This window comes from Panthera uncia, chromosome B4, assembly GCF_023721935.1.
Source record: "Panthera uncia isolate 11264 chromosome B4, Puncia_PCG_1.0, whole genome shotgun sequence".
NCBI classification, from domain to species: Eukaryota; Metazoa; Chordata; class Mammalia; order Carnivora; family Felidae; genus Panthera; species Panthera uncia.
This window is the reverse complement of record NC_064809.1, coordinates 78,060,429-78,200,892: the sequence shown is the minus strand read 5'-3', so window position 1 is coordinate 78,200,892 and position 140,464 is coordinate 78,060,429. Positions and strand designations below refer to the sequence as shown.

The window sequence follows — 140,464 nt, the reverse complement described above, 5'->3', positions numbered from 1 at the left end:
AACCCCCACAGAAAGATCTCCCCATAACGCGGGCTTAATTCCATAGCAACTTGAGGGTCCAACCTCAAATGACCAAAAGGGAGACACCAGTGGGAATGAAGGAAAGGACCAGAGGAAAAGAAGCCCACAGGGAAGGAAATTTGGAAGAGAGCATTTTTCCTACTTTCCCCTGGAAATCTTTGGCTCTGTTCTTCTCTCCACATTCACAGAAACCTTGGAGAGCTTCCTAATGGTTTAAACTGGGCATTAGTCTGGCATAGATAACTGGTTCCTGCAGCCATAGAGTCTGGCATCCCTAGAAAGAATGGGATGGATCCCAAAGAAAAGAAAAACCCTTATAGCCACCAGCCAACTAGGAGAGAGACAATGCCCTTTGTGGCCACTGGGGTATGAGTGCCTGAAACTGCTGGCAAAGACCTTTCTCGCTGGCTTCCTAGAAGATGTTATCAAGGAAACCCCCCAAATAGGAACTGGATGTTACTGGGAAGGATAAAAGGCAGGCAAAGGAAGGCAGGGAGAAGACCAGATCTGACTCTGAGAGAGGTAAGAGGGCACTGGAGGAAAGGCTGGTCATTTCAAACGAGGGAATAACCATACTCAATAAAGCCAAGAATTGAGGCATGAGCGGATGCTGCTTCAACTCTGCTACAGCTGGAGCCAGCAGCATCTCCTTTACGTCTGTCTCCTGCCACCTCCTGACTACAGCCGGTGCCACTTCAGCCTGGGGCCTTTATCTCTCGGGAGCGGGGGAGGCCAAGAGTTCCTCTCATACCATAAAACTAGCCAGTTTAAAGGCCCCAGAAACCATGACTGGTAATGTAATTTCATTTTGAGTTTTTGCAAAGGGCAAGTTTATAAATAACTCCCAGCTATTGAGAAATGGGCCTCCTGGACAATGGACTAGGTTTGACCTTGTAACACATTAAATGCTGATTACTGAAAAAGACCCTACAAGCTTAGGCCATGTTCAAAGGATTTAAAAGGTCTATTCTTCCCTCCCACTCCCAAATGTGTAGCTGCTAGAAAGCTTTCGAGACAAAGTTCTGTGATGCACTGACTTTCAGAGAGCCACAGCCTGAGTGTATAACAGAACTTCACCTCAAATGCTAATAGTGCCTGGAAATGACATGTAGGCAGATTGTTTGCGGGAGGTTGGGTGGCTCAGAGAGATTTTCATGTACATTTTTATTGTCAAGGAAATTAGACGGGACTCCTCAGGAGCGCTGAAACAACACCAAACAAGCAACCAGCCTGCTGCAAAGGAGTCTCCGATCTCAATCAGAGGATTTCTGTGGTCTGGTGAAAAACACCTCCCAGTACCCCGGCGACTAGCACACGGGGGACTACAGGGGAAGTCATTCCTAGTGCTGCCCCCTGTGGGCCTTCAAATGACCTGCAGCTTCCTCAGCAGTGTAATCAGCAAAAATATTAAAAAGGCAGCTCTGAATAGAAGTTCTCTGTGTGTCTTGTGAGTCAAACTAGGAGAGATAGGCTCTGAAAAAGCACTGAATTAAGTCAGTTCACAGCGTACAGAGTCAGAAGGCACTCTGCGGTAAGATCATGAAATGTCACCAGAAGAGGAAAGGGGGGGGGGGGTGGAGAGAGGGGAATCTTTGCAGCAGGCACACAGGATATCTGGGGGCTAAGACCAATTATTTTTATTTAATTCACGGGGACGGGGGGGGGGGGGGGGGGGCCCAAAAAGGCTTTGTGGGCGTTGAGGGTGGCAACCACACAGCTGAAGGGGCGCAAGTAAGAACCTGGTTGAAATTCCTAGAAAGTTCTTCATTTCCCACTTAGAAAGAAATCTTTATGGCCATGCCAAAAAGTAGTACCCTGGCTTGGCAACAGGTCTTGATCAACAAGAAACAAGACGCTCTTCCCTCGACCCTTTTTTTTTTTTTTTTTTTTAACGTAGGCTCCATGCCCATCGTAGAGCCCAATGCAGGGCTTGAACTCACGACCCTGAGATCAGGACCTGAGATCAAGAGTCAGATGCTCAACCAACTGAGCCACCCTGGTGCCCCAACTCTATTTATAGAGCAAAACCAAGACGGTAAAAACTGGAAGGAAAAATCCCTAGATACTACTCCCAGCTGCTCTACGTAGCTAAGCAGGTATTTTGCTCCCTGACTCTGTGCCAACTCCTTTAACATGAAAAGCTCCTCTGGGGTTGAGGGCTCCAATTTGCCAGCCACAAGCCTAGGGACTTCAAACAAAAAGAAGAATTAGCTCCAGGCTTGGGAAGCATAGTTTTCACACACTACCCAAGGGTTTGCTTAGATTCAAGCACAACTCAGGAAAGACCAGGAGCCACAGGTACCACAGAACATTACCCAGTTGCCATGAGACCAAATACTGGTTATAAAGAAGAAAGTGAACACAACCCTTAGGAAGGAAGAAGTGATGTCAGGAAGAGACACCTAGAAAGAATCTTCCTGTCTGACAGAGACAGGAAATGTGAAAGCACGGTCACTAAGAACTCAACCACTATAGGAGAAAATGTCTCCGAACTCCTAAAATCCTTTATTGTAATCTGGGTCGGCCATTAACTCAAGTTCTACCTTTCTGGGGGACTCTGCTTCTTCATCAGAGAAATGAGAGGCCTGACCTAGATCAGTTAAGGTTAATACCTTAAGTTACAGCAGACCTTTTTGATAAGCTGATGAAATTTATGGACCCCGTTACCAGAAAACTACACATTCACAAATTCTTATGATTTCAAGGAGCCCAGTTAGAATTAAATATGATACTTTGTGAGGATAATAAGATGGTGTGGAGAGAGGAGGGGGAAAGGGGGAAATGAATGATACTTTTGAAAATCACCCCCTCTCCTCTGCCTCGAACCAAATAATGACTTCAATAAATATGTGTGTGGCCTTCATAAATTAATAAATGTGACTGAGAAAACTAACACAGCCAGCAGGGGGAGCAAAGGTCGGCACCATACCCCTCCAGCTTTCAGTGACTGAACTTGGTGGCTGTGAGACAGGCAAGGACAAAGATAACTGAGCCTAAGCTCTTCAGAAATGCAAAATCTCAGGTCCTCTCTTAAAACTGAGAAAGCCAGGGCACCTGGCTGGCTCAGTCGGTAGAGTATGCAACTCTTGGGCTCAGGGTTGTGAGTCTGAGCCTAGAACTTATTATTATTTTTTCATTTCAGAAAACCTCATCTGGAGAAGTTTTCCCCAGAGGGTGCACAGTCCATTCTCTAACTATTATGAAAAATTACAGAAACGCAGGACAAAGCAAAGCAGCACTGGAAAGAGAGACAAGTCGAACAAGCAGAAATCAGAGCACTTGGCACCTGAGGCCTGAGAGCGACATTAGAACTTCCCGCCTTCCCAGTTGGGTAATCCAAGAGCTCTCATTTAAATATCATCAGTAAAGGGAAAAATCCGATGGAACTAGATCTATTTCTGCAGAGTTCTTGTTTATAACATTTCGGGCTATCTACCCTGCCCCTAATCTGCTAGTCTAAAAGAATGGGTCGACAGCCTCTGTGTTTGTCTTTCAGTCTACCAACCCAAAATTCAAAATCATGTCCTAAGGCCTAATTGCTATCCTCTGCCCCAGTTTCAGTCTCCCTCTAAAAAGTATACAAATAATAGAAAAGGAGTTGAAGAAAATTGGTAGGGCTATCCAAACCATCTGGCTGTAGGTGGATACACCTGCCTTGACAGTGGGAAAACTAAACGCCCAGATAAGGAGACACGCATTTCACTTGCAACATGTGACTTAGGTTACACAGCAGGAAAGTCTTCTGAAGAGATGGGTGTGGTCAAACGCCAGAAGAGGAAAGCTAGGAAATCGAAGGATAAAGAGAACTCCTCTAATAATCTGATCTGGGAGAAAACCTATTCTGCACAGCATCAGGGAAGACGGAACGTGAGAGGGCCCTTGCCAGTACAGGCATCTTATGACGCGCATGGACTCAACCCCCCAATCCATCTTCGTCAGCTGCTGGAGGGCACTCTGCCTTCCATCTTTCTAATTACTCTAGTGTAAGTGGATAGGTGGACACGGATTCAGTATTCCTGTTCGATCCTTTATTTGCTTCTTGATTTCCCCTTTCCATGACTAGTGGTCAATATCCTAACTCTAACCAAGTCGTGTCAGCGGAGTAAAGAACAGTAGCAGATATCTAGATTAAAAAAAAAAAAACACCCTAAATCTGCCACTAGGCTCCCTCAAATATCTGGATAATTGCATTCATCCTCTGCTTCATAGGGAAGACCTGGCTTCTCAAAGGTCTTTCTTCACATGGAGACCCCCTCCTCCTCTTTTGACCATGTGACAGCTCCCCTAGACCTTTGATATAATTTATACCTTGCCGGGGACCAACTCTTTCCCACCACTGTGAAGGAGAGGGAAAAAATATATATAAATACGTCGGAAATCTATAACGAGGTCTTCTTGGAGGGCAAGACACGGAGAGAGTTAGAAGCAGCGTCAATTGCTCTTTGGGGGTTTTAGTTCAAGCCGAGGTCTGCTTCCAGCAATCAACCATTAAAACAAGCCGGCCAGAGTAACAGCACAGTTTATTCTGATCATTTAATTTGAAGTGTCAATAAATTAAACTTCAATCAATTAAACTAGGTGTGCAATAACCCAGATGGACACCCCGACACCAACATAATCACAATAAAAATTTTTATGGCTGCCAGGGACCTCACCGGGGGCAGTGCTGGCACAGCTCGCGCCCTAGCTGAGAAATATATCTCCACGGCGCAGGATCGAGGAGATTGCTTCTCCTAACGAAATGGAGGGGCCAGGCACCGGCAAGGACGCAGCTGGGAGAGGGGCACAAGGGACTGCCAGGAACGAGATGGGAGTGCTTTGGGGGCTTAATGTAATTGATACCTTTGCCCAGAGCAGGGGGAGGGGGCATTCAGGCCAAGTACCTCTACTGTTAGTGCCAAAGGAATTTAACAAAAGCCCCATTAAGATGATTCAGGAAGCGAAGGCCACAGAGCAGTATCAACCTTTAAGTCATTGATGTATTCTGCATAGTTTCCTCCTCCACAAAGATGCACGCTCTTGTGCACTCTGGATGCCCTGATGTTTGAAGGAGTCTTAGAATTTGGGATGTGGTCATTGTTTTAGGATAAAAAATGGTATAAAGGGAGAGAAAGAATGGAATTAAGTCTAGTCTGAAAAGCACTGGAAAAACACTCAGAAAGTGAATCCAGAGAGGTTTAGGAAAAATGAAACCTATGAGGAAAGATTGAAGGATCTAGACTGCTAGAGTAATTCAGCTTTGAGAGGAAAAAGAAAAGAAAAAAAATAAGGTAAAGGGGGAAGGGAGTAAGTCATTATCTTTAAGATTTCATAGGTTATTAATGGAGAATGGTGACCTGTAGAGATCCCTCTCCATTCACAGCTAAGAAAGGGAGCATCAGCAGAAAACAGCAGGAGAGAGGAAGTTAAGTACAAAGATGCAGGCTGGGAGCACTATTAAGCACTGGGAAGGAAGTTGATGAAAGGGTCTCTTTCCTTAGGAGACGACAACAGCACCTGAGAAAGATTAGACAAATCTGCTTAAAACCTAGAGCTAGATTACTTAATTCGAAAAAGAAACATGACCCACAGTAAAGTACCTAAATGAAGGGAACCTACTGGTATTTAGAAGTTCCCATAATCAGATTAAGTTTCGGCAGATGTTTCTTCTTGACCCCCTCTAGATTACCCTTCCCTTCTTCTCAATACCCTATGGCTGTGTGCCTTGTAGAGGTGAGGACAGAGGAATGTACATTCATCAGTTTTCCCTAGAGGTCCAGTCAAAACAAAAATGTGAACAAAGGAAGCCTACAAGAACTTTAGAAGGTGTCTGCCTCTTTAAGGAGTGGTCTGTTAAATATTATCTGGGTACAGTAAACTCTAGTTCAGTAGACAGCTAAGGTAAGATCCAGGGATTCCTCATACTTTTCACAACGATGGTGATTTAAGTACTCAGGAGGTGCTGCTGAGTAAACAGAGGAAGGCATGAGGTTAAAAAGGACCAGTGCAGAAGGGTGATTCTGAATCCGATGGAGCTAAATTCCATGATCCAGTTTGTGAGGGTAGAGAGAAATAAACATTTAGGAAGTATCACCTGATTCTCAACTAGGGTTCCTCATCTGAAGCACTGAATACTGAAAACTATTTAAATGACTACTTTTTTTTTTTAACTTCTCCCAAGGATGGTACAAACTAGTGCCATTGTGGATACAGAGAAGTTGATTCATTACATTAATGAATGCCTTAGGCTTACTTCTCTCCTAGAACTCTGGCTGAGAAAGGCTGGAATGATGAGAAAGATACATAAATTCTTAATTGGGGGCCCAAAATATAATGAAATTGTAAAGAGCTGACACAGAGGAAGGAAAATATTAGTTTAATATCATAAGAACTTTGGAGACCAGCACACGAATTGATACCTGTTAGTACTTTGTCCCCAATAAATGCTTTATATAATTGATGCTTAAAAGTACAGTTCTGCATACTGGAGAGGTATCCTCCAGTACGTGCTTCCCTGAGCAAGCCCTCTTCTCTATAATTTGGTTTCCCCTAAACCCATCACATAGATTTCTCATGACAAAGAATCAATATGGTTTTATATTTATTATTTTTTTATTTACTTTTGAGAGAGAGAGAGAGAGAGCGCGCGCATGAGCAGGGCAGGGGCAGAGAGAGAGGGAGACACAGAATCTGAAGCAGTCTCCAGGCTGGCTCCAAGCGGTCAGCACAGAGCCCGACGCAGGGCTCAAACTCACAAACCGTGAGATCATGACCTGAGCCAAAGTCGGACGCTTAACCGACTGCACCACCCAGGCACCCCAGAATCAATATGGTTTTAAAAGCAAAGTTCAGGGGTACCTCACCAAGGTGGCAGGAATCTGGCATCTTGGGTACAGATCAAAATGGATACAAGGAAAAAGCAGACTGAAATAGACTTCAACAAGGAAGCAGACTGAAAACTGAGGTAAGAGAAAATGTGTGAGATTTTCATATATACCTCCCGCAACTCACCACTACACACATATCCCTTATTAAGACGGCTCCCCAAGCATCATGTCCCTCACTCCTATACCTCTAAGCAGGCTCCCTTGTAAACAGATGTAGGGAGCATTTAAAAAATTCCTAAAAATTTCCAAAGAAACCAATTCCCTGGAATTTATCCTAGTCTGTTAACTGGTTAAGAATACTGGCTAACTGCCTGGTACAGAAAATAACTTATTAAAAACTACTCGGGAGGTGCGTGGCTGGCTCAGGTAGTGGAGCCTGCGGCTCTTGATCTCCAGGTCATGAGTTAGAACCCAACACTGGGCGCAGAGATTAATTAAAAAATAAAATTTTTTTTAAAAAATTTTATTTATTTTCGACACAGAGAGAGACAGAGCATGAGCGGGAGAGGGGCAGAGAGAGAGGGAGACACAGAATCTGAAGCAGGCTCCGAGCTGTCAGCACAGAGCCCGACGCGGGGCTTGAACTCACAGAGTGCGAGATCATAACCTGAGCCGAAGTCAGATGCTCAACCAAGTGAGCCACCCAGGCGCCTCAAAAAATAAAAAAATTTTAAACCTCAGCTTTTAAGCTCACTACCTAGACTTGATCAATTCACATGATGAGAAGGAATTATCCCTATCTTTGCCATTTTGAAAGAAATCAAACCTGTTACTGTCTTCTACCTGATGAAAATCTGGATATGTACATGTATTAGAGCAGAAAAAGATGCAAGAAAACGTCTTTGGAAAGAGCCTGGAGTTAATCAAGGAAGGAGGTTGGCCGCTGAGTTCCTATGCACACATACATATTAATATCCCCAGACTGTAAAACAGAGCACTTTAGAGAGAAATCCGCCAGTCTGGTTCCAAAGAAAGGGTACCAGTATTTTGTTTTAACAGGCAAAAGGGATTATACGGGTAAAGAAGCTAAAAGACTCTTTTAGCCACCAAAATTCTCATATAACCAGAGGGACAGTTAGCATCCCAGATCTTACAATAAGAATTCTTAACGCCTTAGAAGGGGAGAAAAAAGGAGAAGAGAATAAGGAGTCTGGAAAAAATATTCTTTAATCCATGCTAACTTATCAGGTACTCCAGAACTTTGATGGAATACATTTACCATGACAAAACTACATAACAGGGATTAACAGAAGACCTAAGTAAAAAGAAAACCGTTTTTTGAAGATATGTAACAGAACTGTCAACGGAAAATGAAACTATGACAACCACCAGGAGGACCCCGTGATGACAAACAACTGCAGTCTAGTCCTACAATTTGGGGCCAGTTTGGAGGTCTGGAGAAAGTCAAATCAGAGTTATCATCCATAATGCTCAGAATCAGGAGAAACCTAAAGGACCCCAATTCAGTATGCTGATGATCCTATGCGTTCTAAGGACTCCATGTGCTCCCTTCAACTTTCCACGGATTCTGCCCTCTCCCCGGAAGAGCTTTCTACTCTAAACCGAGGCTTTACCTCCTACAGTTCCTACACCAGGCCACACGCTTATTCCAGGGGCTGGCAGAACATTCGGTCCCCGAGGATTACCCGGGATTCCCCTTTCTACCCCCTCCCAGTCAGGATGAACCCCAACTCCCAGCCCCTCTGGACACCGCAGCACCTCGGCGGCCCCTCCGGCTCCTACCAAAATCAGCGCCTCCATCTTGCCCCGCAGCTGGTGCCGACGTGGAGCCGCAAAAGCAACACCTCCGCTGATTGGCCCTACATCCTCATTAGACCCCGCCCAGGATGAGGATTATTGGACTATATCGTAACAGCTATTGCTTTATTGGCCAATCAGTGTACTAGCTTGCTCAGCGGAAGCAAGGTGTCCAGCCAGAAGGCGCAGGCATTTGATTGTCAGATTAAACACTCAATACAACGCCAAAACCTCAAGGTTGAATGGGGCGGGAGGGTCAGGGGGCGGGGTTGTTTCCACGGGGAACAGAGGAAGCGATTATTAATTTTCAATTGGTGGAGAAGAGACCACGTGATATCCGTAGGCCTGATTTAGCAGCTTTAATCTGCACTCCCTTTAGGGGGCGCTGTGTCTCCTTAGCCCTTAACACTGGACAGCTCGTGACGGAATCGCATCGGAATCCCCAGTCCAAGAGCATATTAGGTAGGCCCTTGATATCCAAGGTTGCTTTAGCAAACACTGCTAGCTCTTCCCTCAGACTCGCTGAGTGCAGCACCCTCACCGGAAGTCTGCACAACCACAGAGTAAAAGCCAAGAGATGCTCAGTGTATTAAATAAAACGAGGCCGCTGGGAGTTAACTGCTACAGTAACAATTTCCCCAAGATGGAGTCCCAGGCTTTGCTGGGCCCAAGGAAGGACAAGAAGCCAATGAGTTTCTAAAAGTAGATTTTCTTTGACCGGACGTGAAACGGGATGTTAGAGCTTTGGACCCTAGAGAGGAGAGAGTAGGAGGGACAAAGGGGTAGAGGGTCCAGGATAAGGAAGGGTGTAGGGACAGGGTCTGCGGTTTTCCAGTAGGGACAAGCTGTTGCAAAATGAGAAAAGAGAAGTTTACTGAACGCAGGGATTTCACAATATGGAAAGGTTTTGATGAAGTCTAGCTTTCCCCTACCGCTAGGTTCCTTGGCCCTGACACCCCTTAGGTCAGGGACACCTATTGCCTTATCTCTACAGGGATCTTTCCCCCCCCATTTCTGACAATTATGTCTTCAGGAGCTCTCCAAGAAGAGCACCCAAAACTGTCAGGAGTTTTTCTAATAATTTGAGCATAGAGTCAGAGGGCCTAAGAGAAATGTATAGAACGATACAAACTATAGAGCTAACATACATGCTATGAAGGAAGGTATATGATTTTTTGGTAAAATCCCAGGGGACAAGCCTCACATCTAGAGAAAGTAAGGGCTTAGGCTTTATCTGTTCCAAATGTCCAAATGGGGAGTTATTCAGATATTTAGTTAGCATTGTGCCTGGCATCACAAGGTTGTCCTTAGCTTGGCAGCTTAATGATAAAACTAACATGTGGGGTGCCCAAGTGGCTCAATGGGTTAAGCATCTGACTCTTGATTTTGGCTCAGGTCATGGTCTCACAGTTGGTGAGTTTGAGTCCCTTGTGGGGCTCTGCAGTGTCAGTGCTTAGGATTCTCTCTGTCTCCTCTCTCTCTGCCCCTCCCATGTTCACACGTGTACACTCTCTCTCTCTCACAATACATTAATTAATTTTTTTTAAATGAACATTTAATGACCATCTACTATGCGCTAGTCACCTGCTAAATCTTTGAATATATTATTTAATATTTTTAGAAAAGCTTTATGAAGTAGATGGTTATTATTCCCATTTTATAGATGAGAAAAGTAGAGTTTGGAGCAATTCAATAATCGACTTAAGGCCATACAGTGATTAATTGACCACCATACATTCCAACATAGGAGGTCTGGTTCTAAAACCATGTTCTTAGCTACAATCCACTCTTCTGATTTGTGGTACGAGCCTCTGGTGTATTCCAGTCCTACCTGAGGTACCTTACACCAGTGCTAGATGTTCTATAAGGCCATGAGGAGAAAAGTGGGGGAGGGGGCTCCTTTTTCTTTAACAGAGTAACTGACAAATTTTAACAGTCAGACATTGTTCCAAAAGATGGCTCATTCTTTTCTTTCCAGGCTATTACGTGACTGTGCTGTAGAGGGAAAACAACTGGCTGGATAGGAGACGTTAATTCTTGTAGTGACTCAGACTTAATAAGTAGGAGATTTCTGGGGCACCTGGATGGCTCAGTCGATAGAGTGTGCGGCTCTTGGTCTCAGGGTTGTGAGTTTGAGCTCCACGTTAGGGACAGACATTACTTAAAAGTAAAATTTCTGGGAGCACCGGGTGGCTCAGTAGGTTAAGCGATCAACTCTTGATTTCGGCTCGGGTCATGATCTCATGGTTCATGAGTTCAAGCTCCATACTGGGCTCTGCACTGACAGTGTGGAGCCTACTTGGGGTTCCTGTCTCCCTCTCTCTTTGCCCCTCCGGTGCATGCACTCTCTCTCTCTCTCAAAAATAAATGAATAAAATTTTTAAAAAATAAAAAATAAAATAAATAAAATAAAATCTTTGGGGCACCTGGGTGGTTCAGTTGGTTAAGCATCCAACTCTTGATCTCACCTTAAGTCTTGATCTCACGGTCATGAGTTCAAACCACGTTGAGCTCCACGCTGGGCATGAAGCTTACTTAAATAAAAAGTTTTTTTAATCTTAAAAAAAATAATTGAGAGACTTCCGTGTAAGTCATTGTACCCTCTCTGGACTATAGATACTACTTCTGGAAAAATGGAGAGGCTCAGACCAGAGATTTTTTTTTTTTTTTTGAGGATGCCTGGCTAGATCAGTTGTAGAGTGTGTGAATCTTGATCTCAGGATCATGAGTTTGAGCCCCATGTTGGGAGTCTTAAAAAAATTAATTCTTTTATTTTTATTTCTTTTTAAAGATTTTTTTTTTTATTTGTAAGTCATCTCTACTCCCAACATGGGGCTCAAAGTCAGGACCTCAAGATCAAGAGTTGCACACTGTACTGATTGAGCCATCCAGATACAGCCCACCAGAGATTTCTAGGGCCCTATCTACAGTTAAAGTTCTATGATCATTCCTGGTCCTTTTGCTTCCACCTCCCCTTCACCTATAAAACCTCTAGAATCAATCAAATAGGAAATGCATACATCCCTCGCCTCCCCCCCCTCATAAATATACACACACATAATATAAAATCATGTATATACGATTATAAACAATTTATTAAAAATGTATGGGAGGGGTGACTGGCTGGCTTAGTCAGTGGAGCGTGTGACTCTTGATCTCGGGGTTGGTTGTGAGTTCAAGACCCACATTGGGTGTAGAGATTATTTAAAAATAAAATCTTTAAAAAAAAATTTAAGGGGCGCCTGGGTGGCGCAGTCGGTTAAGCGTCCGACTTCAGCCAGGTCACGATCTCGCGGTCCGTGAGTTCGAGCCCCGCGTCAGGCTCTGGGCTGATGGCTCGGAGCCTGTTTCCGATTCTGTGTCTCCCTCTCTCTCTGCCCCTCCCCCGTTCATGCTCTGTCTCTCTCTGTCCCAAAAATAAATAAAAAACATTGAAAAAAAAAATTTAAAAAAAAAATTTAAAAAATAAAAATAAATAAAAATAAAATCTTTAAAAGAAAAGGGGGATAGAGAAAAAGACTGGAAGAAAATATATCAAAATGTAACTGGTGGTGTTTTTGAACTGCTAGGACTTTTTTCAATGTTTCTGTATTTTCCGCTTGTTCTAAAATGTGTGAGTGCTGGGGCGCCTGGGTGGCTCAGTAAATTGAGCACTGGACTCTTCATTTCAGCTCAGATCATAATCCCAGGGTCTTGGAGCTGAGTGCTGTGCTGAGCTCTGAGCTGAGTGTGGAGCCTGCTTAAGATTCTATCTCTCCCTCTGCCCCTCTCCCCTGCTTGAATGAATTCTCTCTCTCTCTCTCTCTCTCTCTTTCTCTCTCTCCCTCCCTCCCTCCCTCCCTCGAATAGTAAATGAAGGGGCTCCTTGGTGGCTCAGTCAATTAAATGTCCAACTTCAGCTCAGTCATCATCTCATGGTTTGTGGGTTCGAGCCCCACATCTGGTTCTGTGCTACAACTGAGAGCCTGGAGCCTGCTTCAGATTCTCTGTCTCCCTCTCTCTCTGCCTCTCACCCACTTGCGCTCTGCCTTTCTCTCTCTCAAAAATAGACATTAATGGGGTGCCTGGGTGGCGCAGTCGGTTAAGCGTCCGACTTCAGCCAGGTCACGATCTCGCGGTCTGTGAGTTCGAGCCCCGCGTCAGGCTCTGGGCTGATGGCTCAGAGCCTGGAGCCTGTTTCCGATTCTGTGTCTCCCTCTCTCTCTCTGCCCCTCCCCCGTTCATGCTCTGTCTCTCTCTGTCCCAAAAATAAATAAAAAACGTTGAAAAAAAAATTTAAAAAAAAATAGACATTAAAATTTTTTTAATATTTTAAACGAATAAATAGATAAAATTGTAAAGTATATGAGTGCTATTTTAAAAGGAGAAAAATAAGTTATTAAAAAAAGCTTTTAATAAGCTATTTTTTAAAGGACAAAATCAGCTTCTTCCCATGAAGCCTTCTCTGAAGTCCCCAAGTGGAGTTAGATGCCTCCTCTTTGTTGACATTGTCGACTCTAGTCATAGCCATGCTATAACACATGGATCTAACCATGTTATAATACATCGATCTAACTTACTAGACTTACCATCTGTGTCCCATTAGTTTTATTTCATTAGCACCCTAACCTTCAAATGGTAACACTCAAACAGTGTTTCCTGAATGGGATGAACATTTGTGAAAATGCAAGATACAAAGATGAATGAACAGTGTCAAAGGGAAGTTTAGGATTAAAAGACAAGGACCACAGATATTAAGAAGGGAGTGATCCCTCAGGATTGGTTCGGGAAGGTGGTCAAGGTCTGAGAGAAGAGGAGGTGTTAAGTTAGGCCCGCCATGACTGAAATGCCAAGGTAGAGTTTGCTATGAATAAAGGTATAGAGGTTGGGACGTACAAGAAATCTGTTTTTTTTCTTTTTCTTTTTCTTTTCCAATTGTAAAACAAAGTAAGATGTTTTTATTTATTTGACACATAGCATAAATTTTACCATTTTAACCATTTTTAGGTGCACAGTCTGTGACATTAAGTACATTTCACATTGTTGTGCAACCATCACCACCATCCAGCTCCAGAACTTTTTCATCATCTGAAACTCAAACTGTACCCATTAAACAACTCCCCATTCACCCCTCCCCACCACCAGCCTTTGGTAACCGCTATTCTACTGTTCTGTCTCTATGAATTTGACTATTCCAGTACCTTCTATAAGTAGAATCATATAATATTTGTCCTTTTGTGTCTGGCCTCTTTCACTCAGCATAATGTCTTCATGGTTGTGTAAGAAATGTTTGAGGGATTGACTTGATGGCACAGGGGATTCAAAGGAAGGAATACAGAAGAGGACGGAGAGAAAACTGGAAAGGTACCTTGTGGCCAGATTGTGAAATGCCTTGAATGCAAACCTAGGTAGCTGCTATAGTGCGACCAGATGATTGTGGGAGTTGGAACCGTGACACTCTCTTGGAAACTATTATGGTGATATTCTGTAAAGTAAACACAAGTACATCCTCACCTAGAGAAATAAAAACATACCCCAATATGCAGTGATACATATACAAGAATGCTGATTGCATCATTGTTTACAATGGCGAGAAATAATATTATTGTGTATAAATAAGGGAATAGTTGAATAAGTTGTTGTACATCCAGACCGTGGAATAATATGCAACTAATAAAAAAGTATATTCTAGCTGTATGCGTTAACCTGGAGAAGTAGTAATGACATGCTGAATGAAAAATGTAAGTTGCAGAGGGATTTATGAGGTACGATTGCATTTTTTAATTAAAGAAAATAAGACTCTAATCATGAATAACTATGTTTGTAAATGATTCTATCCTATCCTATCCTATCCTATCCTATTCTATTCTATTCATTCAACAAATATTTATTGAATGCCAGCTGAGGGCCAGCCACTCACTCTAGGCACTGGGGATATAGCAGTGAACAAAACAAGTATCCCTACCCTCATGGAACTTGCATTCTAGTTGGGGAACAGGAACAGACAACAACCAAAGAAACAAGAAAACTGTCTAGGAGTTTAGGTGGTGATAAGTGTTAGGGAGAAATTGAAACTAAAGAGGAGGCTAGGGGGCAATTCTGCTCTGTGGCACAATTTGGAGCCCTACCGTTCACAATGGGGAGAAATGAGGACAGGAAGTTCAGTCAAGGAAGACCTCACTAAGAAGATACTTGATAAAAGATCTGAAAGGAGTAAGGGAATGAATGATGTTCATATCTGGGGGAAGAGCACTCTAATCAGAGAGAACATAGAGGTGGGGAAGCCTTGGCTGGCTTAGTTGGTGGAGTATACAACTCTTAATCTTTGGGGTTATGAGTTCAAGCCTCACGTTGGGCGTAGAGATTACTCAAAAATAAAATCTTAAAAAAAGAGAGAGAGCATAACATAGGGGGAAATGTGGAAGAAAAGCATTAACATAGGTCACCCTAGGGGCACCTGGCTGGCTAAGTTGGTAAAGTATGTAACTCTTGATCTCAGGGTTCATGAGTTCCAACCCCAACTCAGGTACAGAGATTACATACATACATACATACATACATACATACATACGTACATAAATAGCACATATTTTTTAAAAAGAAAAGAAAACTAAATCTAAATCTATATATATTACCCTAGGGCGTGAGATGGAAAGTGTGGATTATTAAATAGTTTTTCTTCATATATGTTGGTATTGTTTGACTTTGTTACAACAAGCATGTGTTTATAATTAAAAACGAATGAAGAAAAAAGTGTATATCAAAGTGGGGATAAAGTTGGAAGGATTAATGAGATATATGTGTAAAAAATATATGTAAACTGTTACATGCTCTGCCATTGTTATTTATTATCTTAAAAATAAGGGCGCCTGGGTGGCTTGGTCGGTTAAGCGCCCGACTTCGGCTCAAGTCATGATCTCACGGTCCGTGAGTTCGAGCCCCGCGTTGGGCTCTGTGCTGACAGCTCAGAGCCTGGAGCCTGTTTCAGATTCTGTGTCTCCCTCTCTCTCTGCCCCTCCCCTGTTCATGCTCTGTCTCTCTCTGTCTCAAAAATAAATAAACGTTAAAAAAAATTAAAAAAAAAATAGTTAAAACCCACTGAACACTTCTGAGCAGAGGCATGAGATTACAGAAGCAATTTTTTAAATTGAAGCAAAATCATAAGCACAACATTAACCACTTTAAAGTGTACAATTCAGTGGTATTAGGTACATTCACAATGTGCAACCACCACCTCTATCTAGGTCCAAAACATTTTCATTGCCCCCCCAAAAATACCTGGTACCCATAAAGAAGGCACTCCCAATTTTCCCCTCCCTCCAGACCCTGGCAACCACCAACTTGCTTTCTATCTCTGTAGATACTTCAGACAAATGGAATCATACCATATTTTACCTTTTGTATTTGGCTTCTTTCACTTAGCATAACATTTTCAAGATGCCTACATTTCTTAGCAAGTATCAGTATTCCATTTCTTGTCAGGGCCTTGTAATATTCCATTGTTCAACATACACTGTTCTGTTTATCAACTGATGGACATTTGGGTTCTTTCCACCTTCTGCCTATTATAGATAGAATAGTAGTGCTATGGACATTCATGTAACAAACATTTCAGTACCTATTTTCAGTTCTTTTGCTTAAGTGCCTCAGAATGGAATTGCTAGATCATATATTCTCTGCGTGACTTTTACATTTTTTTTTAACGTTTATTTCTTTTTGAGAGAGAGAGAGCAAGTAGGGGAGGGGCAGACAGAGAGGGAGACACAGAATCCGAAGCAGGCTCCAGGCTCTGAGCTGTCAGCACAGAGTCCGACACGGGGCTCAAACCCACAAACCGTGAGATCATGACCTGAGCTGAAGTCGACGCCTAACCTACTGAGCCACCGGGGCACCCCTCTGTGTGACTTTTTGAGGACCCACCGAGCAATTTTCCACAGCAGCTGTACCATCTTCCTTTCCAAGGTATAATGTCTCCACATTATAACTAACGTTTGCCGTTTTCCATTTTTGTTGTTGTTTTTAATGACCATCCTAGTTGCTATGGAATGGTATTTCATTGTGGTTTTGATTTCCTTAAAGACAAATGATCTGAGCATCTTTTCATGTACCCGCTGGCCATTTGTAAATCTTTTTTGGAGAAATGTTTATTCAAGTAACTTACCCATTATTTATTTATTTACTTTTTTAATGTTTATTTATTTTTTGAGAGAGAGAGACAGAGTGGGAGCAGGGGAGGGGCAGAGAGAGAGGGAGACACAGAATCTGAAGCAAGCTGTCAGCACAGAGCCGGTCGCAGGGCTCGAACTCACGGACTGAGAGATCTTGACTTGAGCTGAAGTCAGAAGCCCAAGCGACTGAGCCACCCAGGCGCCCCTTTTTACCCATTTTTTAAATTGGGCTGTTTGTCTTTCTGTTCTTGAGCTCTAAGAGTTCTTTATATACTCTGGATACTAGGCCATTCATTATCAGACATATGAATTGCAAGTATTTTTTCCTATTTTGTAGGCTGCGTGGAAGACATTTTAAGATATTTAATTTGATGGGCACCTGGGCGGCTCAGTCTGTTAAGTGTCTAACTCTTGATTTCAGCTCAGGCAGTGATGTCACGGCTCTCAAGACTTGAGTGGGGCTCTGTGCTTGCACCAAGGGGCCTGCTTGGAATTCTCTCTGTCCCCCACTCTCTGCCCCTCCCCCACTTGTGCTCACGCGTGCGCATGCGCGCTCTCTCTCTCTCTCTCTCCCCCCCCCCCTTTCTCTCTCTCCCCCTCCCTTTCTCTCTCTGTCTCTCAAAATAAATAAACATTAAAAACAACGATAATTAGGGGTGCCTGGGTGGCTCAGTCGGTTGAGCATCCAACTTCGGCTCAGGTCATGATCTCGCGGTTTGTGAGTTCGAGCCCCGTGGTGGACTCTGTGCTGACCGCTGGGAGCCTGGAGCCTGCTTCGGATTCTGTGTCTCCTTCTCTCACTGCCCACCCCCCGCTTGTGCCGTCTGTCTCTGTCTCTCAAAAATAAATAAATAAATGTAAAAAAAAAATTAAAAAAACAGAGAGCAACTCGGAAACCACTGTAGTTCTTCAGTTTGCAGTGAGCACAGAACAGTAACAGTGGGAAAATACCCCCTAAAGATTATGTACCACAAGTGAAATTAGGAAAAGCCAAAGTGTAATGGATGAGATCAGCCATATGTAGAAGTAGCAAATGAACTGGTGTCGTTTTCAGGAAAGCATAATTCTATCAATATATCTAAAGCTCTACAGCCTAATCACTTAAAGTAGAATGGCTGGAGCCCTAACACAATCAAACCCTAACCTAATCAATTATAATAAAATGGCTGAAGTGAACATAAACAGAATCAATTATATTAGCTTGGCTGGAGCTAAAACCCAATCAATTGTACCTTGTCTTCACAAAAGGGGAAGATAATCCTCCTAGGATTCCCCCTCCCCAACCAAAAAAAAAAAAAAAAAAAGTCAATATTTCTCCAGTAACAGGGAAGATTTCCTGTTCTGCCTCCATAAATGAATATTTTATATATTTATAAAGGAGATGGAGGTAGTTGTATTAGCCATTAAAATTATCCAAAAATTCACCTGTTCACTAAGAAGCCGTCTAGTTATAATGTTTGATTTCCAAACTTGTCAAGTATTTTGATTGGTCAAGAGGATTGTCTAGGCCACCGTAAGTCATATGCGGGACATTAAATCAACCATATGGCTTATACTTCATGCTCTTTTAAGTTTGGTCAGCATAAATGAGTTCTAAGATGAATTGATGGGCCAAAATCAACTTCTGGGCATTCAAGCTGAGGCCCAGATCCTCTTAAAGAAGAAAAATCAACAATGTTTCTATCTCTTGTCACTCTAACATCAACCCAAGTGTGGAAGGAGCCTTACTTTGTGTACTTGGAGAGGTAGTGAGAGGAGTTTCTCTTGTTTGGTTTTTCCATTTTAGAGTGGAACAAAGATTTGGAAAACACTTGGGGTCGCCTTGGGCCGCACAGAGTTCACCCAGATTAGGTGCTAAACACTTCATCCAACTCCCAGCCCAGGGCTTGCTCTGCCTCTTGCTAAAGCAATCACCGAGGGGCTCCTGGGTGGCTCAGTCGGTTAAGCGGCTGACTTTGGCTCAGGTCATGATCTCGCGGTTTGTGAGTTCGAGCCCCGCGTCGGGCTCTGTGCTGACAGCTCAGAGCCTGGAGCCTGCTTCACATTCTGTGTCTCCCTCGCTCTCTCTGCCCCTTCCCTGCTCATGCTGTGTCTGTCTCTGTCTCAAAAATAAATAAACATTTTTTAAAAAATTAAAAAAAATAAATAAAGCAATCACCAATTGTTTCTACAGAATGGAAAACAGCACAGACACTGGTAATCACAGACAGAAGAGTGCCAGCAGCCATTGCTGGTGACTTGCAGGTGTGAGCACATTCCCTCCACAAGATGACTGGTGAAGACACCTCAAGCCTTGGGTGCTCAGTGGAGGCACCTCCTGACAGTGAAACAGGTCTTGGGGAGACAAGAGAAGACAGTAGTCTCTTTCTGACCTAACGGGAGTCTGGCTTTTTCTCTGAAGTGTGGGAGGTGTCTTACCAACACACAACTATGATGAAACTTAAGACCACAAAGAGGAAGCTTCCCGGGGTGATATAGCTGCTGTTTTCTTCCAAGAGAAAGGGTTGGGAATTCTACCTGGATGAATTCTGCAGCTATATCACCCCGTTAAAGCTTTTTTATTTTTTTTAATGTTTTTTTAATGTTTATTTTTGAGAGAGAGAGACAGAGTGCGAGCAGGGGAGAGGCAGAGAGAGGGAGTCACAGAATCTGAAGCAGATTCCAGGCTCTCAGCCGTCAGCACAGAGCCCAAAGCAGGGCTTGAACTCACGAACGCCGAGATCATGACCTAAGCTGAAGTCAGACGCTTAACCGACTGAGCCACCCAGGCTCCCCTAAAGTTTTATTATTTATTTATTTTGAAAGAGTGCGAGCAGGGGAGGGGCAGAGAGAGAGAATCCCAAGCAGGCTCCACACCAGCAGCGGGGCTCAAACCCATGAACTGTGAGATTGTGCCCTGAACCAAAACCAAGAGTCAGACGCTTAACCGACAGAGTCACCCAGGCGCCCGCCCCTACCTGGATGAACTCTTAGGACTGCCGCCTTGCAATTCAGCACCCCCACCCCCCGAATTATTGTATGCCTCTTCCTCCAGACTGAAACCACATAGTCAGCTGTACAGAGAGCAACCTTGCTGTGTATGGTGCAGAATTTAATGTTAGCTATACATCAGAGGAATCGAATTTTCTCATCTTTTCACAGAGCTGAGAGAAGGTGGCTTTAGTTGGGAACAGGGATACTTCTTTCATCTTAATAAGGTAGAAGGCTCTCAGCATGTGGGAACGCGTGCAAGTAAGCTGGTGGATTTGGTATTAGAAAAATCAGACAATCCATCTAACTGCGTCTATTTTATCAATGAAATACAAGGCAAGGTCATCTGCTAAGAGGGAAGTGGAGGGGGTGTTGGAGATTTTAGAAGACAGAAGGTGTGAAACAGTTATTGAGCAGAGTAGAAATGAGAATTTACCAGGGAAATGTAGTATTGGGCAATGTTGAGTTTTGGGTGCATAAATTGAAAGTGATACAAGTCAGGGGTGCCTGGGTGACTCAGGCAGTTAAGCATCGGACTTAGACTCAGGTCATGATCTCGCCGTCCGTGGTTTCCAGCCCTGTATCGGCTCTGTGCTGACAGCTCAGAGCCTAGAGCCTGCTTCGGATTTTGTGTCTCCCTCTCTCACTGCCCTCTCCCTGCTTGTGCGCTGTCTCTCTCATTCTTTTTTTTTTTTTTTTTTTTTTAACGTTTATTTATTTTTGAGATAGAGAGAGACAGAGCATGAAGAACGGGGGAGGGTCAGAGAGAGAGGGAGACACAGAATCTGAAACAGGCTCCAGGCTCTGAGCTGTCAGCACAGAGCCAGACATGGGGCTCGAACTCAGGACCGCGAGATCATGACCTGAGCTGAAGTCGGACGCTTAACCGACTGAGCCACCCAGGCGCCCCTGTCTCTCTCATTCTAAAAAATAAACATAAAAAAAAATTTTTTTTAAATACAAAGAAAAATAAAGTGATACAATTCAGCAAGAATCTGAGATTTTCTCTATCAATATTTAGCTGCCTAGGTATAGATGTGGAGAGGCTAAATTGTTGGATTTAACCAGAATTAATTTTTTAAATTTATTTTTAAAAAATTTTTTTAACATTTATTTATTTTTGAGAGAGACAAAGACAGAATGAGAGCGGGTTAGGGGCAGAGAGAGAGAGAGGAAGAGACAGAACCCGAAGCAGCACAGAATCTGTGCTGACAGCTCAGAGCCTGATGCGGGACTCGAACCCACGAGCTGTGAGATCATGACCTGAGCTGAAGTCAGACACTCAACCGACTGAGCCATCCAGGCGCCCCAATTTTTTTTATTTCTTAAGTAATCTCTACACCCAGTATGGGACCCAAACTAACAACTCTGAGATCAAGAGTAGCATGCTCTACTGACTGAGCCAGTCAGGCTCCCCAGAATGGATTTTTTTTTTTTCTTCCCCAGGAAAGTTGAATGGAGGGGGGAAAGGGCAAAGAAGTTAACAGTGTTGCAAGTTTATAGTTCTGGATATGAAGAGCAGTTGATGGATTATTTAAAGAATAAAATAGAGACATAGTACCAATGGTTTAGAGGTCCTTGAGGAAAAAGGGGTAATTGGGTGGGAGGAGTGGTGTTAGGGTATGAAAAGAAAAAGCAGAAAATGGTGCACAGAAGGTAAGTTACTTGGACATTTCAGATTTTATCTGGATTAAATTGTTCCAGCTTTCTTTTCTTCTCCAACCCTTGGTCTTTCCTTATTTCTTCTTTCCACCTCTCCTCCCACCAGAGAGTAAGAAACAATGAAGTCTGCTTTTCATTTCTTGTCCGGGTAACTGAGCTTCTGGCTCTCCACCAATCCTCAGTCTGGATCTCTGTCTCTTTTCTTCTGTCCCTTCATTCTGGAAAAGGAAAGCTGATAGTTTGGGGAAGACAAGGCCAGGAGCCCTCCACCTTCCTCCTTGTGGGTGTCTCATTCTCTGGCAAGTGATCTCTTTGGGGAAAATATGACCAGGATATACAGGTTACGAGCATGGTTTCAGCTGCAAACAGGGAGAACACACTTAAGAATTGCCAACAGGGAAAATGTGAGTCCCTAGTGTGAAGAATGGCTTTTTGGAAGAAGCTTTAAATACAAGAAAATTTTGGAAGGGGCCCAGAGGCACGGGGCAAATTAGGCAACTTTCATCCAGTATCTCCCTGTGCTACATAAAGGTGAGCCCAGGCTCACCAAGGTGAAGAGAACCCCAGAATGTCCCCTCCTTGTCAGTTTTGGCCAAGATGGTCACTCCTAGAGACTGGAAGAACCTCAGTGAAGCCCTCTAAGTTTTCCCAGGGGAGGTCAACCCAAATTGGCCCAGGGTACTTGGAGGGAGGGGGCTATCTGAGAACTTTGATAAGCAACTAGCCTCCAGGCAGGGTGTGGGCCCTGAATCTCTTCACTAAGATCCATTCGGCTGTCCCAGAAAACGTCAGGAAACTTCCTCTCCACCCAAACCTCTTTTTACAACATTGGGGTTTCCATACAATGTAACTGGTCAAATCTAACAGGCTTTCCCCCCACAACTGTGCATTTGCATATATTGTTTCTTCTGCCCAGTATGTTGTCACTCATTTTTCTCCCTAGGAAATTCAGATTTTTCCATCTTTCAAGACTAGTTGAGAGGTTACCTCCTCTCCAAGGCCTTCCCTAAAATAGTTGCCCCTTTTCCTTCATTCCCCCCAAAATTAACTTACCTATTCTCACATCACTGGCCATATCCACTAATCTGTTTATACATGTGTCTGCACCATTAGACTGTGAGTGCCCAAAGGCAAAAATCACGACTTAGTTTTCTTGGTATCCTCCAAATTTAGCAACTTGGTAAGTACTCTAGAAATATTTGTTGATTGAGTGAGAATGTTTATGCTCAGAACTAGACACCTTGTATATATAAAAAAGACAAAACATGAAATGCAATCCTTCTCAATAAGATGTTTATCTACTAGTTAACAACAATTTAATGTAATAATTTAATTACTTAATAATAATATTAGATGTGCCACATACATATGTACCATTTAATGGTGCTCACTATATCCCAGGCACTGAATCACTGAATTAAACATATATACCTGGTTTTTAACTAATTTATTTTTCACAATAACATATAAGTATTGTTATTATCCCCCAAATTACTAGGTGGGTAAAATTAGGCTCAGAGAGATTAAATAATTTGCTTGAGATCTCAAAGTGATTGTCAGAGTGCAGGCGCTTCCAATTTCAAAATTCATGCTCTTAGAACAAAGGGGGTTGGCAGGGGGCACCGGGGTGGCTCAGTCAGTTAAGTGTCTGACTTCGGCTCAGGTCACCATGTCACAGTTCATGAGTTTGAGCGCAGAGCTGGCTTCAGATCCTCTGTCCCCCTCTCTCTCTGCCCCTCCCCCACTTGCCCGCATGTGTGCACTCGCTCGCGCTCTCTCTCTCTCTCTCTCTGTCTGAGAAATAAATAAACATTAAAAAAAATTTTTTTATGTTTATTTATTTCTCAGACAGAAAGAGACAGAGCATGAGTGGGGGAGGGGCAGAGAGAGAGGGAGACACAGAATCAGAAGCAGGCTCCAGGCTGTGAGCTGTCAGCACAGAGCCCAACGCGGGGCTTGAACTCACAAACCGTGAGATCATGACCTGAGCCGAAGTCAGTTGCTCAACCGACTGAGGCACCCCTTATAAATAAACATTTTTTAAAAATTTGGAGGGGGGGGGCGCCTGGATGACTCAGTCGGTTAAGTGTCCAGCTGTTGATTTTGGCTCAGGTCATGATCTCTCGATTCCTGAGATCAATCCCAGAATCAGGCTCTGCGCTGACAGTAAGGGAGGGACCTGCTTGGGATTCTCTCTCTCCCTCTCCCTCTGCCCCTCCCCTGTTCACACACTCTCTCTCAAAATAAATAAACTTTTAAGAAAAAATTGGGGGGGTGCCTGGTTGGCTTGGTCAGAAGAGCATATGACTCTTGATCTTGGGGTTGTGAGTTTGGGCCCCACACTGGGTATAGAGATTACTTAAACAAATAAAAACTTTAGAAAACAAAATTTTAAAGGTTTTTTTAAAAGTTTTTATTTGTTTAAGTAATCTCTACACCCAATATGGGGCTCAAATTCACGACCTCAAGATCAAGAGTTGCATGCTTTTCCGCCTAAGCCAGCCAGGTGGGTGCCCCTTAAGATTTTAATTTAAGTAATCTCTGCACCTAATGTGGGGATCAAACCCACAATCCCAAGATCAAGAGTCATGTGCTTCACTGACTGAGCCAGCCAGGTGCCCCTAAAATTCATGTTCTTAGTCTTAATGCTATAGTGCCTGAGTCAAGTTTTGTACAATACAGTTTACACCATCTCTATTACAGGGGAATATAATAAAGCACAAACTCATATACACAATAAAAGAAAATAAAATATTTAGGGGCACCTGGGTGGCTCAGTCAATTGGGCATCTGACTCTTGGTTTTGGCTCAGGTCATGATCTCACCGTTTGTGAGTTGGAGCCCCGACTCTGGCTCCGTGTGGACCCTGCTTGGGATTCTCTCTCTCTCTCCCTCTCTCTCTGCTCCTCTCCCACTCACACACACACACACACACACACACACACACACTCTCTCTCTCTCTCTCAAAATAAATAAATAAACTTGAAAAATAAAATATTTAGGGGCACATGGATAGCTCAGTGGGTTAAACATCTCAGTTGGTTAAACATTCCAGGTCAGGTCATGATTTCAGGGTCGTGAGATCAAGCCCCAAATCAGGCTCTGGGCTGGGCATGGGGCCTGCTTCAGATTCTCTCTCTCTCCCCTCCCTTCCATCCCCCAGTTCATGCACTCTCAAAAGAAAGAAAGAAAAGAAAGAAAGAGAAAGAAAGAAAAGAAAGGAAGGAAGGAAGGAAGGAAGGAAGGAAGGAAGGAAGAAAGAAAAGAAAGAAAGAAAGAAAGAAAGAAAGAAAGAAAGAAAGAAAGAAAGAGGAAGGGAAGGAAAGAAAAGAAAGATTTAGGGGCACCTGGGTGGCTCAGTCAGTTAAGCGTCTGACTTTGGCTCAGGTCATGATCTCGCAGCTTGTGGGTTTGAGCCCCGCTTAGGGCTCTGTGCTGTCAGTTCAGAGCCTGGAGCCTGCTTCGGATTCTGTGTCTCCCCCTCTCTCTCTCTGCCCCTCCCCTACTCACGCTCTGTCTCTCTCTCTCTCTCTCTCTCAAAAATAAACATTAAAATTAAAAAAAAAAAAAATAGGCATCAAGCCTTTCATCCTGTAAGGAGCAGAGGGTGGCACTTCCTAGGCAGCCCCGCCCCTGCAGAGGATTGCAACAGGGTGAGGTGGGGGTAAGGGTTTTGGGTTCCTGGAAGGTGGCTGAAGCCCATAAGGCTGGCCCTGTGCCCATCGTGTGGCTAAAACTGTCCCCGCCCAATAGTGCCGGTGGGAGAGCCATGGCCTGAGGGCTAGTTCCTGGAAGTCTAGCCACCACTCTCCCCAACCAACTGCTGCATCCTAGGCCTAGATGTCTCCCAGAGTCAGGCTGCCCACTGGCTGCCATTCTGTTCCAAGCTTCTCTCCACAGGAGTGTGGCCTCCAGATGGGTCGTCTTATCCCTCAAGCCCCTGAGGCCCTGCAGCCTCAGGCTTTGAAGCTTCCCTCTCCCCCACCATAACAGACTCCAATTTCCTATTGATTCCTTTTCATCTTCCCAACAACACCACCAAATAGGTATTATCATCATTATCTCCATTTTTCAGGTGGGGAGACAAAGCTCGGAAAGGGTGGGCTGCCCCAAGGCACATCGCCTGGAAATGCTGACTTAAGCCCAGGCCTCAGGATTCAGGATCTGGTCCTCCTGCATTCCGCTAAGTGTCATGCTCACATCTCTTTGGAGGTTTAGAAGTGAGCCCTGGGGGTTATTCCTTCAGGGCCACTCTGGACTTATCTATTAGCCTTTATCCATTTGGGGTTCACGGCTAGGTTCTGCTATCAGGACATAGCTCTTAGATGCCGGAGTCTGGGAACCTCAGTCTTACCCAACACCTTAGGCCCATAAGCTCCAAGGTTTCTTGGTCTGACAGTGGGACTCAGTCTCCCCTCAACTCCTGCCTGAGTCAATCCTCTAAGAATTCTTACCACTGCAGGGGCACCTGGGTGGCGCAGTCGGTTAAGCGTCCGACTTCGGCCAGGTCACGATCTCGCGGTCCGTGAGTTCGAGCCCCGCATCGGGCTCTGGGCAGATGGCTCAGAGCCTGGAGCCTGTTTCCGATTCTGTGTCTCTCTCTCTCTCTGCCCCTCCCCCGTTCATGCTCTGTCTCTCTCTGTCCCAAAAATAAATAAAAAACGTTGAAAAAAAATTAAAAAAAAAAAAAAAAAAGAATTCTTACCACTGCAAAGCAACCTCTTCAAAGACCGTTTTATATGATCCTCACCCAAACTAGAACACAAGGAAGAAAACAATGGATGGTTTAGGAGATCTGGTTCTACTACCTGGGCCTCAGTTTACTTTAGTAAGAGGGGCCTCAACTATTCCGGGGTCCCAGACCCCCCATCCCTACCTCCCCCAGCCATCCGGGGTAACCGCCAGGCTCTGGTGCCTAGGATAACGCCCAGCCCTCCCCTTGCCTCCTGTGGCTGCCTCCCCTTTCCGTCTGTTGAGAGAGGAAGCCAGGGGGTGGCGGGTGCAGCCCTGCAGGGCACTGATAAAGGTCCAGGCCTGCCCCCGCCCCCTGGGGCCACTGCGGTCAGACCAGCAGGCAAGCAGGCAAGGCAGCCATCTCCCTCTGGGACCCATGGCCCTCCCCTGGTTCCACCTCTACTTACCCCGCCCTACTCGGGAAGCTGGTTGCATAACCCAGTGGGGTGTTTGGCAACATTGCTTGTGGCTTGACCTGATGCTGGTGGTGGTGTGCACATGCGTTGGAGTGAGGGTGGGGGGTGGATTCATCAGGGGTGACAAGTCAGCCTTCTGGGGATAGGTGAGCAGCATGGATGGAGAGTGGTATAACAGTAAAGATCTGTTGCTATGTTTTTCTCCATGTTCTGTCTGCTACCTTTGCTGAAGGGGGAGAATCTTGAGATAGGAAACTCTCAGGTATCTTGCCTTGCCAAGCCACAGGCACGATCCAACCCATTCAGGTTCCTAATTCCCTGTTAATCGTAAATTAAGGCAAAGACTTAAGATAGAAGGTTGTTGACTTTGGGGATGCCCAGGCAGCTCAGTTGGTTAAGCGTCTGACTCTTGATTTCAGCTCACGGTTTGTGAGTTCAAGCTCGGCGTCAGGCTCTGTGCTGACGGTGTGGAGCCTGCTTGGGATTTTCTCTCTCTCCCCCCCTCTCTCTCTGCCTCTCTCCGGCTCCCTGCTCATGGTCTCTGTCTCTAAAAATAAATAAATAAACATTAAAAGAAGAAGAAGAAGAAGAAGGCTGTTGACTCTGGACATCAGGAATCTGAGAGGCGGAAGCTGAAGGAATCATTCCCACCCCCTGAAGGCTGTAAAGGATGCTCTGGAGGCAGGACACAGCCTGGGAACAGATGTAATGGCCTCTTCCTACAGGAGGAGAGTCGGGGAGAGGTGGGAGAGACACTTTTGTCTGGCCAGTCACCTCAGTGAACACTGTCTGTTCACTCGGTTTGCTGTACATGATCGTGTCTGTCCCCCTGAAATAAGTAGGAAACTGCCTCCCTAGCTTGACTTTCAAGACTTTACAATCTAGCTCCGAACTTCCCAGGCTTCTCTTCCACTGCTCCTACCCCACACCCCACCCTAGTAGACCCAAAGAACTATTTCACATTTTATGCCTCTGTTCCTTCATACCTTTGCTTGGAACACCCTTCTCCCCCTCTCTGTCTGGTGAACCCCTAGTCATTCTCCACAGCCCAACTCAATCGTCACCTCCTCTGTGAAGCCTTTCCTGAATTTCACAAAGCAGAAATTCGACTCCACGGCACTTTTTTTTTTTCATTTTTTTTTTTTTTTAACGTTTATTCATTTTTGAGAGACAGACAGAGTGTGAGCAGGGGAGAAAGCTGAGATAGAGAGGGAGACACAGAATCCAAAGTGGACTCCAGGCTCCAAGCTGTCAGGACAGAGCCTGACGCAGGGCTCGAACTCACAAATGGCGAGATCATGACCTGAGACAAGGTTGGACACTTAACCAACAGAGCCACCTAGGCGCCCCCAAAGCACTTTATATAGACCTTTATTAGTGTCATTCCCCAGCTAGACTGTGAGTGAGGACATAGACTATGTCTTATTCATCTTCGTGTTCCTGGAGTATAACACATAGCAGACACTCAATAAATATTTGTTGAATGAATTAACGAGCGATGAGGCTCGTGTTATCCACAGTTGTATCTGCAATGCCACAACCGTGGCCTGAACCGGTAGTTTTCATTCAATAACTGTCTGTTGACTAGCTGTAACCTGATATCATTATTTAATCAGCCACCAGTGTGACTATCGCCACCCTTCATCCCCTCTGAGGGGCCAGAATAAGTATGCCACTGAGAGAGCTGTGTCTGAATGCCCAGATTCCAGGTATGTGACCCAGATTCACGGCCAGGTCATCAAGAGATTCCGGACCCACATGTGCCGTGCAATGAAGCCGTGGGTCCCCTCCTGTCCTACACAGATCACGCATGTAGAATCATCATCTCCTGGGCAGGAGATGGAATCCAAAGGATGTAACCATGGGTTTGGGGTGGGTGTTGATCAGTCCCACACACACAGGCTGCAAGAAGGTTGCAAAGAAGCCGTATCAAACTGCCGCTTGAGTTGCTTGCTTGTGCTGCTGGCTGTGGAAGGTCCTAAGGGAGAAGTGGGGTTGATGTAAGGCTGTAGGGGTGGGGAACACTTGGAGGAGGACTCCCAGCAGCTATGCGTTACCAAAGGAAACAGAACATTCCCATTATTTGAACAGTGAACAGGAGCCTATCAGAGGATGTTGGCTGGGTGCCAGCTCTGCCTTGGGGTGACACCTGTCTGCCTCCCACTCTTTGTTTCCAGTATAACTTGAACATTATAAGAAGAAAAAAACAGAGAAAAAGCCTCAGCTGCAGCTGTAAGGACTGAAGCTAGACATAGGAGGGACTTTCCTGACAGCTAAGAGTCAGTAAAAGTAAGCTAGGAGGAAGGAAGCCTCTTCTAGTCTCCAGAGAGAGATCTGTTTGGCCTGGGTCTTGGGTTGTGTGTTGGAGGCCAAGGGATGATGGAGTGACTTCTGGGAGTACTTACTGGCCTGAGAAAGAGCTGCTGTGGGTGCTGGGGATGAACCTGATACCCTATACAGGTGTCCTGGCCTGTCCAGAGTATGCGGCTGCCATGTGTTCGGGTGCCCGGCCTGGCACCCAGGGCCCCCTTTAAGAGAGGTGAATAATGTCCCTTCTGGGCGCCCCCACACACATCCAACTCCCCTCACACACTGACAACAAACCTGGCCAAGAAAGAGGCCTTTGTCCTAGGACATCTGAGGCTGCTGGGGGAGGGGAGAGGGCTACAGGTGAAAGGACACATCAAAGCAGCAACTGCCCCTCCTCCCCAAAAGAGCTCCCCTGCCTCTTTCCCAGAACCCAGGCTTTCCTTAAATAAAAGCAGCGCCCTCCATGCCCACCTGCCTAAGCAGCTGGGACACTAGACATTAGGTCCTTATCTTTCGCTGCCATCCACCTCGCTGTGACTCAGTTTCCCTGTCTCAGAGAGAGTCAAGAGGGCATAAGGAAGGAGGTTGCGACCTGTATAAAGTTTAGAGGTCAGTTTGGAGCGGGATACCGGGTTGGAATTCATCCTGTGCATAGGAGAAACGCAGGCCTGGCGGGACTCCTGGGCTCAAAAGGAGGGCTGGGAGCCGCTGGGAACCGTGTGTGCCCCCGCTGGCCGGGGAACAAGGTGGGGGCGGGGTGTGGGCAGAAACCACACCGGGCTCAAGTTTCCTCTCTTGGCCAGAAGGGGCAGGAGGAGAGGAGGGCCACGGGGAAAGGGGAGGGTTGGAGGAAGGACGGAGAACTCAGGCCGAGGGCTTCACAGTGGAGGCTGGTGCGCCGCCGGGCGCTCTCCCTCCATACTCAGTGCTCAGTAATGGCCCGGGGGCGGGGCGCAGCCCTCCCCCGTTTTCAGAGGTAGCAGAGATCCTCACCCAGGAGGTGTCAGCCCAGGCCCAGCCTCCCCAGAGACAGCACCCCGGAGCCACATCTCTCTCCTCACTCTGCTTGGACCCTGCACAGGTGCCTGACGGGCGGGGTGGGAGGGGGATTTCAGTGGGATCCCCCGAGGGGCGAGCTGGGGAGGTGGAGGTGGCAGAGGGAGAAAAGAACCAACTTTCCTCACGTCCCTAGGAGATCTCAGGGCTTCCCAGGCTGCCCTGGGTTTAGGAATTTGACATCTTTGGGAATTCATCTGGGAGAAGACCTTGATGGCTTCTGGGGCACTCTGAGAGGCTTGGGGTGAGAGGCTGTAGATGGGGACCAGGCAGGGGTCCTCCAAGGCACCTCTGAGGAGCTGAGGCAGAACCCTTTGGCAGGGGGCTGCCCCTGGAGAGCCGATAGACTCTCAGGTATTTGGCACCGTCCTTCCCTACTCCCGTCCATCACTGCCCTGTCCGGCCAGCTGGGAAGATTTGGGGGAAGGTGAGGAATCGGAGACACCGGATGCCTGGATCGCTGCCAACCACGGCAGCAGGATGGAGTGGTGGGCGCAGGGCTGTTGAGGTCTTGCCTCCTTTGCCCCCCTCACTTCTCCCAGGCCCCCGGGGCAGTTAGAGATCAGCTGGAACCAGCAGGGAGAGGAAGGCATCTGGCCCCCAGTGCGGTTCCTTCAGACTGGAAATCTTAGCAGCTTGGGAAGTAGGAGGCAGGGTAGCCGTGGAACAGAAGAGGAGAGGTATCAGATCTGCTGAGGCTGGGATTCTCTCTAGTCATTGGCCCCCAAATGACCAGGGTTTGGTTTCTAGGGACTGAGTGAGGATAACAGAGACGTAGGCCTTTCTCCCCTGTTCCCATACACCTGTCTGAGTCATGTATGCCCCCAGGAGACTAATCCTCACTCTGAGCAAATCTCTCTCCCCTTTTCTTCCATTCTGTTTCTCTATTTTACCTCTATGTGCCTCTCCCTCTTTTGGGATTCTTCTTAACCTCTCTAAATAGCTTGCTCGCTTGCCTCTCCAACACCCCAGGTGTCGCTGATCCATGCCCATTCTTTCACTGCTTTTGTTGACACCTGGAGAGGCGGGGTGGTCTAACAAGCCTCAGAACAGGATCCCAGAAGCAAGCACCCTCTCTATCTCTGTCTTCCCGTCAAGGCATCCCTTCCCAAATGGTCCTCATCTCGAATCCTTAAGCAGAAAGCTCCATATCATTCTGTGATCACTTTCCTGTGATAAGATCTTTCTGGGTAGGACCATCAGGATCACAGTAAGGAGGATGGATTATAGTCCCTGAAGATGGCTTCAGTCCTACCTGATACATGTTGGTGGGGAGGAAGATGGCTGTGTGACCTCAAAGTGCAGGTGAAACTGGAAACTGGGAACTGTTTACTGTAAAGCAAAAGGGACACGGGGAGGCTCACTCTCCTTTCCCAGGATCTGTCCAGCTTCTGCGTCCTCTGTGATGTTCTGTTTGATCCAATTCTGACTACACCCTCCTCCCTGATCTGTATCACTAGCTGCCAGCCCGTCTTCCAGTCCCATCCTTAGAAAGGTAGGCTCCTAAGACCCAGAGGGGACTATGCCTGGTGTATAGACCACTACCAATCCCTGAGTATTTAGGGGAAAACATACCACTCCCCTTTGGCCTGGTACAAACTTGACGCGGCACCAGGGAGATGGTTGGAGCTGGTCCAGAGATTCTCATCAACTCCCTCTTCCCTGACCTTTTGCCTCCCTGAGGGACCCTTCTGGATTCTCATTTCCTTGTCTCAAAGGTGCAAGGCAGATTGAGCTCCTGGTCTTCATGAGAAGGGACTGATTTCTACTCTCAGAGACCAGGGCAGCCTAGAATCCAGCCTTGCCTGGGTCATGGGTTTGAAGCTAAGAGAAGTCTGGAGATCATTTGCCAGGTTCTTTTCTGGCTTTGTGTTCTTTCCTGTAAATACATATGGCTGGACTAGTTGAGCGTTTCTCAAGGTGGGGTGGGCTTCTGGCATCAGAAACACTAGGGCACTTGTTAAAATGCTGATTGCTGGGTACCTGCACCTATGAATTCAATTCAGTAGGTCTGGGATGGCTTGCAGGAAGGAGCCTGTGTTTTTACAAGTATGATGGATGAATGCAGTGCATCGTCCAGTTTGTGACTGCCTGAACTAGATGCCAGATACTGCCTCTCATAGCAAAGAGCTTCTAGGGTCCTGTTTCCATTTAATGGAAGAAACTGAATGGGGAAGTGATTTGGCCAAAGTCACACATTTGGAAGGCCATAGAACCTGGTCTCCTGCCTCCTAGGGCAGGATCTTTGAACTGCACCTAAGAGTCAGATCCAGGAAGATACAAGGAGGGAGAAGGGGGGTGGGGGGGCAGAGGGCAGAGGGGCAGAAGGACTATGAGGCAAGAAGCATTGTCCCTGCCCCCTAAACCCCTAAACCCCTTCTCCATTCACTTTGCCTTTGGGCAATTTCCTCCAGAACCTGGGTGGGGGAGGGTGGGGTTCCGGTGTTGAAATGGCATCCTGGACAGACATAAACACCCCACCCACTTTGCCCACTGGCCAAGGGCCTGTGCCTACACCAGCTCCCAGCTCTGGGGATAGCACTGTAACAAAGAGGTGGGGGCAAGGGCTAGGGTAGATCCAGCTTTAAAAGGATAATTTGTAATTCTTGCTAATTTGGGGTAAGTCAAAGAGTGAATTCCATATTAGATAGCTGTGATAGGCCATCTTTGTGGTGATCTAAGGTAATGTAATTTGAAGTCATCCAGTCCTATCCTCTGTCCCTTTAGAAGTTTCTCCCACCCCCTAGCCTGCCTGCCTTTACTTATATGGCAGGGGTAGGGTGCTGGGTCTGGCCCTAAGATATTGGGAGGCCCCTGCAAAATCTACTTGGAATCTCTTGCCAAAGGCAGAGAGAACAGATGCAGGGAGATGGGTGTTGGGAATAGGGAGGTAGGATGAGGAGAGGGGCAGATAAAGAGGAAGATGAAGGTAGGGGTGAGGGTTTGTTGAGAATGTTAAGCTGCCCAAGCAGAAAGGGACCTCTGAGTTCAATTTATCCAACTCCCTGGTTTTATAAATGAGGAAACAGAAGCTCAGAGAAGTGCGATGGCCTTGCCCAACCTCACACTGCTGCTTTGTGGCTGACCAGCAGCTAGAACCCACATCAAAGAAAGCGGGGGGTGAGGGTGTGAAGGGGAGTGTGTATGTAAGGCTCTAAAGGATATTCCCCAGAAGAGGAGAAAAGAGATTCCACAGAACTGACTGGCCAATATGGGACGGTAGACCACCAATAGAGGACGGGAGTATGGACACACAAGAGTGGGATGGGAAGGGGTGTGAGAGGCCAGTACAGGCTAGCAGAGTTAGCTAGTATGTTCCAGACCTGAGCCTGTTATTTCCCAGGTTGGGTGTCACTCTCTGAATGGACATTATAGGATCTTGGTGAAAATCAATCTCATAAACTAATAACGATGGTGAAAACATCAGCGCAGTTCTTGGTAGTTCTTAATAGGTCTCTGCTATGATTGTCCCTTTAGGAACCCTGGAAGCCTGGCTGTGTGGGTTGGGGTATGGCTGAGATGACCCTGCAGGGACATAGGACAGAGAGGTCCAGTGTCCCCAGAGACCATTCCTCCTCTGCTGCCTCCAGCTGATAAACCTCTTATCTGGCACAAGCAGGGGAGCCCAGAGCCAGGATAGGAGGAGAAGGCAGGGCTGCTATCAGCCACCAGGCCTGGGCCATATCTCAGAGAAGGGGAGGGGCTGTCTGCTTGGCTCTTCCCACAACACACTCCTTGGGGATCCCCAAGCACTTACTCTCATCTTGAGAACATGAGACAGAGGAGGAAAACTGAGGACAGAGGAGGAAAGCCAGAGTGATCCCTGATGTTGCCCCAGAACAAGGGAAAAAAACCAAACCAAAACAAACCAGAAGATGTGACTTCTGCCCTGCCCAGCAATACGGTTTTGGGGGAGTAAGAAGTAGGAGAAAGAGAAGGAGGTGTCTTGTCTGAAAAAGAAGGTGAAGCCCTACTGTGCTCCCAAAGGAACCGACTACAGCTACAGCAGGTGAGGCAGAGATCACACCGCAGACAAGCCTTTGCTTAAGGAGTTGGTTGATGAGGACAACATAATTGGGGGGATGAGGCCTGTCCTTCTCTCAGGCGAGGCTGCAGGGAATTCTCCATGGAGGCAGGACAAAATTTCTGGGCACTCGAGGGGCCTTCTCTTTTCTTTTTTTTTTTCTTTTTTCAAAGCCTGTTTCTCCTTTGCCACAGGTTGCAGGGGCCTTTTGGGCTTTGGGGACCCTGGACCAGGCCCTGGCCCAGTAGGATGCCCCCGTGTCCTCCCCAGCAGAGCAGGAACAGGGTGACACAGTTGCCCACTCTGGAGCTGGGCGAGATGGAACTGACCTGGCAAGAGATCATGTCCATCACTGAGCTGCAGGTGAGCGGGGCTGGGGGAACCTGGGGGAGGGAAGAGCAGAGAAGCAGGGAGGCTGGCTGGGACGAAGGCAGGGGACTGGAGCAAACAGGGAAGCTTCCAGGGACTGGAAAAGGAAGGGTCGGAGTAGGAGGGGGATCCGGATGAAAGACCAGAACATTAAGGGGAAAGGGGTGTAGAGGAGCAGGGGATAGGAGTGGTGGAAGAATCTGATTGGGGGGTGTAAGCGCTCCCAGCAGCCACTCTGCTCACATCATTCTACCCCACCTCCTGCCCCGCCTACCCTTTCTCACCTTGGGCTGGAGCACGGTGGCTCCTCCATGTGGGTTGGGGGCTCTGTTTCCAGCATGTTCTCTCCTCCTCTCTGCACCTGGGCAGGGACAGAGGGACTGAAGAGGAGAGGGTAGAGCTAGTGCCAGCTCCCCAAGGTGCCTCTTGGCCCCCAGGCCTGGCTCTGCCTGCCCCCCTACCCCCCCTTCTCTCCCCTGCCACTGTGCCTGGGTCCTCAGGATCTGCCCTAAGCCCTCCTCCCATGCAGCAGCTCCCTCTGCTGGGCACCCAGGGCATGACCAGGGTCTGAACTTGACCCTTTGACCCCAGATAACCATGGCAGGAAAGGCATCTGAGGGGGTCATTATAGATAACAACTTCTTGTGTTCCTGAAGGAAATAAAGGAAGAGCAGCCATTTCAACCCAGTAAGAACTTCTGAAGAGGAGATTCCATGTTGTTGCAACATTAGATAGTCTTTCCTGAAGTCCGACTTCAGTGACTTTCATTCAAGTTTAAGCTGCTTTCTGCTTAAAATAGCTGCGCTGCAACCTTACAAGAAGCTTTGGGTGATTTTTTAGCACCTTTCTGTTCCCTTGTTATTATCTCACTGTGTCTTTCAGCAGGACCCAGCTTGATCCTGAGAGAGAGCTGGTTTCTCTTCCTCAGCCTGTCTCCAAAACTTCTTTATGGCTTTTCTTGCAGGGACTAAATGCTCCAAGTGAGACGTCGTTTGAGCCCCCTGCCCAGGCCCCATACCCTGGACCCCCACCGCCCCCAAGTTACTGCCCCTGCTCAATCCACCCAGATGCTGGCTTCTCCCTTCCTCCACCACCCTATGAGCTCCCAGCACCCACATCTCATGTCCCAGACCCCTCATACTCCTATGGCAACATGGCCATACCAGTCTCCAAGCCACTGACTCTCTCCGGTCTGCTCAGTGAGCCCCTCTCAGATCCTTTGGCTCTCCTGGACATTGGGCTGCCAGGGGGGCCCCCCAAGCCTCAAGAAGACCCAGAATCTGACTCAGGATTATCCCTCAACTATAGCGATGCTGAATCTCTTGAGCTGGAGGGGACAGAGGCTGGCCGACGGCGCGGCGAGTATGTAGAGATGTACCCGGTGGAGTACCCCTACTCACTTATGCCCAATTCCTTAGCCCACCCCAACTATGCCTTGCCACCTGCAGAGACCCCCTTAGCCTTAGAACCCTCCTCAGGCCCTGTGCGGGCCAAGTCCACTGCACGGGGGGAGGCGGGGAGTCGGGATGAGCGACGGGCCCTGGCCATGAAGATTCCCTTCCCGACGGACAAGATTGTCAACTTGCCAGTAGATGACTTTAATGAGCTGTTGGCGCGGTACCCACTGACGGAGAGCCAGCTGGCATTGGTCCGGGACATCCGACGGCGGGGTAAGAACAAGGTGGCCGCCCAGAACTGTCGCAAGAGAAAGTTGGAGACCATCGTGCAGTTGGAGCGGGAACTGGAGAGGCTGGGCAGCGAGCGGGAGCGGCTCCTCCGGGCCAGAGGGGAGGCCGACCGGACCCTGGAGGTCATGCGCCAACAGCTGACAGAGCTGTACTGTGACATTTTCCAGCACCTGCGGGATGAAGCCGGCAACAGCTACTCCCCTGAAGAGTATGCTTTGCAACAGGCCGCTGATGGGGCCATCTTCCTGGTGCCCCGGGGGACCAAGATGGAGGCCACAGACTGAGCTGGCCGAAGGGGTGGGACTGTGATGGAGATTTCCTTTAGTCCCTTCCGATCAAGGTACTCCCCAACCCTGAGGCCCAGAAGGAACTGGGTTCTCTAGACCAGAAGGGGACAGTGGGAAACCTGACGTTTGGAGGGTCCACAGCGTGTTCAGGAAGGCTTGCCTTGAGACAAGCACGTGAGGGGAGGGTTGGAATCTCTTTGCCGTGATTCAGCTTCCCGGGGCTCCAACCTCCTCCTCTTGTTTGAGCTTTGATATATAAAGTGCTCTACACTAATAGCCTTCCACTGTGTCTTCCTTCTCGAGAGAGGGTGACGAGCTGAGCACTTCAAGTTCACCGCTTGGTGGTGATGGGGAGGGAACCCTGCCAGGCTCGTTTCTTTCCCCTACAACTCTGTATGAGAGAGGTACGCAAGAAATTTGGGCTTGAGCAGTGTGGAGACCTACCTGCTTAATCTCCTTTTGCAGAGCCAGGCGCCGTGGATGATCTGAGGAAGCCGACCCTCCCGGGTGGCCCAGGATTCAGAGAGCTGAGATTGTGGCCCAAACTGACTGCACCCTTGGTGCAAGGTCTCTGAAGTTTAGGCCTCTCCTTTCCCAATCTTTGGAGCAACAGAAAAGCCTAGAATGCCCACAGGCCTTTTTCTTGTTCTCTCCCTGCTGTCTACTTCCGCAGGACTTCCTCATCATGATTGTGCCAGAGCTCTATTCAGAAGACTGAGATGGTCTTGATTGGAATGAGATAGTTTGATTGGCCATCAGAGTTTCAAGGGATTTCATACCCAAGTCTGGGCAAAACCTGCTCCAGCATGGAGCAGGATATGAATTTTGGTAACATTTTCTATCTCCTTGGTTATGTTAGACACACTACCCTGCTCTTGTTTGGGGCCCTCCCTTTTCTAGATCCTTGAAGATCTAGGGCCTCTTATTTTTCTCTTGAAGCAGAACATGATTGAATGTCAGAATCTGGGGTACCTGGGTGGCTCAGTTGGTTAAGCATCTGACTCTGGATTTGGGCTCAGGTCATGGTCTCCCAGTTTGTGAGTTCGAGTCCCGCATTAGGCTCTGTGCAGAGCCTACTTGGGATTCTCTGGTCTCTCCCTCTCTCTCTCTCTCTGGCCCTCAGTCTCTCAAAAAGAAACATATAGAAACAAGTTTCAGAATCCATCACATCAAAATCCAAACTTTTGACATGACACCTTCATCTCCCAAGCTGGAGTCAGGTGGTTCCCCATCTTTCTAGTCATTGAATTACACCAATTACCTCTTTAGGGTATTTTACTTCTATTTACCTTTCTATTCAATTTGACTAGCTCCATTCCAACAAGGAAAACTTACTTTCAAGTTCTCATAGACAGTTGTGAGACATAAAAGGCAGTGATCAAAAGAGGTGTGGAATCCTTATGCCTATAGATTCCCAGGAACATGGTCTCTAGCCTAGGTTTAGGGAATGAAAGCAACTTAAAGCTGATTCCTAGTAGATCTTTTAAAAACAGTTTAGACAACCTGTCGACTTTGTTTTCTAAAAAAAAAAAAAAAAAAGAAAACGTGGGATCTAGTTGTGAAGGGCAGAGCCTGGGATTAGCTGTTCAGAAACTGGACTAGTTCGGGGTACCTGGGTGGCTCAGTCCGTTAAGCGTCCGACTTCAGCTCAGGTCATCATCCCACACTTCGTGGGTTCGAGCCTCATATCAGGCTCTGCTGACATCTCGGAGCCTGGAGCCTGCTTCAGATTTTGTGTCTCCCTCTCTCTCTGCCCCTCCCTGCTTGCACTCGGTCTCCCAAAAATAAATATTAGAAAAACAAAAACAAAAAAAACTGATTAGTTCACCTGAGGGAACATCGGGCAGTGGTTTACCCGGAGGCAAAATCAGACCTTCATTTATTCAACACTTACTGAGCACCTGAGTTCTAGAGATACACCGGGGATGCAAACAGCTAACAGGAGAAATGCCAAGCACTCAAGATATACCGTAGTGCGGAAGACCACCACGTATGCACACAACGTGGTACGTGGCTACCCAACGCACCGAACAGGTGGAACACCCGTGGACTGTGACCTGGGTTATGTTTCAGAGATTGTAGAACTTCAACAAGGTAATTTTCCTCATCTAGAGTATGGGATTTTTTAACAATCTTATATTTGTAAAACATGTAGCAAAATACACAGAACGGAAGAGGCATTAACCTCACTTTCAATAGGAACACTTTTTGCAGTCTAGTGGCCTGAGTTGCTAGTAACTTCATGTCACAAATTAGATTTTTTAAAGAGCCTGAAATGGGGAGAGGGGGAAGAGGGAGAAATCTTAAGCAGGCTCCAACACTCAGACTGACATTGACACAGGGCTTGATGCCACCATTCTCAAAGCATGACCTGAACAAAAACGGGGATGTTTTGACCGAGCCACCCAGGCACCCTCAAAATTCGATTCTTAAAACTGGTAAGTGAAGGCTACCTATACATTCACAGCTCAATACCCCTCTTTTGCTAGGTTTAAAATTGAGGCTGGATAACCTTCTCTTTAGCATAGGGGCCATTTAAGCATTTGCTAGGGGATTAAATTCTTGCGCCCAAGCTTTTGATTACCTTGGAAACACGGAGACTTCCTTCCCTTCCATACTCATCTAATCCTGGTTCCAGATATTTTAGGAGCCGGAGATAGCTGGCAATAAATACTTGCGGAGGCCACTGTAAACACCCTACTTCTAACTAGGCTAAGATTTACTCCTGCGCTCAGAGCCAGTTTTTGCTTTCACTAAACCAGGATCCTACGGTGTAAAACTTCTATAGTAACACCTGGTATTAGAACTACTTCCAGGGGTGCCTGGGTGGCTCAGCTGGTTAAGCATCCAACTTTGGCTCAGGTCATGATCTTGCGGTTCAAGCCCCGTCTGCTCTGGACTGCCCTCAGAGCCAGGAGCCTGATTCAGATTGTCTCCCTCTCTCTCAAACCAATTGTTCCTCCCTAATCTCAATTCAACCTGTGGTTTTGTTTTACCTTTCTTTTCCCACCTACATTAAGGTCTTGCTTGTTCCTTTATTTTTTTAGTTTATTTTTCAGAGACAGAGCATAAGCAGGGGAGGGGCAGACAGGGAGACACAGAATCTGAAGCAGGCTCCAAGGCTGTCAGTATAAAGCCCAGCGCCAACTCACGAACAGTGAGACCATGACCTGAGCTGAAGTCAACACCCAGACACCTGTTACTTTAAATTTAGAAGGATCCAAGGAAGAATTAGCAAGGAACAAAGGGGAAAGACTTCAACTCTGCTAAAAATTCTGATTTACTATATCATGAAAGTGAAAGAAACAAGACAGCACCAAGTTGAAATCAAAAGAAATTTTATTTAAAAAGTCCATTCATAAAACTGAATGATTAATTCAAGCTGCAGAACAGCTAACAACTACATGGTAGTGAAAATGAAGTGCAGTGGCTCAGATAAAGGTTGTCCTCATAAGGATATTCCTGCCAAAAAAAAAAAAAAAAAGTTATGAGGCATTTGCATAAGCACTTGGAAGATCCTACAATTACACTGTTCTGTTGACTGGGAACCCAGCTGCTTTAATCACTTTTTGCTAGCTATGGCCTTTTACTAGACCAGACTATGAAAGTTTTTGTTCTCAGGTACAGCTCGTCACGGTCTACTCTGGCAATACCGAGCACTCTTGGCGCCTGTTAAGTTTGTAAACAGCTTACCTTTTAGCCATAAATTTGGACAGATGAGTTTGTTTTGTTTTATATTTTTAAAGAGAGTTGATTAGCCTGGAGTAGCAGACTCCTCCCTAGAAAAGTAAACAACCTTTAGAACTAGCTTTTTGGGAGACCAAGTCCCAGCTCAGGGTAAACCCCCCACCTCCCCCTCCCCAAAAGGGTCCACCCTCCCTCCCCCCAGACTTTTGGGAAGATTCTAACACATTACTTTGAGCCATCGTTTTAAGGAAATGGGTCAAAGGAAGGTAGGAAATAAAATTAAAGGGCAAAAATATATTGTCACAGAATTAAAGTGTTTACTTCCTTCATTTGGGAGCCACCAAATCTAGGGTGTCAATATAAGAAAATTCATCTCCAGAAAAACCAAGTTCAGCTTAACTGGACTAGTTTTGGCTCAATATATGAAGGATTAATGTTAACAGAAAACTGGATTTTAGAGAACACTATATGGATGGAAGTAAAATCTGTTCTTACCTACCAGCATAGCAATAAAACCTTTTCTCCTGGTTCTGACTGCTAGTCCTAAGAGTCAGGTGTGCCTTACTCTTGTCTGCCTCCTTTCTCGCGATGGTCACTGAAACTTCACTCCCTCCTAGCTTTCATGGAGCGTGCCGTGGCCTGCCCCTGGCTTATCTGTACTCCACATACCACAAGTGTCTACTCTCAGCTGTAGAGTGTCTGAGCTCGGAGCCATTCGCGCTATGCTTGCTAGCAGTTCCTAGTAGCTGAACATCTCTCCTGGATCTTTAAAGGCATTGTCACGAATCCTGAGGTATCTGCAAACTCCCTCAATAGTTAAGGTTCCACCTGCCATTGCAAACTCAGCCAGTATCAAACTCACGGAACTATCACCCATGCTTTCCCACCCACCTCCCACCCGCTCCCCCCTCCGCCCTCCTCCCCAAACTTCCAAGTAACACACCCACGAAATTGGGAGGGAATACACAGTCCTAGTGATAAACAATTCTCTATGCTACCAGGTACAATGGCACTGAAATTGAGGGTACCAAAGGGAGGGCTCAAAAGAACCTATGTAACAAATAACAATGATTGGATATTAAGTGACCGTAAAAAGGCTTCAGAAATCATTTTCTATACAATTAACATTTTCGGATGGTTGTGTGATGTACCATATTTAAAGGAAAACTGCAGTTAGCGTGAATATAGTAAGTTGCCTCCCCATCTCTGCAATTTTAATGTCCAAATAGGTAATTAGTACAGTTAATCTATAGACCTCTATTAAGGACCCACCCAACCACAAAACTGCTGTTTTCCTTTAATGTAAGCCTGTTTTTGTATTAAAAAGAAGATATTCTTACTGGTGCTGGTCAGTTTAAAAAGGTCTCCCAAACACTTCTAATCTGTGGACTTATGGGGTGGCATTAGCCAGCAGCTGGTTTCTATTCTCTGGCAGAGTTTTGAACTTGAATCGTGATAGAAGCATTCAACATTATGAGGGGTAGTGGGTAGGGAAAGTCCAAAGCTCTGCCAGTCCCAAATCCATACAGTTGTCATTCCATTCAAGAGAATATTAAATCGTTTATTGATTACACATGATAATGGACGATACACAAGCTTTAATCCCATCTGTAATTTTATCTGATACCATAATTCAATTTAGATATATTGCATAGGATGTGCCAACAATCATATTAATAACCAAATAAACTCCACGACTTTGCTTGGGTGACCCTTTTAACGGTGAACTCCAGGTCACAACACATTAACTGTCAGTTCAACCACACCAATGTTTGTGGAGACAATGGCTTCTGTGCCCAAGCAGGTTGCAAATAAATTTCAAATGGAACCTGGCATCACCCTGATGGAATTCTAACTTCACACTGTTGGGGTAGTTTACCAAGATGGCTTCAGAGTAGACTAACTTTACACAGCACATTTAAAAAAAGACACATTTATTCAGCGTCATGATCAGACTATTACATTTAGCAATCAACAGCATGGGTGCAAAAAAAAAAATCTACATTAAAACCCTTTGTTGGAATGCTTTACACTTTCCACAGAACAGAAACTAAAATAACCTGTTATACAATTAGTCACAAATACAGTCCTCGAGTTTTTTGCCCATACACATGAGTATTGTCTAAAACATGTCTTCTTTGTAGCAGCTAGGCCCTGCCACCACTGTGCTTGGCTGAGTTCACAAATCTGTTGTAACCTGTAGCTTCCCTGTCACTTCTCTGGCTCTCCTCTCCTGCTAAGCTTTGTTTCCTGTTGAACAATATGGAATAAAGTTGTTAATCTAAACATATTAAGACTCAAGGCTACAATCCAATAGCAAGTTTTGTTTCCCACAAATTTTGCTGATCTGAATATTAACTTAATATCCACAATTTTACTGCAATTATAATGTTAACTATGTTGCACTGCTCAGCTATATTAGGGTTACTGGATTCATTATCATTTACAAAAGTTAACTTCAAACATAAAAAGATGTTTACTTACCTGGCAGTAATTAAAACCTTCTGCCACTGCCATAGCTACTGCTGCTGCTGGAACCGCCATAGCCACCTAAGAATAGAATTTGTCCCTTTAAGCTTTGGCAGCACATAGAAACACTTTTTGTATCAGGGGCAATAAAGCCTCAGATCTGAGGTTCGGGGGCACATGATTTTCCCAATCTGATTAAGTTCTTGAAAAGCTTTTAGAGTGTAGCTTTTCACGGTCTACACACACCTCACCCCAAAATTACTGGACCTGGTTATATATATACTAATAAACATATATATAATACCTTGGTTTCGTGGTTTGGCAAAGTATTGACCTCCACCACCATAGGGGCCAGAGCTTCTGCCTCCAAAATTTCCTCCTTTCATGGGTCCAAAATTTGAAGATTGATTGTTGTAATTGCCAAAATCATTATAGCTTCCACCACCTCCAAAGTTGCTTCCTAGAAATGGAAAGAGGACCTTTATTTGTTATTTGGAGAAGATGGTTAAGTTCTGAATTCTATTTAGTGCTCAGAGCAAAAAATGTTGTGTGATCTGCTTGCCTTCCTCCCAAACTCTGGTGGCTCCAATCATCCTTTTCTGGGCAAGGCACTCAGTTGAATAACTCAATGCTTTTAATAAAATTTACCCAACTTACCATGGCATAATAGCAATATATTCTCTAGGCTTGAAAGTCTGTGCCCATCCAGGGCACTGCAAACACATGCTGGATGTATCAACTAAGCGCCTAGGATCCCAAGGGAGTTAAGACAACTAAATCCTGCTGGAAGCTAATCTAATTCTGATTAAAGACAGGACTATCCACTTATCCATCTATCTTATTTGGGAGTGAGGCGGCCCCAGCTTAAAGCTAGGAGGTAGCATTAGCAAGCCCGTTAAAAGAGAACACCATGCATTGCACCACATAATGCTTTTTAAGAGCATCAAATCCCCTTATGATCATAAACTCTAAAGAGCTAATCTAACTATTGCACCAAGTACTTGGATCACTGGATACCTACCACTACCACCGCCAAAGCCGCCTCCGCCTCCTCCGTTGTTATAGCTGTCATAGCTGCCACTCCCGCCATAGCCACTGCCCTGGTTTCCATAACCCTGTCCACCACTTCCATAGCCTCTGCTTCCTCCAGAGTAACCAGGGCCGCCTCCTCCATAACCACCTACAAGAATACAATTCTTCTCAATAAGACAAAAGTATTCAACAATCAAAACCTGTGCAAGCGTAACACCTAAAAGCCTGCTCACAGCATGCGGTTACGGTCAGAGCTGAGCTGGTCATGCACTACTTTAGCTCTACTACCCTACTCTAGAGATTCCAAAACAAACTTTTCACCTACATACCCATGATAAACTTACCATCGTTACCAAATCCGTTATAGCCATCCCCACTGCCACCATATCCACCACCACCTCGACTGCCGCCAAAGCCACCTGGAAAAAAGTAGAGTTTCAACCACTTTCTGAGGTGTATTGGCTGCATACAAATTATACCCTTCCTAAATTCAAGTTTTCTGAAACCACCCCTGGGTCACAAAAATGATTTCTATACTGAAGACTTAACCCTCCAGTAAGAAGCCCCAACACCTGGATAAAAATTAACTTTGGAAAAGCTGGCCCATAGGTACATCCACCATAGGTTGCAAGTGGACAAGTTATCTGGGGATTGTCAAATGACAAGCTTACTATTAATTTTCAGCAAACTATATATAACCACACGTACCTCGCCCACTGAAGTTTCCTCCACGGCCAAAGTTGTCATTCCCACCAAAACCACCTCCACGACCACCACCGAAGTTCCCAGAACCACTTCGACCTTGAAAAAGAGAAGTTTGAAGTGTTAAACCTACAGATTCGAATGACTTCGTGGCCTGTAAGATCTAATTAAACAAACTCACCTCTTTGGCTGGAAGAAGCACTAGCCATCTCTTGCTTAGATAAAGCTTTCCTTACTTCACAGTTGTGGCCGTTCACAGTATGGTATTTTTGAACTAAAAAAAATTTCAAAGAGAACACAATCTCAAAGACTAGAATACAGCACGGATTTCAGAAACCTTAGCGAGTTGCATGCCCCGGAGACTTACTGACAATCTTGTCTACAGAGTCATGGTCGTCAAAGGTCACAAAAGCAAAGCCTCTCTTTTTGCCACTGCCTCGGTCAGTCATGATTTCAATCACTTCAATTTTCCCATACTGTTCAAAATAATCTCTTAGATGATGTTCTTCGGTGTCTTCTTTAATGCCACCGACAAAAATCTTTTTCACAGTTAAGTGGGCACCAGGTCTTTGAGAATCCTAATGAGAAAGCCCAATTAATTTACTTCCCAATAAAACTATCCTTAATCAAGATCATTAAAAAGTTTAACATCCCCAAACGCAAAGTCCGCTTAGTGGAACACTTTTAAATAACCAAGAAAAGAACTAGATCACTCACTTCTCTCGAGACAGCCCTCTTTGGTTCCACAACTCTTCCATCCACCTTGTGTGGCCTTGCATTCATGGCTGCATCCACCTCTTCCACAGTGGCATAGGTGACAAACCCAAAGCCTCTGGAGCGCTTGGTGTTTGGATCTCTCATTACCTGAAACGTTAATAAAATTTACTACATAATAAAACCCCAGAGACTACTGTCATTTCTACCATGAGTAAATACAAGGCCCTTCAGTTTCCCACTAAATTAACAACGGAGCCTCTAATCAGCTAAAGCCACACCTTCCCTTGCCAGATTATTTTCAACTATAATCCCGTTAACAATCTTCACAAGTACAGTAATCAAGACAAGATAATCCAAAGAAATCAACTCGTCCTACTGGCCTTTTGTCTCTTCTAAGTCTTACCACACAGTCCGTAAGCGTTCCCCATTGCTCAAAATGGCTCCTCAGACTCTCATCGGTTGTTTCAAAGCTCAAACCTCCAATGAAAAGCTTCCGCAGCTGTTCAGGCTCTTTGGGAGACTAGGAGTCGGGGGAAAAAATCATTACGTGGGGGGGGTTACAACACAAAAAAGCTTCCAGTTAGGAGAAGCAAAGCTACACGACAATGATACATAGCACTTATTGTTCCTTTGGGTCGCCGCAAGCCACGTGCTTCTCCCCATTAGGGGAGACGATATGTTGGGGGCTGGGAAGCCCCGAGCGCATGCGTCCCAACTCTCCCTCCGACGCACGCGCAACAAAAGGACGGAGCTGGAAGAATACAGAGCCAATAGAGAACTACATCTGCTCCTTAAGAAAATCGTCCCCTGATACAAGGTGAAAAAATAAAGCGAAACAAAACAATCGAATACGCATGAGGGTTTTGCCAGGAGGAACAAGCCCGGAGTGAAAACCAAGTGTTGCAAGACGGCGGCCTCATGGCGACGACGAGGACAAAATGGCGACCCGAACTTTGGGAGGGGTAGGCCCTTGGCAGCAACGGAAGAAATGCCGAGCCAGAGCTGGCGCAAGCAGCCAAACCAAACCACATCCTACCGAATTCAGTAACGGCGAGAAAGAAAATTAGGCCGAAGAGAGCGTGTTACTCACCTCTGACTTAGACATGACGGCGGTGGGAGGGGAGACTTTCACGATGCTTACTCGGCGGCGTCCACGGGCAGAAAGGAGTAATCTAACGAACGTATCTGCCAGCCTACCTTCGGCCTCGCTTTTTTATCCCGCCTCCTCGCTTTAGGCATTGGTAGACTCCGCCCCTGAGTATCTCTGATTGGATATTTGCAGTAGCTGCCCCCCTGCTATTGGTCTGTAGTGCCGCATTGCTGTGTAACGTCATCCGTTTGGGCGTTCTACGCAGTCTCCACCCCTTAGTGTTCATTGGTTCCTGAACAATATTACTTTTAGCCAGTGTGATTGGCTCGCCAACCAATCATTCATATTTGAATGTATCTAAGGTATTTAAATAATTTTTCAGTCCTTCGCGCCCCGAAATTACGCTCAACTCACTTGGCAAAACATGATTAATACTATGTATTAGGAAAGAAGTTATGAGGTGACTGTTTTCTTTCTTTTTTTGCAACGACCGCCCACTAAGCGCATGTGTAGTAAAATGGCGAGTTTACGCAAGCGCATTAAGAAGTTCCGCTGGGCGCTTGGAACACGTGAAATGGCGGGCGGGAGACAGCGGCGAATCTACAGCGCTTGCGTAGTGGCGGGAGTTGTGCCTCGTTTTGCGCAGGCGTAATGGGCGGAGAAAGGGTACGGTCCCAGGATTGGTCGCGCAGGCGCAGGGAAGGATCCGTTTTGGCGGGCGGTTGGCGTTGCGCAGAAGGCGGCGGCGGCACTGTCTTGTGGTCCTGCCTCACCACAGAGGAACAGGGAAGACGTTTGCGTGAGTGATCGGTGTCGATTCCGGGTAAGTGACGGATAGTCTTGCCTACCCATACGAGGTCTTGAACTGACTCCAATTGGGCCCGTTATTGTGTGAAATGAATGGACCGCGGGGTGGGGGCTCGTGAAGGGGGAGCGGTGGGTCCGGCCAACCAATGGAAGAACAGGGGCGGGATGTTTTATTCCTGTAAGTTCTGTGGTGCTGTGCAGCCGGAGGGCTTGACTGGCTTGTGTTTAGGCCAATTGGGTCCGCCCTTAGCTGCCGACTGATCGGTCCTTGGGCCATCGGAATGTGGGAGGCGGGTTTCCAGCTCCTGAGCAGCGGCTCCCTGAGCCAATGAGCACGGAGCGCGCGGTAGGTTGGGCTCATCCAAGAGGCAGCGGATTGACTCCAATGGGGAATGCGGGAGTCGGGCGGTTAAATGGATGGACCAAATTTGGAGCCAGTAGACGAATAGCCTACGGGAAGCGCTCGGGCAGGTCGTCCAATCAGCGGTCCAGAAGAGGGAGGTCTTAACGTTAGAGGTTGTGAAGAAGGAGATTCAATGCCTGTGATGGCGCGGCAGCGCATATTTTATCCACTGTGACTTCTCTAACGAATCCTTTAGGCCTCCGTCCCATACACCTTTCTTGTAGGGAAACTGTAAGTTCTGTCCCCACACTTTTGGTTTTGAGGGGAGCAAGGTAGGTCTTTGGGACCTCGCTTCTTTAGGAAGACTGACTTGAAATGTTAGAACCAGTAGGATAAATCTATACTGTCGTGGAAAGGCACCCGAGAAAAATCTGCATCGTGAAGCACCTTTCCACGGACAAATGGGTATTTGTAAATCCATAGAAAAAGTTTTGGAAGGCTACATACCGAAGTGTGTTACCTCTATAGACAGAGTGGGATCTAGGCAGGTTGGTGTCTGCTGTTTAAGCCTTTTTAGGGATCGTAATTTGTGATTAAATAAAGATTAGATTAAAAAAGTCAACTTTTGTGTTTCTAGTCATAATCACGGGCTTCTCACAGCCTCTTTTATCCTTACACCTCGATAGAGTTGTTTTTCCCCTAAGAACTAAGGTGATACTCAGTATAAAAATACAAATATTAAAAAGGTAACTTTTGTTTGACTACTTAGTACCTACTAGAGAGGCTAAGCTAAGCGCCTTACAAGCATTATTCATGTCTCAGTGCCTTTATCTTTGTCTCTGACGCCTCCCCCCCCCCCCATGTACATCTTTCTTTACACCACTAAAGAGTTTCTAAGCTCTCTTTCTTCTCTTCCTTTGAGGATGTCTGGATTTTGATAAGGAAGTTGCTTAACAAGGGGGATATTTAGGGTGTTAGAGACAGGACTCATCCATCACCTGGATTATTCCATTGCCTTTTGATTATATGTCCTTCAAAATATTTATTTTACAGGAGCTGTAATCACCTGTTGGTAATGCCCAGTCAGCTATTTGAAGATGTTTCAGTAAAATAGTGACATTTTCATTACATAATGGCCATATAAGAATCTAAATTGCTCTGTTGTTGTTCACTGATGTATTTAAGGTTAATAGAAGTACTGTTAATAAGTTCAACTACATATGAAGTACACTTCTGATTAGAGACCTTTGTGACATTGTACAAAAGAAAGTTTAGCTGCCCAGAGGAGAGAGTCTCTGACACTTGGCAAGAAGATAAATTTATTTCATATTTGGTTGTAAACTGTAGGTATGCTAATTATGCACTTTTTTCTGCTTAGTTTATAAAGAAAGATACAGATTAAGGTTATCTATCTCTATTTTATTTAGGTTTAAAAGGAATACCATCTTGATCTATTACAGGGTTTCTTGACCTCAGCATGTTGACATTTTGAGCCAACAAATGCATCTCACCTCATCCGTCACCTCCATTTGTGACTATCACAATGTCTCCACACATTGCCAGATGTCCTGGGGTTGTTGGTGGTGGTGATGCAAAATCTTCCTCAGTTGAAAACCTTTGATTTAGGGGTGCCTGGCTGATTTGGTTGGAGGAGCATATGCTCCTAATATTAGGGTCGTGACTTTGAGCCCCAAATTGGGTGTAGAGATTACTAAAAAATAAAGAAACTTAAAAAAAAAAAACACCCACGTTGATTTAAAATGATATGCTGGGAGCTGGGACTGGCTCAGTGGAGGAACATGTGACTATTGATCTCAGGATCATAGGTTCCAGCCCCAACTTGGGTGTAGAGATTACTTTAAAAAATAAAAATAAATAAAATGATAGATGCTGAAATTATCTTGTCAAAATCTTTCATTTTAATAATTGGAAATTAGACGAAGAAGACCGGTAAAGTGTTTAGAAAATAGTCTTTGGTGAATGGATCACTAAATCCTAATGGATATCTCTTCATATGTAGAGTGATCTTTGTTCCATTGGATAAAAGGACAATTTCATTAAATTTTTACCATTTCTTGAAGTTTAAACACGATTGCATCCATTGTTTGTTTGGCTTCCTAAAATATTAGCAAATATTTTTTGGAAGAAGGTGGACCTTGCATTAGATGCTTCTTAGATTTTTGCCTGCTTTAAGCCTCTTTCCTTTACTGAATTCTTTTGGATCAGAGAGTTTTACCCTGACCCTGTACACCTATTGAAATAGGCTTTACTATATAAATACACGTGCAAAGCACTTTGGTATTTTCTCATCTGCAGTACACGATTTCATTTTCTTAGAAATACAGGTCAGTTTCTGCTGATTTCATGGCCCTAAACTCACAGTTTGGGGAAAAAAAGCTGATCTGAAGAAAGAGAACCAAATCATGCTTCTTACATTACTCTGAATGGATTCCTTCTATCTCCAGCCTGAGCTGCTTGGATTTATAAACAAATTAACCTGTGGTCCGTTATTTGACGATTTTAGTGATATATTTTAATTTGAAAGATTTCAGGATTTGAATACAGGCTTCTTGGTTTACTGTAGTATGCAAGTACAAATTGCTTTTTTGTGAATTCTCTTACAATGTCAGTTAATAGGTCTGATGAACATTTCTCTCTCTGGTGGGTAATTTTTCATTGAAATTCGGAGACTATCAGATTGAAAATCTTAAGTTTAGGCTTATTTCTTGCCGTCAGAGAACCTGGTCTGGTTGTTCATTTGTACTGGTGTGTTAATAAAACAAGATGTTTAGCTGATGTTACAAAAATTAAGGTTCAAGTGGTTATGCTTAGAACTTAAGGGTATATACTATTGCCACCAAACCTGAAAGGGAAAATAACACATCTTCACTGGTCTGTCTGAAAACCAATACAAAGAAAGCGATCTGGATAGTAGGTGAGCCGGGTGATGGTTGGGGCAAAAAGGAAAGAAAGAACATGCCTCTGCAGTGACTGGATTTTAATATGTCTGGGAAAGTTTTGGTGGTTTTCAGACCCCTTGATAGTGGCTCTGGAAAAGAGAAAAGGCATATAGGATACAAAGATTTCTGAGGAAGATTAGATTAGCATTTTTTATTTAAGTTATATAATTTAACCACAAAGCATGATTTATATATCTTACTGGAATAGCCCATTTAATAATTCTCGGTAAAGCATCTCTTTCCTTTCCTTGTTCTTTTGCTCAGTCTATTTTTATTTCCATTTACCTTACATGAAATTGGGCTTAAAGCTGTGTGCTGTGGATATTGATTTTAAGAGTAGTGAATTACAATGTGAGATATCACTTGTAACTGGCTTAGTATGGCTGCTGTTTACACATTGTTATTCATGAACTTGGACTCTGGGCAATTATCTTTTTTCCCTGACATAACTTTGATTTTCCTTTCCTCCTTATAAAGGATGCCTTTAACTGATCATTGTACTAATGGGAAAGAGTCCAGGTCATCCTGAGAAGAGTTGGCTTGTGCAGAGTCCAAGATACAGCTTTGTTGGATTTCTGTAAGCTACTCGAAGCCACATATTCATTTCTGATGACAACTTTACACTTGTGTTGGCAGAACACCCACAGTGACAACTGGTGCCTATGTTTAGTCTGTCCAGGAGCTCTACCAGCTAACATGTTTGGGGAAAAACCTACACTGTTCTTGTTAGCAGCTATGTAAATACTAGACCTCGCTGAGTTTGTCTTCCTGGATCTGCCAGTATTTTGGGAGGAAAATTACATTCCCTGATTGCTTCAATTTACCCTTTGAAATGAGGGATTAAAGGTTTTAGGCATTCTTTGGGTTACTTAGAGCACAATTCTTTTTGGATGAGGAATTGGTTTTATATATATCCAGTTTATGATTTTTAAAAATTTTATTTCCCCTGTGTATTAGTTTCCTGTGGCTCCTGGAACAAATTACCACAAACTTAGTGGTTTTCAAACAATAGGAATTTATTCTTACAACTCTGTAGGCCAAAAGTCTGCAGTCAAGGTGTTGAACCCCCTCTGGAGGCCCGAGGGTAGAGTCCCTTCCTTGCTTCTTCCAGCTTCTGGTGGTTGTCAGTCTCATCTTGTGGCCTCAGCTCTTCCTGCTCTGTCTTCACATGGTCTTCTCTGTCTCAGAACTCCTGCCTCTCATCAGGATAAATGTGATTGCATTTAAGACCCAATCAGATATTCCAGGATAAATTTCTCCTTTCACATCTTTTTTTTTTTTTTTTTTAATTTTTTTTAACGTTTTATTTATTTTTGAGACAGAGAGAGACAGAGCATGAACGGGGGAGGGGCAGAGAGAGAGGGAGACACAGAATCGGAAGCAGGCTCCGGGCTCTGAGCCATCAGCCCAGAGCCCGACGTGGGGCTTGAACTCACAGACTGTGAGATCGTGACCTGAGCTGAAGTCGGACGCTCAACTGACTGAGCCACCCAGGCGCCCCTCACATCTTTTAGTCACACCTTTGCCCTATAAAATAATATTCATGGGTTCAAGGGATTAGGACTTGGGTATCTTTTGGGGGGCCATCACTCAGACCACTACACCTTAGTTCTCTAACCCCTATCCAAATAAATTTTGCATAATTCAAAAAAAAACTTTTTTTTTTTGTTTTTACTTTAGAGAAAGAGGGGCAGAGAGAGAGAGAATTTTTTTTTTTTTTTTTTTTTTTTTTTGAAAGAGAAAGAATGAGAATGAGACTCTAAGTAAGCTCCATGCTAATTGTGGAGCCCAATCTGGGGCTTGATCCCCTGACTCAGATCATGACCTGAGGCTGAAATTAGGATGCTCATCCGATTGAGCCACCCAGGCACCCTAAGAAAAAGTTATTTTAAAAATGAGAGGCAAATGGGGACAAAAAAAGGCTCAGGAAACTTAGATTCTATTCCCATATCTGTCATTAACTAGTGATAGAACCTTGGGTGAGCCATTTGCTCTCTTTGGTTCTTAGTTTCTCCATCTTACATGAAAGGAATTGGATAGGTGATTGCTGATAGCCTTCTAGACCAAAGTCTTTCATTAAATGACTCCTGAATTGTCTTGGAGTTTGTTTTTGAAGCCACTAGTTTTAAATGTACATGAAGAACTCTTTCTAATATTTTGGGCCAATGTAGTCCATTGGTGGTCTTCCCTAGGACTTAAAGGATAGAAGGCTAAGTTGTTGGCTGGTTGTCTGGTTGTCATATCCTTGGGGTACTGACACAGGATAACACATTTGTTAAGTGTGTGTGATTTTCTAAAAAGGGCATAATGGACTACTTGGGCCATTTTTCACTCTCATCCTAATGAGGCTATGGACTGTGTAGTCTGGATTTCCTTTCTGGTAAGTGTAGTTTGTCAAAATTAAACAGTGACAGATTTTTTTACCTGCAGGTAGGTCGTGGGGCTATAGTTTCAAAATTCTTCACATGCAGTCTTATTCTTCAGACTTAACTGAGTGCCTGTTCCATCATGCTTCATTGCTAGAAAGGACACTAGAAAGTATGGGCTTGAGATGGTGTTGTTGAAAGGACTGTTCAAAGATCAAGCTTTATAATACACTCTCATTTCTTACATGGAGAAGAGGAGAAGGAACCAAATTGAATTCAAGTATTCTGATTGTAATCTCCATTTCTTAGAATAAAGCAAGTTCATATCTGAGTCAGCAGGCATAATTATGTCGGAATAAAATGCCCTGTTAAAGAGGTCAACCAACAGGCTGGGATATCTATCTTAAGTTTGGTTTCTGAGGCAGATCCTCCACGTGCCTTCTTTCTCATCCCTAAATCAGTAAGACTTATTTACCTCACAGGGAGTTGTGGAGGGTAATAATACTGCTAATTTGTTCTGTATTTCCCAACAATAAATCATATCTAAGGATCTGATAAAACATAGGCAAACCTCATTTATATGAGTAGTTGGAGACAGGCATAGATATAACTTACAGATAGTTCAGAAAATTCATTAAAGTTATTTTAACTTCCTCTATCATCAGACATCTACCTTCTGTTGCTGTATACTTTCCAAACTGTTCTTTTGTTCTTTTTCCATAACAGACATGAGGTAGGTAGGGCAAATAGCTAACACCAGATTAGATGATAAAGGGATCAATTCATCAAGAGGACACAACAACCCTGAGTTTTACACAACTAATAATAAAGCCTCAAAGTACCTGAAAGAAAAAACAATGGAACTGAAATATATACATCTGTATTAATACACTTCTAAGCAACCCATGGATCAAAGAAGACATCACAAAGAATATTAGAGAATATCTTGAACTGAATAAAAATGATAACATGACCTTAAAATTTGTGGGATGTAACTAAGTTCGCTTAGAAATTTATAGTATTAAATGCTTCGGTTAAGAAAGCAGAAAGGTCTAGAGTCAGTGACCTACATTTCTGTCTTAAGAACCTAGGAAAAGAAGAGCAAATTAAACCCAAAGTAGGCAGAAAAAAGGAAATAGTAAAGATAAAAGCATGAAGTATAAAGTAAAAATAGTAGAGAAAATCAATGAAGGTGAAAGTTGATATTTTGAGAAAATCAGTAAAATTAATAAACCAAGCTGGTCTGATTCGGGAAACAAACAAACAAATGACTAAGAGAAGGGATGTCACTACTGATTGTAGAGACACTTTAAAAACAATAAGGGAATATTATGAACTATGTCCATACATTCAGTGTCTTAGATGAATTGAATCACCTCCTTGAAAGACAAACTACCAAAGTTCACTTCAGAAGAAATACAGAACCTCACTAGCCCTGTAGTTGTTAAAGAAATGAAATTTGGGGGGTGCCTGGGGTTCAATCTTCTGACTCTTGATTTTGGCTCAGGTCATGATCTCATAGTTTGTGGGTTTAAGCCCCGAGTTGGGCTCTGCGCTGATAGTGCAGAGCTTGCTTGGGATTCTCTCTCTGCCCCTTCCCCATTCACCCTTTTCATCTCTCTCTCTCTCTCAAAGTAAACATTAAAAGAAAAAAAAAAAAAGAAATGAAATTTGTAGTTGAAAACCTTCCCCCAGTGAAAACTCCAGGGCCAGATGGCCTCACTGGTAAGTTTTACCAAACCTTTAAGGAAGAGATAATACTAATTCTACACCAATACTTTCAGAAAATAAGAGAGGAGGGAACACTTACCTAGCATTCATTATTTTTAATTTCATTTATCAGGCACTTCTGTTTCATATACATAATATTTTTTTTGAGCGAGAGAGAGTGAGCGTGAGCCAGCGCACAAGCAGGACGGGGCAGAGAGAGGGGGACAGAGGATCCAGGGCAGGCTGTGAGAGGACAGCAGCAAGCCTGATGTGGGGCTCAAACTCTGGAACTGCAGGATTATGACCTGAACCTATGTCAGACACTCAACTGACTGAGCCACCCAGGTGCCCCATATTTCCTTTATATTTTTAAAAGTGTCTTCTAGCTCATTTGTCTTACCTTCACAGCAGATCTGTAAGATAAGTATGGCAAATAACTTAACACCCTAAGGTTAACTGAACTGTCTAGCTTGATCTTTTCAGTGATCTGACTGGAAGAGGACCACATCTTCTAATTCCTAGTCCTGATTTTGCCACTGTTAACAAGTTGCCCTTTTAGTAGCTTTTTTGTTAACAGCCTTTGGGGACAGGACTAACCAGTGCTGACTTAATCAAGGAGAAACTGTTAAAATCCTTAGCTCTTAAATTGAAGACTGGGTTAGAGACCGTGCCCATGCAATGCTTGACACTTACTAGGCCCTCAATAAATATCCCAGAGCAAGGATCAGAATTGCTATATTAATCATCCCTTTGGCATAGGATTTAAATTAGGATTGTAGTTGGAAACTGGACAAAAAGCGAGTCAGAAACATCTTACTTGGTTTAAGTAACACATCAGAGCATTCAGTGGAAGAGCTGGGTAGTCTGAGATTGGCTATCCCTTTTAGCCGTTAATCTGGTGGTGGCCTTTCTTTGCATTTAACTATCAATATATCTGAAGTGTAGAGCACACTTTTATGATATTGTGGCATAGTAACTCACACTTAAATGTCAATAGAGACACTTGCAAAGACCTACAAGGTTCAATAATTTCTGGTGTGGGTTTGTTTCTCCTGTCATCACCCATTATGTATTTTTTTACAGCTTTTAAATTGCCACAGAGAGAAATTGGTCAGGAACATAATGGATGGCCAAGGAGCTGCCAAGGATACTGTTGTATGGGATGGGAAAAAGTTCAATACTGCCTTGATTTTATTTATCTAAATTGTAGGCTATGACTTCAATATAATTCATGTTGCTAATACACCAAGGTAATAGTAAAGTACAAAATTATGCCATAAGTTGAAGGAGTGCTCTCTTTTACTCCATGAAGTTTAACAGTCTAACTCCAATTCTATAAAACTCTTTTTTTGTCAGCATTGTATTAATCAAATTTTAGCGTATTGACTTAAATTATAATAGCATTTCAATAGTTAAATTAGAGATTTTAGTTTATGGTTATGCAAATTAATTTTTATGTCACTTGAACGTCTTCTCTAAACTAAGGCTGTGAGATAGTGTAAATTGGCATAGAAGAGGCTTTTCCTTAAGATAGAGGATTTGTGGGAGAAACCGGAAGGGGTCTTTGTAGACCCTTAAGCTGCTAATACCTAAAATCTGTACAAGCTGGGGGCACCTGGGTGGCTCAGTTGGTTAAGCATTTGGACTCTTGATTTCGGCTCAGGTCATGATCTCACAATTCGTGAGATCTAGCCCCACATTGGGCTCTGTGCTGACAATGTGGAGCCTGCTTAGGATTCTCTCTCTCCCTCTCTCCCCCTCCCCCCACTCTCTCTCTCTCAAAATAAATAAATAAACTTAAGAAAAAAATAAAATCTGTACAAGCTGGATGATGTCGGATTAGCACTGCATCTTAATTTTATGGCTGTTTGAAAAATATGACCTCAATTTTACTTGTGGGTAGATCTTTTAGTTCTGTTTTAACCCTTTCATGTTTTGTGAACATGCTCTGCCAAAGTGGTATGTAAAAATCTAAGATTCATAGTAACTACTCAAACATTGCTGGAATCCATTTTTCTTAAGATTTACTTATGATGAAATTGCCAGGTTCTTCATGAAAGGTGACTGAATCTACTAGTTCATGCTTCATCACATTTAATTAAGGGAGGAGTGGGTGTGAGATTAACTGTGGGACCCAAGGAATTTAACAAAAATCCCCTACCCCTGGACAAGCAGAGCAAGACTAACTCCATCTTGTGCTACACCCGCTATCTCATGTATAACCCCCACATGACCTACTTATTGCTTAAGACACTCCCCCACCCTAGTCACGCCGCCGAGTACACCCTTACTGGAAACCGGCTCACTTAGGAATGCGGAACCCCTAACCGCCAGAGACTGTAAACCCCGCCTTCTGCTCGCCAAACTTGCGCGCCAATTCTGACCAGAGTGATAGGCTAGTTCAAACAGTTACCATAGGGTAAATTGTAATTCAATTGGCCACCTGCATGTGGACTGACATGAATGTGCAACTTTCTGTGTGTGTTACAATCTCATTGGCCACTGGCCCCCTTAAAACTGCTACCCCTCTTAACCTAGGGGTCCAAGTCCCTGCTCTGCTGTGTCGGGTATACTTGGGCCCAAGCTCGAGCTTGCAAATAAACCCTCGTGCGTTTGCATCGGTATCGGCTCCTTGGTGGTCTCTCGGATTCGAAATCGGGGGCATTACATTTGGGGGCTCGTCTGGGATTCGAGACACCCCCAGGACCCCACTTGGAGGGTCCCACGTCTGGTGACTGCACTCAACTTCTACCTTTCGTGCACATATTTTCTGAGAGCTCTATACTGTATCTCTACCTGTAGGAATTCCAAACTGTCTTTGGGTCGGCATTGGCTTAAGTGGACACGCTGGCGAGCCGTCCTGGCGCTCTTGGGAGACATCCCTTGCCCCCGCCAGGAGGACAAAGTCCTCATCTGTGAGGAGGGCCGGCTGCCATTACGGACAGCCAGCCCTTCGTTTTACTTTCTGTTTTGTCTCCGCGGCCGCACTGGAACGTTTGTCTGTGTTATTGTGTCCTTGTTAATCGTCATAACTGTTTGTGTCTTGGTGTGGATTGAAATGGGGCAGACCCAAACTACCCCCTGTCTCTTATGCTGTCCCACTTCTCGGACGTTAAGGAAAGGGCTCATAATTTGAGCACAGACATAAGAAAAGGGAAATTTCAGAGTTACTGCATGTCAGAATGGCCAACCTTTGACGTTGGATGGCCCTGAGAAGGAACTTTCCACCTACCTATTATTTTGCAGGTCAAGGCTGTAATCTTCAAGGACAAACCAGATGGCCACCCTGACCAGGTGCTCTACATCCTGGTCTGGCAGGACATGATCAAAAACCCCCCTTCTTGGCTAAAACCATTCTTACCCCCCAAAGCAGGACCTACCAAGATTCTAGCCCTGGGGAAAGCTGAGAAGGAGACTGACACAAAGGCCAAAACGTCCCTTTATCTGGTCTTGCAGGATTCCTCTCCAGAGGATCTGATTCATCCACTGCCCTACCAGGCTCTCCCTCCCCCTTCCGCCCCTCCATTGGAAGCACCAGGGGCTGCAGGAGGGGCACCATCCCTCCCTGACGAAGGAATTCCTGTGCGTGGGCCAGCACCAGGGACACCTGGATGGACCCACCGGGCAGCCCCACCCTCAAATATGGGGCCGGCCGACTCCACCGCCCTTCCCCTCCGTGCCATGGGGCCTCCTGACGAGTCTGGAAAACAACCAATGTTATATTGGCCGTTCTCCACCAGTGATTTATATAATTGGAGAACTCAAAATGCAAAGTTCTCCGATAACCGTAAAGATTTAATTGGGCTTTTAGATACTGTTCTCTTTACCCACCAGCCTACTTGGGATGACTGTCAGCAGCTCTTGCAGGTTCTCTTCACCACCGAAGAGAGAACGAATACAGGTGGAAGCTCGGAAGTCTGTCCTGGGAGAGGACAAACAACCGACTCAAAACCCAGACCTCATAAAGGCTGCCTTCCCCTTATCCCGCCCTACCTGGGACTACAATTAGGCTGAAGGTAAGGAGAGACTCCGGGTCTACCGCCAGACTCTAATGGCAGATCTCAAGGCTGCCACGCGCAAGCCTACTAATCTGGCTAAGGTATATGATGTAAGACAAGGTAAGGATGAGAGTCCAGCAGCCTTCTTAGAAAGAATCACAGAGGCTTTTAGGCAGTACACCCCTATGAACCCAGAAGCCCCAGAAACAAAAGCCGCAATTATCATGGCTTTTGTTAATCAGGCCACTCCAGACATCAAAAGAAAATTACAAAGAGTGGAGAGGCTAGGAGAAAAGAGCCTGCAGGACTTAATAATAGTAGCAGAGAGAGTTTACAATAATAGAGAAAGCCCGGAGGAGCAACAGACTAAACTATGCGACCGGCAGACCCGAAATCTGGCTAAGATCCTGCTGGCTACAACCATGGATGACCCACAGGAAAAACGGAGGCACCTCAAGAAGCTGACTTCAGGGACAGGTAAGGAAGATGGCCCTGGTCCCTGACGGGAGCACCCTAAACTAAACGAAAAACCAATGTGCTTATTGCATGGAAGAGGGCCACTGGGTGAAAGACTGCCCTAACAAAAGATCTAAGGCCCCTGCCAAGATATTAGAGATGGAGGACCTGGACGACTAGGGGAGTCGGGGTTCGGTACCCCTCCCCGAGCCCAGGGTAACTCTCAGAGTGGAGGGGCAACCAGTTGAATTTCTAGCAGACACTGGGGCACAACATTCGGTCTTATTACAACCCCAGGGAAAATTGGCGAGCAAGACCTCATGGGTGCAAGGGGCCACGGGGACCAAACAGTACTCATGGACTACCCGAAGAACTGTGGACCTCGGCATGGGTCGGGTATCCCACTCCTTCATGGTCATCCCTGAATGTCCCTACCCGTTATTAGGTTGGGACTTGCTCACCAAGATGGGGGCACAAATTTACTTCCACCCCAAAGGGGCAAAAATCCTAGACAAAGAAGGGAAACCGATTCAGGTGCTTGTCCTGAGTTTGGAAGATGAATATTGTCTCCACCAGACGCCCCCAGCCCCAATGACTGACATTGACCGTTGGCTACAGGAATTTCCTCAGGCATGGGCAGAAACGGGGATTCGGGCTGGCCCGACACCGACTGGCTATATAGATAGAACTAAAACCGGGGGCAGACCCTGTCAGGGTCCGCCAATACCCCATGCCTCTCGCAGTGCGAACGGGAATCACGCCCCACATACGACGACTACTAGACTCAGGCATATTAAGGCTCTGCCAATCGGCATGGAACACTCCCTTGCTGCCGGTGCGAAAACCACACTCTAACGATTACAGGCCAGTCCAGGACTTAAGGGAAGTCAACCGGCGAGTAATGGATGTGCACCCCACGGTCCCAAACCCATACACCCTCCTCTCCACCTTGCCTCCAGACAAAAATTGGTATACAGTATTAGATTTAAAAGATGGCTTTTTCAGCCTGCCTTTAGCACCCAAGAGCCAAGACCTTTTTGCCTTTGAATGGACGGACCCCGAGAAAGGCATCAATGGCCAACTCACCTGGACTCGCCTACCACAAGGATTCAAAAACTCAGCAACCATCTTCAATGAGGCCTTACACGAAGACTTGGGTGAGTTCCGTTCTGAGCACCCTCATTTGACCTTATTGCAATATGTACATGATATCCTGCTGGCGGCGGAGGACCAGGACACTTGCCTGCGAGGCACCAAGGACTTACTCCAGACTGTAGCGGCTCTAGGATACCAGGCCTCAGCCAAAAAGGCCCAAATCTGCAGAGCAGAGGTGAGCTACCTGGGGTACAAATTAAAGGATGGACAAAGATGGTTGACGGATGCGCAGAAGGAAACCGTCCTAAGGATCCCACAGCCGCAAACCGTCCGTCAGGTACGTGAATTCCTGGGGTCGGCAGGGTTCTGTCGATTATGGATTCCGGGTTTTGCCGAGATGGCCATACCCCTCTATGAGGCCACCAGGCACCAACAAAATTTTGAATGGACAGAGGCCATGAACAAGGCCTTTAATGACCTTAAACAGGCCTTGCTGTCTGCCTCGGCTCTCGGGTTGCCTGACCTAACCAAGCCCTTCTACCTGTATGTAGACGAGAAAGACGGGGTGGCAAAAGGGGTCCTTGTCCAGTACATAGGTCCCTGGAAAAGACCCATAGCTTATCTCTCTAAAAAGCTGGACACGATGGCCGCTGGATGGCCCCCATGCTTAAAAATTATTGCCACGGTGACCACTATGGTCAAGGATGCAGACAGGCTAGCCATGGGGCAAGAGCTATATGTTACCACCCCACATGCTATTGAAGGGGTACTCAAACAGCCCAGACCGCTGGATCAGCAATGCTGGTCTGACCCTACTGCTGAAGAGCCTACTGCTGAACCTATCAGAGCCTACTGCTGAACCCCACCAGAATTTTATTCAAGCCACCTACAACCCTGAATCCGGCAACGCTACTCCCCAACCCAGACTGGGACACTGCTCTGCATAACTGTCAAGAGATTTTGGCACAGGTGCACGGAATCAGGGCTGATCTCCGGGACCAGCCACTGCTGAACGCGGATGCCACCTGGTATATGGACAGCAGCAATTTTGTCCTAGAAGGAATCAGATACGCGGGGGCAGCCGTAACCACAGAAACGGAGATCATCTGGGCAGAGCCATTGGCAGCCGGAACATAGGCTCAACAGGCAGAACTGATCGCCCTGACCAAGGCACTAACCATGAGAGAAGGTAAACGAATAAACATTTACACCGACAGCAGGTATGCCTTTGCCACCGCTCATATCCACGGAGCCCTTTACAGAGAGAGAGGGCTTCTGACAGCAGAGGGAAAGACTATTAAGAACAAAACAGAGATTCTTGAATTCCTAAGGGCCCTCTGGCTGCCCAAGGCACTAGCTATCATCCATTGTCCAGGACACCAAAAAGCAGACACACCAGTAGCCAGGGGAAACCAGCTAGCCGACTCAAAAGCAAAGGAGGCGGCCCTTTCGGTGACCCAGGTTTTAACCACGCTACCCGATCTGGGAGCATCAACCCTGCTGGACACCCCCAGCTATACTGGCACTGACTTACAATGGATTAAACACTTGCCTATGACCCAATGCTTGCATGGCTGGTGGAGGGCCGCATACTCCAGCATCATCCTGCCAGAGGAACTAGGACAACGAGTCCTATCCAAAATGCGTCAGAGTACTCATATGGGAACAAGAAAGATGGAAGACCTCATACGACATGCTAAGATCATTATTAAGGACTCTCGAGCAAAGATCGAGCAGATTGTGGCAAGCTGTCATGCATGCCAGCTAACCAACGCCACCACCCATGGGTCTAAGGCCGGAACCCGACTCAGGGAAGACCGCCCAGGAGCATACTGGGAAATAGATTTCACCGAGGTAAGGCCTGGAAAATGTGGGTACAAGTACTTGCTAGTTTTCATAGATACTACGAAGATGTAGATACTACGTGGACAGAGGCATTCCCCACTAAGCACAAAACAGTGCAAATCATGACCAAAAAGCTGCTGGAGGACATTCTGCCAAGGTATGGATTTCCTGCCAGGATCAGATCCGACAATGGACCGGGGTTTATTTCTAAGGTAACGCAGGGAGTAGCACAAATACTGGGGGCAGATTGGAAATTGTGCTTACAGACCCCAGAGCTCAGGTCGGGTAGAGAGAATGAATAGGACATTAAAAGAGACCTTAACTAAATTAGCCTTGGAGACTGGCGGGGACTGGGTCACTCTCCTCTCCTTTGCCCTATATAGGATGAGAAACTCACCATATAAGATGGGACTAACTCCCTGCGAAATCATGTTTGGTACATCCCCACCTATCATTCCTGCCTTGAAACCCGAAGTGCTTGCTGAGTTCAATGACCAACAGCTTCTTTTCTCCCTCCAAATGTTACAAAGAGCCCATGAGCAGGTATGGCCTAAGCTGAAGGCCCTCTACGAGACCGGGTCGCCTCCTGACCCCCATCGGTATCAACCAGGCGATTGGGTATACGTGCGGAGGCACCAACAGCAGGCACTCCAACCTCGCTGGAAAGGACCCTACATTGTGATCATGACCACGCCCACTGCTCTCAAGGTCGACAGAATAACTCCCTGGGTCCACTACACCCACGTCAGGCCAGCTGATCCACACGCCGTCCTCAAAGACTTTGTTCCGGAATGGAAGAGTCAGCCTGACAAGGACAATCCTTTAAAGCTAAGGCTGCGTGCCTACCACTTGCCTCGCTAATATTACTTGTGCTGTATCCCCTCGCGACTAAATCCAACCCCCACCAACCACTTAATCTAACCTGGCAAATCATCACCCCAAGCACTAATCAGGTAGTAACCCAGCTGTCAGAACTACACCCCAGGGGAACCTGGTGGCCTAATCTGACAATCGACCTATGTGACCTGTTTGGGAAAAACCCCAACTTCCATAACGGATGACTAGGGATACCAGGGTGTGGCACCGAAGTAGGCAAAACAGCCCTCCAAAATACCTGTTTTTACGTATGTCCAGCCCCCTCCCAATCCAGTAATAGTATCTCATGAGGTGGCTGGGCGGACTACTTCTGCCAGGCATGGGGTTGCGAACACACTGGGACATGCAATTGGCTATCACAAAACCCGTCCGGCCTCATAAAATTCCAACTGAATACTACACACCCCTCATGCTCAGAACGCCCCTACTGTAATCCAGTCACCATTTCCTTCATGGAGACCGGGAAACAAGCAACAAATTGGGGAGCAGGACTTCTGTGGGGACTCCGGCTTTACCAAAGCGGGTATGATAATGGAGTCCTATTCATGATCAGACAACTAGAGAACCCAAAAGGTCAAACCCTTGGAATAGGTCCCGACACTGTGCTAGTGCCACCCGTGCTAACATCTCCTCAACCTCAGAGGCTTGCCCACAACACTTCTGATGGGGGCACCCCAGTCCCAACTCTCCTCTCCCCTCTCCTCCCCCTCGACCCTTCTCAACACCTTCTTTGGGCCCTGATGTCCAAAGCTTACAAATTCCTTAACGCAACTAAGCCCAATCTCACCCGATCCTGCTGGCTGTGCTATGATATCTGCCCCCCCTTCTATGAGGGTATCGCAATAATGGGGCAATATAACACGACCACGGACCCTAATGCTTGCAGGTGGCACTGAGAGCCTGGTAGTAAAGGCCTCACCTTGCAGTCCGTGTCAGGCCAAGGACTCTGTATAGGCACTCCTCCACGCACCCACCAGGCTCTGTGCAACGTTACACAGCCTATAAATAATACAGGGTATTATCTACCACCCCAGGACAGTTGGTGGGCTTGTTCCGAGGGTCTAACTCCCTGCGCTCATGGTCAAGTTATATACAGAACTGAGGGATTCTGTGTGCTGGTTCAACTACTCCCTAGAATCATCTACCATTTAGATGAACAGGTGCTTCAATGGAAAGATGCGGATACCCACCAACAAAATAAACGGGAACCCATCTCAGCCATCACCATTGCCTCCCTATTAGGAATTGGATTGGCAGGCGCAGGAACAGGAATTGCCTCACTAGCCACCCAGGCCTCCCATTACAGTAGCCTCAGGGCTGCCATTGATACAGACCTAGAGCGCATAGAGACCTCCATTTCTCACCTCCAAGAGTCCCTAACATCCTTGTCTGAAGTGGTTCTCCAAAACAGAAGGGGATTAGACCTAGTCTTTCTACAACAAGGGGGAGTCTGCGCTGCCCTGAACGAAGAGTGCTCTTTCTACACTGACTACTCAGGGATAGTACGAGAATCAATGGCTAAGGTAAGGGAAGGATTAGCCAAGCGAAAACGAAAACAAGAGCAGCAACAGGGATGGTTTGAATCACGGTTCAGTCATTCTCCCTGGCTGACTACCTTATTGTCCTCCCTAGCCAGTCCCCTAATCATCCTTCTCCTTCTGACCTTCGGGCCCTGCCTCATCAATAGACTAGTGGCTTTTGTCAGGGACTGAGTCAACACAGTTCAACTCCCGGTACTCAGGCAACAATACCAACCACTGACTCTCTCGACAGAAACCCAGAACCCATGATTGGGTCCTGCATAGGATCCTCTGGAAAAGGGGGGAATGTGGGACCCAAGGAATTTAACAAAAATCCCCTGCCCCTGGACAAGCAGAGCAAGACTAACTCCATCTTGTGCTATACCCGCTATCTCATGTATAACCCCCACATGACCTACTTATTGCTTAAGACACTCCCCCACCCTAGTCAAGCCGCTGAGCACACTCTTACTGGAAACCAGCTCACTTAGGAATGCGGAACCCCTAACCGCCAGAGAATGTAAACCCCACCTTTTGCTCGCCAAACTTGTGCGCCAATTCTGACCAGAGTGATAGGCTAGTTCAAACAGTTACCATAGGGTAAATTGTAATTCAGTTGGCCACCTGCATGTGGACTGACATGAATGTGCAACTTTCTGTGTGTGTTACAATCTCATTGGCCGCTGGCCCCCATAAAACTGCTACACCTCTTAACCTAGGGGTCCAAGTCCCTGCTCTGCTGTGTTGGGTATACTTGGGCCCAAGCTCGAGCTTGCAAATAAACCCTTGTGCGTTTGCATCGGTATCGGCTCCTTGGTGGTCTCTCGAATTCAAAATCAGGGGCATTACATTAACACCCACCTGAGACTGTGGTCCCTTAAGAGGAGTTCAGTACATTGCAAGGACAGAATTGTTGGAAAGCATTATCTGGAAGACATTTGCCCATAGGGGTGCCAAATTCTACTTTCTCATAAATCTTGGAACAATTGGATGTCTAACCTCTTGCCCAGTGATGGATTTGGGTGTGGCCTAACTAAATTTAAAGAGGACTGACACTTGAAAGAAGAAATTCAGTAGATTAAAATTTTTTTTAAGTGTTTATTTATTTTTGAGAGAGAGAGTGTGTGTGTGTGAACAGGGGAGGGTCAGAGAGAGAGGGAGACACAGAATCCGGAGCAGGTTCCAGGCTCTGAACTGTCAGCACAGAGCCTGACACGGGGCTCAAACTCAGAAACCGTGAGATCATGACCTGAGCCAAAGTCGGACGCTTAACCGACTGAGCCACCCAGTCACCCCAGAAATTCAGTAGATTTTAATAAAGGAAATAAAATCCCATATAAAATTATTTTGTGAGATTGTGATCTCGTAATGAGATCTCAAGAATTTGTGCTAAACATGTCAGTGAACCAGACTGATTAACTTCAAGCGGTTCTGAGAATCACTATGGTACACATTCATTTATATTTTTTAATGGTGTGGTTCATTGCTTGGAGGAGAGTACAGCCAAATAAAATTTATAAGGCACCCTTTATCTATTTATAATGTATATGTTTTAATCTAAAAGTACAAAAGGCCCTTTACTCCCTTGCTCACTGGAGCAAGAGTCTTGGATAATCAACAAACAGGATACTTTGCCCCAGAATAATTCTGTGACTGGTTGAGGCAGTGCCTAGGCCTGATTTTTAAAGGATCACAAACTGGAGCTGCACTAGCCAAAGGGAGAGCATTTCCTCTCTCCACGCTCCTCTCTATTAATAAAGTTTGTGTTGTCTATATGTGGCTTGTTAATGATAGGGGTGTTAACGACCACAGTTAATCTTCCTCCTCAACTCTTTCCTAATCCAGTCTCTTAAATAGACATTTAAAAAGCTTTTAACTCCTCTTGAATTGGGTGCTCATGGGCTTTTGGTGGAGGTGGAGTGATAGTTATCAGCCCATTTAACAAAACCTGAGACAGCCAGGACAGCTGTAATGTGCATCTCTATGTCGTGTTTTTGTTAAAATGCCACATGGCTAATACTTTGGAAATCATAAATCTAGTAGAAGAAAACATCTTTATAGAGGGTATTTTAGTTTTATGCTGTATGTGTTACAAACTCAAAATCATTGGTACTTCTAGATACATAAAGAACAAAGAACATAGTAGACCAGATTAAAACGGTTCTGTAAATTTGGTTTCTTTTCATCTGTTTTATTTATCACGATAAGGCGATACAGACGACTCCTGGAAGACAGTGCTGTAGCTGACAATTTAATCTTCACCTAAGCTACTAACTTTCCCCAAGTACTTTTGGGAGAGAAATGGGAATTTCTCAAGCCTGGGCTAACTGAATTCACCCATTGGCAGCATATTTAATTAATACATGTGATAGGGAGCTTTGCATATGCCCTCACCCTTTTCTCCTCTTTATGTAGGCTTTCTGGAGGATTTTTGCCTTGCTAGTAGGCTTATAGATTTTATTTTGAAACTCTAAAATGGAGGTGCCTGGCTGGCTCACTTGGTAAAGCATGCAAATCTTGATCTCCGGGTTGTAAGTTCAAGCCCCATGTTTGGTATAGAGATCATTTAAATATAAAATCTTTAAAAAAGAAGAAGAAGAAGAAGAAGAAGAAGAAGAAGAAGAAGAAGAAGAAGAAGAAGAAGAAGGAGAAAGAAAAAGAAACTCTAAAATGAAGAGAGAGCTCACCGATTATGTGTTTTGACATTTGGTCTGACTACCGCCTCCAAATAGTTCAGTGGGTGGTTCAGTGAGGCACTTTACCAGTTGGTTTTCGTTACTTTAAAAAAAATACAAAGCAAGCTCAGAGAAAGATTTAGAATTATGTTGTATATATACTTTTGCTCGTAAGTAGTGATGAAAATAAAATGTGCTACACCAAGATCTAAGAAAAGCCACCAAGACAGCTGGCATTGCAAAGTAGTGACTGGAGGGACTGGAGCAGAGCCTGAACTGGACAAACAGATCCCAGAGACCCTATGTGGGTGATTCTGTGGTTCTAGGATTGATAAATGCAAATAGCTGACCATTACCTCTGTTGTTCTGGATTGTCCCAGTTTTCTGTAATGGTCTCTCTGTACCTTCTGCAGACTAGCAGTTCTTAATACATTTTTTTAACCCTTGTAATGATATAATGAGTGGGATTTTTTTGTCCCTCTTCTCTTTCTGTTTTACCTCCTCACTCCCCCCCCCCCCCAAAGATTTATCTGTTAAAGAAGTCTCCTGTCATCGACTTGGAATGTGGGTTCTGACTGTGCCTGGCCACAAAGCTCTTTGATGTTTTTCCAAGACTGACTTCTTACCAGATCCCTGGTTTAGGTATTTTTTTTTGCCTAGCGCTCAGGCCTGTAAGGTGAGTTTGCCTTGTGTTGTTGATATGAAGGGTTGGTGGAGCCTACTCTTTTCTCACATCCTGATGGGCAGTTAAATTGCTGGAATCTATCTGTAGCTGTTGATGCCTTTAGCAGAGTTACTGTGTGTAAGAAAGGGCTGAGAACTGTTACGCTTGAAAGACTCTAGAAACTTAAGAAGCTGCTCACCCCTTCCTATGGAGATTTCTATAAGGATAAGGTTGCGCTCAGGCTCATCCTCTCTTCCTTCGTCATGGTATCGGGATTCTACCTTAATCACTCCATCATCCTGCCAGCCATGTCTCATTTCTCATACTTGAACGCTCCCTCCTCTCAAGCTCAGCGTGAACCACCAGTCTTGATGCTTTATCTGGTCCGGGCTCTAGCCCTTAAATTGTCCGTGTGGCTTTGTGTTTCATTTGACCCTAATATACTGGGTCGCACTGTCTAAAGGAGAATTATGTTCCCTCCAACGTCTGAGTGCATTTCTCATTTCTTACTGCTGCTCCTGAGCAGATCTGTAACTTCAAGGTTAAGATAAGACACATTCCATCAGAACTATGTCGTCATCCTTGCCAGCTTCTGATCTGTGACTGTCCAGGAGATTTACAAGACACTTGCATGCCATTCTTTACAGAATATTATGGTTGGACTCTGACTCCTGGCATCACGCCCAATTTGATTTGTCAGCTGTTACAAAACCCATTTCCCAAAGAGAAAAGGACCTTAGCCATGTGCCCTTTAGGCAGTTCTTAAAGAGGGGGAAGGAGGAAATTGATCTGACATTATTTCCCGGTGTTTCAGGGAGGGGATACACACCAGAATATTTTTGTCCTTTTCCTTGTTGATTTCACTTTTTTTTTTCCTAAAAGATTGCACTAAAATATTAATGTTGCTGTCATTCTTTCCTGTTCTTTATCTCTTCACAGAATTACTGTTAGTCTTTTCATACTACCACTCCAATGCTTTTCTGAGCTTTAAGAAGTAAAAATAAGTATTTTACCCTTAAGAGAGAATGTACCTGGGGGCGCCTGGGTGGCTCAGTGGTTAAGCGACCCTTGATTTGGCTCAGGTCATGCATGATCTCACAGTTCATGGGTTTGAGCCCAGAGTTGGGCACTGCACTGGCAGCTGCGGAGCCTGCTTGGGATTCTCTGTCTCCCTCTCTCTACACCTCCCTTGCTCACTGTCTCTCTCTCTCTCTCTCTCTCTCTCTCAGAATAAACTTAAAAAAAAAAAAGAAGAATGTACCTGTGTATTCTCTGAAGCTTTATTAGTTTACTGGTGCCTAGTTAACAAAGACACTCTTCTTGATGTCTACTAACATGTTGAGTTGCAGGAGTTACTACATGTGATAGGGTTTAACAGTTTAGGAATTTGGAAGGTCACATATTTCCTGCTGCTGTTGTATTTGGCCCTATATTTTTACAAAAGCTTCTCTTTGGGGGACTTACCATCTCTTTGGTTTCTATATAAACTCACTGTTTCCCTAGGAGGTAGGCAGTGGGGATTTATTTGGCCCATTTTAGTGACTGGGGTTAGATCTCAGTTATTTACTCTGTATCACACATGGCAAGTTAATCACAGAGTCAGAACCCTGATCTAATTCCTTTGGCATTGTTTTCATATCCCTTAACTACAAAAAGTTTTAAAAAGTTAGGAAGAGTCCAAAAAGGCAGTTTTTACTCAGATTTCCTGACGGGTCCATTCAAAGTTGAGGAAATCTGTAGTTAAAAACTGTCTACTTTACTCTCATACCCTGCAATCTCTTCTGTTTGATAACCAAAATAATCACAATTCTCTGCTTTTTCCTCACTTGGGTTCTTTGCTTTGGACTGTCCCTTTTTCTTACTCTCCTATGGCAGCAATCTCTGGCTCTAAAGACCTATACTGTAAAGCAGAGCAGGGCTTTGGAGCTCTCCTAAGTGTTCTTTAGGGCCAGGAGAAAGGACACTTTATGGGACTGCAAGTCACCAAGTATTTCTTTTCTTTATCTCAGCCTTCCTTTTCTCAAGTGTTAGGCATTATTGGTATATAGGGTTTTAAATTATTATATATTAATGCTTTGGGTGGGTCGTAATTATTCAGAAATTTGTTTCATAACGTTATAAGAACAACTAATGAAAATGGTTTTAACGATGGTGAGGATGGACTTTTAAACTATTCCCTTTTTAAAAACTACTGAAGGATTAAATCTTTTTCTACCTATAATGTCAGTTGATAGGTTTTTTGGTAATGCTTCAAGTGTCTGGATTCTGTTTCTGTATCTCGTATTCTCCCAAAGAAGGAAAGTTGTATAGTGTCTTGAAATACTTCCTTTTTCCCCCTTTCCTGCTATCCCCCGCCCGCCCCCCCTCCCCCCCCCCCCCCCCGCCGTGCATCCCCCAAGCAATTTTAATTAACTGTTCAGTGACAGATGGTAGAAAAGGCCTTGTTTAAAGTGCTTCTGGGCTCGGTTGGGGTGGGTGGTTTGAACTGATTCCCTGTTGTACAAGGACCTAGCCTTTCCCCTCCCCCTTCCATTTGAGCTATAATCCTGTTAGATGATCTTAAAATGCTATTGATTAATTCCCAGTGCTCTTAGAGGAATAAGTACAAGTTTTGGGTTTAAAACCCAAGAACCGATTCCCTTGAGCTCTGAATGCCTTAGCTTTGAGGCCAAGGGAGTACCTTCCAACTTCTCCACCCAGTCTTCACAGAAAAGGAAAGTTAAGCCTTTTAACTTTTCCGTTTGCTCCCCCCCCCTTAGTCTAGTACTGCTGCCAGTTGCCATGGCAACGGGCTGGGACAGCTGCGCAGTGGCTCCCAGGCAGCTGGGTGGGGGCGGGGGAGCTGCCAGCCCGCCAAGCCCCAGACCTGGGAGGGGAGGCCCCTCCTGTTAGCCCAGAGGGAAAGAAAGAACTGGGGCGATCCGGTAGGTAAAGGAGGGAACCCCCATTCATCTTCTACCTTTGGGGCTCCTCTTCTGCATGAAGGTATAAAGGGAGATTTTCCTCTTTCCTCCCTCAAACTGAAGAACACATATGTAAATCCTTGTTTTTCCTCGTGAGGCATGGGAGGCCATAGCCACAATGCTTAACTGCATGCATCTAACCCGGGGCTGGTTTTAACCCCAGCGCTCTGACCTAAACTGCTCAGCTCCCGGAAATTCCAAGGTGAGTGGGGGTGGGGGTGGGGTACTCTCCCTGGAATATGACATTTCCTGTCTCTGGTGAGGTCGGAGGCTGTTTTTATTTTAAATAAGATTTTTTTTTTTTTCTTAAAGCTTAGGACTCTCTTCTAAATTCATGGAAAAATTATTTTGAAACTCCTGTCTACATTTCTCCCCCTGCCACCCCCTCTTCCAAATAAAGGACTTTAATAAAAACTTAGTTTTATTACAGGGCAGTAATGGGTACAATTTTTTGGGTGGGCAGCCCTATTGCTAATAGGTTCTGGAGACATGGTTTCCAATTAGATGTTCTTGGAATAATTCCTTAAATGTTGCTAACTTGAGGCAAATTGATAAATGCAACTTTTTATGCTACTTGACTTGAACAAAATTCTGGGATTAGTAGTGGCCTTCCTTGTTCCTGGGAGTCCTCTTCTAGTCAGGATGGAAATATTTTTAGAAAGTGGTGAAGAAAAATCTTTTAAGATTGCAGGAAAAGAAAAATGGAGTTCAGCTAAGAAAACAATTCCTGCTACTCTATAATCCAGGCTGTAGGCATCATTTAACATGGTTAAAGAAGAATTCTTAAAAATGATTATGGAAACAACAACATGGGAACTTAAAAAACTAGATTCTGTGTTGAGTACCCCCTAGTTGTGCATTTTTCTGAGCTTAACTCAATTTCCATTTGTGTTGCCTTGCTTCAGCTTTCCTTGGGCCTATGAATGGTTCCTCTGTGTTTTGAGGCTTCGTGTTGATGTGAGTCTGGGGCCAGAGTTCTTTTTCCTCCTCTTCTTCCTTTGGCCCATAGTCAACTCCAGTTAAGAGAGGTACCTCCTTAACTATTTGGATTAGTTGAGCCTTGAGAATTACTGAACAATCCAATAACTAATTTCTATTTTATGGAATAAAATTTTCTTTTTCTCCCTACCTTTCTCCCATCCCCAAATGAAGAAGGAGGCTTGCTGTGTCTGAGATGCCAGCCTTGCTTTTGTAAGCTGATGGATACTATGTAGGGACAAGCTCAATTTGTTTAAGGGAGAGATGTACCAGGTCACCGAAGACAGTGGTGAAAGATGCCTGACCAAGCCTTTTTTGTGTGCTGCTAAGAGGCTAGTCAGGATCCTTAGAGCAGAGGAAGGCTTACAATTCGTGGCTTTTCTTTTTTCATTTTTATAAAGAAACTTACTCACCTTGTAGGGAAAGGTTTTAATTCTATCCCTCTTTTAAGCTGATGGTTTTCTGCATTTCTTTGAGATCCTGGGTTGTAAACAGTTACAGGAGTAACATACCATACCACTTGTCTTTTGGAATCTGAAAATAGAGGAGTTAGACAGTTGTGTCTAATAATGATTTTGGTCTTATAAGCTGAAGAGAAAGTTGTGGTTGGGAAAGTGGGGATTCACCCAGTTTTTACTTATATTCTTAGGAATCATCTGTAGAATGCTTCAAGACCCAAGAGAGGGGTACAGTACTCCCTGCATTCCATCAAGAAGAGACAAAGGTTTTTTTTGTTTTTGTTTTTTTAAATTTTTTAGTGTATTTATTTAGAGAGAAAGTGAGTGAGCGGGGGAGGGGCAGAGAGAGGGAGAGGGAGACAGAAACACAAACTGATGTGGGGCTCAGTTTCCCAAACTGTGAGATTATGACCTGAGCCAAATCAAGAGTCGGATGCTTAACTGACTGAGCCACCTAGGTGCCCCAAGCAGTGACAGAGTTATAACTCCTTGTATGGATTCTGACCATTTTGTCCTTCCTATTTGCAGGAACCCGGTGGCCTTAATCCTTCAGGTGGAACAGCTTGCGACATGGGCAAGAAAACCAAGCGGACAGCTGACAGTTCTTCTTCAGAGGATGAGGAGGAGTATGTCGTGGAGAAGGTGCTAGACAGGCGTGTAGTTAAGGGGCAAGTGGAATATCTACTGAAGTGGAAAGGCTTTTCTGAGTAAGTGCCTTCTTTTAGGCCTTCGGACTCTACCGGGTGGATACCTTTGGTTTCTTTCCCCATGAGCCACCACCATCTTTGTCTTTTCCTCTCTCCACCTGCACTCCTCCTAAGAGTCAGAAGACACAGCAGTAAACGAAACAGAAGTCTCTCCCTTGAAGCTGGGGTTCTAGTGATAATGCTTTTGAGAGACAGTATGGTGAATTAGGTGCGTAGATTTGGAGCCAGATCGCCTGGGTCCAGATTCTTGCTCCCCAACTTAAGAGCTGGGTGACCTTGGTTTTAGTTCCTTATTCTTTTTCCTCTTCAATAGAATAGGAAATAGTACTTGTCATAGAGATGTTGGGTAGATGTAGAGCCTGACAGGTAAGTTCAATGTAACTATAAACTGTTACTGGGGTGCCGGGCTGGATCATTTGGTACAGCATGTGACTCTTGATCTGAGGATTGTGAATTTGAGCCTCATGTTGGGTGTAGAGATTATTTAAAAATAAAATCTTTCTTTCTTTTTTCTTTTTAAAGTATAAACTGGGGTGCCTTGGTGGCTCAAGTCAGTTAAGCATCCGACTGTTGATTTTGGCTCAGGTCATGATCTCACAGTTTGTGGGTTCAAGACTGGAGTTGGACTCTGCATTGATAGTGTGGGGCCTGCTTGGGACACACTCACACTCACTTTCCCCCCCCCCCCCCCCCCCCCCCCGCACTCATGCCCTCTTTCAAAAATAAACGTTAAAAAATAAATAACTAAAAATTGTTACTTGTTACTATTCTTTTGAATATAACTAATCTAAAATATATATGTTTAAGCAGAAGTTGTCCACCCCATAGCCTAGTTTTTCAAAATGATCCTTGAATCTCAGAAGTGACCTAGGATGAAGGATTTATCTTAATGGGAAACTTAAGTCTGAGGCCACATTTCCCCCCACATGGGCCAATATTTATTTTTGTTTTAATTTCATTTAAAAAAAAATTTTTTTTAATGTTTATTTATTTTTGACAGAGAGAGACAGAGCATGAGCGGGGGAGGGGCAGAGAAGAGGGAGGCACAGAATCTGAAGCAGGCTCCAGGTTCCGAGCCGTCAGCACAGAGCCCGATGCAGGGCTCAAACTCACAGACCGCGAAATCATGACCTGAGCCGAAGTCGGACGCTCAACCAACTGAGCCACTCGGGCGCCCTTTTTTGTTTTAATTTAAAATGTACAGCTGAAGCAAAAGAAATGGAGTGAACACTCAGATACACATTGCCCTAGTTTCTGCAATTAATAATATACTTTATCAGTCTTGGTTTTTGGGGGTTTGTTTTGTTTTGTGTGTGTTTGTTTTTTCTTTTTGTTTTTTTTGTTTTGTTTTTAAGACCTAAACCTATCACCCCCCCATCCCCGCCCTTTTTTTTTTTAATGTTTATTTATTTTTGAGAGAGACAAAGACAGAATGCGAGTGGGTTAGGGGCAGAGAGAGGGAGACACAGAATCTGAAGCAGGCTCCAGGCTCTGGGCTGTCAGTACAGAGCCCGACGCGGGGCTGGAACTCACGAGCTGTGAGATCATGACCTGAGCCCATGACCTCAGCCGAAATCAGAAGCTCAACCGACTGATCCACCCAGGCTCCCCTTTAATCCATGAGCTTTAAGAATGATACCGAAGTGGGGCACCTGGGTGGCTCAGTTAAGCATCTGACTCTTGATTTTGGCTCAGGTCATGATCTCATGGTCATGAGATTGAGCTCTGTGTCAGGCTTCACTCTGAGTGTGGAGCCTGCTTGGAATTTTCTCTCTCCCTCTCTCTCTGCCCTTCCCTTGCTCACACTTACTCTCTCTCTCTCTCTCTCTCTCTCTCTCTCTCTCAAAATAAATAAACATTACAAACAAAACAAGTGATACTGAGGTATTGATTGGAATGTCTGTTAGGAAGTATCTGGCTTTATGCTGAAGTGCTAAAGGAGATTATTCTTCTTTGCAAGAAATAGAACTAGACATATATTGAAGCACAGAAGAGGTAGCTTGAAAGGTGAAGTACGTGAGGCTGTGTAATCGTTAGACATTTTGCCTCAATTTCTGATTAATTCCCTTCCCAGGATGCCTGATCACAAAGAATGGATTTCTCAGAACCCCAGTGAACTGATAGAAAGTGATGTAGGCTTCTTGGAGTGGCTGTCCAATAGAAATCTAATGCAAGCCACATGTGTAATTTTAAATTTTTTGGTGGCCACATTAAAGAAGAGTGAAATTCACTAAATTCTACTCCTAAAACCAAACTTGAATTTAAATAAAATCTTGGAAGAAAGAAAAAGTGAAATTAATTTTAATAATTTATCTAACACAGTGTATCAAAATGCTATTTCAACATTAATCAGTCTAAAGATTAAAATATCATACATTGTTTTTTATGCTAAGTCTTAAAAACCTGATGTATGTTTTATAGCACATCTCAGTTCAGACTAGTCACATTTCAAGCGTTCGGAAGCCGCTTGTGGCTAATTGTTATCATACCAAACATCTTAACATTAAAGTGTAGGGCTTCAAGATACTAAAAAGGTTCAAGTTTTGACAGTGTCTTTGGACAAAGGTCTGAATCAGGAGCCTATAGAACATACTTAAGGTTATTTCGTACGTAAGTCAACATTTCTCATTTGGAGCACTTTTGGCATTTTAGATGGGACAGCTCGTGCACTACAGGATGCCTAGCATCTCTAGCACACCGCACCACAGGTAGCACAGCAATCAGAATATGCCCTTCATATTTCTGAAGAGGAATGGTATCACAGCATCCTTTAGAGATGAGAAATACAAGTTGGACAGACCAAGGAATAGGAATTAAAATAATACTGAGGGGTGCCTGGCTGGCTCATTTAGTGGAGTGTGCGACTCTTATTCTTGGGGTCCTGAGTTTGAGCCACACATTGGATATAGAGATTACTTAAATAAGTGAATAAACTTTAAAGAAAATAACACTGAAAGATTTTAAGGGTGCTTATTGGGCCCAGTGAATCACCATTGGAAACTCTTGGTCGTTTTAAAGGTACTTGAAACTATATGTGTATTTGAGCTACTGGTAGCTTACATAGATTAAAGGGGGGAAGACAATTTGAGGTAGATGGATTAAAGCAATTGTCCTTACTTTCTCAGAAATGCCCAGGATTTCATTAAAGATGAACAAATTTTGCCCACTTCAGCATTGTCTATAATTAAGTACCTACCTACTGCTTGTTAGGCAATGGTCAGATTTTACTTCATGTGTTCTCTTTAATTCTTATAACAGCCTTTGGAAGTGTTTTCAGTTTACAGATGAGGAAGTTAGCGAAGTTATTTGCCGAAGATAGTGTAAGCATCTGGCACTGGTTAAGTGCTGGCACAAGGATCCAGTATCCGATTTCTTGGCCCTGATGGCCCAGGCTCTTTTTAAATTATATCATGCTGTCTTTTGGGGGAAAATTGGTTGATGTAGAAGCAGCAGTACTAATATGGTAGGAGAAGAGATAAACCTATTATAGCATTACAGGACCGGCTTGCCTTGCTGTCAGTAGAGACTCTCTCCTATCCCCCCATGTCTGCCTAGTTGTGTCACAGTGTTGGCATGCCTCTTGCTTTTGGTGTCTTAATTTCTTCTGGGATAGTAAGCTATATGGTTTGTGGATTTGGGGGAAAGTTACTGTATGAGGTGGTTTTTTGTTTTTTGCTGAAAGAAGAGCTATGAAGGAGAGTCTTTTCTAGTTTTAGCTCAGATGATTTTGAAATACATTTTGTCTTATTCTCAAGCTCTTTTTGCAGAAGGTTATTTAAATCTAGAGTAAATACCAGATTTTTCCATTATTCTGCTTAAGTCAAGTTATTCTGGCATGTGTTCAAACCATGCCCATCTAAAGACACCTTAAAAAACAATATTTAAAATGATAGTGCATACATTAAATTTTTTCCCAAGTCCGTGAAAGGATTGTAGAAATCATTTTCTACATTTAAATCATTTTCATTCACATATAATCATTAATCATCCTACAACTAAAATACATTTTTAGGTGTACTTTAATATAAACTAGTAATACTCTGTTAACTGAAAGAACTTCTGCCACTGGCTAGGAGTGAAAAGGATGCCTGGTCTGGTTTTTCCCATGTAGGTACATTTCATGCTTTGATTCCATAAGCTTCTGATGCAGTTGGTAGTTTGGTTTTCCAAAACCCATGCCAGGAATACATAGAACAACTTTGTGAATAATAACTGTTTGTTTTTCTCTTAATGGGACTCCCATGATCCAAGTTTAATTAAACTCATTTATTCAGTTTGGGTTTTTTTATTAATATAAAAATGTATTTTGACTAGTAACAGTAGTCTTGAATCCATAGCATTGAATAAAACATTCCAAATCCCACTTCTGAGTTGTCTTCCTACCATTTGCCTATATTCTAATGATTGAAGCCGTCACTACCTTTTTTCTTAATAATTATTTTCAGTCCTTCAATAATTGTTGATATTTCTTCAAAATAAGTAAAATTAGTGTTAGTAAAGTTAGTGTAAACTGGGGGTGCAGGTCTTACTATGTTATTCCTTAGGATTCTCATAGGTATGAAATCACATTTTGCCACTTAAAAGCAGAATTCATGTTTGAGTTTTTAAAAGCTTTATTGAGGTATAATTTACATACCATAAAATTCATTCATTGAAAATGTACAATTCAACAAATTTTAGTAAAGTCATAGAGTTGTGTAGCCACTATTAATTACCACACTCAACTTTTAGAATTTCCGTAATCTCCCCAGATGCCCTTGAACTCATTTGTAGTTAATCCCAAACCTCAGCCCCGAGGAACTACTGGTCTGCTTTTTGTCTCTAAGTGTGTCTTTAGTAGACATTTCATATAAATGGAATCCAGTAATATATAGCCTTTTGCATCTGGTTTCTTTCAGCTTATTATTTTTGAGGTTCTTTCATATTGTGGCATGTATTAATTAGTATTGCGTTTCTTTTGTTGCTGAATAGTATTATTATGTGTAGATATATCGCATTTATTCATCCGTTCACAAGTTGATGGACATTTGAATTGTTTTCTGTCTTTGGCTGTTAAAATGCTGCTATAAGTAATTGTGTGCAAGTTTCTTTGTGGATATATTTTTTCATTTCTCTTGGATAGATCCTGGGATCAAATTTATTATCTCTTTTAAGTATAGGTTTTTTTTTTCGTTTTGCCTACCTGTCTTTAAGAAAGCATTCGATTTTTTTTCCCCCTCATTCTTTCCGTTTTTTTTTTTTTTTTTTTTCTTTTTCTTTCCATTCTTTGTGCCCAGGGAGCACAATACTTGGGAACCTGAGAAAAATTTGGATTGCCCTGAGCTAATTTCTGAGTTTATGAAAAAGTATAAGAAGATGAAGGAGGGTGAAAATAACAAACCCAGGGAGAAGTCAGAAAGTAACAAGAGGAAATCCAATTTCTCGAACAATGCTGATGATATCAAATCCAAAAAAAAGAGAGAGGTAAGCTTCCTTTTCCCTTTTCCCCACAAACAATTGTTTTGCCACTCGCCCGCCCTCCCCCTGCTGCCCCGCACCCCCCCCCCACCCCCCCAGCCTTATTATGGTTGTTTCTTTTCTAAGGATGGTCTGCAAGGTAATTTGTTGAACAAAAGAGCTTCCAGGGAGATATGTTTATTGACTACAGCGCCCCCTCCTGGCTGAGTGAGAAATGTAATACTGTATGCGTTTCACTGAATTGTATTAAGGTGGCAAAATTAAATCCCTCTAAAACAGGCAGCCAGCCACTCCCTGTCTTTTCCATGAGTAAGGCAGCTAGGTTATCTTAGATGGGGAGGGACTTGACATTTTTAAGTCTACAAAAAGGGTTTTAAAATGTTTACTACTTTACTTTTTTCCTTTTGTTCCAAAGGTAGCACTTATTTTCAAACTTTTATATTCTCTCACTTTTTAAAATTGAGGTGTAATTCGCATAACATACAGTTAACTATTTTAAAGTGTACAGTTCAGTGGCATGGGTATTTTCTCTTTTGATCTTATTCTACATATTCCAAATAAATTAATTTTCATCTCTTGAATCTTTTTATTGTTCAGTTTGGAAAGTGTGTTTATGAAATATTGGTTTGATTCAGTTGCTTTAATCCTTCTGATCTTCAGCTCTCAAATAACTAGCATAAGCACTGTTCTTACCGCTCTTTTTTCATCTATCTGTGTACACACACATACATACACACACACCCCACCAGCTTCCACTCGTTTATTTCAAGGTTATGAAGCCTTTTGTGGTGAAGGATGTATCTATCATACCTTTAACGTTTAATAAAATAAAAGCATAAGTCCACTTCTGAATCTTCAGCATCACTGCCATAAGCGTCTCTATTTATCTTCATTCTACTTGGTACCCATTTTTCTAGAACATTAGTTCTCAGCCCTGGCTGCATATTAGAATCACCGGGGGGGGGGGGGGCTTAAAAAAAGAAAAGATCCAGTACCCAAGATGCACCCCAGACCAATTACATTTAGATTTCTGTGGGTCGGACCCTAGGCATCAAAGACCTATATATAAGTGATAGAGAAAATGGGAGATCAGCATTCCAAAAGAATTGAAAATAAGAGTGAAAGATTGGAAGCTACAAGTGAAAGTGGACTCTGGGTTTGTGTTTGTCTCCTTATTTGTTTCCCTGATTAATTTTATTTTTTACAACCTTATTTTTTAAAACTATTCTGGTGAGGGGTGTATATCATTATGGTATAGTGTACTGATGAGGATTTGAGAATGCCTTCCCTTCTCTAAGGAGCTAAGACTTGGTTCTTTTTTTTTTTTTTTCCTTTTTTATTAGTCCTTTGTATTCTGTTTTTTTGTCATTTGATTCATTTTCTAGGTAAGTAAAGAGACCAAATGGCACAGTGTAAGACTTGTGACTAGCCATTTGTGCCATATAGTTTGTTTTTCCTCAACGTAAGGTTTCTGTCCTTTTGAAAAGGAACAATCTGGCTTAGACCTACTGGCCAGCATAGAGAGTTGTCTTCCAAGGCCAGGTTCTGATGCCACTGACCTTGAAAACAACCCCCACATGTCCCTTACATTGTAATGTTCATCTGGGGCCCCTGACAGCATTCTCAGCAGTGCTCCCGGCTGTCAGGTAGGCAGCCAGAAAGATAGGTGATTGTATGTTTTAAAGATACAGGAGGGGATTACGTTTCTTTCTTTAGACCACTGCAGAAGAAATTTGTTAGTCGGCATTATGCCTGATTTAAGATTACTGCCTGTGTGATGATTTTAGCATTTTCCTCGCCTCGGCTCCTTTTCAGCAGCTTGAACATTTTTCTTCCCTTCCCTCCCTATGTGGCAAACTGTTTTCAGCCGCCAGCTATGATTTACGACTCAGTTCGTGCGCCAGCATTCCAGCTGTGAGCAGCTGTGTGCACATCTGGGAACCTCCTCCCCTTAAGCGCCCCCAAAAGAGGCTGTGTTTTGAGTCAGTATCTCCCCTGATCCGTGCATGGAATTTCCTTCCCAGTGTGGGTTCTGGTATCTTTGGGGACCACCTGGATCCTGAATACTTTGTGTCTCAGAAAAAAGCAGGGTGAATATCAGATCAAAGAGATTTTATTATGAAAATCAGACATCAGAGATTTAGTTCATTTGGGGAGTCTTTCTAAATCTTTTTTATGTTGCCACTAGATAAGCTTGCATTATTTTCTATAATAAGGTTTTTAAAATTACCTGGTTTGTCTAAAATTTCACCATTTTGCTCGCAACCAGTGCCATCACCCTTGAGTCGGGTGTACTCTTGTCTTGATTGCATGATTACATTTTGGCCAAGTTTGAGTAATCTAGAAAATGATCAGTTTGTTTTAAATCACTGTCCAGTTCTGTTCTCTAATGAACAGTTCTGTTCTCTCCTTCAGGAGGGGATGGGCATAGACCAGGCCCTCTTCTCCAAGCATGCGGGTATTGCAGTATGTGAGCTCTGAAAGAAATTTGCTGTTTTATGGTACTGCCTTGAATCATTCTTACTGCTGTTCTTTCATACATATAGAGGACTATGTTAAAAAAAAAAAAAAGTATTAGAAATATTGGTCACTGTTAAACTAAATGTCTAAAAAATTAAGACGTGGTATATTTGAAGTTTATAAAGCGAAAAAGGGTTTAGTTCAGGTAAGCATGGACTTGTTTATCATCTTGGAAGCAGCATTGTAGGGGTAGTGAATTCATAATATCAAGGAGGTTTGATTACAGGGTTAGATGAGTTCCTAGATGATGATTTCAGGATGTCTTACGGGATATGAAAGAGTTTTGGGGGCCATTTCCTAATCCTGTGAAGGAGTATTAGAAAGACAACTGCATCTTCTTACAAAAATATCTCTTAGCATCACTGTCACTGGCTGGCCCACTATTGTATTTCTTAAGTTCTAAGAATTCTTTGAATTGGTGACAAAATGAACTTAGGTTGTGCTTTGTTGAGCTGAGAAACAGGGTTTTTTTTTTTACTCTTCTCCAAGCTGTAAACTTTCTTTATCTTCTATTTATAGCAGAGCAATGATATCGCTCGGGGCTTTGAGAGAGGACTGGAACCAGAAAAGATCATTGGGGCGACAGATTCCTGTGGCGATTTAATGTTCCTAATGAAATGGTGAGAGAGATTGGGCCTCAGTGTACAATTGTGTTTCTTTGCCAGTGGCTTGAGTTTGTATGGAAGATAGGGAAGACCGAGTATTCCCCAACAAAGAATTTTGATTGTCAAAGATCTTTGGCTCATATCACCTATTAGTATTAACGGGAATTATGATCGAGAATGAATTTAAGATATTCCCAAGCTTTGGTATTAAGCCAAATTACATTAGCCCCAATACCTAAGGTAGCTTTAGGTAGGAACCCTGTAGACATGACCTAACCATTTATTTACACAGTTCTGAATCATTTACCATCAGACCATGAGCCTGTGGCCATGAGATGGGAGTTGAGTGAGGCTTTCTGCCATCACTGAGGATCAAAACAACTGAATGATGTCTAAAAGAGAAAAATAATCTCAACAAAAAGCTTTAAGACTAATACTAGCCAAAGCATAAGTTATTTCATCCGGTGGAGGGAATGTCTCTTAGAGGAAAGTGTAGTTACTTCCCCTCAATTTGGTTTCTTAAAGACAGGGTGATTTATGGTGTGGCCCTCACCACCTCTCTGTTTCCAAGTATTCTGGGCTTGTGATTTAAGCTTGGTCTCTAGATAGAGGCTTCATGCCGCATTGCTGCTGAGGAAGCTAATTTACCTTAAAAGTTGTAGAATCAAAAGGTTTAATATTTTATCTGATCGAAATTTTGCTGGTAAATTACCCAGAAGCCTAGATTTGAAGAATCATTATACTCTGTCAGAAGTAAGGAGCTGTATTGACTGCTTTTTCCACTCAGCCATATGCGTTACACGATTTACATTCACATATTAACTAGCTTTTTTTCCCCACCGCAGTCCAAATTTGAGTATCTGCTCTGAGCTGTGTGTTTTCCCCTCCTCTTTTCATCTGTAATACTTACCTCTATGAATTAAATATCTCCGTTTTCTAGAAAAGGAGGTAGTTGTCTTTGCTCATGTGTCGGTGGAATTTTAACTTAAAATATTTTTTTTCTCGATTTGGAATCCTGGTTAAGACTTGCTGTGTTTTTCTGTCCTACGTGGTAGTAGAGCCTTTCTAAACTTGGATAATTGAGATTTGCAGTTAATTCCTACATTTCATTTTAGTGACTAAATTTTACATTCTCCTTTATTCTCCCTTGTATAAGTACTGTTGCTGACTTAAATTTCTGTTTTCTTATTATTCCAATCCATAGTTCTCTCCAAAAGGACAATGAGTGTTTAAAAGGCCACAAGATGAGGAAGGTTAAGACCTTTTCACTCAGATGATCCAGAAACTGGGTTGATCAATCTGTGCATAATCAATAGGACTGAATGTAGGTTTGATCGTGTGTTCACTCACATGCTCATACACACAAATCAGAATTACAGGAGCGAAATTTATATAATTTCATTTTCAGCCTTTTGATTAAGCCTTCTGTTTTTCATCTAAGTTCTAGCTGAAGACTTCTGTTTCTGTCTGATGTGGTAGTTAAATGATACTCCCTGGTAATTTTTATTTACTTGAATTTCTCCTTGAAAATACTGAGCTGTTAGGGTCCTTCTCACCTTGAAATCAAGATGGAGAGGAAATCAAGTCTGTTAAATCCATATAACAACATAAACCTTGGTTTAGATAGATTATCTCTCATTCTTACTTCCTCTCCTTCTAAGTCTTGTATTCTCTCTCTCCAGGAAAGACACAGATGAAGCAGACCTGGTTCTTGCAAAAGAAGCTAATGTAAAATGTCCACAGATTGTGATAGCATTTTATGAAGAGAGACTGACGTGGCATGCCTATCCTGAGGACGCGGAAAACAAAGAGAAAGAAACAGCAAAGAGCTAAAGGAGGGGGTGGTCTCTGTCATTTCTCTTTGTATATAATACATTCACCTCCCTGCCTCCTCTCCCTTCTGCCCACCCTGTTCTATCCTAAACACATCCATAAAAAATGTGCTTATCACTGTGCTCCACAGGAGAAATGTTGGTATTGGTTCTCTTGTAACATAACTGATGGTCTGATTCATGATAAGTGTCTCTCTGTGAAGACCAGGCATTTACATACTGTGTGTAATTCCCACAATTTTTTCCTTTGCCCTGATCTCTTCCTTCTGCTCCCCTGTGACCTCAAGATGAGTTTTAACTTTTTAAACATCTTAGAGTCTTGATCTTTTCAGGGTTAGTCGCTTTTTAGATTGGGGGATTTTGTTATAATGATGATGAATTTTGGTTTCTTGCTTTGGTTCTTAGAACATGTTGATGACCAGCTAGCTTTTGTTTTGAGATGTTGGGATGGAAAAGATGTTCCCATCTTTTTAAAAAGCCAATAGCAACTGCCTACCTGTTGGGGCTTTCCCAACCTCATTCAGCTCTACCCAGTAGAATACAGGGTTCCTGGTGTGGTCTTCTGGGCCACCCTCTGTTGTTCATCCCCACTCATCCTCCCAGAATAGCTCCATCCTTTTGAGGACTTGAAATTTTACACTCAAATTTGTCAAGGCACTCTTAGCTCCAGGACTTTTGGCCTTGTTTCTTAGCAATCCTTGATTCTACTTCTGCAAGGTGGTGTAGTCGGTCATACAATGACAAGAATGTTAACTGTGGAGATTTTTAGCTATTAGTACATGAGGATGATGGGGTAGGATATAATTGTCTTTATTATCACATATGGTATATATGTATTATTTCCTTCCATCCCTCACATTTGGACTATATATTTATGTAGGTGTGAGTGACTGCCTGGTGCTTGCTTGTGCCAAGGTGCTAGGCACCCTCCAGCCCTGCCAACTTTTGTGGCCTCCCAAAGCATTCCTGTTACCAAAGAGGCTTCAGACCTGACTCTCACTTCTCCGTGGACCCAAGTGTCCCCTCCATGCCATTATTTTCAGTGGGGAATTCTTGGAGGGGAGCCATGGCCACAACATCAAATTTTAAATATTCATAGTGTTTATAGTCCTAAATTTCCTGCTTTGTTGACTCCTGGATTTGCCACCAAGAGTCCCCAAAGTATTATAATACTCTTCCCTTTTTCCACCCTCAAACTCTTTGTTGTATCTTATTTTTAAAAATGCATTTCTGTGGAAGACTATCACCTTAGAGTGACAGGCCCTGGCATTAGCATGCTGGCACAACCTTCTGTCCCTACTCAGCAAAAGATTTCACTTTTGGCTTCCTCCTGCTTTGCCATTATATTGAGAGATTATTACCATATCCTTCTGCCTTTGTGCCCCAAGAAATGCCCTACTTCTCTTTAACCATTTTCTTTCGGGGGGGGGGGGGGGGGGGGGGTGGCTAGAGAAACAAGTCTAAAAGTAAGGAAATAGCAGGGTTATGAGCATCTGTGTCCCAGTCCAAAGCTGAGGAATTAAGAATAAATGCTTGAAATAGCCTTAACTCTAGAGTTCACCAGCCATTGAGGTTGTTTTCGTTGTTGCTTTTGATTTTTAAAGCATGTAGCTGTCTGGCCAGGAGCATTCAGCCATTTCTAGATGATTCAGAGTAATCGGGGGAATGGATAGATTGCTCCAGTCCACAGATGAGCTGAATAATATGCAAATCATATACCCATTCATAGCATTTGTTACCATTGCTTTCCTGCTCAGCTGCTGATTGAATTCTGTGTGCTTGTATAAATTATGTCAAAAATTATACTGCACAGTTGAGAAGACAGCTGTTGCTGCAGTGACATGACAGACTGGAACAATGAAGCTTTTGGTTTAAGTCATCCAGGAAAATCCTTCTGAATGGTAATGTGATTGGGTGAGAACTCCTAACCCATAGCTCAAGTGGGTAGGAGTTTTTATCTCCATCTTTCTTTACTCTGAAAGAATTCAAGGTCTAGATCAAGTGCTAGATAATTGCTTAGTACTTAATCTGATGGGCATCTAAAAGAAAGGATGGTCAGGAAACAAATTTGTCCTACAAAGAGCCAAGAATATCAATTAGGGTAGACAAGAATAAGACAAAAGTAGGCCAGAGCCCCTCAGGAGGTGATCTGGGTCTGTTGATTTGCAGGTGGAGAAAATCACCCCTTATCCATGTAGCCAGTGTGCCTCCCAGGAGCAGTGGGCCTGTAAACTACAGTGACAGTATTTTTAAGACCAAGACCTAGCATTGGACAAAGAACACCATGGAATTATTTTGTGCTGAGATTGGTCCCGAGAAACCTGGGGCATGTGGTTGCCCTGGTTATAGGTAATATTTAAGATACTCATCAAAACCTGATTTTCTTTTAACAAAGGAAGTATCATCTACAACTCATCAGCCCTTTAAAACCTTACTCTTCACTCCATGTTTTCTGTTCACAGTTTATTGAATCATGGTCTTATACTGAGTGCTGCCAGCACGATTTTTGTTGTTTTCCCTGACTACCCACAGCTGCTTCGGTAGGAATGTAGGGAGCCAGGGGCCAGTATTGATTTCAGCCCTCAACAGAAAGGAAACCAGATGCCCGCCTGTGCCCCGGCATTTGTTAGTGCTGAGTAGCTGTGCTGGCCCTTGCAGAATTGCAGCCTCAAAGGGAAACCTGTTTTCATGGGGCTTTCTCCTCAGAAGAGTTAGTAGCCATGGGCTAAGCACTCCTAAACATCTAGGTCTCAGGTACTCGAAATATGTTTTTCCTGTGTTTAGTCTTCTTTCAAAACCTCTTTCTGATGCTGAATTTCTTCTTGTAATCAACATTCAAGGACCTTCCTTTCCACAGAAAGTAGCAGAGTCTTGCCCAGCAGAGTTTTCCAAGGTCAGGGTAGCTGCTTTTCTGAGCCCTGAGCTCTGGGCCAATGCCCTCATGTTAGGATTAGCTGTTAGGAACATCGGTCCTGATGGAAGCACCCATTTTTAACCTGGAGAGGGCCGTATCATTTTCCCTCTGCAGTCCAGTTTTCATCTGCTCAAGGGAGCATTTGAGCCGGTGGTGTTCCTTGATGCTCACAAGTCTAGGTGGTCCTTGGCTGTCTTACAGCCGTATCTGTGAACTGCTTTTGATTGGTGATGAAAGATTAGTCCTGTTTCCATAGCTTGGGCAGTTAGGTTATTCTTAACTCTCTTCATTTCTGTTCTGTAGCTGGCCTCCTGGAGGCCATTTTCCATCTGTTCAGGTCAGATCCTAGGGCTTTTGGGAAGGTGCTTGGGATTTTCATCTTGTGATTCTGTTGGGTTGGCATTTAGTCTAGCTCACCTAAGGTACGGTCAGGGGTCAGAGGGATCTATCTTGTGTCTGGGCTGGGGAGCAGTTTTTGCCCTTAGGGTTTGAATTTGAGGGCCTAAAATACTACTTCGCAATGCCATGAGAACCCCAGGAAGGGTTATGTCATCAGATTTGAAATGTGGAAGTTGTTTCTCACAAATGAGGTCAAAGGAAAAGCTCATTTTGCACCATGATTCCATCCTTTTGGTTTAGATTCTTAGAGTAAAAATCACACTGTTGCGATCTGTACCTTTGTAATTGAACCGCCAGGTAAGCATACCTGTGGCAGGGTGGAGAGAGGAATGGTCTGGATCCAGTGTATTCGAGTTTGATGCTGGCTTTACCGCTAATTGTAACAGTTACGTTTTCAAAAACAGAGATATTACCAGCGTTGCATCCAGGAGTATATGCTCAGAAATCAGTGTCCCCACCCAATTAATAATAGTGGATTTGTATTGAACTGTCCATATTCCAGCCACCTGAGTGTACGTCAACATTCTTTTTATTCAACAAGCATTTTTTTGGCCTTGGGGGTACAAAGTTCAAGAAGACGCAGTCTCTGGCCTTAACCTTGATGCTGATGTGGGATGAACTGATTGTGAATAGTTCAGTGTAATAAATACCATAAATGGGGACATGTTTCTGACTTGGGGGCAGTAGGAAGGTGACAGTTGATTCATATGTGGAAAAGACCTGTGACCTTGGATGAACTGAGCTAACTGGCCATAGATGGACTACAACAAGGACTTGCTTTATTCCAGAAGATAAGGATAACTGAAGGTTGGTTAGAAATGCTGTCGCTGAGAGAGAAAACAGGTGAGTGGGGATTGAGAACCCCTCATTTTGATCCCTGTTTTAGGCTCTTTGCCAAAGTATTTCTTAAGATCTAGTGAATCCTTGTTTGTGGAAAGCGTATTATCTGTGTTGCATATCCAGTTCGGTGTTGGTGACATTATTGTGGGTTCTGTAACACTTATTGCCATCAGAGTTGCTGACACCTTTTTCATTTTCTCATCCCTTTTGGAAGAATTAACGTGAGGTTGGCTTTAACTCTGAAACAAGGACATACTTTTCAGTGACGAGATTAGCCACAGAGAAGGCTTGGGGCACATCTAACATGTGAGCCATGTATTCTGTGCAGTGTAGTTTTATTTAACACTACAGGGTGGTGATTTCTGTCCTGGAAATGCACATACCCTGAAGTTTCGGATATAATTAATCTAGGGAAGTCGAGGGTGAGGCCTAGCCCTGTTAAGAACCAGTTTAACCATAAGAAAATTCTCCGTTCTGAACCGTATAACCACAAGAAAAAGATACTTTTCGCTGCCTGGGTAACTGAGAATTGACTGACTTTGGTAGAATTCCCAGGAATGAAGAGTAACTGTTCTGGAAAATTACAATGTGCAGGTTCTTTGGATAGCTTCATAAAGACAATTCTAATTTCTTTGTGCTTGTGCTGGATTTCTTGAATTGTAAACTACCTCATCTTGTCTTTTTAGAGTGACTTCAACTTGTCATTGCCACTCTATAACATCATGCTTGACTTTGGTGGTTTTCTAACATGGAGTTTTTTCTATGCCTCGACAGCACATTCTCTTGCCTTTTCATCCGGATCCTCATTTCGTCATCTCGTATTGTTCTTCTGTCAGAGAAATGTTTTAAAATAGCTTAAAATCTTGGTTTATGGGAAGTGATCCTCCACTGCTATTTGTCTCTGGGATCAGTAAGAAAGAGTTAAAACACGGCGGTGGGGGGAGGGGATAGAACCTGCACTGGAGGCAGCTGAGGAGGGAAGAGCCATTAATTAAGACAATTTCAAAGTCAACTGATTGTGATCATTAATGTCACAATAGATCAAAACCTAATTATCACAGCCTAGGTAAGAGCCATCAGTATTAATCGGAAAATCTAATAGGAAACTATTATCAAGAAATTAGGCTAAATTGAATGCAATGAACTTTTTATCTTGCCAGTCTGTTTGTGTGTGAGTGAGAGAGAGCGAGCATGCGCGCGCGCTAAAGCTGTCTGTGTCCCCTGGCATTGACAAGTATGACCTCACAGTTGATCTAGACGCCAGTGGCCAGTTCATCACACTTTTTGAGGAATTCCAAACAGACTGAACCTGAACTGTCATTGTCATTTTAATCAGTCTTGAATATTACCATCACCTGGGCTTGTCCAGTGTTGGTCAGGAGTAAAAAAAGGTGTATATTTAGATCTTGGGATGGTCGGTCCTTCCTGGCATTAGAGTAACCCTGGTGGACATTATACCATGTATGTTGGCAAATCATTCTTTGAGCTTCTGAGGTATGTTAAGAGTCCAGCTACTCTGGCTACTGTGAGTGGGGGCACAGAGGAAAAGAGGGGCTTCCTGCCTGGAGATTCTTTAAGGAGACCCGAGAAGATAGAGTTTAATTGTGTCACAGCACTTTTAAGGCTCAAGTCCGTGTTTTGCAGTTTCCAGTAGCTTTAGGATTTGATTCAAAGCTAGGACTGACTGTGTATTTAGTTTTTTTCCCCCTAGTTTTAGGACAAGGGTCTTAATCATTACTACCAGAGTCCAGCCGTAGTCCAAAGGAGGGGGGAAAGTGCTTTTCCTTTTAGCTTTCTTTTGTCAAAAAGTTAGGCCCCTGTCAGGATTTTAAAGAATATTACGAGAGTCTTACAAGTAGTTCTAGAGAACACTTTATCCCTTCTCCCTGAATGGAAAACTAGGGGTCACCATTCACATCCTTAATTTTGAGAGCCATTCATGAAGATACTGCAACTCCTGAGGTTGGGCTGGGACAGAAAGTTGGAAAGATGCCTTGTGGCCATTGAGGGGAAGGACAGTGGCAGCAGAAGGATCCCTGCCTCCTGCCTCGTCCCATAGGGACTGCTGCTGCCACCGGCACTGTTGTTGCTAATCTTGCCCCCCACCCTCTCCCCTCCCAACCTTGCAACTCCACGCACGATCAAGATCACTGCTGGGGACAAGGTTCTTGTTTAAATGAGGTTTTGTTCTTGAATTTCAGGATTTAGGAGTAGGGGGTTCTCACACAGAACTCTGGGAAATCAGCGTGACTTAGTCCTTCACGATAAAGTGAATATTTCTTTATGAAAGAATTCATGCCCTTAATGCTTGAAATGGAATTTTATTTGCAGAATATCCATTAACACGTGGCTTTCAGAAGCAGTTTGTGTCTCCAAGCTTCCTTGTGTTATGCCAGATAAAGAATAGGCTCTGTGTTAATACTTGTGGGTTGATGGAGATCATCTAGTTTGCAGTGTAAGGTGTACCTGCTGACTTCCTTTGCTTGCAAGTGCGCCCTAAGAAGTAAAATGCCCTGGGGAGTGGAACAAGAATTGAGTGGATGCTGACTACGTGTGCCAACCTCCTCAACTGATTCATAATGGCTGACCTTGGGCAAGTCACTCCTTCCAATGCCTCAGTTCCCCATCTGTCAAATGGGGTTAATGATACTGACCTACCTCACAGGGGTGTTGTGAGGCATTGTAAATCAAAGTTGGTAGAGTACCGTAGGGTCCTCGCTGGAGGATGCCTTGAGCCGAAGTCTAAAGTCTAGGCCTGACACGGGCTTTAGTCCTCACTGAGCTGTCCCAAGGTTGGAACTGCCAGTGACCTCGGCAAGTTCTCTGCCCCCCACCCCCACCCCTCATCAAAGCTGCTAGTTCAGATGTTGACAGTGTTTTTGTGAATGTTGGAGTCTTAATAGTCCAGACTTAGGATGTCATGGGGGAAGGCACTTAGTATTTTCTATGTCTTGCATCCACGAAGAGAGGCTGTTTCAGACCCAAGAGTATTGGATTAGGGAACCACGAGGCAGGGACGCTATTGCTTGTTTCTGCAGGTTGGGTGTTAAGGTCCTGTTCCCCATGGGATTGAAGCAGACTCCAGCTGTCTCAGGAGCAAAATGAACACAGTGGGCTGAATTTATAGCGTTGATTTTATTGCCCCCTGAATGGAATCACTGCACCCTCGCCTCTCCATAGGAACCAGCTGGTTCAATAAACATAACCACTTTGTCCATCCCCTACCAAAAAAGAGCCACTGTGGGAAAGTTTTTGTCTAGAGATACATTTAACACTCAGAATGAGGCAGTGATACTCCTTAAAGCTTCATCCAACTTACTGTACTCATTTGTCCTCTTTTTCTGTGTCCACAGTCTGAATCTGACCTTGACCTCTTTTTCCTCCGGTTTGGGAAAACTTTGGACACTATTTCTACTTGCCCAGATGTGGGCTCAGCCAGCTCCTCTTCCCCACAGGGCTCTTTCTCCTTTCCCCTCTCCTTGGCCCTAGATGTGTAACCCATGGAAAAGCACAAGGTCCTGGCCCCTTGCTGCAGTCACATTCCGGTTCTCCGCGCTCTGTGGACTTTGTTCACTCAGCGCTGGCGGCACCAGGTGGTTCTGTGGAGTCCTGGAGGGTGGAGAGCGCACAGTCTGACCTCCTGCCTCCTGCCAAGTAGCCAGGAGTTGACTCACCCGTGGCCCAGCAGCCCTTGCCCTTTCTCACAGGATGGGATCCGAGAGACTCAAGAGGCTGGGCTTCTTTCCGCACTCTGTCCCATCCTGAGTCACAAAACACATCACACTTGGTAGCCAGATTTCTAAGTGGAAAAATGGGAAGTTGAATTCTCTATGGATCTTTTTGGTTTGTGGGGGAGTTTTGGTTGTGTTTCTTGGTTTTAGTTCAGCCAAACATGTCTGCTTTTCATTTTTTTTTATTTTTTTAGGATAAGTGATATATATATATGTTCGCCTTTTAAATGTAAATGTTTAAAAGTAGGCAATTTATGTGTTTCCACAACTGACATTGATGCAGACCTCATTCTCTCCCCCTCTTCCACCCTCTTTTCCCTCTTTTCATACTCTTGTATTGGTTCTAATAAATGGTTGCTTTTCAAATATGGATCCTGAGTGGTGGTTTTGAAGATGTGGGTCTGACACCCTTCCTTAACTTGGGCCCTGGAATGTCAACTAGTCACAAATGCCTTTCCGAAAGAGCTGCGAGACTTCCAGAACAAGGGCTTTTTTCCTGAGGATTGTTGGTCTCTGACTTTCTGCAAATCGCCACAGGGTGGCGCAAGCCTGAGGGAATAAGAGACCATGTATCCTGTTCCCTATTCTATTCCCTAATAACCTGTTCAGACTGCCTTCCTGGTCTCTGGATGCACTCAGCGCTATACTAGTGGCCCAGAGAGTAAATATTAGCCTTCAGCCTCCCAGGGACCCCCAGAAGAGTCCGCTCCTGGTTATGAAAATTTGTGGAAAACCATACTGACCATCTAAATCAGGCTTGAAAATCCCAATGTGCGTGAGCTTGTAAATATAGCTATTTTATTATCTTTTCTGATTTGCTTCACAAGTGCCAAAGAAACTGTTTCTCTGAGGACCTGATTGTGGGTCAGGAACGTGGTGGGGTGGGGGTAGGTAGCAACTGGAAGTTGGATTAGGAGGAAAGTATGTTAAATAATAGTTTATAATTATTAATTAGTAAAAGCCTGATGCGCTTTTCAATCTAATGGAGACAGGCAGAAACTCTCACCAAAGTAGGGTGAGGAAGCCGGAGAGGTTCCAGAAGCCAGACCTCCTCCCACTGAACTGCAACCGCCCCCCCCCCCGCCCCCCGAAGGCTGAGGCCTCGTTTCCACATCTCTTATCTGCAATTCTTCCCTCTCGTTTTCCCTTCTTGCTGCTGAGTTATAGGGTCTCCCCAGCCTAATCTCGTAAAGTCTTATGAAGACATCTGTAGGTTGGCTGGTTTAATGGTCCATGACCCCATAAACATGGGACAGGAGAGCCATTTGGTCCACTTCAGAGCCAGCCCCTTCTGGACATTATTTATTTCCCACCTCCAAAGCCTGGGACTGCTTGCCCCCTTCCTTCCCTTTCCTAGCAGCTCCCGCACCCTCGCGCCACTTTGTCTCTGCCCAGGGCCCGCAGAAGGTGCGGCTCCGGGGTTTGGACGCCCGCACCCCCGCTCCTAAACAACTGCGTCTTGCTTTTTGTTTTCCTCCAGTGTGTCAGGGGGTACGCCCGCATGGCCCTCATTCAGATGAGCTCATCATTGCTCATAACTCTTCTCCCAGGAATGTTGCCTCTCCGTGTGCTGGGCAAGCCCGGAGCCGGGCTGTTTTGCCTCCCCCTTTGTCTCCCCTAAAGAGCTGCGGAGCTAGTGAGATCGATGCGGCACTGACAGCCGGGGGAACTTGCAGGACCGAGTGTGGGGGTCTGTGCTTAGGTGGGTTGCTGAGTGCACGTGGTCTGTTAGAGGAAGCGGGGCCCCCTGGCAGCCTCTACCTTTGGAGGGGAGCGGGAGCCCCGGTTGTCAAGGGCTGCTGCACATGAGCATGTGCAAGAGGGGAACCCATTACATCCTGAGGACATGCCAAGCTGCTACCCAAGTGACCCGTGGAGGAGGGTGGGGGCACAAGGCAAAAGCTGGGGCCAGCTGGTGTGGTGAGCGTGCCATACAGGCACTGGGGATTCTTACTCTGGCAGAGATGGGGGGCAGGTAAAGACCGAGTGAGAAACCTCTCGAACCCTCCTGCTTACAGTTGGGGACGGGCTGAAGGCGTGGGAGGGGAAAGGTCTGGTCCTTGTCTCCTCGGCCTTTGTTTCCTTTCCCTGCCTCTGCTCTCCTACTTCCCCCACCCCCTCTGCAGCTGTAACATCTTGCTTTCCAGGTGCTGGCTCCCTCCTCTCTCAGCTTCTGTCTTTATTTGTGTCTGTGTTTTTTATGGTTTCTCCCCTTTGTCTACTGTATCGTGTGTGTTTTTCTCTTTCTTTGTCTTTTTCCTTCTCATTTCTGGTCTCCCCACCCCATGTTCTCCCCACCCCGTTTAAATTTCATAAGCAGCCTCAATTTGGACATTTAATTTCAACCCCATCAAATTATTATCTTTCTTGCAACAATCTGGGACTCTTTATGAGCTCTTTCTACCCCATGCCACCTCTGGAAACAGGTGCATCTCTTTCTGTGTATAATGTGATGCTCCCTCCCAGATGGGGAGAGGCGATACCTCATGCCTTTTCTCAGAAAAGCCTTGTGTGATCATTTGGTTATGAGCCAGGGAGAGAGGAAGAGAGGCTGAGAATTGGGCTGGCTTATAAATTTGGGGGCTGCTGAGATGCAAAGGTTTGGTATTATCGCTGCACTCCTTCCTTTCTTCCCCTTTCCTGCTGCTGCTGTTTTCTGGGGAAGGAAGCCGGCCGGCCGTGAGCTGCTGGCTGCAGCGAGAAAATTCAGCTTCTAGGTCTGCAGCGAGGGTGGGGGCGGGGGCAGGTGAGATCTGCAGCTCTGGAGAGGAGGACAGGTGAACTGAAGCCCCTGCCTATGTTGTGTGCGCCCAGGATGGACCGTTCCTTCCTTCTGTTTCCAACAACCATGCAGCACCTCTCTGCCGCCTGTTCCCCCTGATCCCTCTGCCCAACATTGGAACCTTCTGCTGCCTTACGTTTCAACTCCCAGAGACCTGGGCCTGACAGCGCCTTTGTCCTCTGTCATGTGCCCCCCTTCCCCTAGTTCCCTTCTCACCTTTCTGGTCTTATCTGCACAGGGACCTGGAAGGTAGAGGGGACAGAGCCGCCACGATGCTCCCAGGAGAGAGCAAGTCTGGCCTACTTGCTTCTCAAAGGTGCTGCGGAGGGTGGGGAAAACCTCTCCTGCTTTGAGACCAGGATACAGAGGATGCCCCTTCTTTCCATCTTTTCTCTGCCCTTCTTCCTTCTTCCTTTTTCTCCCGCTCGTTGTCCTTTCTCAGTTACTGTTTTTCCCTTTTCTCCTCTCCCCATTTTTATTTCCCTGTCTCTAGGAATACACAGCTAATAAGAAAGCTCACAGGAAGAAATTGAGAGAGAAAGTAAAATACAGATTTTTTCCCCCTCCTCCACTTTGCAGGTGGGGGGAAGGGGAGTCCTTCTCTTCTTGGGGACTGAAGCATCTCTCCATCCTCAACCCTCCTGATTTCTCTCAGCAATGATGACTAAAACAGGACTCTTAACCTTGAAAAGCAGTTCCTATTTTTAATTGGGTTGTTCATGATTTTGTATGTGAGAGAGACCCTTGTCATCCCCACAAAAACGGAGTCTGTTCTCTGTGTGGTAATTTTCTGTTAAAAATGTTAAGATAATCACTTGGTAATTTCATAACCCTCCTCGAGGTGATTGGAGACCGGATTGCAGTCCGGCTAAACCAACTGGATCCTTCCTTGTTTCTGTCTGAATTTTTCCTGCCTTTCAACATAGGAATAAAAACTTCCTTCCATTGGAAGTTTCTTGTTGCCCCACTCATCAACCTAATGGATCATGGGGGCAGGTAGAAACCATTTCCCTGATTCTCTCCACCACTCCTAAAAGGCAGGCCGAGCCTGCTGATAGAGGGAAGTGAGGGAGAGTGAGTGATCGAGTGTATTTACACCCACCTTGCTTTTTTCACTCAAGGCAGAGAAGAGGCTTTCCAGTTTGGATTAAGGAGCTGGGTCAGGTGTGGCTAGGGACAACATTGCTTGGTTAGAGGACACGGAAGAGGGAGAGAAGGAGGTACAAGGTTGTCCCCGTGAGGGGAATGAAATGAGGAAGGGTGGGGGATGAGGGGCTTGGAGGAACAGACGCTGGGGTGGGGGGGCGCGGGGGGCGTGTGTGTGCCAGAACCCAGATGCGAGGGGTGTGCAAGCTTACCGAGGGGCCTGCAAGGCCGCATTCTCTGCTCCAGGCAAAATGTCTTCTTCACCCAGACACAGACGGCTGGCACTTCACTTCTGAAGAGCTCTGGGCAATGAATCAACTTAGCATTTACCCTCATGTGTTCTGAGTTAGAATAGTCTTTGCTCTGAACTGGACGAGTGCCCTGAAAACCTAAAATATATTTTGATCACTTCAGGAGGCCCTTTGGCAGCAATGCTGAAGGGCTTTCATTTCTACCGGGCTGTGGGGGGTGGAGGGCCTGGAATCTTGACATTTCCTTCCCTCAATCCCCAATCCCGCTTCAAGTGGTCTCAGGAAGTGTATGAGGGGGACTGTGTATGGGGGAGGGGAGACTGGGGGTTGGCAGTACAGGTGTCTCAGGGGGGAACCCTAACGTGCCTTAGAAACTCCTCAGAACTGAGTAGCTATTGCTGTCTCCGAAGAGGAGCTGGGGCACACAGCTCCCCCTTCCTCCCAAAGAAATGGTAGGTCTGTGTGTCTATGAGAATTCAAAAAATACACTGTGCTCATGTGAATCTATGAAACCCCACTGGGTCCAAGTTGCAGCTAATGGAGGGGAAGCAATGGCCTAGGTAATTCAAGGTAGCAGATAATCCTCAACTTGGTTGATGAATATGATGGAAAGGTGCTTTGGATTGCACACCCGGGACAGGCCTTGGAAGGTGCTGTGCGGGCTTCTCTGGGCCACTAGAGGAAGAAATCCTCTAGTGGAGGAGGCAAACGAAAGCTGCTCTTAGCTCTGCACCAGGACAGCCATACAGATCAGAAGCAGAAAATTGCAGGCACTGTGTCCATTCAGGTGGAAAGGCAGGGAGGCAGAGAGGGCCTCAGGGAGAGCGTGCTATTGGAAGGCCAAACACACGAAGAGTGGCCTGCTAAAGTGTGCGCTGAGAGAGGTCAGGAAGCAATAGAAGCTCACAACTGACCTCATTCCAGAATTAGCCGAAGCACCAGCCCAGAACAGCCCCACTACGAGGTAGGGGGGGATCATTAAGTGAAAGTTCAAGTCAGGCTTCGTCATTCATAGGCTGTGTGATATTGGGCAAATTAATTTCCCCTTCTGGGTATCAGTTTCCTGGCATGGGGTGGGGGGTGGGGGGTGGGTACTCACCTCAAATGTTGAATAATGATTTCATTTTTCACAAAATATTTTGTCTTTTATTATAATAAAAGATTGATATAAGGAAACATTGGGAAAAGTGTAATTCTGTCATGTTAATATAATGAATACATGTTGATGTTTGTGTGTGTGCTTGACCAGATTTTGTCCATATGAGACAAATTCTCTCTTTTCTAAAAAACATATTTATTGGGGGGCGGGGCACATATGCACGAGCCGGGGAGGGGCAGAGAGAGGGAGAGAATCCCCCGCAGGCTCGGTGCTCTAACTCAGAGCCCTACGTGGGGTCCTATCTCCCAACCACGAGATCATGACCTGAGCTGAAATCAAGAGTCAGACACTTACCGACTGAGCCACCCAGGTGCCCCTATATGAGACAAATTCTTGTTTTTATGTAGTGTGTGGACCATTCTGTTTTTTGTTTTTTCACTTAACATCATAAAATAGTTCCAGAGCACTATGTATTGGTAACAATTACTGTTTAAAATGATCGTGAAGGTACTAGGTATGGATTCTAGCAGGATCCAGGGTCTGCAAGGCCCCCCTCCTACCCCTCTGGCCGTTTTATCTCAGCCTCGTACCTCTGTAGTGGTGGTTCCAAGGGTTCCCCTCTTAGCTCTTGTTCTCATCGCACTGTTTTCTCCTCCTGAGATAGTTCATCCACTCTCACCATTTCAGCGACTGCTTATGATAAGCACGACTGCTCATGACCCCCAGATCTATACCTCTGCACCTCAGTTATTTCTGTCTCCCCTGTACCCACATGCCCTCTGTTGCCTCCTCCTGAGCATCCTGGAGAGCTCTCAAAGCCAAGAGTTTTATCGATGGGAGTTCCGTGTCATCCCTGCCTTCTGGAGCTCACGGTCTAAGACATAGTTGGTGCTTGGGGAGTAGTCATTACAGACTTTCTGAAGGATGAACAGTGAATAAGGATGTGAACATAATTTAAAGAATGACATGATGTGACATCAAGAGAGATTGGATTTGTCTTCGTCATCACCAACAGGGGTGAAACTCACTGAGAATACCCAACACTGTTTGGCAAGACCTTCACTGCCCAGACTGTCCAGCTCTGGTCCCAGCTCCACAGTCCTACTTTCTGCACAGGACTGCCCTGCTCTCAATACCCTTATCACCGAGGCTGTCTCCGTGGTGGAGTTTGCGCATTATGTTCCTTGAAGCATCAGAAGGCGGTTTCTGAGTTTGGGATCTCCAAAAAATGGCTCATAAATCATTAGGGCCCTGGTGGGGAAGCACAGAGGACAGAGCCAGGGAATTGGAGGAAGATGATGAAGAGCTCCCTGAGGGGAACAGGTGAAAGCATTTGAGATGGAGAAAGGAAGGATTTCTGGAGGGTGAGAAGGATGGGAAGAGACCAACCTCAGAAGGAAGAGGAGAGAGGAAATGGGAGGAGAAAGAGTGGGTGCATAAAGGGAGAGGGAAAGAAAAGAGGAAACAGAAAAGTAAGAAAGGTGAGGTATGTAGGGAGAGGGGGAAAAGGCACTGCATGAGGGAGGGGCACCTGGGTGGTGTCCAGGCACCTCCTGGGCACCACGACAACCAAAGGAAGGTGATGAGAGTCTTAGCAGGGTCAATTTCAGCATGTCCTCCTGTCTGGGGGAGTGGGAGGAGAGGGCAGGGCATTCCAGTGATGCCCAGGCTCATGGATGTCACAATCCTTGACACACATGCGGGCACACATACGGCCTCCTGTAAGGTAACGGAGTTGCTGGTTGTCTCGCCCAGAAAATGCCTGTTTGGGACTCTCTGGGTGGGAGTGGGTTGGAGCCCTATGTGAATTCCCTCCATGTTGGGCACACCCCTCTCTGGTGTGAAGCTGAATCCAGGCTGCATCTCCTGATGGGATAGGACCTGGTGTATGTATCCAATGGAAAGTCAGTGTTAAGAATGAAGGGTCTTGGGGCTCCTGGGCGGCTCAGTCCGTTGAGCGTCTGACTCTTGATTTCTGCTCAGGTCCTGATTGCAAGGTCATGGGATCGAGCCCCATGCCAGAGCACGGAGCCTGCTTAAGATTCTTTCTCCCTCTGCCTCTCTCCTCCGCTTGCACACACGTTTTCTCTCTCTCTGAAATAAAATAGATAATAAAATAAATAAAAAATGTTAAGAAGAAGAACAACAAAGAAGGGTCTTGTCATCAAGAAAGTTGAGACCAGATGGGAAATAGGGCTGGTATGAGGGAGGCCCCGGCCTGAGGTAGGGTGAACCCTGGGCAGAGTCAGAGGGACGAACATTTAATAAGACAAGCATCCAGCAGAAAGAGCTTTCCATGCACTGAATGCATTTACACTTCACAACTCAGAGTTACACCCTTTGCGATCTGTCCCAGGCGTCAGTCGATTAGTGGTAAGAGCTGGGTCCGGAACCCAACTCTACCTTCCCCAGAATTCCCCATTGTGTTCTGTTCCCAGAAGTTTTTTGCCTGTGTCCTTCCCAATGCTGGGATGCCTACTGAATGCAAGATTGTTCAAAATCAAGGGCAGGATGGGCAATTGGGTGTGGAGGAGCCTGCTATAGATGGGCCAAGGGAGCAGCAAAGCCACAGGAAAAAACAGGAGGCACGGGCGGAGGGGGGGGGGGATCGGGTGAGGGGAGGGGAAGCACACCAAGACAAGCCTGGGAAGGGACGATAACAACAGCAGAGGGGGCTGGGGATGCTGATTCAGGCAGTTTTCAGAAGATGGCCCAGAAGGGTCTCCTGCCTCTCTAAGGTGTCAGGCAGTCTGAGGTGATTTGGGGTTTTTTGCTGCCCCCTGGTAGCCATCGAGGGAACAGCAGTGAGGACCATCAAGCCCATAAGTAGGTAGGCCTTCCACCCTTCAGGGTAAATGTCTTGCTGTCCCACAGGTTCTGGCAGAATGCTTACTGGTGAAATCCGAGGCCCTGGAAACCTCAGTCCTTTACACTTTTTGAAGTGGGATCATTACTGGAGGTGCTCTCCTCCCCAAGGGAAGGGGCAAGATGGATCCTCGTATCATCTGCCTGCAATGACACGTAGCGAGCATTTCCTGAAATATTGCGTTCAATCATTATGAAGTCCCTATTAAGTGGTCAATATTATTTTCATGATTCCCAGTTGAGGAGATAGCTTCAGAGGAAGGAAGTTGCTTTTCCAAGGTCAAGCAGCAATAGAGTTTGACCCTAAATCTCTGGACTCTGAGTCCAGTGCTCTCTCACTGCACCAACTCTCCACTCATCCTCCTGGTTTCTCACCTCTCACAATCTTAGGGGTGTTTGGACCAAAAAGGAACTGGAGAGGGAGGAGGGACTCTCCTGTGGGCTCACAGATATCATGTAAGGGATGGCACTCAGCAGAGTCCTGAGTGTCTATGTGTGTCATATTCCACACATACAGAGTGCCTGGGAGAATCACAAGCTTCCTTCCTTCCTTCCTTCCTTCCTTCCTTCCTTCCTTCCTTCCTTCCTCATTCAGTATTTCTGAGCATCTCCTGGGTGTCAGGTTGTGTGCTTCGGAACTGGGACACAGCAATGAACAGACATGGTTTCTGTCTTAACTGAGAGAACCCCGCAATCTGGTGGGTGCAGCTACCCAAACGTGTATGCGGGAGATATCATTAGAAGTTTCCAGAGATGAGAGAACTTAAGGAGCTCTCCCCAGAGCTCCCAGAGGGAACGCTTTAGCACCCATTTAAGCGTGTTTGTCAAACAAACAACAGGGAGGGGCAGTCCAGGTGGAAACAAGGCACTGGGAAAGGCCAGGCTGAGGGAGCGCTCATGAGTTTAATGGATCCCCTGCAGTTTTGTGTGCCTGGGTCTGGCTACAATGCAGGTGATGAGGCCAAGCTAAAAAGAGACGCTGGCAGAATGTGAGGGGCTTTCCCCTGGCACGAGTGAAAAATATAAGCTCTATTCTGCTAGCCTCGGGAGTCCACGGAGTTTTAAGCTCTCGACCGCAATCAGACCTATTTTTCAGCAAGGGACCCCCGGAGGCAGGACTACCACCTAGGAGACGACACACTGGCGCCGGCAGGAAAATCTGGCCAGAAGCCCCTGGTCCGAAGGCCGCAGAGACAGGTGAATACATTCAGGACACAAGGAGCCGATCGAGTCCCAGAGAGACGAAGGAACCGGGAACAGGGGTTTCAGGCTTGGCCTGCGGCAGTGCGACGCAGACAGAAGCCCAGGAGGTGGCGCGAGCCGGGGTGGGGGAAGGCGGGAAGGGCAGGGCTGCGCCGGCCGCAGCGCCGGGAGCCGTGAGAACCCTCCGGCACCTGGGGCGTCCAACAGGGGCGGCGGACGGGTGTGGAGAGAGCGCCCGCCCCGCGTGGGGCCCGCTTGCCCGGAGCCGCCCGCCACGAATTTATGGCCCAAAGCCGGATGCAGCTGTGCGCAACTGGGTATGCAAATATATGCAAATGCACACTGCCCGAGCCCGGTTGCTGGCGGCTTCAAAGGCTGGGGGAAGGGGCGCGGCGTCGTTAGGGCTCTTCCGCTCCCCAAAGGAGTTCAGACATGGGGTGGGAGGCATCTTCCCTGCCCAGACGGTCCCATCTCCGGACCCTGACAGTCTCTTGTAACGAACGTGGGGTCCCCTCCCTGTGCCCATGGTGACCTTGTGCAACCACCCCATCCCCCAGCCTCAGGTGCGGTTAGAGGGACGGCCCCAGGCAGCGCCGGCACTACCTGAGCCCGCCTGCTGGCGAGAGCTTCCTTCCCCGTCTGTGAACCGGAAGGAGCCGCTGGGCAGGGAATGATAATCCCACACCCTCCCCAGCCTCAGAGAGGTCTCTCTCAGGGAAGGGGAGGGTCCGAAAGCCTGTCTTCTTTCATTCCTTCTTTGCGATCTGTCCTTCTGCTTCCCATCCACTTCTAGAGAACTCCTTCCGGAAGTCTAACCACAGTCACACTTGCTACGGTTTCTGTGTTATTTCTCATGATTTGGCGAGAAGACTCTATTCCGTAAATTCCACTTGTTGGGCTTTGAGGGTGTGGGAATGGGGCGAAGGATTACTAGGCACAGCTAGCCACCAAGCCTCCCCCCCCCCCCGGGGGAACAAGTCTCTACCCCCAGGCTAGACCTAGAAGGGACTCTGGGTTGGGGACTGCCATCTCCGCTCTGGCCCCCTTTCCTTGCTGGCTCTTCCCACAGCAGCCACAAGGGGTCTTCCTTGCGCTAAGAATGGGAATCCTGCGCCTGGGTCGAGCGCTGGCGGGGGCTTCCCGGTGGAGTGTCCTCTAGACTGCGATCCCCGGGCATCAGACCCGCAGGCGTCCGACCACCCCCGCCCTACCCCGGTGGCTTCACCCAGTCGCGGACGACCTTCAGCTCTCTTACCCCGCGCTCCGGACTGGAGACCCGCACTCTTGGATCTCCTGCTTCTTCCTTTAAGCCCAGGGAGCAGCCAGAGGGCTGGGAGTCGAGGCGAGGAACTCGGGTTGGACACATAGTAGGCGCTCAATAAATGGTTTTGAGATGAATGAATGTGGTGGCTGTGTCCTGTTCAGTAGCTGGGGGAGGACGAGATGACCTAGATGCGGTTGAGCAGGACTCTCACAAAACGGGAGGGCTCCACAGAGGCGGGGCCATTCCCTCCCCGGAGAAACTGAGGCCATCTATGGGCCCTGGCGCGTGGGACTTGGATATTCGTACCGTTGGGGAGGTACTGTACTGAGATGGAGAAATTGGAAGGGAGGGGGCAGCCAATCAGAAAACAGCCTTGGATTACCTTGACAATGAAAGGCAGGAGAAAAAAAAAAAAAAATCGGCCCCTAAAGAAGGCCTTGTCAGGAAGGGGAAATGGGATGTCAGCGTGGTTGAGGGCTGGAGGTTTGCATTAATTAGCCAAGGGGAAGAAAGTTAAAGCACTCACTTTCTTCCGTGAGGACAGAATTTGTCAGGTTGAGCTACAGCTGCAGCAGGAGGAATGGTGGTCAGACACTAAGCAGGACTTCCCCCGTTGGAATCAGACAGGGAGTGGTGGTCGTGTGAGGGAAGGACGACATCGTTCGCGGGGCTGGAGGCGAGTTACCTGAAACCCCCGACAGCGGTGGTGGGGCAGGTGGGGACAGGAGAGAGAATATAGAAAGTTAAAGGTTAGACGCAGGCAGAAGAAACCTAGATGGAGGCGGCTGCCCTTCCCCCCACGGAAGAGGCTGCGGGGCTCGAGTGGTAGGCGGTGTCCCACCAGGTGCTCTCACTCTGACCGCCCACCGGGACAGACGCCCGGGTGGCCCAGAGACCAGCCCCCCCCCCCCCCACCTCGCCCCTTGCCCGAGGCTTGCCGGGGCCCAACCTCAACCGGATGGGACAAGCAGTGTCTGGATGAGCCCGAGTCTCCGACCGCCCACCGGCGGCTCAGACCTCCTCAGAGGTATTTGCACGTGGGCTCCGGTGGCACCTCACCCGCCCTCCCACCACTTTGACACGCGCAGGGCACTGCCTGAAATGTCCGCTCTGGACCCCTAGGGAAGGGGTCTTTCAGGAAGCTCGTCCTACTCGTGCCAGGCAGACCAGGAGTCCTCTAACTCCTCCAGTTTGTTTCCCTGGGTGACCCTTCATCTGTGAACTGGGACCACACCTTGATCAGCACACAGTAGGGACACAAATATAGCCGGGGGGGGGGGGGGCGGGGGACGCCTGGTTTTAAGTCTTGCACTTACTGACCGTGTGACCTCGGTTTGAAGCCTCCATTGCCTCATCTGTGACATGAGGATGTAATCCTGTCCTGTTCACTTCCCAGGCGGTTGAAAGGAGGACTTTGTGAAGCAATGAAAGTGATAGCATTTTTTTTTAACGTTTATTTATTTTTGAGACAGAGAGATAGAGCATGAACGGGGGAGGGTCAGAGAGAGAGGGAGACACAGAATCTGAAACAGGCTCCAGGCTCTGAGCCGTCAGCACAGAGCCCGACGCGGGGCTCGAACCCACGAACTGCGAGATTGTGACCTGAGCTGAAGTCGGACGCTTAGCCGACTGAGCCACCCAGGCGCCCCAAAGCATTTTGTTTTATGCAAATTGTGAGCTGTGGGAGCTCAAGCCGCGCAGACCCGCCGTGCATTGGCATAGGTCACACACACAAGTTGAGGCTTTGGGAGGTGCCAGGTCCCGTCCCGGTCCTTGGAGGCGATCAAGGCAAAAGCTGGAGAGCCAACTGTTGGCGATGCTAGACAGGGAACCCAAGAATGAGACGGGTGGTCCCCAGAACTGACCGTCCCAGACCTAGGATCCGATTCTCCAGGGCAGGACGCTAGTTTTCTGGGGGATTCTGGGCGCAGCCCCAGAAACCTGGAATGGGAGACCCCACAGTAGGAGAACCGAGTCGCGGCTTCCAGGCCCGGCCCCCAGCAGAGGGCGCCCAGGCCCGTACACCCAACTCGCTGCCGCCCTCGCTAGGTCCGGCCCGCCTCCCGCACGCCCTCTGCTGGCCACCTGGGGCACCGCCGCGCGCCCCCCTCCCCTGTGGTCACCACTTGGGCAGGTTTCTGCATACCTCCGTTCTCCTGGCCACACCCCCCTGCTGAAACCGGACGGAAGCCAGACGTCCTACCCTCTAGCCAGACTACCTCTAGCTACCTCTATTCCTCAGCTCTCAGGAGGAGGGTCCAGTTCCAATCCACCCCTTGGAAGTGTGGGTTCATTAAAGTCCCAGGTTTCCTGCCATCGCCGCACACACGCTGGACAGGAGGCAATAGTGAGGAAAATCTCAGCAGCCTCTGCTTACAGCCTTTTTGTGACTTACGGAGGCTTGAAATCCAACCCTCCTGCTCCCAGCCCCCTGGCCACCGCCTCATCCCCACTGTCAGTCCTTCAGGATCTCCCAGCCTGGACATGCTTCATCCTTCTAACCGGCCCCTCTGCCTACCTTCTCTCCTCTGCACCTTCCACATTCTTTTTCTAAAACACAAATCAGTGCAGATCACTCTTCTACTTAAACCTCTAGTAGCTCCCCTGCTCTGGGCACCTGCATCCTTTGCCATCTGGCTTCACATCTCATCAGGTTACCTCCTTGCCTCCCAGCTCACAGTTCTCCAAACACTTCCTGCTCTTCTGAGTCTCTGTACATACTTTCCATTATCTCTTGGCAAATTCCTACTCATTCCTCAAAGCCCAGTTCGAATGTCCCCTTCTTTCTGGGACTTTTTCTCTGACACCCCCAGGATGTTCTTGTGCTCCCATGGATTTCATACACACCTCTTTTTTTAGGGCACTTATCCTGGGACATTTACAAGTCTGTTTTCCCCCACAAGTATTTGATCTCCTCTAGGGCAAGTTCTGGTTTTTATTTGTCCTTGCACATGCTGGCAGTTCAATATAGGTCTGTTTGGTGAATGACCAACTGGTGTTTCAGCTTCTCCAGTCATGGAGAATCGATGTCTTGTTTCTGCCTCTGGGCCTGGAACATGGCAGGGATACCTCTGCCTGTTTAAAGACTGATTGGGCTCCCTCACCACCAGGGTGGGCTTCGGCTTCCCTTCCCAACCCCAGGAGATCAGCTGTCCCTCTTTCACCCTGTTCTTTGCTCCCCTCCCTACTGGGAGGGGGGTGCTCCAGACCCTCTGGAGACCCAAATCTAAGTTCTGTGCAGGGCTGTTTCTCAAGAGCCCGGAAACAGACGGTAGGGGGAGGCTTCTCCCTCCTGCAGAGACCCAGAGATACCCCGCTTCTTCTTGGACCCCACCCCAAGTCAGTCCACCCCCACCGCAGCGCTCACTCAGTCCTTGCTTGTCTAGCCTGGGGCTTGGGGGCAAAATCATAAATTTGGGAGACAAGAGGCGAGATAAAGATCATTTGTTGAAAATGGTGTCATCAATCATTTGCTGGAGAGAACACATCCACGAATTCCCCAAACCTGGGTGCTCAGCTCCCCCCACCAAGCTTCCTGTTGTGCCCCCTCTCCCCGCAAAAAGGGTAACCCCACCCCCACCCCCCAGACCTCCCTGGTCAGCTCCTTCCAGGGCCTGAGGTTGCCAGGTCAGTCTGTTTCAGCCCTTCTGCCCTTCCGCATTCTCAGAAAGCCTTCAGGCGCTCTCCTCTCCCACCTTGGTAGGGTCTCAGGATGGAAAAGACCCATCCCCCACCCTTCCCTGCCCATATTAATGATCACATTTCTGAAATAGCCTGGAGGGGAGATTCCCAAACTCCTAGTTGCAGAGTTTCGGGCTGAGGATGAACAGATAAATAATGGCTTGCCAAATTAATTAATTATTTTATTAGCCTGAGTAATTATTAATCAGGTCATTAATCACCCAGCTGTGCACTATGAATAGTAATTGCATTGGTGGCGGCGGGGGGGGGGGGGGGGGGGAGAGGGGGACAGCGGTGGAGCAGGTTACGGCTCTAGGGCCTGGCAGCATCTGGACCTTCTCCTGGCCCTGGGAAGATTTGGGAAGGTTTAGAGGCCCGAACTTTCTCCCTACCCTCACACTCATGCTTGGAGACTAGGAACTGAACAGGGTTTACCTGGATCCCTTTGCAAGGGCAGGCATCAACTTCACCCTTCTCCTCACTTCCGGGGTTCAGACTGCTGCAGGACACAAAGGCAGGGACGTGCGCACAGAGGTGAAAGGGAAATGAAGAGAACTTTTACTTGCAGGTGTGTGTGTGTGTGTGTGTGTGGACATGGTGAGACTAGGGCAGATGTGATGGGGAGACCGAGACAGAGGCAAGTCCTGAATGTGCCAGATGTCCCACAACGTCAGTCTGACCGGTCAGTTGATATGTAAGGGCAATGTTGCGACTGACTCAAAGTTTTGCCTTTGAACCTGACGCTTTGGGATGGTGTAGATGCCACCAAAGAGAAGTAGAGGAGGGAGAAAGGCCGAGGTAAGACACAGTCAGAGGAGAGGAAGGAGGAGGGCAGGATGGAAATGGTTCTTTATCTTTCCCACTTCTGAATCTTTCCCCTTGGCTATTTCCTGGGACTCTGCCTACTGCTCCTATGGGGTTGGAGGGAGGGGGGATGGGAGAATAAAGGGAAGGGGAAGCAGTGGTAGATTATACTTGCCCTTGGCACCAGGAAGTGATCCTGTATCCTCTCCATCTGCTTGCTGTTTAGCGATCCTATCAACTCCTACCTTAGCTCTTGGGCCCCTTCAGATAGCAGTAAACTCCTGTTCCTCGTGTTGTCCCTCTCCCAAATCCTCTTTCTCCCTGGGTCAGGTGTTCCCAGGTCCCCTTTCCCTTCCCCACTCACTTGGGGAGGGGTCAGTGATCTTGTTTTTAAGCCTCCCTCTTGATAGCCCATTTCACTTCTGTTTAGGGTGAATTTCACTCTATTTACAGAAGGTCCCGCTTTGTTTATGACCTGCTTGGGGTCAGTTTCATTTTTGTGTCTCCAGCCTCTTTCCCATGCACTGTGTGTTTATTCCTCCTCTTGGTGCCCTCCTTGCAGGCCCTTCCCTAAGGCCCCATTCTGAGAGGGTGCAGGGGAAGGGAGGGCCTGAGGCTGAGAACCTGGACCCTGCCGTTTGAAGAGATGTTGGGGATGAGATGGGGCTCTGGAGGCGGGTGGTGGTGGCTCTGACTCCTGGTCTGGGGAGGGCGAATGGAGGGATACCTACTGAGGAACAGGAACCAGGTAGAGGGCCCCTGGGTCGTGAGAAGGTCTTTCAGGAGAAGAGGCCTTACATGCTCAGGCCACTTGGTTGGGGAGCAGGCTGCCGTGAGAACATGGACCCCCATACTCCTCCAGCCCTGGCCCCCTGGAGGGCCTGTCCACTGCACATCCCTGTTCAGTGTATCCTCACTGCAGAGCTCTGGGGTCAGGCGCAGGGGCAGCTTCTGACAAGACAGAGCCTGTCCTGACATAAACACAAACACGGGGCCTGGAACCAGCTTCTTGTTTGGAATTCTTGATGGCTGGGGGGTGGTGGTGTTGGGGAGGGGCCTGCTGGCGGGAAAGGAGTTGGGGTGGGGAGGGAAGACCTACTGGAGGGTCTAGGGGCACAGAAAGAGGGGACTACAGCCCTGCAGCCCTTGAAGTTGCTCAAGGACTTGTTGCCGACTTTGAGGAAAGGTGCAGCATCCAAAGTCCCCTGAGATTGACCAACCTTTGCACGAAACAGTAGTGGGCACGGTGGGTGAGCGGAGGGTGAGAGATCTGGGGATTCTCAGCACCGCGGGGTCAGGAGGGGGGAAGGTAGCCCGTCTCAGAGTTACAAGTTCTTCCTCTTGTCTGACTTCCACCCCTCTGGCTGTCAGGGACTGGGGGGGGGGGCGGGGGGAGAAGGGGGGGGGTAGGGAGGGCAGGAATGTGAGTGGAGGAAGCAGGTTCTTTGCTCTTCCCGGCAGCCTATTATCATCACCAGTTGTTCATCTCAGCCAGGTTCTGAGTGTTATCTGGAAGACACTCCAGGGAACCAGCTCCAGTTCTGCTGGAGTTTTTTATCTTGCCTGCAGACAGACTCAATTAACCTCTTCCCATCCTCAGTGTGTGTGTGTGTGTGTGTGTGTGTGTGTGTGGGAAGGGAACCCTCTGCCCATCCCTAGCAGCCCCGCTTTCCTGTGTCTTTGGGGGCATCACGGACATTCTTCTTTCTCCATGTTCTCTCCTGTCCCCCGTCTTTGTCAGGCTGCGACATGGCTGCAGAGGAGGTGTTGTGTATTTTCTCTCCCTCCCTTCCCCTGAACCATCTCTCTGTATCCCTGGGAAGCCCTTCCCCAAGACCTTCCTTCATGTCTTCTCTGCCATTCCGTTTCATCTGCCCCAACTTGTCCTTAGAACCCAGGCATTCTAGGGGTGCCTGGGTGGCTCAGTCGGTTAAGCGTCTGACATCGGCTGAGGTCATGATCTCACAGCTTGTGAGTTCCAGCCCCCCGTCAGGCTCTGTGCTGACAGCTCAGAGCCTGGAGCCTCTTCAGATTCTGTGTCTTTCTCTCTCTCTCTCTCTCTCTCTCTCTGCCCCTCCCCCGCTCACACTCTGTCTCTCTCTGTCTCTCAAAAATAAATAAACATTAAAATTAAAAAAAAAATTTTTTTTAACGTTTATTTATTTTTGAGACAGAGAGAGACAGAGCATGAACGGGGGAGGGGCAGAGAGAGAGGGAGACACAGAATCGGAAGCAGGCTCCAGGCTCTGAGCCATCAGCCCAGAGCCCGACGCGGGGCTCGAACTCACGGACCGCGAGATCGTGACCTGAGCTGAAGTCGGACGCTTAACCGACTGAGCCACCCAGGCGCCCCTAAAAAAATTTTTTTTTAAAAGAACCCAGGCATCCTAGTCCTAGACTCCAATTTCAAAACTCCTCTGGTCTCTATTGCCCTTGGTCCTTTTATGGATTCTGTAGAGGTTTTTCCAGATACTTGGAACGCTGGAGAGAACCTCCTGGCCTGCCTGGTCGTCCTCTCCTTCCAAAGCTTCTGGTTTCTCAGTAGCAGAGGGAAGAGGAGTGTGCAGTTCTCCCCACTGCCAGCAGAGGGCGACACACTCAAGCCCAGGTCGAGGGTGTGGAGGTGAGGGGTCTGAGGTGGGGCCCGCTGTGAGGAGAGGTAGGACAGAGGAAGCTTGCAGCATAGGGACTGGCTTGGGGGCAGAATTAGCAGGAAATTCCTAGGACCCTAAATGGGGTGGGAATCTTTACTTTTTGCCGTATGTACAAAATCTATAGTAGCTAATAATATTGGCTACGGTTTGAGGCACTTTATACAACATGTCAGAGTCTCAAAATAAGCATGAGGTCCTATTATTTTCATTTCACAGAAGGCTAAACGGAGGCTTGGAAAGGTTAAATCACGTTAGGGCATGTGCCCAAGGTCACACTACAAGGAACTGGCAGCACTGGGATGTAGTGGTCCTTGGGAGGTGGCCCATGCCTGGGGGTCTGCCTCCTCCCCAGACATGCAGTAAGGAGCCTGGAAGGGGCCCTGTGGCGCCCACCCAGCCCCCTCCTTCCGGCACCCAGCAGGGTTCAAAGGAGGGGTTGGGAGGCTGGGCGGGGGACCCCTGCCCCCACAAGCCTCCCTCAGCCTGGCCAGATGCCTTTGGGGCCTGGAGACAAGAGCTGGAGAATGGGACTGCCATAAACAGTGTCCGGCCGCACCGTGAGGCTGTAAAACCAGCCGGGCAGAGGCTGGAATGTGGAGGGATCCAGGAAGGATTTTCCGGCCTGGGTCTGGCCTGATAGCATCTTTGGGGCCCTGGGGTCAAAGGGGAGCCCGCCTCCCTCCCCTCCCTCTCCTGGCCATCCTGCTGTCTCCCTACCCCTTTCCTGCCCCCTCCCCTCCCACGTTCCTGTCGCTTAGTCCATGTGTCTCTACCTCTACTTGGTCCCTCTCAGCCCCTCTGAGCATTGGTATATCCCATCCCCACCCACCCCTGCGAGCCCGTTGGCTGTGTAATTTTGCGACTTTTTTTGCCTCATTCCCTTCATCTGTAAAATGAGGAATAGTGCTAGTACCGATCGTAGAGGATAAATGAAGTAATATTTGCAGAGCACTTAGAACAGTGCCTGGCTCCTATTAAGTGCTACCTGTCTGTTAATAAAATAAAGATCAGTGTGTTCCAGTTTTCCTTCCTGCCCAGGGATCCGGGTGCGCCAGTGGGCTTTCTTCTAATTTCTTCTCACAGCCTTCACTGGGATCTTGGAAGGGAAGCAGCTGAGGGGAAGGGTGGCTCTAAGGACAGGGTGCATGCTGGATGTCCCCACCAGTCCCCACCCTAGGCCTGGCTCTGCGGGCCAGGCGGCCATCCCTCCTCCAGCCAGCAGGGGGCAGCAGACGCCCGGACTGTGTGATGCCCAGGAAAGGATGTCCCTCAGCTACCTGGCCCTGCTGAGCGAAGGGGCCAAGGAGGGTGTGTGTCTGGGGCAAGGCCAGGTTGATTCCTGGGTGCTTCCCTCCTGCCCATACCTCCTCTCTGTGTGTGAGGGTGAGGGAGGGAGGAGGGTATCTTGCCCTGTCCGTTACTATGTTGTGACATGTTTGGGGGCAGGTGTATGCTTTGGAATGTACCGGAACCACGGTATCAGCATGTTATAGCCAGAAGGGACTCCGACATTGTCTAATGGTCCAATTCTCTGCTTCAGATGAGGAGATCGAGGCCCAGAGAGGGCAAGCTACTTGTTCAGGCTTGCACAGTGAGTTAGTGGCACAGCTTTCAGACTCCCACTCTGTTGCTCTTACTAGTGCGCGTGCGTGTCGGCACGATCTACGTGTGTGTGCCGTTCCGTTCAAAAGCTTGGGCTTCAGAACAAGGGTCTGCTCGGTTCCCAGCCCCTGGGGCTGCCTCTGGGAAGTGGTCCTGCCCGCTCCTCCCCTGGCTCCCCTTCCAGGAGGCTCTGCCTCAACCTTTTCTTCATGGCCTTCTTCCCCAGAATCTGGATCTCCAGAGATTGAAGCTCCTGTAATAATAGCAGCCAAAACATTTGTAGAGCCACAGGCATCAGACCATTTAACTACTTAATCCTTCCACAGCCTTACGAGGGAGGCACTCTTGACTACTCTCAATTTACATATGAGGACGCAGAGGCACAGAAAGGTCAGAGGCCTGGCCCAAGAGCACACAGCGAGCAGGTAACCAGGCTGTCCCGAGGAAGCTCCAAGCACTGAGCGTAATGTATCCTCCAGTGGCGCAAGCCCTAGCCCCGCTACCCTGACTGCTGAGTGCTCCCCGCATGCCAAGCGCTGTGCCAAACACTTTTCTCTAGGCATGGGCTCTCATCCCCGCGACGGCCCTGCGAGGTTGATTGCATCACCCCTACTTTGCCGAGAACAGAAGTTCAGTTAGGAAGCAGAGGAGGCACACCTCTGCCTGCGCTCTGTCTGGCCCCATGTGAAACCCGCACACTTAGCCATTTGCTGGCACAGCGCTCTCAAACTTTACATCACCTGGGGATCTTCTTAAAATGCAGATTCCGGTTCAGGAGGTCTGGGGCAAGGCCCAGGATGCCGCATTTCTGTAAGCTCCTTCCAGCGGTGCCCATGCTGTTTGTGCGTGGATCATACTTGGAGCGCTAAGGGTCTATGGATCCTCCCGATCTCGGCATTATGGGCTTTCTCTGGGCCTCGGTGTCCCCATCTGTAAAAGAGGAGGATCCAATCCGCAAGTCCGGATTCTTAGTTCAGGGACTTTCCATCCCCACCCCCCTATTATCACTAAGCATTGCCACCCCGTGTCCCAGGGTGGAGGAAGTGAAGGGTGTCTTAAAGACCTCGTGGTGCGCCCTGTTTTCTAGCAGCTGGGAAAACTGAGGCCCTGGGGGCGGGGGGCGGGTGTCCTTTCTCAACATTACAAAGCACATTTGTGGCAGATGTGGAACTGAAACCCACGTCCCTGACTCCCAGTCAGGTGCTCTGCGCTCTTCCTGAAAGGGCCTCGGGTGCTCTAGGAATCCACAGGGAGTCCAAACCACTGGGCAGTGAAAGGGCTGGGGGCTCCCACGAAGGGCCGCGTGAACCCTTATTAAGCCCTTATTAAGTAGCTTCGAAAGGGAAATTGAGGTACCTGGAAGCAGGTTGCCCTCCTTTCCCTGGCACCATCCCATCTGCCTTGGTTTCTTTCTCCTTCTCTCCTCCCTCTCTGCTTCCTGCTGTCCCTACTCCCTATCCACTCGTGCCATCCCAGCCCGCCAGTATCCAGAGTCACAGGTGTGACTGTGAATGGTCATTGACCAATTTGCACCAACAGCCCCACTCTCCCTTTCTCTGGCTCGGTCTCATCTTCCCATGCTCCGTGCCCTCCAGCAGCCCTTCAGCAGGGACAAGCCCCCTGCGGCTGGCAGAGGGGGACCTGTCTGCCTGGCAGGGTCTAGAGAAGGAAGGTGAGTCCCATCCAGGCAGGGATGGTCCTCCTGCAGAAGCCAGGCTGGAGGGGGGCCCCCAGAATTTCACCCCTGCATTCAGTGGCAATATTCAGGTTGATCTCTCTCTCGGCCTTTGGCAGGGGTTGGAGCACACATAACCCTTGGTCTTTTCATGCTACTGACAGTCTGGTCTCCAGAGGGGTCTGCTGACCTCACACGTCTATCTAGAGGATGAGTGAGACAGCCACCCGCCAAGGAAGCCCCGTAGCAGAGCGGGGTCCTGCTGCTCTCTCTTGGTCCCTGCACAAGACTGAGGAGGGACTGGGAGCCAGGGCATCTGGTTCCTGGCTTCCTGTAGGACTCAGACTGGAGGGAACAGGAGCAAGCAAGCCTCCTCCTGGCCTTTCCCCAGGGACTCTACGGAAGTTTCTGCCGCCTGGGCAGAGGCCAGGAGGGATTGACTGATGGAGTCATTCATTCTACAAATGCCTATTGAATACTTTCCTTGTGTTAGGTGCCAGGATGGACATCACACACTCAGGCCCAACTCAGATGCTGGTGAAGAAAGAGAAGGGGTCTGTTCCTGCACTAGAGAGTGGAAAGGAGGCCTCAGCAACATCAGGACTGAGAGGCAAGGCCAGGAAGATCTTTCCTGGAGTCAGGGACTGAGGAGGCACGGAGAAGTGAGAGGCCCTCCCTGCCTGCACGTGTGGGGTCCAGTGTGCAGCCGGTGACCTAGGCAGGTGGCTGTGCTTCTCGGGGCGTCATTTCCTTTCCCTGAAAAATGATAGTGTGAGACGAAGTCAGCAGTTCTCAGGTGCTGACTCAGAAACACTGGGGGTTTGGTGTGTGTGGGGGTGCAGGTTAGAATTCAGATTCCCAGGCCCCTCTTATCCAGGAGCTCTGGGGTCTGGACCTAGTCCTGTTTCCCTAAGCCTGCCATGGTCCTGATAGGCAGCCAGCGATGGGTCGTGGAGCTAGGAGGCTGGAGGACCTCCCTGATTCCCTCCCTCCCTGCCTCCCTGCCTCCCTGATTCACTCGCTGGCCTGTAATTGTGAGGAAGCACTGTGCTCGACTCTTGACAGTGCTGGATATTGGCTGCATTCGCTTAGATCCCCGACAGGCACTATTGGCTCCAGGAAAGGAAACCCAGGAAAGAAAGACCAGAGCTGTTAAGTGAGACAATCCTGAGCTCCGTAGGTCCCCGCTTCCGGCCTGTGGCTTTTTTCTCCACTCTCTCTGTGCTGGTTTCTCTTTGTGGACGAGACACTTCCCTTTTCCATCTCCTGCCATGTCCCCTTCCTCTTCCTTTCCTCTCTCGTCCTGTCATTTCCAGTTTCTAATAATCTAAAATATTTTCAGAGGATGTCCTCATCGACCTGGCCCCAGTGTCCCCAAACGACCCTGTCGTTTGCACCAAGTCCCTCCTCCAAGCGGTGTCCAATATTCCTTGCTCCTTCCTCATAGATGGGGAGGAGAGAGGGTCTGAAACACCACCTTGCCGACTCTCACCTGTCTTATCTGACTCCCCCTTGCCTCCTGCTCCCTCCCTCTCATCCATCCTTCCTTCCTCTCCAGGTTTCAGAATTGTTTGGTTTATGACCAAGGCAAAGAGCCAGAATAATGGAGCCAGCCTCTCCAATCCCAGCTGGAAGGATTGAGGTTAGATGCCTGGAAGAACTTCCAAATAGCCAAAGGGAGCAGTCCTGGAAGGGGGCTGTGGGTCCGGGAGGAAGCCTGGTCTCTGTCCAGGTTTATGACCCTCTTCTTCTCCCTAGTTCCTCTTCTTCACACCCCCCACCAAGTCCCTATGGGGTGACTCTGTACCTGACCTCTTCATGGACGTTGGGGGAGGGCTTGGTGGTCATGGGTTCCTCAAGACCCCACTGGTCTCACGGTCCGCTCCAGCCATCCCCCATCACGGAGGGTCTGCGGGGGGTCATCCTCTCTGTGGAGCTAGGGGTGTGAGGGGCCCTGTCTGGGGATGTGGGCATGCCTGTGGTCCCTGTGTGGTCAACCCTTGCCTGGGAGCTGCAGAGGCCCCATCGTCCCGGGGTTAGCCATTGGGTGTGATGAGCTCAGGGCTGCAGACTGGGCCTTTCTCAGAAGGTGGGGCACCAGGGTTTGCCCCTCACTGGGTCGGTGCTCCCCCACCCCTGCTCCCTGGCTCTGAAGGCTGGGCATCCGGACTCCGAGCTGCCTGTCCTGTCTCCGCATGGCCACAAGGGGGCTCCGGGACCAGGTTTTTCTTTTTTCCCCTCAGCTGGAGCTGCAAGGGTTCCCAGCAGCCCCTGAACACTGAGCTTTTCTGGAAGTGTTGGCCATCCTCTTTCAAGTACCACTGAGGAAGGGTCTCTGCCAGGCTGGGAGGCCATCAGAGAGGGATGTCGCCTTTGCCCTTCATAGTCCTATTCTGGAAGTACCCCTTTTCTCTGTCTGGAAGTCTTTCCATCTGTCTACCTTCCATTTCCACTGCTACTAGGGGGGGAAGAGACTGGGCTCAGTTAGCCACTTAAAAAAATTCTTTTGTGTGTGTGTGTGTGTGTGTGTGTGTGCATGATCACTCCTTACCCCCCAGGCTTGAAGTAAAATATTTATTCTCTTCCCCATTCTCTGACCATGAGAGCTCAGATTCTGTCCTGACATCATAGCTAAGGACTGGATAGACAGCAGCAGGAAAGATGTAAGCTAGACATTAGGAAGGACTTTCTGACAGAGAGCTTCTGAAAGGGGCTGTACACAGGGCAGTTGCCTGTTCACCTGCGGTGAGGCTCCGGTTCTGTGGGGTTGGGAGAGTCCCCGGTAATCCACAGTCCTACCTGCACTTCCCTGGTGGGGATCCGAGAAGAGAGGAGGGCTGGGTACGGTTACCTGCCACTGTGCGTCTCCGAGCCTCAGAGGACCATGGACGTTTCTGGGCCTTTGGGTTCTGGGGACAAGGAAGAGATCTGTGTGGGGTCTTTCAGAGGAAAACACCTGACCCACTCCCTCCGCTGGCTTGGTGATCACCGGCGGAGGGAAGGAGGAGGGGCAGTTTTCTGCCTCCTCTTACGTGTGTCTTCAGAGCCCCTGTTAAGTCGTTAGATTTTTAGACTGAGTATCACCAGCCTCTTAGGCAAAGACTGAGTCGATGCAGGGGGGCTCTCCCGGAAGTGGGAAGTGACACCACAACCTCATACCCTTCCACAGGGTGGGGAGATGACTGGTCCCCCCTCTCTCCTCTGCATCTTGACTTTCAAGTGTGATGTGAAATGTTCTCTCTCTCTCTCTCTCTCTCTCTCTCTCTCTCTCCTGTCCATAATGCTGAAAGGGCCCTGGGGCTGTGGGAAGAGAAGGGTTTTGGAGTCAGACCCCGCCTCCTGGAAGCAAATGGAGTACCTACCTCTCTGCCTGGGTCCCTCACATCTGTAGGGTGGGAGTAAATCCTGCCTCTCAGGTGAGTTTTGTGAGGTAGGGGGTGTTAGGGGCCTCGGGGCACACAGCACAGCAGGTGTTTCTGTCCTTTGCCCTCTCCCCAGCCTCACTTGTTCTCGGAGAAGGAGAGATGTGCCCATTTCCCAGACAGGAAAATAGGGGCAGGAGTGTCACGAAGGCCCAACTTCCGGGTCTCTGCTGCGCATGTTTGAGAATCGGAAGTTTGGGCTCCCTCCTTCTCGCCCCTCCCTCTTTCCTCACCGGCCTTCTCTGACCCTTCTTCCTTCTGCCCCTCACCCCACGTCTTTCATTCCTTGTTTTCTTCTCCCTGTCTTCCTTCTTCCCCACTTCCCCTTCAGCTATATTCCTCTGTTCCTCTACCTTCTTCTCTCCGTTCAATCATTTGATTAGCTTTTAGAAAAGCCAGAAGGACACATCCTGAGCCCTTGGACAATCTTCTGGGACTTCTCCTTTTACATACGGCCCCCACCTCTTGGACCTTCTGTTTGACCTCCCCAACAGGTTGATGCCTCTGTTCCGTGGGCCTGCCTTGGAGAAAGAATGTGGTAATGAAATCTGGTCCAATGAAAAAATGTATGCTTTGGCGAAAGAGCCGAGTAGGACAAGTCCCTGAAAGGCTTGTGGTTAGGGAGGGGGGCGGGGCTGTCAGTAGCAATGTGACAAGTACAGCATGCCAGGCTTAAATATAGTGTGTGTGTGGTGGTGTTGGGGGGGGAGGGAGCTCAGAGGAACATCAGGGAAGCCTTCATGGAGGAGGCAACAGCTCAGCTGGGTTTTGAAGGATGAGCTGGAGTTTTTCCAGTTCATAAGGTGGTGGGAAGAAAGGCAGTCCTGTTAGAGGGGCCACCATGGGTAAAAGCACGTTGCTGAGGAAGGGCGAGGAGAATTCAGGGAACTGCCAGTGATTTGGTGTGGCTGGATCCCAGGGAGCTTGTGGGAGACTACAATCCCAGCCCAGAAGAGGGTAAGCAACAGTTATCTAATGGTTAGCTCACCGGACAGCAAGAGGGGTGCAGAACAGGGCATTGCTCAGGGCCAAATGAATGACAAGGAGAGGGTAGAATGGAGACATTCAGAAGAGTTCTCATTTTCTCCCTACTTGCTGACCATACTGCCCTGGGAAAGTTACTTAACAGATCCCGGGCCTCAGTAGCCTCATCTATAAAATGGGGATAGTGATTCATCAGTTACCTGAAGACAGGTAAGGCAAAACGGTGTGGCTTCCTGGGGTGCCTTCCAGTACTGAGAACTGTAGTTTTATGATCACTCTGGACTGTGTGACCAAGGAAATCTTCATGGAAGAGGAGGGCTTGGGGCCTGACCTTAAAGAATGGCTAATGTTGAACTAAACAGAGGAGGGGAAATCTGGGGGAAACGCGGGGACAAGGTCAGAGGGAGGACAGCGAAAATCATGTCTGGAGGATAGTGTGTGGCTGGTGCCGGTACCGAAATGCTGTCTGTAAGGGAGGAGAGAAGGTGTCCCTTGGCAGGGCAAGGAAGTGTCTTGTGCTGGCGGGAGATGTATGACAGACTCACTGGCACCAGTGTGTGGACCCCACCCTCGCTCCCACCCACCCTCTCTCTGCCCCCAACCCTCCCGGGGGCCAGACTGAGCTCGAGAGAGCCTGGAATTAGAGGGACAAGGTCTGTGGGATGACTGGGAATCAGGGGCATGCAAATGAGATGCAAACACCATGTAAATCAGCCACTCCCCGCTATATCCCTGCCTGAGGTCTGTTTTGTCTGGGGCTGAGCTAGCGGGAGGGTGGGGGGAGCAGAGGGTCCTTCCCCTTCCTGCTGGAGCTCCTCCTGCCGCATTGGATAAGCCTGGCCAGATATGGGGACACGGTTCTATACTGCCCTTTCGGTTCTGCAGGCCCAGGAGCTGTCCCCAGAGCTGGAGGCCTTGCCCCTCCTGTCCATCCCTGGAGGATCGGCCGGGTTGCTGTGGGAGCCTCCCCAAACCCACAGGAAGTGTCTGGTCTCCCTGAGAGGGTACATGACGGGCAGGTCAGAGAGATGGCCCCAGACTGGGGTCGCTGGGATGAGACCACAGAGAGGGAAACTTAAGGGACAGGGACACGGCATGGAGAGGCCTCAAGAGAACAAAAATTCCCAGGAAATGATAGTTGTGGACCCAGTGAACAAAAAGCCCCAGAGATCCCGAAAGACACATTCTGGCAGAGACCCTGACTGGCAGGGACAGACAGAGAGAGCGCTTCTCTGTGTCCAGCCTGGAACATGCCGCCGCAGTCCCCTGTCAGCTTCCTCTCGCCTGTCTGCCTGTCCCTGGCTGACGGTCCCTTTGTCTGTCTGGCTCTTTGTTTGTTTGTCTCTTTGTTTGCCTGTCTCTCTCCCAGCCTCTCCTTTCCCCCCTCTCTGCTGTCTGTCTGTCGGCCCCGATCTGTCTGTCTGTTGTTGCCTTCTGCCCTGTCCACCTCCCCAGGGAGACAAAACTGCTCGTTGGGACCGTGGGACCCCTGGGTCCTGGCCTCCTGGTCTTGGACAGGTTCTCACTTTTCTTCCTCCTGAAGCTGGGCCTCAGTTTCCTCCTTTCCGGGATGGCCCCATCTTGTGCCTCCTCTCATACTTATAAGAATCAGGAGTGTGGGTAGGTGGCCATATTTATGATTACTCAGGCATTGGAACAAAGGGTCTATAATTCACTGGAGAGCCGACACTGCTTTTCGACCTTCTGAGGACAAAACAAGAAGAAAATAATGGCTGCAGCATGAGGCACAGTGGTTAGATATTCAGAGGGACTTCCCAAAAGAGGGGTGTAGGAAATGTGAGAAGAGATGAGCAAAAACGATTTAGCAACCATGTTCATAATCTCCCATGGAAGAGTTCCATGGAAGGAAAGGTGATGGCCAATATGACCTTCCTGGGTCCATGTAGTCTAAATGTCTTTTAATGTCGTAAGGTAGCAGGGACTTGCATGAGAAGTCCAAGGTACCAATCTCTGCCACCACCTACCTGGGGAGTGGGGGGTCTCAGCTGTATAACCTCCTAGGTGGCTGGGGGAGGCCCTGAAGGGAAAGGGGTGTGGAGGAAGTGCTATCTATCTCCCCACCTTCACCCTATTTCCCACCATCTTCCCAAGCTCAGGACCACCCCGCCCTTCCCCCCCCCCCCCAATCCATGAGAGATGGCTGCTGGGGACGGAGTGATGTATGTAATGCAGATAAAATGTCAGCAATTCTAAATGGGTCCGGAGATGCAGCCATGGGGGGGGGGGGAGGGAGAGAGGGCGGAGCAGGGGGGAGAGAGGAAGGGAAAATGAGATGTGGGTCCTTACCAGGGATGGCAGCAGGGGCAGACACCCCCTCCCCCCAGCAAAGGCCAGCGGAGGGCTGGGCCCAGGCGGCAGGAGCCCAAATGAGATTTTGAAGAGGGAGCTGGAGGGTGGGGGGTGGAGGAGAGGAGGAGGCGGGTGGGGGCAGCGGGGCCGGAGCTGCTGATGTATAGCGGTTTCATAACTTCCTCAGTATTAAAGGCAGGTTCATGGGGAGGGCAGCGCCATTAATCACCAGGCTGAATGGGGCTGGGATTTGCTGAGAGACGCGCTTGCTGTCTGCTGCGCCCGCCCGGCTCGGGGCGGGAGGGGGCAGGCAGGGATGCCCCTCCTGAACTGAAGGGTAAGACCCCAGGAATCTATTCCGGGTGTTGGGCAAGTGGGTCCTTGCTGGTACCGGAGGGAGCTGGGAGGGGGCATCGGGGACCTCGGCAGGAAGAAGGAAAAGGATGAAGGGGGTTGTGGCAGGAGCTAGGGGAAGTGGGGTAGGGGCTGGGGGGGGGAATGATGGGGATCAGAGGCTGAGGGGGGACCCCAGGGGAGAACAACTGGGTGGGGGGAGGGTTGTGCATTTGAACATGAAATTGATCACATGTAAATATAATGCAAATAGCATGCAAATGAGCACAGGATTTCTCTGGGTCCATAGCTCAGGCATTCCGTTTCTTGGACTGAGAATTGGGGCCAATTTGCATCCAGTTGCATGCCCAGTGCCTCGTTTCTTTATTATTAATATTTTCAGAGGGAGAACTCAAGGTCTCACTTGCTAAGGGGGTGAGGAAGCCAAGGTGAGGCTGGTCCTCTGGGCTCTCGGCAGAAGGGTGGGGCCACCTCCCGGGAATGGTAGCATCAGGAAAAAAATGACAGGCCTAGTGACAGCAAGGGGGCTGGGTGGTAGGACTCCTGGGCTATGCCTGAGATGGTGGCTGTCAGAGAGGCAGAGGCTCAGTAGTGAGGCAGAAACATGGAGAGAGACAGATCTCCACAACTTTGGAGACAGACTCTGAGCAGATAAGACCAGGATGTGTTACGGATCCTTTACGGTCGGTTTTGTCATCCTCTCTTCCAGGGGAAGAATGAAATGATCAGCCCAAGGACATACAGCTGGTAGTTACCGTCGGCCATTGCCAAACCCCCAACTCCCAAGTTTCCCCCAAAGTTGAGTGCTCCTTCAACCCGCCATAAGGGCATCTCTGAATGAGATAAACAAAAATGCACAGCAGATATTTTTCTGTTTTCAACAGATATTTATTGAGCACCTAATAGGTACAAGGCAGTGGGCTTGTGCCCAGGAGAGAGGGGAATGATTGCCGACCTCTCAAAACAATCGAGCAGGGGCTGTAAGGTACGTTAGCAATAAGTGAAACACTTAAGAGTTGGTGACAAGGCTCCCCGGGGATGCGCAAGCAAAGGGAGGATCAGAGAATGCTTCCAAGGGGAGTGAGTAGAATGTATTCAGTGCCAGAGATGGGGAGGGAAGAATGTTCCAGGCAAAGGGGACAAGATGGGTCACTGTGCAAAGGCGGTAGAGGATGAATCAGCAAAGCTTTCCAATGTGTCATGGGATAGAGTGTGTGGAGAGGCGTGAGGAAGGTCAGGCTGAGATGACAGGGGCGTCAGGATATGAGAGGGTGGGGAGGCCAAACCGGGGATGTGGATGTCACCTGGAGGCCAGCCAGGAGTAGCGAAGAGGGTAAATCACTCATTGGATCGTTGATTCGGTCAACAGACGTTTCTTGGGCATCAGACACGGACCAGAGCTGTCCTGGTAACTTAGGATGCAAAGACCAGATGTGGTCCCTCCTTCAGGAAGTTCAGTCAGCAGCAGTGTCCTCGTCAGTAAGCGGGGATATAGAGTACGGCCCTTGCCGTGTTACTACGAGGAGCCCGTGTAAAGTACTTAGGGCGGTGTCTGGTGTAGAAGAAAAACTCAGGAAAGGTTCGCTACTGTCATCATCCTTATCGCTGTTCTGAAAGGTGTGAAATGGAGGGCAGAGGCAGAGAAAGGGGTCAGCCGTCCATTGTGAACTTGGGGAGATACGGAGTAGGGCAGCGGGGACAGGTTCAAAAGGGCTGTGGAGACAAGAGAAGGCAAGTGACAGAGGCAGTGACAAGGGCAGGGACAGCGTGGCCTGGGAGCACTGCAGGGAGGGAAGCAGGGCTTGGTAGGCTCCTCCTCGGTCAAGTCCCTGCTCGGCTGCTGGTTCCTTGGCAGTGCAGGGTAGGGCAGGGCCGGGTGGCGGGTAGGCCAGAAGGTGGTATGTTGGGCCTCCTTCCTACTTGGCTAGGTGGCTCCCCTCTCACAGACTCATCTAGACTCTTCTCAGTGGCTTAACTTGGCTCACCCTGCGGGAGAGGCTCCTCCTACTCTGCCACAAGTTGTGCTGCAGGATTTGGGGACCAGTCCAGTCCCCTTGGCTGGCCGTCCATCTGAGATCTGTGTGGTCCCCTCAGGATAATTGCTCCGGACAACTCGAACACCACTCAGACGGATTGCCCGGCCTCCCGGCCCCAACACCTCCCACCACCGCATCAAGCCAAATTACTTAGCACCCCCCAGCCCCAGGCTCCGGTGAAAATCCGATTAGTGAAGAGAGAGCCGCGCTGAGCTGACAGCTCCTCCGATAATTGCTTCCCAAGTAAGCGATGCAAATCAGCCCATCCAGCCTGTCCTGCTCCTCTCCTGGGGACCCCGGCGTCCAGGCCCCAGGAGAAGGAGAACACCTGAGTTGGAGAGACCTGGAAGCTGTCACCTGCCTTCGGTTAAGTGACCATCAATCCGTAAAGCTGGTCTGTGCTGCCTTGGGGCTGAGGTGGGGGTGGGGGGTGGTGAGGCTGGACCAGGAACCCCACTGGCTCTGCATTTCTGTCTTCTCTGGGAGCATGTCACTCTGCCCCTTATCTCACCCCTTGGAGAAGTAGCCTCTGTACCCATTTGCCAGTAAGGTAGAGGAAGGCAGAGCGATAGAAGACATGGGAACAGGGTGAACCTGTTAACAAAGCAATGGATGTGTCCACGGCCAGGCTTCTCCAGTTCTCCCATTCTGGGAGGGAGGGGAGAGCGGGACAAGAGAGTTCTCCCTTTGTGAGTCACCTCCCCACAAGGTTGGGGGAAAACACTGAAACGTTAAGTCCCCACAGAGCTGGCATGGGCCTTCGATATGATATATTTTTGGAGGACTGGGAAGCCTGGTCAACCTTGAGACTTTTGTGCCTGTACCAAGGAGGACATGTTTTTGGGATGCCGTGGCCCTTGCTCACCCCACACGTCAGGGAGTTCTCTCCCCTCCCTTATTCAAGGTCCTTTGAAGGGCCTGCTAATACCTTTTTTTTTTTAGTGCTTTTCCTTCCTACATCTTTATCTCAAGTTCTTTCTTTCTCTGACCCTCTCATCCAATTTCCTGATGATCTTGGAGAACTTCCCTTGCAATCCCGAACTTCCGGCCCCCACACCTAGCCCATATGGGTCACTGTCTCTGTGGAAATCTCCAGGGATGCATTGCCCAGTCTTGACCTCTGTGCTTGTGCGTCTGATATGGCTCTGTGGCCTGGATCTTGGGTTGTCCGACTAGCATCTGCCTGAGACCCGAACACACAGTCGCAACAACAATAACTAACCTTTCTAGAGCACTATTCTGTGCTAGCCACGGTACTAAGCACCTATGTAATGAAGTCATTTTTTTTTTAATTTTTTTCAACGTTTTTTATTCATTCCTGGGACAGAGAGAGACAGAGCATGAACGGGGGAGGGGCAGAGAGAGAGGGAGACACAGAATCGGAAACAGGCTCCAGGCTCCGAGCCATCAGCCCAGAGCCTGACGCGGGGCTCGAACTCACGGACCGCGAGATCGTGACCTGGCTGAAGCCGGACGCTTAACCGACTGCGCCACCCAGGCGCCCCTGAAGTCATTTTTTTTTAATTAAAAAAAATCTTTATTTATTTTTGAGAGACAGAGTGTGAGCAGGGGAGAAGCAGAGAGAGAGAGGGAGACCCAGAATGTGAAGCAGGCTCCAGGCTCTGAGCCATCAGCACACAGCCGGATGCGGGGCTCGAACTCACGAACTGTGAGATCATGACCCAAGCTGAAGTCGGACGCTCAACCGACCGAGCCACCCAGGCACCCCTGTAATGAAGTCATTTAATTATCACCAAAGAAAAGATGGATTACAATGACTATCCGATTTTACAACTGAGCTAACTGAGGCACGGAGAAGCATCTTGCCCAAGGTCAGTAAGTGGCAAAGCTGGGATCCAAATCCAGGCAGTCCTAGTCCTGAGACCACACTCTGAAGGCCTCTGCTATGCCACCTCTCTTCTCCAACGCTTTTTATTTTATTTTTGTTAAGTTTTATTTATTTTGAGAGAGAGAGAGAGAGAGAGAGAGAGCAAGAGGGGTAGGGGGACAGGGGGGAGAGAGAATCCCAAGTAGGCTCTGCACCGTCAGTGCCAAGATGGCTGTGGGGTTCAAACTCAACAGCCGCGAGATTGTGACCTGAGCTGAAATCAAGAGTTGGATGTTTAACCAACTGAGCCACCCAGGCACCCCTCCAAGGCTTTTTTTTTTTTTTTTTTTTATGTTTATTGGGCTGAGAGAGGGAAACCCCCTAGTGTGGAGGAGCTGGAGGATATGGCTAGGCTGAAAGTCAAACACCAGAAGCCCGTTGAGGTCCCCTAGGGCAGAGGTGGCAGGAGTTACCAAGGGTGACATCTGGTACTTGGGGAGGGGGAAACGCGGCCCTCACCTCTTCCAATCCCTGATACCTATTTTCTACACTGGAGCCGCGCAGCTAGGCAACCCCCCTCTACTCTGGAAGCATGGAGGCAGGGGAAGAAGGGCTAAAAGATCCGCCTAGAAGCCAATGAGCGGAGAGTCAGAGCTAGGACCACCAGAGGCCGATAGATGGCGCTCGTGGCCCAACACAGCCTCGGCAGCTCCAGGAAACCAAAGGAAAACAAGCCCTCCCGTTAACCCCTTCCTGCCTGGGCTCTGGCTCCAGGAGCAGCCTGCTGGGCAGCAGAGGGCCCTGCCCCAAGCCTGGCTGGACCCTAAGGAGTGGCCCAACTCTCCAGGCTCTGTCCAGGCTACAGGTCTGCTCCTGCTCCTGCTAGGTAAGTTCTAACCATAAATCACAGTCGGCCAGGCTTTGGAGACTTCCCAGAGGGCCAGGAGACTAGGACATAGGCAAGACAGGTTGGCAGCCCCCACCCCAGCCCAAGTTTCATCTCTTAGGCTTAACCTTTTGAAAATCTCTCTGTCTCTGTTACTAAGCACCCCCACTTCAGGAGAGTTCCTCACCTCCATCTTCCCTGAGAAGGACCCACCAGGTGGGGAAGAGTAGCATGGTCTAGAGACAGAGAAGGCTCCCAGAGCCCTGCGGGGCCAGCTACAAGAACTCACTGTGGGGTTGCCTCAGACTCAGTTTCTGCCTATGTTGGGACTCCCTATCTTTGGGCTCCTGGTGTAAATGGGCTTACAGGGACAGAAACAGTCCTCTAAGTCTTCCTGGAAGTTGACATTGGGAGTGGGGGTCCTGGGGGTATCTCTGTTTGCTTGTCACTCATTTTACTCATTACTTTCTTACCAGGAGTGGCCTTGGAATGTGGAGGGGCCACCATGATGATACACTGGAAGCAGCTCGCAACCAAGTGGCAAAGGGATGGGGTGGGGCAGGAGGGTTGTCCAAAGGATGGTGAGGCTCCTAGCATTTTTAAGCAATAAGATGACAACACAGTGTGGTTCCCCCACCCCGCCCCCATAATTTTGGTTCAGAGACATACAAACACATAGATCTATGAAGAGAGAGGAGCCTGAGGGGGCAGTTGGTTCTAGAAGCTCCGGATACTCTTATTTCAGTCATTCCAGAGAAAGAAGCAGAGGCATGGGGATAGATGTACACAGAGGAAGACCGAGACACATAGATACAGAGAAGTATCAAGAGAGTAGGGATAGAGAGACATTTACATAGGCAGAGAGAGGCAAGGACAAGCAGGGAAAGAATCTGATACAAATGTAAGCTCAGGGAATAACAGACTGTGAGGTGGATGATTAACTTTATTTCCAAAGTCTTGCAAAGGTGGGGTGGTTTTTCACCTTTGGTGTCAGAGGGTTGCTGCTCACAGTTCCCTGAAGCTCATACCGCACCCAATTAAGTTTTTGTCTGTTTGTAGGAGAGCAGGGGAGGGTTGGGAAGGGGGTAGCATCCTTGTTCTCTCTCCTTTTCCTGTCCTGGGGTTCACTGGTCTCCTTCTTTACCACCTGTAGGGAGACCTTGCTTCTTCTTGATCTCAGTCATGGCTGTGCTGAGGGGTGCAGGGGGTAGGGGGTGGGAGGGATTTAGAAGATAGTTAGCCTTATGGGGCTTCCCCGTGTAATGAAAATCTGAGAGTCAGGACACAGAAATATACCCAGGTGGGGGACAAGAACAAAATTAGGAACGGGACAGCTCTGGACATTGTTTTGGGTTGGGGAGGTGGGAGGGAATGGACTGTTAGGTGCAGCCATGGGGTTAGGATTGGTCAGGGAAGGTGTCCTGGACAGAGTATTTGAGGGGAAGGATTTGGAAGGATGGGAGATTATAGGGCTGGGTAGACTGCACAGCAGAGGAGAGAGAGAAATCAAATGGGAAAGCCATGGAAACACAGGCTTGGGCAGTAATGGGAAATGTAAGTGTCTCAAAGCCACTACTAAAGAGTTGTCAGCAAAATAAATAAATAAATAAATAAATAAGAATAAAGTTGTTAGCAGATTCCAGAAGTGCCTCCTTGGATGTTCTAGATACTGTCCTTTGAGGGCTGCAAAGAAGAGATCTCTTATCCCTTGGGCAGCAGGAGGACTAGAAATGGTCTTTTTTCATTTAATACCCTCAGGTGAGCTTCGAGATTGGGGAATGGTTGAAGCTCCTTGATTCGCAGTCCTGTTGGGAAAAGTCTTGTCAATGAACTTTTGGAAGGGTGCTGCCCTTGAGGGCTAGCGGCCAGGACCTCTGAGGTCCTTAATGAGCCTGGTCTCTCCTAAAGCCTTCTTGATTTTGCTCTGATGTAAGGAATAAACTACAACCCCCAGAGTCACTTAGGGCTAACTTAGCACGCCTTCCGGGGATTTGAGTATTTCCGGCGGAAGTTGCCGCCGCTACGCCAATCTCCTTCCCTAAGCAAAGTAGACTACAATTCCCTCTGTCCTCCGCGCCCGGGGGCGGGGAAGGGAACCGGAAACCGGATGGAGAGCTGAACCAGGTGAGGAAGTCGGGACCCGGGGACCTGGGGTGCTGGGGGGCCGGCTTGGGGCTCTCAGGGTTGCGAGGCGGTGTCGAGCGGGGAGTCAGAATGTGTGTGTTTGAGGGACCCTTGCTCCGTTTGGGGCTTGCCCCGGCGCAGGGAGAGTCGAGTCCACGGAACCTCCCTGAGGGCCTGCGGAGACGTGGCTTTCCCGTCGGGCGGAGCCCTAGGGCGGACGCGGAGGTTTCTTACGGACCCCTAGCTGGCGGCCCTCTCAGAACCAGTAGGAGGGGTAAAGTGGTGTTTTTAAGTCCATGACCTACTACTGCTGCTTTTCGTTTAAGGATTGCTGATTGTCCCTGTCGACTCTTTGGAGTGCCCCCAAGGGATAGGGGAGTGGATAGTGTCTAGGATTCCTTCTTCCACTTCCTGGATTTAGTGTCAGAGAACCTAGATGGCCAGACATTGCTGGATCACCCTCCGCGGCCTTTGCACCTAATACGACGCTGTAATTTATAATGTATCTACGTTTCTTAAGTCTTTGGTTCTTGGTGACTTTGGATAGGACTTCCAAGTTCCACCTTTGGGTTCTCGTAGTGCTTTGTTTAGGACAATAAAGCTCAAGTGACAGTGTATGAAAATTGTTTTATGTTTTTCTGAACGTGGCCTCCATTTTCTTATTTATTATTTCTTCAAGAGATGACCACAGTGCCTTTCATGTAAGAGACTCATAAATATTGGAAAAAATAAATGAGTTAACAGCTTTTGATAGGTAGGTCGGATGGAATATGTGATTTCATAGGGAGGAGAGTTAAATGGCTTGCGTAAGAGAAACTTAGAGATAAAACTAGGGCTAAAAATGGATTCAGTTGACACTCAGACTGTGGTTCTTGTTATCAGGTTAGGCTCTGAAACTGGAACGCTGAAAACAAAGCCTTGTCACTCTTTTTCATACCCCTCAGCCTTGGTATCCCCAGCACAGGTCTCTAAAGGTCAAAGGTAGGCTCAGTGGAAGGAGAGATCCCAGAGCTGGAACAGCCAGTCCACTAACATTGGCACTACATGAGGAGATGCCGAGCAGGGGCCCCTCAAGACATTTGAGTTCTCCACAGTTCCCTTCTGGGCTTTTGTTTGAGCCCAGTTGGCCCTGGTTAGCCATCTGCACAGAGCAGTTAAAGACTTCTGAGATCAGTCTGGGGAAAGATTGTCTAAGTTTGGCCCTGACTTTTTTTTCTCTTCTGCTCCCCTAGGCTGAGGTCAGATGGATCAAGCTGTTCAGTCAGCCCCTGAGGTCCCTTCTGGGAGAAGAGTTTGAGAGGGAGAAGAACCCTGACCCCTGCCCTATGGGAGGCCCAAACAGGTTGGAAACGCCCAGAGCCTGGCAAGCCCTCAGAAATAAGCAGAATGCCAAGTGGACAGCTGAACCTTGAGTGAACTCAGGCTGTAGAAATGGAGAGTTCATCGGGAAAGACTCCGAGGTAGAAGGTAGTTTTAAACAGGATTGGAAAAGATAGAATGGACAGAGCTGAGCAGGTATTTGTTGATTACCTAATAATAGCTAGGATCTTGAAGGTATAGAGGGAAACTGAACAGGGCACCCTAGGAAGTTGGTTTAAAATACAGATTCCCAGGTCTCACACCAGATCTTCTCATGTGTAGGGTGGGACTGGGAAGCCACGGCAAATGCCACAGTGTCCTGAGGTGGGAAGGGACCAGTGTGATCTCTGGAGCTGCATCTTGCAGGCTGGGGTACGATTTGGATGTGTGGAGAGGAAGAGGGGTCACAGTCCTGGTTGATTCAAAGAGTGTGTCTGGTCGGGTTTGAAGAAATGGCGTGTGCAGAGTTTTGGGAGTTGGGGTAGGAAAGGCATTTTGAAAGCGTGAGTGGAATGGTCAGGCTGGAACCCTGGGTTTGCGGGGGAATTGTGAGAAGGAAGATTGGGAAGAATTGCCTTTGTAGGCTGTAGAACTTGCCGGAGTGCTCCCTCGGCCTCCTCACCCCCATCTTCCCCCTTTCTCCTCTGCTTCTCCACTTCCTCCCCACCCCCCACCCCCCATCCCCCATCCCCACGTCCCTTATGTTACTATTATTGAGTGGATATTATTATTCTTAGTATTTGGATGAGAAAACCTGAGGCTCTGGCCATGGTTACATGGTTGTAAGAGTCTATTCTGAGCCTGGTAATCATCCTCACCACTGAGAATTCTTGACTGTGGGCAAGAAGCTGGGCTGGGTTTGGGGCGGGGGGGTTGTTGGATGAGCAGGGTGGCTGACTGAACCGTCTCAGGCAAGATGAGATGGGTGGTTAAGAGCGTAGCCTTGAGCCAGACAGATTGGGTGCAGATTTCAGCTTCATTACTTGTTAACCGCATGACCCTGGGCCAGTTACTTGGCCTTACTAAGCCTCAGTCTTCTCACCTGTAACATGGGAGCAATAATAGTCCCCTCATGGGGTTGTTAGGGGGACCAATGAGGTGTACCTGGCACAGAGCAATTGCTCACCACCTGGAAGCGATTGTAATTAGCCTCCTGTAATTAGTCTCCGGGCTCTGGCTGTGCACCTGCATCTCATTCTTCAGCACATTGGTTTTCAGGACACAGCCCATCCTGGCTGCGCTTGTTTTATTAAGGGTGACATTAGAGGCGCTGGAAGTTTGCCACCAGTAAATATATGCTGAACACCTACCATGTGTCTGGCATGGCCTAGGAACTAGTGACTCAAGACCTATGCCTGATGGAAAGGAGGTTTGGAGTGGGGCACGATGGCTTAGTCTAACCAGGTAACATATGGAGAAGAAGTATACTTGAAGCGGGGAGAGGAAGGACCCATCACTACCAAGAACTGAGATGAACTCAGTCAACCCTAGGGGGTGGGGGACGACTGACAGTCTCTTCTGAGCCCAGGAAAGGGCAGCCCTGGCCAGTCTGGATCCCTCTCACTCTAGGGCTGAGGGCTGCTGAAGCTTCTGTTCATCTCTTTTCCAGGTGGCAGTGACATGGCTTTGCCCCAGGCTTATCCACTGGGGCCCCTCCATGAACCTGCAAGTGCCCTAATGGAGCCCCAGCCTTGCCCTCAAAACTTGGCTGAAGGCTTCCTGGAGGAGGAGCTTCGGCTCAGCTCTGAACTGAGCCAGCTGCGGTTCTCAGAGCCCGTGGGCATCATCTACAATCCTGTGGAGTATGCGTGGGAGCCACACCGTAGCTATGTGATCCGCTACTGCCAGGGCCCCAAGGAAGTGCTGTTCCTGGGCATGAACCCAGGACCCTTTGGCATGGCCCAGACTGGGGTAAAGGGCTTGGCTTCCCCTGGCGGGTGGAGTGGGAGGCTCCAGGGTGGATGTTTGGTCGTGTGTGCTGTGGGGGGAGGAGCGTGGGCCTGGCTGTGCACATGTGTGGGTACGGCCCCCTCGTCCCCTCCCGGGACACATGCTGGCTCCTGTGGTTTCAGACGCTCTCCTGGCCTTGCTGCCTGTAGTTAACCAAGCACATTAATGGTAGTTCCGTTTCCCCTGTGAGCTGTCCACTAATTGCCTCTGCGAGCCCTTCCTTCCGCTAGCTCCATCTAACCCTTACCTTGCCGGATCTCCTCTTTCCCTAGAGCATGGTTGGGGTCGGGAGAGGGACCAGGACTACTGGGTCCTCAGGGGAGACTGGTCGACAGGGGTGGGTATGGAGGAGATGCAGGGCATCCAGCCGACCTTCTTCTGTTTCTTAGCTGAGAGAAATTGAAAACAGAGCCGGCTCTGGGGCCTGCCTGCTTTCCTTTCAGACCTCAGGATGAGTGAATGCCCCTCAGTGGGGGTGCTTGGCCGATGGGGGAGGGGAAGAGGCTTCAGGGCAGGAGGCTCAATCGCTTTTATTGACCCCAACTGGGGGATGAAAGGTGATCAATGATGATCGATGGAAATGACAACCTGAGGCTTGGGGCTGAGAGGGCGCCCAGAGAGCAGTGGTCAGTCCTGTCCTTGGGCCTCCTCTACCCCTGGCAGCTTTCTGTCTCAGACCATCTGTCTGTCCCCAGTACTACCCATCATATCCTGTGTAGGACCAGATATTCCCATATAGTCTTTGCATGTGGTCCCAAAGGCAGGTGGGGATAGAAACAAACAAACAGATTCTTCTGGACTGCAGTCCACAATGAGAAGTTGGAGAAAGATGAGCAGGATCAAACCTTAGGGCCAGAATCTTTGTCTCGAGCCTTTGGGTGAAGGGGGTGGGGGTGGGGTGTCCAGACTGGGTCCCCATGCAGGGTGGAAAGGGGTCAGCTGACCCAGAACCCAGGCATCAGGTCTCCGGAACGAAACCCCCATGTCTCTCTCCCTCCCGGCAGGTGCCCTTTGGGGAAGTGAACGTAGTCCGGGACTGGTTGGGCATCGGGGGGCATGTGTTGACCCCTCCCCAAGAGCACCCTAAGCGACCAGTGCTGGGACTGGAGTGCCCTCAGTCAGAGGTGAGCGGTGCCCGGTTCTGGGGCCTTTTCCGGAAACTGTGTGGACAGCCTGAAGTCTTCTTCCGTCACTGTTTTGTCCACAATCTGTGTCCTCTGCTCTTCCTGACCCCCAGTGGGCGCAACGTCACTCCCGCGGAGCTACCTGCCGAGCAGCGAGAACAGCTTCTTGGGGCCTGTGACGCGGCCCTCCGCCGGCAGGTGCAGCTGCTGGGGGTGCAGCTGGTGGTGGGAGTGGGGCGGCTGGCAGAGCAGCGGGCACGGCGGGCTCTGGCAGGCCTGATGCCTGTGGTCCGGGTGGAGGGGCTCCTGCACCCCTCACCTCGTAGCCCTCAAGCCAACAGGGGCTGGGAGGCTGTGGCCAAGGAGAGACTGAATGAGCTGGGGCTGCTGCCGCTGCTAATGAAATAAGTGCCCACGTGGCCCGGCACGGGACACGTTCAAGGTCCCCAAGTCATTCTGGGGCAAGCCACGTGCTTCCTGGACCGGAGCAACAGAGTCTTCCCGGGCTCCCTCCCTGGTTGCTGGGACCTGGCGTGGCAGTTTTGACACTACTCTGGCTTGCTGCTTCCTTCACCTTCCTTCCAGCACTGCCTCTGGTCGTGTGGTAACCAACTCCACAGAGACCTGCCATCTGCAAACTGCTCTACCTCAGTGTTCCCTTGGGAGCCTCTGGTCAGCTGAGAGTGACTTCTGAGGTCGTGTTTGCTGTGTTAGAGAAAAGATCCTGCCAGGATCCCCACCTGTCCTCATAGAACAGCTTCCTTCAAGCTGAGCCTTTTCCTCACAGGGACCAGGACAAAGCGAGAGGCATGGATGTTAAGAGGAAACTTCCCCACGGGAGACTGAGGCTGGGTCAGAGAAAGAATTCAGTGTGGCAGAGTGGGGAAGGACCAGAAGACCCGGATTTTCATCTCGGCTTTGAGACTTTACGGCTTTGGGCAAATCAGCGAACCTCTCCAAGCCTCAGGATCCTCATCTGTAAAACGAGGATCCCTAACTCATGCGGTTGGTGTGGGGATTAAGTGAGGGAACACTTGAAAGTGGCTTGCGTAGTGCCAGGCAGGTGGGTGCTTGTTAATCTCGATTTCTTGCCTCTTGGGTGGGGCATCGCTATATCACACTACAGCGGGAGCTCCCGCGCTCTGCAGACCTTGCTGGGTGAGGGGCAGATTCTTGCCCTGCCAGAGATGGACCAGTCACTTCATGAAACCCCCAGCCTGTGATTTTTAGTCTAAGCATGAAAAGCTCCTAAACCCTTTTGTGTGGTCCTTTTTTTATTTTTTCCCTCCTGCATATGAGTCCAAAGTGGTGGTTTAGATTTTCCCTTCTCTTACCTCTTCACTGTTTGCAAAGGGTTCTCATGGGTATCTGGGAAGAGATGTAAACAGGTCTCTGATTGCCTCACCAGAGCTTAAGGGTCTCTGTCAGGGGTTCGTCTGCTACTCAGGGCCCCGGGGGAGCAGGCAGTGAGTGGGCGGATGGGAGCATGGTATCTCCACCTAACTCATCTCTTCTGTCTGCTGGCTGGCATGCCCCTTTAGGAGGACTGGGAAGGTGAGTCAGTTTGGGAATAGGATGGGTCTTGAGGCCATCTTAATGACGAACACACTGGTTGGACTCCCATCTCCTGGGACAGGGCATCTCCGGCTTTCAAAATTAATAAGATTTTTACTATAGGGGAACCTGGCTGGCTCGGTCAGAGGACCATGTGACTCATGATCTCGGGGTTGTGAGTTGGAGTCCCATGTGAGGTGTAGAGATTACTGAAAAAATATACATATAAAATAAACTTTAAGAAACGTGAGGTTTTTGTATAATAAAGACTTTTTTTTTTTGGTATACTAAAGAATTTGGCTGTTGTCCTTGGGTCTTGGGAGGGAGTCTCTCAGTCCTTGGAATTTCCCAAGTAATAGGAGTGTCTTTGTTATTCATGGAGTGCCCCTGAACCACACCAGAGGCTATGTGGAAATTGACTCTGGATGAGGGCTGACTGTGCCAGAAAGGCCAACCATTTGATTAGAGGGTTGGGGTATGAGCTAGGTGATACCAGCCTGACCTGGGTGGGGGGAGGTTGGAGTGAGGGCTGGAGATTGAATTTAACCAAACGGTCCATGATTTCGATTGATAATATCTCCGGAAGGGCGCCTGGGTGGCTCAGTGGGTTGAGCATCCGACTTTGGCTCAGGTCATGATCTCACAGCTCGTGAGGTCAAGCCCCACGTTGGGCTCTGTGCTGACAGCTCGGAGCCTGGAGCCTGCTTCGGATTCTGTGTCTCCGTCTGTCTCTGCCCCTAACCTACTCTCATTCTGTCTCTGTCTCTCTCAAAAATAAATAAACATTAAAAAAAAAAAAAAAAAGATAATACCTATGTAATGAGACCCTAAGGAAAACTCAGGACACAGGTTTTGGTGAGCTCCCTGGCTGGTGAACACATGGATGCAACAGCAGGGTGATGTGTCCTGATTCTGTGGGGAAAGTACATAGAAGCTGTGTTTGTGACTCACTCAGACCTTGCCTTATATATCTGTCCACTTGGCTGGTCCTAATTTGTATCCTGTATAATAAAACTTGTTATAAGCAAGTGCTTTCCCGAGTTCTGTGAGTCATTCTAATGAATTATTTGAACCTGAGGGGGTCATAGGAACCCCTGAATTTGTAGCCAGTTAGAAGTGTACTTTTTTTTTTTTTTTTAATGTTCATTTGTGAGAGTCAGAGAGGGGGACAGAGGATCCAAAGTGGGCTCCACACTGACAGCAGTGAGCCCAATGCGGGGCTCGAACTTGAGAACCGTGAGACCAGGACCTGAGCCAAAGTCTGTCACTTAACCGACTGAGCCACCCAGACACCTCCAGAAGTGTACTGACCTGTGGCCTGGAAGTACAGGTCTCCTGGGGACCCCTGAACTTACAGCTGGCATCTGAAGTGAGGGCAGTCTTGCTGGGGACTTGGCCTTAAGCCTGTGGAGTATGTGCTCCCTCTGGGTAGTTAGCATCTGAATTGCATTGCACTTTTACACCCCCTCATGCCTCTGACTCCTTTCCTCTGGGCTGTCAGTACCGTGGTGCTGAGTAGTTATCGCCACATGTGGCAGAGCACTAGATTAGACACGGAAATAAGCGCACAGAGATTGTTCCCTTATGTGTGTAGCTGAGGTAGTCAGAGAAAGCCTTCTGGAGGAGGTGGCACATCACGTGGCCTGAGAGACTGGGAGTTTCGGAGAGCATCGTTGTTATGTTCAAGGGGTAGCAGGTAGATTAGTGCGGACTTGGCCTTGTTGGGAGAAGCAGCTGGAGAGGTAAACTGAAGCCATCTTGTGAAGGGTCTCGAATGCTAGACTCATCTTTGAGTATTTGAAGTCCAGTGCGGAAAGACATGCACAGAACACTCACATTTAAAAATATCCAATAGGGGCACCCGCGTGGCTCAGTCGGTTAAGCGTCCGTCTGTTGATTTCAGCTCAGGTCATGATCTCACGGTTTGTGAGGTCGAGCCGCCCTCCTCGGGTTCTGTGCTGACCGTGAGGAGCCTACTTGGGATCCTCTCTCTACCCCTCATCTTTCGGCCCCTCTCCCACTGGTTCTTTCTCCTCCCCGCCAAAAAATAAAAAAAAATGTTAAAAATCCCCAACAGATAGGGATGAAGGGGCAGGCCCTGTATAGGAGGCAGTGTCGGTGCAATGGGGTCAGAAAGGGAAAGGGGAGGGGGATTATAGGGAAGGTGTCCTCGTGGGACAGCAAAGGCTAGGTGGAAGTCTAGAATTAGCGATGGGAATCATGAAATGGGGTAGGGGTGGGCAGTGTGTAGGGACACTAGAACAGTAATGACCAGGATGATGGCTTGAAGACAGATGTGGCAGAGTCACTGCTGGATCTGCCTTCTAGTAGGGCTGCTGTTCCTCAATTCTTGGGCACGTCTTGTCAGCAAGAGACTGATTAGGGACCTAGGCCTACTTTTCCTAAGGACACTGTATCAGTTGGCCAGGGCTGCCATCGCAAAAATACCACAGCCTGGGTAGCTTAAACAACACATTTATTTTCTCACCATTCTCGAGGCTTGGAGTCCAAGCTGCCAATGGCAGCGGGTTTGTTTTCTCCCGAGGCCTCTCTCCTTGGCTTGCAGACGGCTGCCTTCTCACTGCGTCCTCCCGTGGCCTGTTCTGTGTGTGTGTGTGCCTCCTGGTATCTCTTTTCTTATATTCCACCAGTATATTGGATTAGGGTTTTACCCTTAGGATCTCACATAACCTCAATTACCTCTTCAAAGGCCCTTTCTCCAAATCCGGTCATGTTAGGAGTTCTGTTTTTAACGTGTGAATTTGAGGGGCATGGGAGACACAATTTGGCCCATAACAGGCATCTAAAGTCATGTCCCTGCTTTTCCTGTCCCCTACCAATATCAACCTCTAATAAAAGAGGATACTCAGGAGTGCCTTCCTCTAGTCTGGGGTAGAGTGGTATAGTGGCTTAGCTACCCAATAGGGCTGAATCCATCAGACCAGCCCCTACTCCCTCAATTCATTCTAGAGTAGTTTTTTCAGTGCAAATCGGAGTGTCCTTAGGGAGCAGAAGCTACTGGGCCAAAGGGAAGGGAGACTGGAGCAGCTACACAACAATATTCTGAGAAGTATTTAAAAAATTTTTTAACATTTATTATTGAGAGAGCATGAGCATGGGAGGGGCAGAGAGAGGGGGAGACACAGAATCCGAAGCAGGCTCCAGGCTCTGAGCTGTCAGCACAGAGCCCGACGTGGAGCTCGAACTCACTGTGAGATCACGACCTGAGCCAAAGTCAGACGTCAACCAACTGAGCCACCCAGGGGCCCCTTGTGAGAAGTATTTAAAAGCCGCATTGAAGTGATTTGGGATCATCTAGAGTTTGGGCTGATATAGTAGCCGCTAGCCACGTGTGGCTGTTTACGTCAATGAAGTAAAATTAAAAATTCAGTTTCTCCATCACTAGCCATGTTTCAGGTGCTCAACAGCCACACATACACCACAGATATGGAATATTTCATCATTTCAGACAGTTCTGGATAGCAGTGATCAAGAGATCAGTAGCGTGGTGCACAAGGGTGGCTCTGTTGGTTAAGCATCCGACTCTTGATTTGGGCTGTCAGTTTGTGGGATCAAGTCCTGCATGGGCTCTGCGCTGACAGCATGGAGCCTGCTTGGGATTCTGTCTCTCCCTCTCTTGCTGTCCCTTCCTGGCTCATGCTCTCTCTCAAAAATAAATAAATTAAAAAAAAAAAAAAAGATTCTCCCTCTGCTCTGCTCCCGTTCTCTCTCTCTCATTAAAAAAAAAAAAAAAAAAAAAAAAAAAAAAATCAGTCACTTACAACCCTGCCTGTGAATCAGAATTCGCCTGTGGAGGTTTAAAAAAGGCCCAGGTCTGAGCTACACTTTAAGAGCTTTTGATTTGAGAGGTCTGCAGTGCAGCCTGGAATCTGTTTTTCTCTTTGTGCTACAGATGTGCGGCCAAGGTTAAGGCAGGATTGTACTAGGTGCCCTGAAGGCAAGGAGAGGGTCTCTTATATTCCATACCCCAGTAGGTAACCCAACACCAGGCACAAAGTGGGTGTTCAGGACAAATATGCAAGTAATGCGCAAATCTGGCTTTGGAGATCCACCCCCAAGGTGCCCATCCAAGTAACGTGTGTCCCCAGAGTTTGTTGCTTTTGCCCAGTGACGGTGACTGAAATTCTGGTTCAGAGGAGTGATGGAGGCTTAGAAGTCCCATTCCAACACATGCACATGCATACGCACACTCGGTGGTAGAGGCCGAGCTGTGCTTGGGGTCGCGGTGCTTCTGAGACTGAAGGGTGGAGCGTGTTGAGGAAGAAAAAGACTCTTCCTACTGTTTTTATTTGTATTTTTTTTCTTTTTTTTTTTTTTAATTTTTTTTTTAAACGTTTTTTATTTATTTTTGGGACAGAGAGAGACAGAGCATGAACGGGGGAGGGGCAGAGAGAGAGGGAGACACAGAATCGGAAACAGGCTCCAGGCTCCGAGCCATCAGCCCAGAGCCTGACGCGGGGCTCGAACTCACGGACCGCGAGATCGTGACCTGGCTGAAGTCGGATGCTTAACCGACTGCGCCACCCAGGCGCCCCTGTATTTTTTTTTCTTACTGAAACAGGATGGTGTAAAGGAAGATTGAGTCTTGCGTTTGACTGCTGTGTGATCCTTCACTTTCGTTTCTTAATTTGTCAAGCATTTATTAACTCATCCGCTGTGTGCCATTCCCTGTGCTAGTCACCGTAGGGAGTGATAGAGGTGAATTACATGATTCTTTGCTGCCATGTTGCTCACTGTCTGGTGCTGGGAGATACAGGCATATAATTATAGTATCAATCAATGCGAAAATGTGTTGGGAACAACTTCTAAACCCAGCGCCCTGGGCGCACTGACTGTGGAAGTGATTAGCCCTTGGAGTGTAGGCAGCAGGTGAGTGTGCCTGTAAGAGAGGGTGGTGACTGCAGAGCTCCCTCATCACTTGCCGTCTTGCCACCTCCACTGAGTTCCTGTTCGAAAAAGGGGACCCCTGTGGCAGATCTCCAAGAATTTCTCAGCCCCAAACCACAAGGGGATAGGAAACAGGATGAGGGGAGTGTCTGGGGGCAAGGGATTGGCACAGCTAAGGGCTGGGGGGGGGGCGCTCTGTGGGACACTCAAGAGGGGCTTCCTCTTTGATCTCTTGCTCTTGGAAAACTGGGTGGTTGGGTGGAAAACTGCAGCAGGTTGGGTCAGGGGGTGTCCAGGTGCGGGAGCAAAAAAGACCAGAACCCCAGCCTGGGCACAGCTGGGCAGAGAACATCAGTGGAATGAAGGAAATAACAATTATGGCCCAGTCCAGACTAAGTCTCTACTCCTCAAATATTCTGGTTTAGGAGGAGGTAGGCCAGGTGTTTTGTTTTCTCTTTTTTTTTTCCTAATGCCCCAAAGAAGGAAACAATTTCAGTTGGAGTATGAGACACTGAGGTTAAACACATGGATAAACTTCCCAGCTATGACCATCAGGTGATGCAGAATTAAAGAGTTTTGGGGGAAGCCGAATTGCTTTCTTCTTCAGGAGCCTTAATGCCAGCCTGGCCTCAGCCCCAGCTTACCGGTCAAGGTTGAATTATAATGTATTCGGGGAAACTTTCCCTCCCTTCCTGTTTTGACCCTTATTCTGTCCAAAACAAAACAACTGCAGTAGAATGTTCCTGCATATCTTCTTGCTCATTCTTCTGCCCCTACATCCTGCTCAAGGATCTCAGCCCGATGCCAGTCTCTAGGCCCAGCTTGCAGAGGGGGTGGCTGAGAGCCCAGAACAGTCCTTCACAGCGTCCTGTGCCAAGCCGGGTTGCCATTTCCATTTTCATTAATTGAAGCAGCTTGACCCTGATCATTTCAGGCCAGCAATTTCCTGTCTGCCGGTTGGGAGTGTGCGGAGGACATGCTCGGCAGGTCATTCTGTCCTTCCATCTACCTTGATGATGCTAACTCCTAGTCCAGGCTGCAAAAATGGGTCTCCCACTGATAGGGCAGAAGCCCAGCCTCACACACATGCCCAGCCTCCCCTCTTGGGATCTCAAACCTTCTGTTTTTAGGAAGGCCTTCCCAGTGTCTACCCTGAAGCCCACCTGTTGTAACTTGGGCTCAGGTTTGTTTGTGTCTTTGTTCAGTGGTAAGAAATTTGATGCCCGGTGCAATCGCCTCTCAGGACCCCATCTGATGATGCTTTCTGCTGTGGCTTGGGAGAACAAGATGTCTCTGGAGGAAGAGTGTGCCTTCCAACCTGGAAAGGCACACAGTCAGGTGATTGGGGGCGTCATGGCCTTGCTCTGAGTGTGAGAGTGAATGTGTGTTTGGCTCTTTACCTAGCTTTAAGGAAGGTCTGTGTGTCACCCTGGGAGGCCACTGAGTCAGCATGATCTTGTTCCCATGTGTGGTACTGTCTGTCACTTTGTAAGAACCATTCCAAGGGGTAGGGTGATGTGTTTCTTCTGGAGGGTAGGTCCCCAGTGTATTCCCCACATTTGCGGACTTTTGTGATCCACTGGATCGTTCTCGTCTCTTCACTTTTTCACCTTCCAGACGAACACTTGTGTAATTTAGTGTGACCCATTTTTTTTTGCTGCTCTCGTGGCTTTGTGTGTCTGCGTTTCCGTGCGTTTTCAGGGGACTTGTTGTGTCTTTCTGAGTGTCCTCTGGCTCCGTTCGGGCGCTCGTGTGTGTGTGTGTGTGTGTGTGTGTGTGCGCGCGCGCGCGCGCGCGCGCGCGGGTGGGGAACAGGAGAGGGAGCCCAGAAGCGCAGGGGAGCCGTCGGGGCGGGGGTTGGGGGGGAAGCGTGCGGGGAGGGGGCGAGCTGCAATCTGTGACTCGGAAAACAGATTTGCGGAGGAGGCGAGCAGCTCGGGCGTGCGGCGCGTGCGGGGCGGGGCGGGGGGCCGCTCTGGCCCCCAGCTCCTCCGCAATCCAATTAAATAACATTTAAATGCATAACCAGCCCGCGCGGCGATGAGGCTGGAGATTGGAGCGGGCGCGGCGGCGGGCCGCGCGGGCGGCGTTTTGTGGAGCTCAGCGATTCTGGCGGCAATTTCCCCGCTCGGCGCGGCTTTTACGAGCCGGCTCCCGGCGCCCGCCCCGCCCCGCTGCGCCCGCCCGCGCCCGCGCCGCCGCCTCCGCTCGCTCCCCCGCCCCCTCGCCCGCGCCGCGGCCCTTCTGCTCCGTCCGTGCGCGCGGCTCCCTTCCGCGGCGCCCCTCGGCCCCGCGCGCCTCCCTTTGTCTCGCTGGTCCCTGCCCCCCGCCCGCCCTCCGGGGCCAGCCGCCTCCGTCTCCCCCGTCGCTCTTCGCCGCTCTGCCTCTGCCTCCCCGCTCTGCCCCGCCGCCGTCAGCCGGTGTCTGGCTCTCTGTGGCACCTCCTGTCTCCGGCTCGTGCCATCTGGCACCTTTTGCTTCTCTCCCCGTTTCTGCCTCTGTGCCCCCCCACCCCCCGCCCTTTTCCTGGCCGGTGCCCTCTCGGCTTCTCTCGGGATGGCCAGCTCCTCAAGGGCCTGGTGTCACTGCCTCTGTGACCTCCCACAGCCTTCCCCTGGAGCTCACTGGCCCTCCCCGCGACTCGGGCCTGGGGCTGGGCCCTCTGGCCTCACCCCTCAGCCTGCCTCCACACGGGAGCTCATGGGGGTTGATGACCGGGAGCAACAAGGAGGGGCAGAGGAGGGAGGGGGAGTGGGGTGGACTGGTTGGGCCAGGCCCTCCTGGTCGTTGGTGGAAATAAGTAGTCATGAGTGAGTGACCAAGGAGACCCGTTCTTCCTACCCCCTGTAGGAGCGCAGCAGGGAGGACCGCCACACTGGGCATCAGGCGGAGCATCAGGCCCATGGAGTCCTGGAGGGAGGTGATGTCGTGGGGCCTGCGGTTCTCCTGAGGGTCAGCAGAGAGTGGGGTCCTTCCCGAGGAACCAGAGAGGGGCCAGACCCCTCCGAGGAGGCAGACAGAGCGTGCGAGACAAGCCATTTTGTGTCTTGTGCGGAACCAGACTCCGTTGTCTCCTCTTCCTCTTCACTCCTGTTCTCATCCCTGCTCAGGCCCCTCAGCATATGGATCCTGCCATGTACCAGATGCTGCGTACCCGTGCAGATTTCTGGGGGAAGAGCATTCCTGACCCAGGAGCAGCAAGGGCAGAGGCCCTGATGGGAGCCTGTGTGGCATGTTGGAGGAACAGCTAGGAGGCTGACGCGGCCGGAGCAGAGATAGTAAGAAAAGAGAATAGGTGACGGGCCTGAGAGGTAATGGGAGTCAGACCAAGATCTACCAAGCTGGTGCAGGGACTCATGAGTCACAGGGAGGCCTGGCTTTCGTGCTGAGTAAGGCGGGGAGTCACTGGAGGGTTTTGAGCAGGAGAGTGACATGACCCACCTTGTATTTTTACAGAAAATCCTTACTGCTCTGTTGAGACTAGGTTGAGAAAACAAGGGCAGGGAGCCCCATTAACAGCCTTCTGCAGCATCAGGTAAGAGATGATGGTGGCCTGGACCACAGGGGTGACAGCGGAGGTGGGGACAAGTAGTCACGTTCTGGATATATATCTCTTGCAGAGAGAGCCAAGGAATTTGCTGATGGGCCATATGGAGGGTGTGAGACAGAGAATGGAGTCTGGAGGAGGCCGGGGATTTGGCCTGAATGACCAAAGCCATGGAGTCCCCATGAAGTGACATGGAGACAACCTCAGCAGGAGCTGGTTTTCCGAGGGGATCAGTTTGGGACCTGTTAGGTTTGAGGTTCCTGTCCAGGCAGAGGTGTCGAGTAGGCGGATGGATTCACAGCTGTGGAGGTCAGTAGTGAAGGTCAGG

General features: G+C 47.6%; 5 protein-coding genes and 1 long non-coding RNA gene across 23 annotated transcripts in view; 3 read left to right on the top strand and 3 right to left on the bottom strand.

Moving 5' to 3' along the window:
* COPZ1 (COPI coat complex subunit zeta 1) overlaps positions 1-8,726 on the bottom strand; it is a 19,988-nt gene extending 11,262 nt beyond the window's left edge. For all 4 annotated transcript variants that reach the window (XM_049625653.1, XM_049625655.1, XM_049625652.1 and 1 more), the window contains exon 1: positions 8,631-8,726. In XM_049625653.1, the coding sequence (XP_049481610.1) occupies positions 8,631-8,648 (18 nt within the window). In that variant the 5' untranslated portion in view covers positions 8,649-8,726. The remainder of the gene's footprint in view (positions 1-8,630) is intronic.
* A 12,697-nt stretch (positions 8,727-21,423) lies between these two features.
* LOC125919145 (uncharacterized) lies at positions 21,424-31,280 on the bottom strand. Its single transcript, XR_007456680.1, has 2 exons — positions 31,196-31,280; positions 21,424-21,642 (listed from the first exon to the last, which is right to left on the bottom strand). It is a non-coding gene; the product is annotated as an uncharacterized LOC125919145 (long non-coding RNA).
* Positions 29,695-37,859, top strand: NFE2 (nuclear factor, erythroid 2). Of its 4 annotated transcripts, none has more exons than XM_049625644.1 (4): positions 29,695-29,965; positions 33,838-33,949; positions 34,159-34,327; positions 35,298-37,859. In XM_049625644.1, exons 3-4 carry the CDS (start codon positions 34,214-34,216, stop codon positions 36,303-36,305), a joined length of 1,122 nt encoding a protein of 373 aa, XP_049481601.1. In that variant the 5' UTR covers positions 29,695-29,965; positions 33,838-33,949; positions 34,159-34,213; the 3' UTR covers positions 36,306-37,859. The 4 variants fall into 4 exon arrangements, with proteins under 4 accessions (XP_049481601.1, XP_049481600.1, XP_049481599.1 ...); XM_049625643.1 differs by having other exon boundaries at positions 33,779-33,949; XM_049625642.1 differs by having other exon boundaries at positions 33,418-33,949.
* A 1,770-nt stretch (positions 37,860-39,629) lies between these two features.
* HNRNPA1 (heterogeneous nuclear ribonucleoprotein A1) lies at positions 39,630-46,148 on the bottom strand. 5 transcript variants are annotated; one of them, XR_007456679.1, is made up of 12 exons: positions 46,006-46,145; positions 45,319-45,435; positions 44,916-45,062; positions 44,566-44,776; positions 44,380-44,472; positions 44,205-44,297; positions 43,841-43,915; positions 43,486-43,644; positions 42,769-42,924; positions 42,480-42,545; positions 40,002-40,087; positions 39,630-39,770 (listed from the first exon to the last, which is right to left on the bottom strand). XR_007456679.1 is itself a non-coding variant. In XM_049625640.1 (11 exons), exons 1-10 carry the CDS (start codon positions 46,018-46,020, stop codon positions 42,490-42,492), a joined length of 1,122 nt encoding a protein of 373 aa, XP_049481597.1. In that variant the 5' UTR covers positions 46,021-46,148; the 3' UTR covers positions 39,630-39,770; positions 42,480-42,489. The 5 variants fall into 5 exon arrangements, 4 of the variants coding, with proteins under 4 accessions (XP_049481597.1, XP_049481596.1, XP_049481595.1 ...); XM_049625640.1 differs by lacking the exon at positions 40,002-40,087 and having other exon boundaries at positions 46,006-46,148; XM_049625639.1 differs by having other exon boundaries at positions 39,630-40,087; positions 46,006-46,146.
* Positions 46,149-46,625: 477 nt separating this feature from the next.
* On the top strand, positions 46,626-91,094 carry CBX5 (chromobox 5). 5 transcript variants are annotated; one of them, XM_049625647.1, is made up of 6 exons: positions 46,626-46,828; positions 71,911-71,985; positions 72,248-72,426; positions 77,703-77,889; positions 80,923-81,023; positions 82,691-91,094. In XM_049625647.1, the coding sequence occupies exons 3-6, from the start codon at positions 72,290-72,292 to the stop codon at positions 82,839-82,841; spliced, it is 576 nt and encodes a 191-aa protein (XP_049481604.1). In that variant the 5' UTR covers positions 46,626-46,828; positions 71,911-71,985; positions 72,248-72,289; the 3' UTR covers positions 82,842-91,094. The 5 variants fall into 5 exon arrangements, with proteins under 5 accessions (XP_049481604.1, XP_049481603.1, XP_049481606.1 ...); XM_049625646.1 differs by lacking the exon at positions 71,911-71,985 and having other exon boundaries at positions 46,627-46,828; XM_049625649.1 differs by lacking the exons at positions 46,626-46,828; positions 71,911-71,985 and adding an exon at positions 58,049-58,207.
* Positions 91,095-125,628: 34,534 nt separating this feature from the next.
* Positions 125,629-131,960, top strand: SMUG1 (single-strand-selective monofunctional uracil-DNA glycosylase 1). 4 transcript variants are annotated; one of them, XM_049625635.1, is made up of 4 exons: positions 125,642-125,694; positions 126,927-127,161; positions 128,663-128,964; positions 130,008-131,960. In XM_049625635.1, the coding sequence occupies exons 3-4, from the start codon at positions 128,674-128,676 to the stop codon at positions 130,533-130,535; spliced, it is 819 nt and encodes a 272-aa protein (XP_049481592.1). In that variant the 5' UTR covers positions 125,642-125,694; positions 126,927-127,161; positions 128,663-128,673; the 3' UTR covers positions 130,536-131,960. The 4 variants fall into 4 exon arrangements, with proteins under 4 accessions (XP_049481593.1, XP_049481592.1, XP_049481591.1 ...); XM_049625636.1 differs by lacking the exon at positions 126,927-127,161 and having other exon boundaries at positions 125,629-125,694; XM_049625634.1 differs by lacking the exon at positions 125,642-125,694 and having other exon boundaries at positions 125,719-127,036.
* Positions 131,961-140,464: the final 8,504 nt, after the last annotated feature.

Coding starts and splice junctions, on each gene's coding strand:
- CBX5 (XM_049625647.1), top strand. CDS start 72,290: ATGGGCAAGAAAACCAAGCGGACAGCTGACAGTTCTTCTTCAGAGGAT. Junction 72,427..77,702: donor AAGTGGAAAGGCTTTTCTGA/GTAAGTGCCTTC, acceptor CTTTGTGCCCAG/GGAGCACAATACTTGGGAAC. Junction 77,890..80,922: donor AATCCAAAAAAAAGAGAGAG/GTAAGCTTCCTT, acceptor TTCTATTTATAG/CAGAGCAATGATATCGCTCG.
- HNRNPA1 (XM_049625640.1), bottom strand. Junction 44,777..44,915: donor AGAGGGCTGTCTCGAGAGAA/GTGAGTGATCTA, acceptor CTTTCTCATTAG/GATTCTCAAAGACCTGGTGC. Junction 43,916..44,204: donor AGGAAACTTCAGTGGGCGAG/GTACGTGTGGTT, acceptor ACTTTTTTCCAG/GTGGCTTTGGCGGCAGTCGA.
- NFE2 (XM_049625645.1), top strand. CDS start 34,214: ATGCCCCCGTGTCCTCCCCAGCAGAGCAGGAACAGGGTGACACAGTTG. Junction 34,328..35,297: donor TGTCCATCACTGAGCTGCAG/GTGAGCGGGGCT, acceptor CTTTTCTTGCAG/GGACTAAATGCTCCAAGTGA.
- SMUG1 (XM_049625636.1), top strand. CDS start 128,674: ATGGCTTTGCCCCAGGCTTATCCACTGGGGCCCCTCCATGAACCTGCA. Junction 128,965..130,007: donor TTGGCATGGCCCAGACTGGG/GTAAAGGGCTTG, acceptor CCCTCCCGGCAG/GTGCCCTTTGGGGAAGTGAA.